Source organism: Oryctolagus cuniculus, chromosome 13 (genome assembly GCF_051225735.1).
Source record: "Oryctolagus cuniculus isolate XC-2025 breed Fujian yellow rabbit chromosome 13, ASM5122573v1, whole genome shotgun sequence".
Lineage (NCBI taxonomy): Eukaryota > Metazoa > Chordata > Mammalia > Lagomorpha > Leporidae > Oryctolagus > Oryctolagus cuniculus.
This window is the reverse complement of record NC_142879.1, coordinates 77754980-77898614: the sequence shown is the minus strand read 5'-3', so window position 1 is coordinate 77898614 and position 143635 is coordinate 77754980. Positions and strand designations below refer to the sequence as shown.

General features: G+C 45.1%; 2 protein-coding genes, 3 long non-coding RNA genes and 2 pseudogenes across 11 annotated transcripts; 5 read left to right on the top strand and 2 right to left on the bottom strand.

Annotated features, from left to right (window-relative positions):
• Nucleotides 1–6540: 6540 nt before the first annotated feature.
• LOC103346058 (protein Hook homolog 2 pseudogene) lies at nucleotides 6541–10888 on the bottom strand (annotated as a pseudogene).
• Nucleotides 10889–16235: 5347 nt separating this feature from the next.
• LOC138844875 (short coiled-coil protein) lies at nucleotides 16236–17996 on the top strand. The gene has a single exon (XM_070054966.2). It carries the CDS (start codon nucleotides 16313–16315, stop codon nucleotides 16559–16561), a length of 249 nt encoding a protein of 82 aa, XP_069911067.1. The 5' UTR covers nucleotides 16236–16312; the 3' UTR covers nucleotides 16562–17996.
• Nucleotides 17997–35294: 17298 nt separating this feature from the next.
• On the top strand, nucleotides 35295–43087 carry LOC103346057 (disheveled-associated activator of morphogenesis 2-like; annotated as a pseudogene).
• An 18061-nt stretch (nucleotides 43088–61148) lies between these two features.
• On the top strand, nucleotides 61149–62269 carry LOC149122685 (uncharacterized). Its single transcript, XR_016219787.1, has 2 exons — nucleotides 61149–61262; nucleotides 62040–62269. It is a non-coding gene; the product is annotated as an uncharacterized LOC149122685 (long non-coding RNA).
• A 2383-nt stretch (nucleotides 62270–64652) lies between these two features.
• On the top strand, nucleotides 64653–79507 carry LOC127487866 (uncharacterized). The gene is made up of 3 exons (XR_016219788.1): nucleotides 64653–64847; nucleotides 67050–67136; nucleotides 76901–79507. It is a non-coding gene; the product is annotated as an uncharacterized LOC127487866 (long non-coding RNA).
• Nucleotides 68521–112670, bottom strand: IL15RA (interleukin 15 receptor subunit alpha). Of its 7 annotated transcripts, none has more exons than XR_016219786.1 (8): nucleotides 111956–112134; nucleotides 111578–111814; nucleotides 82490–82684; nucleotides 77973–78170; nucleotides 77348–77380; nucleotides 75041–75203; nucleotides 71506–71581; nucleotides 68521–69347 (listed from the first exon to the last, which is right to left on the bottom strand). XR_016219786.1 is itself a non-coding variant. In XM_089312374.1 (8 exons), exons 3-8 carry the CDS (start codon nucleotides 111651–111653, stop codon nucleotides 69236–69238), a joined length of 690 nt encoding a protein of 229 aa, XP_089168500.1. In that variant the 5' UTR covers nucleotides 111654–111814; nucleotides 111956–112363; nucleotides 112445–112670; the 3' UTR covers nucleotides 68521–69235. The 7 variants fall into 7 exon arrangements, 5 of the variants coding, with proteins under 5 accessions (XP_089168500.1, XP_089168497.1, XP_089168499.1 ...); XM_089312374.1 differs by lacking the exon at nucleotides 75041–75203 and adding an exon at nucleotides 112445–112670 and having other exon boundaries at nucleotides 111956–112363; XR_016219785.1 differs by lacking the exon at nucleotides 111956–112134 and having other exon boundaries at nucleotides 111410–111785.
• LOC149122684 (uncharacterized) lies at nucleotides 99011–100218 on the top strand. Its single transcript, XR_016219789.1, has 2 exons — nucleotides 99011–99114; nucleotides 99982–100218. It is a non-coding gene; the product is annotated as an uncharacterized LOC149122684 (long non-coding RNA).
• Nucleotides 112671–143635: the final 30965 nt, after the last annotated feature.

Below are 143635 nucleotides of genomic sequence, written 5' to 3'. Positions count from 1 at the left end.
CTGAAATACTCTCATGGGCTTTTCAGCCAGATCGGAATGCCTTTAGGGCTGATTCTGAGGCCAGAGTGCTGTTTAGGACATCCGCCATTCTAAGTCTGCTGAGTATCTCGCTTCCCATGTTGGATCACTCTCCCCTTTATTTATTCTATCAGTTAGTATTAGCAGGTACTAGACTTGTTTATGTGCTTCCTTTGACTCTTAGTCCTTTCATTATGATCAATTGTGAACTGAAATTAATCACTTGGACTGGTGAGAGGGCATTGGTACATGCCACCTTGATGGGATTAAATTGGAGTCCCCTGGTATGTTTCTAACTCTACCATTTGGGGCAAGTCAGCTTGAGCATGTCCCAAATTGTACATCTCTTCCCTCTCTTATTCCTACTCTTATGTTTAACAGGGATCACATTTCAGTTAAATTTCAACACTTAAGAATAACTGTGTATTAATTACAGAATTAAACCAGTCATATTAAGTAGAACAGACAAAAAAACTACTAAGAGGGATAATGTATTAAGTTGTTCATTAACAGTCAGGGCTATGCTGATCAAGTCACCGTTTCCCATAGTGTCCATTTCACTTCAACAGGTTTCCTTTTTGGTGTTCAGTCAGTTGTCACCGATCAGGGAGAACATATGGTATTTGTCCCTTTGGGACTGGAACACATCATGCTGAGTGAAGTAAGCCAGTCCCAAAGGGACAAATACCATATGTTCTCCCTGATCGGTGACAACTGACTGAACACCAAAATTTTTTTTCTTTATTGCATTGTCCTTTTCCCTAGTTAGGAACATGGTCAGAAATAAAGTGAAACATTTTAGCCCCTCTATTTTGTTTTAAAACTCTTATCTAATGGCTATTCCTCTAAATGTCTCTAAAGGGAAAGCTTAATCCACTGCTACACAGAAGCTCATCAGCATCGGCTCCTGTGGAAAACTTGCTAGAATTACAATAGCTGAAGAGTTAAAACTGTATATGTGTGGGTGTAAAAAGTTAAGCTTAAGCTTACAGGTTTAAACCTTCCTGGTACAGCTGTAAAAATAAGACAGAGTGAAGTAGCACCTTGACAGTAGGGACTCCATTTTGGAGCACTTGAGACTCCATTCTGAGAAAGCACCCCCCTACCATGAGACTCTGGTCTGAAACTATGATCTCAAATAGTCAGACAATAGCAGTGCACTACATCACCCTTGGCAGAGCACGAAAACTCCCTAGCATGATTGCTCAAGCTTAAAAGTAAAAAGGTTGCACCTGAGTTACATGGGCTAATAATAAAGATGTGATTTGTCTGTGTCTTACATTAATGTCAAGTCCTAATTCTAATTGTAAGATTGTAACTGGCTGATTCTGAGGCCAGAGTGCTGTTTAGGACATCTCCTATTCTATGGGTCTGCTGTGTATCTCGCTTCCCATGTTCAATCGTTCTCTCCCTTTTTTATTCTATCAGCTAGTATTTGCAGACACTAGTCTTGTTTATGTGATCCCTTTGGCTCTTAGTCCTATCATTATGATCAATTGTGAACAGAAATTGATCACTGGGACTAGTGAAATGCCATTGCTACATGCCACCTTGATGGGATTGAATTGGAATCCCCTGCTATGTTTCTAACTCTACCGTTTGGGGCATGTTAGCTTGAGCATGTCCCAAATTGCACATCTCTTCCCTCTCTTATTCCCACTCTTATATTTAACAGCAAACACTTTTCAGTTAAGTTTCAACACATAAGAATAACTGTGTATTGATTACAGTATTCAACCAAAAGTGTTAAGTAGAACAAACAAACAAAATACTTAGAGGGATAACGTATTAAGTTGTTCATTAACAGTCAGGGCAAGGGCTGATCAAGTCACCATTTCGCATAGTGTTCATTTCACTTTAACAGGTAGAGTGGACAGTGAGAGAGAGAGAAAGACAGAGAGAAAGGTCTTCCTTTGCCGTTGGTTCACCCTCCAATGGCCGCCGCGGCCAGCGTGCTGCAGCTGGCGCACCGCGCTGATCCGATGGCAGGAGCCAGGTGCTTTTCCTGGTCTCCCATGCAGGTGCAGGGCCCAAGCACTTGGGCCATCCTCCACTGCACTCCCGGGCCATAGCAGAGAGCTGGCCTGGAAGAGGGGCAACCTGGACAGAATCCGGTGCCCCGACTGGGACTAGAACCCAGTGTGCCAGCGCCACAAGGCGGAGGATTAGCCTAGTGAGCCGCGGCGCCAGCTATATAGTATTTCACTGAGGGCTTAATTCAGATTTCAATAATTTATTTTATGTAGCAGGCAGGCAGAATTGCAGAAACAGAAGAACTGATTTAGGAAAGAGAGCTTTTGATTGCTGGTTCAGTTCTCACATGGCAGCATCAGCTAAGACTGGGCCAGGTTGAAGGGAAGCAGCCTGACTTTCCATCTGGGTCTCACCCGGTGGCTCCAGGAACCTAAGAGCATGCTACACATCCACAGCTTCCTATACACTTAAACAGCAGGTTGGATCAGAAGCAAGGAGTACCCAGGATGTGCTCCACATCCTCTTAAGAGAGATGTAGGCACGCCAAGTGACAGCTCAACTCATTGTAGCATGATGCCTAGGCCTACTTTAGATAGCTTAAAGATGCTAGATCCACAGTGTGGAAGAAAAAAATATATACAACATGCTTTTTGATATTTTTGTTTTCAGTGTCTTTTCTGGTTTGTTTAATTTTTTCATCCTATCTATAGTTTTCTTCCCTCATAAAGTGCTGAGCTCTTTACCAAGAATACTGTTAAGCTTCTGAGTATAAAGTTAAATAAAAAAGGATCTTGGTAAAAAATCAAGACTATGCATAGGGGAGGGAAGAAGAAGTGGTGTAGGAATGTGGGTGGGCTGACAGGTATGGAGGGAAGAATGAGTATGTTACTAAAGTTGTATTTATGAAATGGATGCAAATAAAAACAAATTTAAAAAGAAACCAAAGAACAACAAAGAAAAACATAGAAATCATAGGTCAAAAACATTTTGATTTCAATTTTTAATATCAAAAGAAAAATGAATTGAATGCTACGAAACTTTATTTTTATTTATTTATTTGACAGGCAGAGTGGACAGTGAGAGAGAGAGAGAGAGACAGAGAGAAAGGTCTTCCTTTGCCATTGGTTCACCCTCCAATGGCCGCTGTGGCCGGCGTGCTGTGGCCTGCGCACTGCACTGATCCGAAGTCAGGAGCCAGGTGCTTCTCCTGGTCTCCCATGCGGGTGCAGAGCCCAAGGACTTGGGCCACCCTCCACTGCACTCCTGGACCATAGCAGAGAGCTGGCCTGGAAGAGGGGCAACTGGGACAGGATCCGGCACCCCAACCAGGAATAGAACCTGGTGTGCCGGCGCCACAGGCAGAGGATTAGCCTATTGAGCTGCGGCGCTGGCCAACGAAACTTTCATGTATCATGTTCTATTTCAAAGGAATGCAGTAACACAGATTTGGTGCCAACAGAATGAATTTTCTAATATCTACTGTTTTGCAAAGTCAAGGATTGACATATCATATTAGTCTGCTCAAGGTATTTAGGAAACATTTACTGCACAAATCATTTTATATCTGTTGAACAAAGAATACTTGGATTTTAAATGGATCCCATTTAATAACTAATATCCACTTACACTGATAAACATTGGTTGGGAATTCTGAAGAGGGGACTAAAATGAATCAAGTGGCAACACATAAAAAGATGCAGAACTTGTCACTATTTTGGATCTCAATAAGTGACTCTCCGTGCTGAATGGGGTATACATCACTATTCAAGTTCTAGAGAAACATTGTGCATAATGACTCTCAAAAATACAGTTCTTACCTTCTCCTGGTTGGATTCTACAAGCCCTCTGTTGTTCTGCTTCTCCCGATGTATCATGAGTTTTCGGCTGAGGACTCTGCAACATCTGTGAACGTTCAGGGAAACCAAGAGTTGCACAAAGACTTCCGAAATGTAATCTAGGAAACGATTGGAATTTCACATTTGAATGGAATGAGGCATAAATAAGTGAAGCATTTGTTGAAGGCTGAATCAGAAACCTTAAAACATAGGAAAAGCTTGAGCCCTTACATACTGTTGATAAAGAATTTCATCCCAGGAAAACCAATTGAAGATAACGGCTAGACTCTAATTAACAGCTTCCTGCTCTGGATGCAGAAAGAAGAGTATGAATAGCTGAAATTTTTTATAACCCTATTGCAAGTGTTGCCGAAAACGGATTGAATGTTTTGATAATATGGGGAAAACCACTAACTGAAAATTTCAGTCTACTCAGGGAATCAATGGCATAGTTTATTTTGACCGATGAGAACATACAGAATATAGTTGATTGGCATGATGTTTTCCAGATTGCTCCATTTTTTTTTGGAAATGACCGGATTTAATTTTCACTGCTGTATTGTATTCTATAGAGTATATGTCCCATAATTTCTTTATCCAGTCTACTGTTGATGGGCATTTAGGTTGATTCCAGGTCTCAGCTATTGTGAATTGAGCTGAAATAAACATTAAGGTGCAGACTGCTTTTGTGTTTGCCAATTTAATTTCCTTTGGGTAAATTCCAAGGAGTGGGACAGCTGGGTTGTATGGTAGGGTTATATTCAGGTTTCTGAGGAATCCCCAGACTGACTTCCATAGTGGCTTTACCAGTTTGCATTCCCACCAACAGTGGGTTAGTGTCCCCTTTTCCCCACATCCTCGCCACATCTGTTGTTGGTAGATTTCTGAATGTGAGCCATTCTAACTGGGGTGAGGTGGAACCTCATTGTGGTTTTGATTTGCATTTCCCTGATTGCTAGTATTCTTGAACATTTTTTCATGTGTCTGTTGGCCATTTGGATTTCCTCTTTTGAAAAATGTCTATTGAGGTCCTTGGCCCATCTCTGAAGTGGGTTGTCTGTTTCGTTGTTGTGGAGTTTCTTGATCTCTTTGTAGATTCTGGTTATTAATCCTTTATCGGTTGCATAGTTTGCAAATATATTTTCCCATTCTGTCGGCTGCCTCTTCACTTTCCTGACTGTTTCTTTTGCAGTACAGAAACTTCTCAATTTGATGTAGTCCCAATTGTTAATTTTGGCTTTGACTGCCTGTGCTTCCAAGGTCTTTTCCAAGAAGTCTTTGCCGGTGCCTATATCTTGCAGGGTTTCTCCAATGTTCTCTAATAATTTAATGGTGTCGGGTCATAGATTTAGATCTTTAATCCATGTTTTAGGCCGGCGCCGTGGCTCAATAGGCTAATCCTGGTACACCGGGTTCTAGTCCCAGTCGGGGCACCGGATTCTGTCCAGGTTGCCCCTCTTCCAGGCCAGCTCTCTGCTATGGCCCGGGAGTGCAGTGGAGGATGGCCCAAGTACTTGGGCCCTGCACCCCATGGGAGACCAGGAAAAGCACCTGGCTCCTGCCATCGGATCAGCGCAGTGCGCCAGCTGCAGCAGACTGGCTGTGCTGGCCATTGGAGGGTGAACCAATGGCAAAAGGAAGACCTTTCTCTCTGTCTTTCTCTCTCTCTCACTGTCTACTCTGCCTGTCAAAAATAAAAAAAAAATCCATGTTTTGTGGATTTTTGTGTAAGGTGTAAGGTAGGGGTCTTGCTTCATGCTTCTGCACATGGAAATCCAGTTTTCCCAGCACCTTTTGTTGAATAGACTGTCCTTGCTCCAGAAATTGGTTTTAGATCCTTGATCAAATATAAGATGTTTGGATTGATTTCTGGTGTTTCTATTTTGTTCCATTGGTCTATCCATCTGTTTCTGTGCCAGTACCATGCTGTTTTGATCACAACTGCCCTGTAGCATGTCCTGAAATCTGGTCCTGTGATGCCTCCAGCTTTGATTTTGTTGTACAAGATTCCTTTATCTATTTGAGGTCTCCTGTGTCTCCATGTGAATTTCAGCATCATTTTTTCCAGATCTGAGAAGAATGTCTTTAGTATTTTGATTGGTATCGCATTGAATCTATAAATTGCTTTCGGGAGAATGGACATTTTGATGATATTGATTCTTCCAATCCATGAGCATGGAAGATTTTTTCCATTTTTTTGGTATCCTCTTCTATTTCTTTCTTTAAGGTTTTGTAATTTTCATCATAGAGATCTTTAACATCCTTAGTTAAGTTTATTCCAAGGTATTTGATTGTTTTTGTAGCTATTGTGAATGGGATTGATCTTAAAAGTTCTTTCTCAGCCATGGCATTGCCTGTGTATGCAAAGGCTGTTGATTTTTGTGCATTGAATTACTTCCCTTCTGAATTAAAAAGAGAGAGAGAGAGCAAGAGAGAGAGAGAAGATTTACCACTCTCAACCTGGGTAAGACACCTTTGGCACACCCTTAACCCTGAAGAACCAAACAGAGCTCTCTGGCCACACCCATCACAATCCTCTAAGGATCCATCAAAAGCAGACAGTCCACTTAATCTAGAGACATAGTATAATGAGAAAAACCACCACAGCGAAGAAACCAAAGAATATCTCCACAATGCCAAGCAACAAATGCAGAAACCAAGGAAACAAGAACAAGGAAGACACTATGATGCCCCCAAATGAGCAAGACACCCCGATTCAAGATTATGAAGATGATGAGATAGATGAGATAGAAGAAATGCAAGAAACGGATCTCAAAAATTGATAAGAACATTAAGAAGTTCTCAAAAACAAATTCTTGAACTACAGAAATCCTTACTGGACAGGATAGAAAATCTCTAGTGAAAATGAAATCTTAAGGAGGAATCAAAATGAAATGAATCAATTAGTAGAAAATGAAACTGTGATAGTGAAGAGAAATCATAATGAAATCAAAGATAAAAACCACACGGCTTCAGAGAACAGGGCCATCCCGGGCCACCTCTCTTTTCCCGCACCAAACGACGGACATGGGTGCAGCTGCTGGCCAGTGCCCGGGCGCTGGGCACCGTGGGAGTCGGAGGAATCCCGGGTCGGGCCGAGCCCTGGCTGGCCCGGGCAGCAGGCAGAGGCCCCGAGGCGTGTCAGTGTTTGTCGGTGGCTGGGCGGAGGCTCAGCGACCCCAGGCGTCCCAGCGGCGGGCGTTGGTGGCCAGACGCTGCTGGGCCAGGAAGGACTGGGCGTGGGCGGGTGCCCGCTCCTCCCCGGCGCGCTGCTGCAAGGCCATGCCATGTTATACCAGGCGCTGATGAGCAGCTTCTCCTCCTGCTCTCGCTGGCTTCGGCTCTTCTCGTAGTCCACCTCTGGGTGCCGGATTCGGACGTCCCAATCCCGGAGCTGTGACCTCAGGGCGTGCAGCTCTGGGGGCGGCCCTGCAGGGGGCCTCTGCTTAGGTTCCGTGCGCGCCTTGTCCACATAGCGGCGGTACCGCTCCTCCACGGCCCGCAAGTCGGCGTCTTTTTTCTGCAGGCTATACTGTAGCTCCTCAATGCGCCGCGCTGTGCTGCTGTCGCCCGGTGGCTCCAGTTCCTCGATGTACTCTCGCTTCCGCTGCAGCTCCAGGTCCGCCTCATGCAGCTTCTGCAAGTGTTCCTCTAACTTCCTCTTCAACAAGGTGGAATCCTCCGTCTTCCCGCCCTGATCCTGTAGGGCTCTCTGCACATCCTCCACCTGGCCCCGCAGCTCCGACACCTGCGCTGGCTCAGTCGCTGCTGGGTCTCCAGCGCATGGCGCGCGCGGTTGGCCTCCTCTAGGTGGCGCTGCAGCTCCTCCTGCTGCTCGCGGTTGGCCTCCTGCTGACACAACCGCTTATTCTCTAGCTGCAGGTGCACGAGGGTCTCCCTGAGCTCCGCAGGTGGAATCTCAGCTGCTAAGTTTTCCAGGGCTGGCGGCGTGGGATCCAGGGAAGGGTCAGCCTGGGTCTGCAACCCCCGCGGCTGCAGCTGGGCGCAACGCAGCTCCTCGTTGGCTTCCCTCAGGGAGTCTCGCTCCGCCAGCAGCTGCTCCTTCTCCTGTTTTTAATCTAAAATTATTTAAACAAAACAAATGAACTTGGAACTGTATCTATGGATGCATGAAATCTGTTCCTTTTATATTAATAAATTTTTCAAAAAATCAGAAAATCACTCTATGCCATTCTGTCATCTAAATCAATTACCTTATATAATTTTCCCTGCTTTTGTTCACTCTGTGCTACCCGAGACTGTTATTTAAAAATATTATGCAGTTTATCATTGTTATTTGTGGGAAAATTGGTCTGGCTGCAGCTTCTTTTGCTATGTCTGAAGTAGAAAACAAGAAATGATTTAGCATTTTGGCTAGAGTTACTACTATTTCATCTTTTTTTTTTTTTTTTTTTTTTTTGACAGGCAGAGTGGATAGTGAGAGAGAGAGACAGAGAGAAAGGTCTTCCTTTGCTGTTGGTTCACCCTCCAATGGCCACCGCGGCTGGCGCACTGCAGCCGGCGCACCGCGCTGATCCGATGGCAGGAGCCAGGTGCTTATCCTGGTCTCCCATGGGGTGCAGGGCCCAAGCACTTGGGCCATCCTCCACTGCCTTCCCAGGCCATAGCAGAGAGCTGGCCTGGAAGAGGGGCAACCGGGACAGAATCTGGCACCCCAACTGGGACTAGAACCCAGTGTGCCGGCGCCGCAAGGATATTAACTAATCTTTCCTCCCCTCTCTTCAAATGGGTATTAAAATACCAACCACCATACACACAACTTCATTCTATACAAAACAAATTACCTGAGGCCAGTGCTGTGGTGCAGCAAGTTAAAGCCCTGGCCTGAAGCTCAGGCATCCCATATGGGTGCTGGTTCCAGTCCCAGCTGCTCCTCTTCTCATCCAGCTCTCTGCTATGGCCTGGGAAAGCATGGGAGGATGGCCCAGGTCCTTGGGCCCCTGCACCCATGTGGGAGACCTGGAAGAAACTCCTGGCTCCTGGCTCCTGGCTCCTGGCTCCTGCTCCTGGCTTCAGATCAGTGCAGCTCCAGCTGTTGTGGCCATCTGGGGAGTGGACCAATGGATAGAAGACCTCTTTCTGTAACTCTGTCTTTCAAATAAATAAAATAAATCTTTCAAAAAAAAAAAAAAAAAAAAAAGATGGCCCAAGTCCTTGGGCCCTGCACCCACGTGGGAGACCAGGAAGAAACTCCTGGCTCCTGGCTTCAGATCAGCACAGCTCCGGCCAATAAATAAAATAAAATAAATCTTAAAAACTACCTTACACCTAATAAATATGCTGAGTACTTAAAATATTGCTATTATTTTTATCAAGGTAACCACCTTACACAACAGAGTTTTTGATGGGAAGTGTAAAAAAAAGAAAGAGCTCTTGCATAATGAGGGCAATTAGAAAGTGAAGCGATGCTTATCTGAGTGGATCAGAGCGAGACTTTCTGAATCAGTCAGATGGACAAGACTCATTCATGAAGTGTTCGTGGATCTTGCCAATAATAATAGATACATGCTGCCAAGACAAAAATCACTAACCTATACATAATTGAGTCTCTGAGATGAAAGAATACACCAGAACGGCAAGTATACCCAATATCTTTTAATGGAAGTGCCCCTCAGTCTCTTCTTCTTCAAACTTCAGTCAATACAAGCTCTCATTTTTGATTCACGCTTTCCTAATAATATTACGTTCTTTATCAAATTATGGTTCACAACATTAAGAACAAGGATTTGCCTCTGGCTATTATCTCAGAAAGGCAACTAGAAAAATGGTATCTATGTATTCTTAATTGGAGAAATCCTTTAAACTATTTTAAACTTCATGGAAATTCAGACATTATAAATTTATTTATTATCAAAGTTATTCCAAAATCCAAAGCCTAACTTATAAAAATGAGAATGCACAAATTGCCTTTTCAATTCTTGCTAGTTGTGTAACTTTGGAGCAGTTTTAAATGACTCTCTTTTCCAATTAGTAAACAGAAATTCTATTAACTTCTTCAAATAAGTATTGTAAGAAACAAATGACACATGTATGAAAATGCAAGGCACAATATTTAGAGCATGGTAGTAGATGTTCAGGAAAATATGTATTTTTTTCATTTTAACATTCTTCCCTATATTCCCAATTTGTATTGTAATTTTTCAATGCATTATATTTTCCATGGAATTTTAGAATACATTTATTCCACTCTAAATTGATCTAAAAACATGTTTGACCAGTGCAGTGTTCTGAGGAAAGGTACTATATCCAGATATTCAAAGATAAAGAGAAATCCATTGTGTGAAGTAACTAATTAAAGTCACTTTTGCTAAAGTGATTTCTGGAAATAGAATAGGTTACTCTGATTTCCTCCTATTCCTACAGGATGAATTATATCTTTACAATGAATGCAGAAGCAGCTTTGCTCTGCCCATCATCTGGAGAACAGCAGTGATGCCAGCCAAGATGCAGCCTTCCCCAGCTTCCCCAGGTCAAGCATTCAGCCTGCTTCAATGTGTATATCTAGAATAAAGGGTATGCTGCTTAGCCAAATGAGTGGCATTTTTTCTGTTTTCTCTAATTCTGGTAATTGCGAAAGAAGGAAATCATTTCCTACTCTGAAAAGATATAGCCATGGGATGTTAGGGGGAATTACAGAGTAAGAACTTCTGAAAAGCCTTTACTCAATAAAAGCAGTGAGAACACTGGCAAAAATTAGTATAATTGACTTCTTCAAAACTTGAACAACTAACCAAAATTTTCAATAATCCAGAGTGTTTTTTAAAGAAAATAATATTGATAAAAACAGCAAAATTTTATGGTATCTTGACATACTTTTTCAGTCCCCTCTTAAACTCTGTGGTAGCTTTGAAAATAGCACAATTTCTTAAAGAAAACCAGCAGCCTGGTTGCAAGTGTGGGTGCCAAATAAGATTGGTACTCCTCCAAAGTCTCATTCTCATAGAGTTGTCATTATGTTAACTGTCTAGTGTTTCTCAGAAGACCCCCCACACAAGGCCTGTTTGTCCTTGTCTCACAGGGATGTGGAAAATCACATACATGCATAGACTTGTAAATATGAGCATAAAAGACATGAGAGGTCATATATTTTCACCTCTAGATGACTTTTAAATCTACTAAAGCACACAGTGGTGCAGAAATATCAAGTGTCTGACTGAGTTTTAAAGGCATGCCTGAGCACACAGACTTCTTCAGTAAAGGCTGGGAGATTTTTTGGTTCCAGACATCTACAGAAATCTCTCTTGAATCATTAGCTAAGCACTAACCAGAACAAGCAGAAACTTCAGTGTCACACATGAAAAAGGATATAGATTTACAGAATTGGTTCAAAAAATTCATTAACAAACAATAGTAACAAAAACAAGCAAGAACAGCAAACACTGGGAAGCTGAGAGAGTCTGACTTTATTGCTAATATATTATTTAATAACTACCATTTTCAACAAAGCATTGCTAGACATGCAAAGAAATGGGGAGGTATGACCTATCCAAAGGAAGTAAAACAGTAGAAAATATTCCTGAGGAAGCCATAGCTATAGTCAACTTTATTAATTAACTCTTACAAATATGCTTATCCTGGATTGAGAAATGTTCCCCTAAAATCCACATCCACCAAGAAACTTAGATCATGAGCTTGCTGGTATATTTAGTTTACATGAGATCTTAATGGATTAAGATGGTAAAATAATACGCAAAGACAGACGTGGAGGTGGAATGATGCAGTTAGAAGCAACAATACCGGAGGACTGCAACAAGAAGCTGGAAGAGAGGCGTGGAGCAGATTCTTCAAGTCCTCAGAAGGAGCGTGACTCTGCTGACATTTGATTTTGGATATCTAGCCTCCATAACTGTGAGAGAGTAACTTTTTATTGTTGGAACCCACTGAGGTTGTGGTACTGTGTTACAGCAGCCCTAAGAAGCCATTTCAATATTTAAAGACCTAAAGATTAAGTTGGCCAAATAAAGTAAATTTTTATAAAGTATTAAAAAAAAGAGAGAGCATATTTCACCAAATATAGGCTGCTAATGAAAAAATAGAAATTACATTTTTGAGTAAAGATTCAGTAATTGAATATGCACTAACTAAATTGAAATATTCATTGAAGAGCATTAACAGAATTGAGAAAAGTTAGAAAAAAATGAATTAGCAGACGGAGTAGACAAGTTCCTTGAGATCATCGAACGTAGGAATGAGAAGGACCAATGGATAAACAAAAGCTGAACTATCCTCAGAAACTAATGGGATACAAACAAGTGTAACAAATGAAGATACTTCCAAAAGTTATCAGAGTATGGAACTAACACATTAGTTCATTTGGATACAAGAATTTTGAAATCCATTTAGAGTTTTTATCACAATACACATTTTTTTCCAAGGACATTACTAATACTTCCACACATACCAAAAAGTAGAGGACACATAAAAAGGGACAGAAAGAATATTTGTTTTTTCTGATGTGGTAGCTAATATATAGTGTACAAAAATGAATCACCCTGCATGTATAAAAGTAAAATTGACATCTTATGATTTGATTATTGCTTACAGCCCATTTTATACTCCTTTGGAACAGTGGTCTTTCTACTTTTTACTTGTTGAACACTATTGTTAGTGGTGCATTAAGCTTGCGGCTGTAAAGCAAATTGCAAGTCTGTTATTGCAAAAATAAAAACAGAAAGAGAGAAAAAGAAAGGAGAGAGGGAGGGAGGAAGGGAGTGTGGTTATGTTCTTTGAACTGGAACTATTAAACACATGAAATCTGTTCTCTATACTAATAAAAAGAAAAAGAAAGAATATTTAAAGACACAATGGTCAAAATCTTCACAAATGTAATAAAATATTAATCTGCACATCTAATAAGTCAGCAAATCATAGGTGGACTAAACTCAAGGAAATCAACACAAAGAATCATCATAATCAAATTGGTGGTAGCCAAAAGCTGAGAAGAATCTTGAAAGCAGCAACAGAAAAGTAACTGATAATGTGCATGAATTTTCAGCAATATTTAGAGGTGATTTAAGATGCGCAGAAGTTAGAGGCATTGGGGCAACACAGTCAAAGAGCTGAAAGAAAAGCTTGTCACCCAAGAATTCTGCATCAAGCTAAAATTACACTTAAAAGATGAAAGAGAAATTAAAATTTCTGAAACAAGTTATTGTCACTAGTTCTCTTTTATAAGAAATACTAACAGAGTTCTCCAAATAATTTAATAAAAGGCACTGATAAACATAATTAGATAGGTAGTTATTTAAAAAAGCATGATAAATGCCCTGTTGTTTGCAACTATTTTTTTCTTCTGATTTACAAAATAAAAACATAAAACAATAATTATAAATCTTTCTTGTGCATTCATGTATAATGATGTAGTTTGAAAATGATAGGACAGTAATTTCATAGTAGTAATATTTTTGTACATTATGTAAACTACAGTTAATCTGAAATAGATAATTATGAGTAATAGTAATTTTGATTTTCAGTAAAACCAGAATAAAAATATTCAAAATTGTAGCAAAATAAGTGATAATGGATTTAACATGGTACATTAAAAAACTATTTCATTTAAAAAGAAGGCAATAATTAAGAAATAGAGTAACATGTAAATCGTAAGATATATAGAAAAATAGTGAAATGATAGGTAAATCTTATATAACAATAATTGCATTAAACAAATTGATATTCCCTATCAAAAGTCAGATATTTAAAGAATCAAAAGTATTCAAAAAATGGTCAAGCATATGCTTTGCATAAAACACATACTTTAGATGGAAAGACACAACTCAGTTGAAAGTTTGGAAAATAACACATCACCCAAGTAGTGACCCAGGGAGAGCTGAATGGGCATAGTGTTATACAATAAAATATCTCAGTGCAGACTTTGTTACTACTGAATGTCATTTAATCTCCCAAGAAGATATGACAATTATATTTATAAATGAGCCTAACAACAAATCCCTAATACACATGCAGACAAAATAGGTAGACATGAAGCTGGAAAAGGGTAATTCAACAATAATAAATACATACTTCATTAATGACTAAAGTGACTAGACAGCAGATCAACCAGGAAATAAAAGATTTCATAGACACTGTAAATCAATTAGACCTAAAACGTATGACAGCAGAATTCAGCTTCTTTTAAAGTTGACACAAGGGTCAGGTTTTGGTGCAGTATTTAATTCTCTACTTCAAATGACCATAGCCCATACTGGAGTTCATGGTTTGAGTCCCAGGTTTTTGTCCAGCTTCTGCTAATTCACAACCTGGGAGACAGCAGATGGTAACCAAATACATGAGTCCCAGCCTCTGGGTGAGAGTCGCACTGAAATCCTGTCTTCAGCTTAGCTCAGTCCTGGCTGCTGTGCACGCTGGAGGAGTGAACCAATGAATGATACCCCCTCTCAGTCAGTTGCTCTACCTTTCAAATAAAATGAAGATAAATACTTAAAAATTTAAAGTGCACATGGAACTTTTTCCAGAATGAGTCATATAAGAAGTTGTGAAATAAATTGTAAGTTAAAAATATTGAAATCATTTGAGCCATGATCTCCAATCACAGGATGCTGTTAGGAATCAATAACAGAACAATGAGGAATTATCAAATATATATATATATATATATATATATAATTAAACAACATATACTAAAGAAGCAAAAGATATACCAGAGAAATTAGTACTTTGAGGTCAATTAAATCAAAATATTGTACAATATCAACCCTGTGGGATGCCAGATAGGTAGTATTTAGTAAGAAATTTATAGCTACAAATGTCTGCATTTTAAAAAGATATAAAATTAATACCCTAACTTGCCACCTTTAGAAACTCGAAAAATAACTTTTTCTTTTAAAAGATTTATTTATTTATTTGAAAGTCAGAGTTACAGAGAGAAGACACACGCACACACATACACACACAGGAGGGCAGGGAGAGACAGAGAGAGAGACAGAGAGAAGAGAAAGAGAGAGATCGCTTCCATTCACTGATTGACTCTCTAAATGGCCTCAACCCCAGGGCTTGGCCAGGCCGAAGTTTGGAGCCAGTGTGCTGAGCTAAGCTGAAGACAGGATTTGAGAATTCAGTGCGACTCTCACCCAGAGGCTGGGACCCATGTATTTGGTTATCATCTGCTGTCTCCCAGGTTGTGGATTAGCAGGAAGTGGTCTCCTACAGAAATTGCACTGAGTCTTTTTTAACACTACTACAAATGGCATCTAATGAGGAACATGAAGTTCTGGATGCATCCCCTGCGTTGTATGATGCTGTCATCAATTCCATTAGCCAGCAGTGGTTTTTTTTTTTTTTTAACTATAACTAGTGGATAATTTCTCTCTGTAATATTTAGTGTGAAATGACCATGAAAACCATGTAAACAGGAAGAGTACACACCTTACATGACCATCACAGACCTGAAACTACTGGACTCTATGGCTACACCAAATTTTCCAAATGAATTCAATCTAGGACTGCTTCCATTGTGAGAAGCATAAAAATATGCAGTTTGGTGAATCTGAAATGCTGTGGTGAACGTGTGAAGAACTATGAAATTTTAAATACTCATTCTTGCATACATAACAAAGGAAAGAGAATTCAGATGTTTTTCTTTGTAAGTAAAGCATGGGTCTTTGATAGAAGTAATTTTCCTCTTCTGGAGTCAAATGTGATAATTTTATAATTATTTATTTAAATGCATTTAGAATAAAAGCTCAGGATCACTAGCCATAATGGAAATGGAAATAAAATGCTCAATGAAGTATTACTTTACATCATTTAGAATGGGTATCACCCAAAAATTAAAAAAAAATGTTACTGATGGTGTGGAGGAAAAGAAACCCTGTACACTATTGGTGGGAATATAAACTAGTAAAAACATTATGGAAGATAGTGTGGAGATTCCTCAGAAATCTGAAAATACATCTACCACATGACTTAGCCATCTTACTCCTGGAAACTTACTCAAAGGAAATGAAATCATATAAAAGCTATCTATACTACCATCTTGATAGCAGTTCAATTCACAATAGCTAAGATATGGAATCAACCCAGACATTCACCCACTGACGAAAGAGTAAAGACATGGTGCTATTTATTTACAAGGGAACACTACTCAGCCATAAAAATGAAATCCTCTTTATCACATAATGGACACAATTGGAGACCATAATGCTTAATGAAATAAGCCACCCCAAAAAGACAAATAGCATTCATAACTAATATACAGCATAAAACGTAATGTATTATGAGTGGAATTGACATTTTGAGATTTGGTTATCATTTGTACTGCTTGTCAATACTCGAGGAACAGTGGTTGTTCTACTTATCACTTGTCAAATTCTTTATTTAGTGGAGGGTTAAGCTTGTGATTATAAAGTAAATTGAAACTGTATAATTGTGCCCCTTCCCCGGCGCCTCCAACGGAAGAACATTCATCAAGGATTTGGCATCCACGGCCCAAAAGTTTGTTATCCAAGATGATGAATGCTGACATGGATGCAGTTGATGCCGAAAATCAGGTGGAACTGGAGGAAAAAACACGACTTATTAATCAAGTGTTGGAACTCCAACACACACTTGAAGATCTCTCTGCAAGAGTAGATGCAGTTAAGGAAGAAAATCTGAAGCTTAAATCAGAAAACCAAGTTCTTGGACAGTATATAGAAAACCTCATGTCAGCTTCCAGTGTTTTTCAAACAACTGACACGAAAAGCAAAAGGAAGTAGGGGACTGATGTCCCTTCTCTTTCATGGAGTTGCTGCTGACCTTTTTTTTTCCTTTAAAACTTCGATAGATTCCAAAAGTTACAGTACTTTTATTTGTGGCTTCACTGAATATTTCGGAAGATAATGTCAGATGTAGGCAAAATTAACTACTTAACTAGAGATTTCCACAAGTTTGTGTATTATGTTAGTCTATGAAAATGTGCAAATGTATTGTAGAGACTTTATAATTAGAATCGCATATATTTATGACACTTGAAGATGAATGTTTTATCGAGTTTACTTTGATTTATAGGCTTAGCACTGTCTTTTATTATAGGCTTAGCAAGATATACAAGAAAAACCCACCATGTTGTGAAAAAGTGACCAAAATCATGTCCTGAATGCACAGTTTTATGTACCTGTCCACCATGTTGTGCCTCTGCTCCATTTGCCTCTTCCTTCCCACTCACTTCCCCAAGGAAAACAGTTTGACATTTGTAAAAGTAATTTTAATAGTTAATCATCTATGATGTAATCTGAACCCTAATTGTTGAAACTTAACCAAAATAAGATACTTTCTCAGCTAGGGCTTGTCATTTGTGATATTTAGTAATAAGATAGGATTGCTGGTTTCTCTTTAATCAATTGAAAACAGATGGAGGCTAAAAAAATGACTTTTCCTTGAAAGTAAATTGTCATGAATTTTAAAAGCTTCCTTTTGTACAAGATAATCTACTTGGTATCTGTAAAGATAGGCGTCCTAGTCATGTGTGTGCTTAAAAATAGAAAATCTTGAGGGAAAATAAACTAGGGTGTAAAAGTACTTGGTAAAACAGTAGTGAAACAAGTCCAGATGTTTTCACTCGAGAGTCGTGTGGTCTCTAGTGCAGAGTACCTATTTTGGGGAATATATTTGAAAATGGATTGTTTGACCTTACATAAGCCACCACCGGAAGAGAACAGTACAAAGAATTTGGTCTCAAGGTTTATTTGTAGAACCCAGCAGATCAACTGCAAAACTCCTTGAGTATATTAGTATCAGAATTGGGAGAATTTCACGGGTGCACTAATTGATAACCTTGCTCAGTATTTTATCTTACTTGTTCTCCCAGAATTTTCTGTAAAGTCGACTTGGTTTGCAGAGTTTTCATTATTCTTTAACAATTTTTAAAAACTTAGTTTGTAGACTGTTTGGTAAGGGAATAATCAATGTCAGAAGTATTATTAAAATGTTCTAGGAAAAGAGATCAAATAATATAGTTTATGATTACTAGATTTGACTACTTTTAATCATGGAATAATCTTATTGTAGAAGTGTAAGATTTGATGTATGAATATATAATAGTTACACTACAAACATTTTGCATCCCTTTTGTGACCTGATTGACAGATATTTAAATTGTGTTGCAATTCTGCTTTGCTGTTTAATAAAAAGCTGTTTCAGAAAAAAAAAAAACTGTATAATTGCAAAAATTGAATGAATAATAAAAAAGGAAGGAGAAGGTAAGGTGGGAAGTATCATTATGTTCTTAAAACTGTATATTGAAATACATTGTTTTCTCAGGTTTTATAAATATAAAATTCAGTAAAATATAGTTATCACTGAGACCACATATAATATCTTCAACATCCTTATAATCTCCTACTAGAGGAAACATCATCCTTTTCAGTAAGAAGAGAAATTGAAGGACTGACTTATTGAACATGCAGCAAACATGTTTTCCTCAAGTTGTTTGATTTTGCAAGCTTGCCTTTTGATTTCATCATTCAACATGGAATTTTGGTGTGCAAGCCTAAAATGTAGATATTAAGTTAATTATTCTCAGATATAACTTTTTTTTTTTTTTTGACAGGCAGAGTGGATAGTAAGAGAGAGACAGAGAAAAAGGTCTTCCTTTTGCCGTTGGTTCACCCTCCCGTGGCCGCCACGGCTGGCGCACCGTGTTGATCCGACGGCAGGAGCCAGGTGCTTCTCCTGGTCTCCCATGGGGTGCAGGGCCCAAGTACTTGGGCCATCCTCCACTGCACTCCCAGGCCACAGCAGAGAGCTGGCCTGGAAGAGGGGCAACCGGGACAGAATCCGGAGCCCGGACCAGGACTAGAACCCGGTGTGCCAGCGCCGCAGGCAGAGGATTAGCTTAGTGAGCCGCGGCGCTGGCCTATTCTCAGATTTAACTTTAAGAAAACACAAAATTTCAGCCGGCGCCGCGGCTCACTAGGCTAATCCTCCGCCTAGCGGCGCCGGCACACCGGGTTCTAGTCCCGGTGGGACACCGGATTCTGTCCCGGTTGCCCCTCTTCCAGGCCAGCTCTCTGCTGTGGCCAGAGAGTGCAGTGGAGGATGGCCCAAGTGCTTGGGCCCTGCACCCCATGGGAGACCAGGATAAGCACCTGGCTCCTGCCATCGGATCAGCACGGTGCGCCAGCTGCAGCGCGCCGGCCCCAGTGGCCATTGGAGGGTGAACCAACGGCAAAGGAGGACCTTTCTCTCTGTCTTTCTCTCTCACTGTCCACTTTGCCTGTCCAAAAAAAAAAAAAAAAACCACAAAATTTCTCAATAGACAGAAGATGGTACAATTATGTAAAGTCTTAGAAATTTGAATTTAATTGCATGACAAAATCTTCTAAGTGTGCTTTGTGAATAATAGGAATACATTCATTGCTTACTCAAGTTATTTTGCATGTTACTTTGAGTTGCTTTCCAGTTGATCATTTAACTTTTCAAATTTATGTACAACTCCTTGGTGTCTAGCTTCTGCTTCTTGTAACTAAAATAAGAATTAAGAAAACACAAATTTACAACTACCTGGTATAAAAATTCTCCTTACCCATATTTGCAAATAAAATTTTATTGCAACATAGCAGTATCTCCTCTCTTCCTATAGTTCATTGATCAAGTTGCACTGTAACTGCAGAGTTGATCTGATGCAACAGGGATAATGTGGCCCCGAATTAAAATGTTTCCATCTGGTGTAGAAAATTATTATTTCATGTCTCTATATAATTTGATATTAAAATCATGTGGCATGCCAATGAAAGTGGTGTCCTATACAAGATGCAATCAGTCCTTGTGCATACTACTGAAAATGACATCCAATGGGAGCATGAGTGTCAGAATACTTCCCCAGCATTGTATGAAACTGTCATCAATTTCATTAGACAACAGTGTTTTCCTTCTTCAAGTGTAATTTATGGATACTTTCTCTCTGTAAGACTTGGCTATATCAAATTTTCCAAATGCATTCATTCTGAGACGCTTCCTTTAAGGAAAGCGTAACATTATGCAATTTGTAGAATCAAAAATCCTGTAGCCACCCTATGGAGAGCTAGGAAATTGCACAGACCCAGTCTGGCTACATGACAAAAGAAAATGAATTCAGATTTTTTTCTTTGTGCAAAGCATGAATATTTCATAGACAAAACTTTTCTCTTCTGGAATCAACTGTTTCTAACTTATAATAATTTGCTTCAATACATTTACAATAAAAGCTGCATTTGAAAGCTTTTCTCATAATGCTTAGATCAATGTCTCAAGGAAGAAACTTTTGGTACAGTAAATAGTGCTTAATTTTATATTCAAGTTAAAATATCTTCAATCTATACAAGGAAATGTGATATGTATAATAGATATTCTTAACCTGAGGTTAATTTATATTCACACAAGGTTATCTCTCATGATAACAATGAAAACATTGTGAAATTGAATTTTAAATTATTTTACACTAGCTAGGTGACACGTTCTGAAAGGAGTCAGCTCTGATAATTGTCAAAATTGTCATAGAAGGAAAAACTAAGGTCAAAAGAAAACTGCTGTGTAAAGGACATGAACACGTATTTTTCAAAGATGAAATACAAATGACCAACAGACACATGAAAACATGTTCAGGATCTCCAGCTATTGGGGAAATCAAAATAGAAAGTGCAATAAGGTTTTACCACACCTCATTTAGAATTGACATCATCCAAATATTATAAAAAATGCTGGAGAGGAAATGGAGGAAAATGTACCATAATATACTGTTGGTGGAACGTAAGGTAGTGCAGTTAACATGGAAGCTAGTATGGAAATATCTCAGAAATCTGAAAATACATCTACCATAAGCCCCATCCATCCTACTTCTGGGAATTTACTCAAAGATGATGAAGTCAGCATATCAAAGAGTTATCTGTACCCCCGTGTTTATAACAGCTTGATTATGATATGAAGTAAACCCAGATGACCATCAACTGATGACTGGGTAAATAAAATACGTGCATGTATACATGATGGGATACTACTCAGCCATAGAAAAAAATGAAACCTAATTTTTCACAAAATTGATGCAATTGTAGACCACTATTCTTAGTCCCAGGAGTTAAATATCATGTTCTCTTTGATTTATAGCTAATAGAAAAATATAGTGTGTATGAATGTTCCTGACATCGTGAGATATTATTGTGTATAGCCATTCTCTATACTCTGGGGAAACCGTGGTATTTATCCTTTCTATTCAAATTCCTCATTTGCCTGTGACTATAAGCAAATTGCAAGTTATGTTATTGTAAAAATTTAAAAGGAAAAACAAAAATAGAAAGGAAGTGGAAGGATGGAGGATGGAGATTGGGAAGCACCATTATGGGCTTAACATTGCATATATGAAATACTTGACTCTTTATATAAATAAAAAAACAAATTTTAAAAATTCAAGCTTGTGCAAAAATGGGTTTAAGTGTTAAGACAATTTTGGTGCAAAGTTTGGAAATCAATGCATATGTCCCACAAATTTTATGAAGCTCACTTTATCTCAATAAATCATTTAAAAAAATCTAGTGGCAGGATCCAAATAAATTTTTTATTCTCTAGTTTTGATATATACACTATACATGAGAGGGAAATTTCCATGTTTACATGTTGTGTGTGTGTGTATACATAGATCCTAATAAAATATTTGCTTTTTTAGGTCAATGCTATAGAATTTCTATAAAATGTATTCCAAAACACACATTTACATACAAAGGTTGCAAATCCACTCTCATTCATAAAAATAAAAACTTTTTGGAGAATTCTAAATTTTGATCTGATTTATACTGTCTTATTTCACTATGGCAATTGGGATACCATTAAAAATATTGTTGAACAGAAAAAGTCAGAAATTCCATGAACTGTGATACATACTTTTAACTTTCCTAACAGTGAATATTATCTTAAAAAAAAAAAAAGGTCGTTATAAGAAAAATGGCAGGATAATATCTGCACTTAAGAAGTAAGTACATTATAAATCTGCTACAATTATAATGAAAGTAAGAAAGCTACATTTACTGAACTTTCTAACCTAAAACAATTGGATTGTTCAACCAACCACACATCATTCCTGTTGATATGTTAAATATCATATGTACTTATCTCCTCATTTCCTCTATTTTGTTCTTTAAATCTTTTGACTCATCAGCTAACTTAATGCGGTCATGTATCACTTCTTCCGTTGAAATCTCTGGTATTAATTCTCTTCTCCGAATGGGGGGCAGTTTTTTTTAAGGAATTTTATATCTATCTGATAAAATAGTATGGTTACTATCTTATATATCACCTTATTGTTATATAATGTCTATAATATTACCTCAATGGTATATACAAATGGTCATATACTTAATGAAAGTTTGACTTACTATTATTCTTATTTGTGAGGAAGCATATGCAATATTCATCCCATAAAACAGATACTTTAATTTTTTTACTTCAAAATTTATTTATTTATTTTTACAGAGTTCAACCAGTGGTATTAAGTAGAACAGAGCAACAACAACAACAACAACAACAAAATACTAAAAGGAATAAAATAGTAAGTTGTTCCTCAACAGTCTAGACAAGGGCTGCTCATGTCATTGTCTCTCATAGTGTCCATTTCACTTCAATGGGTTTCATTTTAGATGCTCGTTTAGTTGCCATCGATCAGGGAGAACATATGATATTTGTCCCTTTTGGACTGGCTTATTTCATTCAGCATATTTTCCAGATTCCTCCATTTTGTTATAAATGACTGGATTTCATTGTTTTTTTTTTGTTTGTTTGTTTGTTTGTTTTTTACTGCTGTATAGTGTTCCATAGAGTACATATCCCATAATTTCTTTATCCAGTCATCTGTTGATGGACATTAAGGTTGATTCCATATCTTAGCTATTGTGAATTGAGCTGCAACAAATATTGAGGTGCAAATGGCTCTTTTTCCCCCCTTTAATTCTATTTGGGTAAATTCCAAGGAGTGGGATGGCTGGGTCCTGTAGTAGTGCTATATTCAGGTTTCTGAGGAATCTCCAAACTATCTTCCATAATGGCTTTACCAGTTTGCATTCCCACCAACAGTGGATTAATGTCCCTTTTTCCCCATATCCTCGCCAGCATCATCTGTTGTTGGTTGATTTCTGCACATACTTTAGTTTTGATTTTTCACAGAACAATAATATATTATATCATTCTCTCTCAGGATGCTGGAAGCCACAATGAAATGCAGCTCTCAGTCAACCACACAGACCCAAGGGCAAGTGACCACACTATACAATGTACTGTGTGTCTCAGGAGAGTGCAGAGCCTGGGTGTATTATAAACATTTTTGATATGGTATTCTCCACTTACTAGTGACTTTTTCAGGGGGCATCAAATGCTACGGAGCATCTGTGCTTTGAATAATATTGTCACTTGTCTCAATTCACCTTATTTCCCTCATGCATACCCATTCCTAATTATTGAATTCAGGTAACACAATGAAAGTGTTACCTTCGTGTATAATCAGTATTTTTTCTTTTTATTTAAGACGGGATATTCAGTTCACTATTTCTCTGCTGATAAATTTGCAGCATTTACCAATCTACTGAAGTATCACAGAGCAATGAGTATGTGGGTAGAACCAGTGGTGGGAAAATTCTATACTGCTGAACTAGTGCTCTCACTTTGGTATCTTCAGCGTTACTCACAGTGTCAACCCTTTTATCAAATTCTTCTGATAGATCCCTATCTCAAAAACAAGGGTGAAACTCCAATGGCTTTCAAGGCTCTAGACAAACCTGGTTTTCAAATTCAAATTTTAAATTATTTTGTTTTTCCTGATCCTTGCTACTTTCTATCCTCCTCTACTTTCTAATTCTCATATTCATCTCACCCTCACCTGAACTTTAATATCATCTTTCTCTATTCCTTTTAAATTTTTTCTCAGATTTCCTTAAACACCAAGACTTCAACTCACAAATCTATACTTTGTGAGCTCTTTCTTCTTTATTGGGGTTACTTTTTAGAATTTAATCTCCTCCTTCCAGTTTACTTCTCATAGACTACATCCTCAATCACACATAAAACAGAGTGAACTACTTTTGTAGACAGTCTATTGTGCAAATTTTATGTTGAGTCTTATGTAAGTGTCTTTGATTCCAGTGTTCATTGCTAATCTTGAGGGAACCCTCATCCATAGCATGTTGAGCAGCATACTTTGTCTTGTTTTTCTTTCCTAATGGAAAACTTTTACCAAGGTCAGGTAATGGTTTGCCTCTGCTGTATTTTCAATATTTCCCTTTTCTTTAGACACATGATCCTAGGAAAGTGTCTGAGTTTCCATTAAGATACGCACTCGAGGCCAGCACTGTAGCACAGCTGGTTAAAGCCTTGGCCTGAAGTGCAGGCATTCTATATGGGTGCTGGTTCTAGTCCTAGCTGCTCCTCTTCCGATGCAGCTCTTCTGGAAAATTAGGAGTTATTGAAAGAGTTGACTGAAAGCTGTTTCTTACCGAACTTCTGATACATCTATTAGACTTCAAGGTGAATAACAATTATATGCTATATTCCTAGCTAAATCTCCATGAATTTACAGAAACTCCTTCATTATTTCCAACAAGCTGGATAGGTACTTGCAACAAGTTTCTAAACGTTTAGTACCTCAAATGTTTCTGTATGACAAATATATAAGAGGACATATCATGGCAATCTCACCCACAAAAGACCCTTGTCAACATACTTTCATATACATGTGTGTGTGTGTGTGTGTGTGTGTATTACATATGTGGAACTAATTAATTAGAGATCTAGAGAAAAATAATTGTTCAATTTCCTTAAGATATGAGAAAGACAAGTCAACGCAAGGTTCTACATCCACAACTTCAGCATCTGCGCAATGATGTGGCATCTAGCCATTGTGACTTAAAAACACCAATTCATAAAATCAATTATGCCATGGATCTGTACTTGTATTTAAATGCAATCTTGTTATTTTATTTCCTACTAAAGGAGAACGTTAATGATAGGAGTGTCCTGTTTTTCTGGGTAAACAGTTATATAGTATTCATTATCCATCCTTGGGATCCTGGACCACAAATTACTATTTCTCTGAGACTGAACTAAGTTTTTGTAAAAGGTGATGAAACAGACTAATGGGAAAAAGTTTGTTTCTGAACCTCAGTGCTGTGAGCACTGTTATTCTGTGAGGTCCTGTTGGAGTAGTCATTTCTATCTTTCCCAGGCATTTCTTTGCCTTCAGTATTCAAAGATGAAAAGATTCCCAGAAAGGAGAAAAGCTTATATAATGACCTTCTATCCAATCCATTCTGGATAAGTGATATAATTTATAACATCATGAGTAATTTATTCTCATAATCCCACTGAAGAGTTTAGGTTATATAAAAATGCAGAGTTATACACCAGCAAATTCAGAATAATCAAAATCATACCGTACATCTTTTCAGCCCACAATGGAATGAAACTAGAAATCAACAACTCTAGAATCTCTAGAGCATATGCAAACGTACGGAGACTGAACAACATGCTCCTGAATGAACAGTGGGTCACAGAAGAAATCAAAAGAGAAATCAAAGAACATCTGAGTAAGTTTTTTTCATACTATTTGTTGAACTCTTTACTTAGTATAGAGTTCATCTTCTGCATATAAAGATAATGGAAAATAGATTTTCGTTAAAAAAAAAAAAGAATGGGAATAGAAGAGGGAAAACAAGGGTGAGAGAGCAGGTGGGAGGATGAGTATCATGGAAGAATCGCTATGTTCACTCCCATCTTCCTGCTGGGACAGAATCTAATTTGGTGGTTTATTTATTTATTTTTTTGTCTTTTCCAGTGAAAACCTTTACTTTTGTTTTATTAAAAGAGATCATTACCAATGCTTTCTTGAATATTTTTAAATTGGTGGATATAAGCAAGTGTATTTGAAATATTTTTGTGTGGAAGATTTTTCCTATTGTCACAGAATTTGAGTTTCTTTAAATCTTTTTACATGACTCTTGTAGGGAGATCATTTTAAGATTATCAAGGGACTTTTTTTTTTTTTGGTTGCTGTTGTCATTTCCTATTCTCTATTTCCGTTGACATGAATTGTTACTAACCAACCAGATATTAACCAATGTAAAATGAATTTTTTTGGCCTGTACTATTGTATTATGAAATCAGGACCTGACATCAGGTAGGCTTTACAAATGAAGAGATTGGAGAGTAAAACTCATCATAATAGTCATAATATGCTAAATGAAGAGAAAGGAATATATTCAGAAAATTTCATGAAAGTTTTCCTTTAGCTTTGAAAGATCACCTAACAGTAGCTCTAGGCTTTCTAACAGTCTTTGGGATTCATTTGCCCATGCTAAAATCTTTCTTTGGGGCACACATTTGGTGCGGGAGTTAAGTCCGTTCTTGGGATGTCTGTTTCCGGTGCTACAGTGCCTGTTTGAATTCTGGAACCATTTCCAATTCAAGCTTTCCTGGTAATGTGTGTCCTGGGAGACATCAGGTGATGGCAAAAGTATCTGGGTACTTGTCACCTACAAGGAAAGACCGAGTTCCTGGCTCCTAGCTTCAGCCTGACCCAGTCCTAGCTGTTGGAGGCGTTTGGAGAATGAGGGAGTAGATGGGAGAGTTCTGTCTCTTTGCCTTTCAAATAAAGTTAGAATTCTTCAAAAATGGATTTTTATCTATTCTTAAAATTTATTTCAGAGGAAGATATTCCTACATGCATGCACACATACACACACACACACAACTGCAATAAACAGATATAAAGAGGATACTTGTCTGCTGGTTCACTTCCTAATTCCCACAACTACTGGGCATGAGCCAGGCTGAGTTGAAGAGTTGGTAACTCATTCCATGTTTCCTCCATTGGTGATGGGTACTCAAATTCTTAAACCCTAACCACTGCCCCCTTGGCCCACAGTACAGAAAGCTAGAGTCAGGAGCCAGAAACAGGTACCTGATTTCCTGAGCCATCATAACATGCCTTCTAAGTCTACACTAATAGGAAGCTAGCGTCAGGAGTCGAAAGTGGATACTGAACCCGGGTACTTCTGGTATGGAAAGCAGGTGACATTAATTGGCATGTCAACCAAGATTTAAAATCCTCGCCCCTTGAATTATAGAAATCACTAGAGTTCAGTAACAGTTTTAAAGGGAAATTGAGAAATTACAATGTGTTTTAATTTCATTTCCTTCATATAGTTACTTCTTTCTTTGCAAATTATCATAATCTTTTTCATATGTGTACACATTTTATGTAAATGCATTGGTACTGTGTGAAGTCTTTTCTTGTGACATTATATGTAGTTTTTTACATATCACATGATTATAGTTAATACATTTCAGTATTTATTATTGACTTAATGTACCTCATTCTCTTAGTTCTATACCGAGTTTTGCATTTTTTTCACAAAGAGGTAAGCAGTGATGTAGGGAACAAATTAGTGTGCATCATTTTCTCTTTGTATTTATTTTCTTTTCTCTTTTAATTTTAATTAGTGTTTGTAACAGACTCTGTGCTTTGTAGACACATTGTAAGAACACAATGATATTCCCTTCCTCCCTCCCCATTTCTCCCTTCCACCATGTTTCCTTCTCCTTTTCTTTCTGTCTTTGGTTTAGTTTTTGAGAGAGCCAATTTTCAAATCACATTACAGTAAAAGGGCTTAATACTTTTCCAAATAAGCTTAACAAGTAAAAACAAAATTATGCCAGTTTAGTGAGAATATAGACAATGACTATAAATAGTAATTGAATAGAAAATTATCATTTCATTCTTATGCAATAAATTTTAAAGTAGTAATTACAGATCATTAAAATATGGTAGCATAACATTTGAACTGTTGGTTTCACAAAGGTTTAAAACAAAGTTTTATAAAACTGTATTTGCAGCAACTGATACACAAAACATTTATTTGTTCTTTTTTAATCCCTAAGATTTCTTCTAGCAGTGTGTAAGTGTTCCCTTTTGACCATGTCCTTGGCAGCATATTTACTCTGTTGTGGTGGAATGAGAAGGTCATGCCAAGATGGCTGCTGGCAAGGGAGCATCATTTACTCAGGAATGGCTTTGAAAACCACCTGGCAACAGAGCCTTCCTGGCAACAGGCTGTGATTGGATGGCTTTGGACACCACATGGCAATGGAGCCTGCCTGGTAACAGGCTGTGATCTGATGGTTTCAAATACTGCCTGGCAACAGGCTGTGATTGGTTAGGGCATAAACCGCCCCTTGACCGGATTGGCTGCGTTGGCTATTTAAGCTGCTGTACCAACTGAAATAAACTAGTCTGCAGGCTGCTCGCCTCTGGCCTGCTTTCACCCGACTCTGGGGGTCTGTGTGGTGACTCCATGCCTCTCGCCCCCACCACGCTCCTCTCAGAACGAATCCACAGCAACACTCTGTGTTTTGGATTTTAGCCATTCTTATAGGGCTGAGGAGATACCTCACTGTGGTTTTGATTTGGGTTTCTCTGAAGCCTGGAGATTTTGAGCATTTCTTCATATACTTGTTTGCCATTTGTATTTAGTCTTTTTGAGAACTGTCTGTTGAAGTCCTTTTCCATTTCTGAACTAGATTGACTTTGTTTTTGACTTTTTTAAGTTGCTGATACATTCAGACTATTAATCCTTGGTCAGATGGTTTGCAAATACTTTTCCCATCCTGTTGGATGTCTCTCCACTCTAATTACCATGTCCTTTGCTTCTGCGTTTGATACAGTCCCATTTACTTAGTTTTGCTTTTGTTGCCTGTGCTTTGGGGTTCCTGTCCAAGAAGTTGTTCCCTACACTAGTGTCTTTGAGTGTTTCCCCTACATTTTCTTCCAGCAGCTTCATCATGTCAGGTCTTAAGTCTTTGGTCTATCTTTAGTTGATTTTGGTATGTGGTGAGAGATATGAATCTAATTTCATTCTTCTACATATACGTATCCAGTTTTGCCAGCACCAGTTTGGACATAATGTCGTTAACTCCACTGTGTGGTCTCAGCATGTTTGTCATAAATCAGTTGGCTGTATGTATGTGGATTAATTTTGGGACTCTCTCTTCTATTCCAATGAGTTACTCATTGGTTTTTATTCCAGTACCAAGCTGTTTTAATTACTATGGTTTTGTAGTATGCTTTGAAATCAGGTAGTGTGATGCCTCCAGCTTGGGCTCTCTTGTTCAGGATCACTTCAGCTATTTGTGGTCTTTTGTGATTCCATATGAATTTTAGGATTGTCCTTTCTAACTCTGTGAAAAATGTCATTGGTATTTTGGTAGGGATTCCACTGAATCTGTAAAGTACTCAGGCAATATATACATTTTAATGATATTAAACTTTCTGATCCACAAGCAAGGAATATCTTTCCCTTTTTGTTTGTATCCTTCATGGTTTCTTTCATCAATGTTTGACAGTTTCAATTGTAGAGATCTTTCATTTCATTGGTTAAATTTATTCCTAAATACTTGATTTTTTGGTTGCTATTGTTAATGGAATTTCTTTATTGAATTCTCTTTCTGTGAGTTCACCAGTAGCCTCTAAAACTACTGTTTTGGTTCCTTCCCTGTGGAACCACCACCTGCAGCACCTACATCCCATATGGCTGTTGGTTCATGTCCTGGCTGTTCCATTTCTGATCCAGACTTCCACTTGAGAAAGTAGCAGAACATGGCCCAACTGCATGCATCCCTGCACCCATGTGGCAGATCCAGATGGAGCTCCTGGTTCCTGGCTTTTGGCTTTGGTTGGAAGCCGGTGGTGTGGTACAATGGGTTAAAGCCCTGGCCTACAATGCTGGCATCCCATGTGAAAGCTGATCTGAGTCCCAGGTTTTCCACTTGCAATTCAGCTCTCTGCTAATACACTTGGGAAAGCAGCAAAGGATGGTCCAAGTCCTTGGGCCTCTGTACCCACATGGGAGACCCAGAAGAAGCTCCTACCTCCTGGTTTCCAATCAGCTCAGCTCTAGCTGTTTCAGCCATTTGGGGAGTGAACCAGCAGATGGAAGACCTCTCTCTCTGTCTCTACCTCTCTCTGTAACTGTCTTTCAAATAAATAAAATACATCTTTAAAAAAAAGACTTTGGACTGTTTTGTTCGTTGCTGTATCCCCTCTGCCTACGGTGACAGGCACACAGGAAATCTCAATCAATATTTGTTGAATGAATGAATGAAACTTTGGCAATGGAGGTAGTAGTCTGTCAGATCAAAGTCTTCAATAGCCTAAGTACGAATGTAAAATCTGGTAGTTTGGGGTCAGAGCTCTGGCGTAGCAGGTAAAGGCGCTGCCTGCAGTGCTGGCATCTCATGGGCACTGGTTTGAGTCTCAGATGCTCCTCTTCTGATCCTGCTCTCTGCCATAGCTGCAATGCCAGCACTGTTGTTTTTTTTAAAAATAACTTTAAGATGAGGCCATTTATCTTGGAGAGTTGTGAAGATACAATGTAGATACAGCTCAGTATCTGGTAGATAGCAAAGCCTGGTATTATTACTGACCAGCATTTACTGAAGTGTAAGGAATCAGCATGGCTGGCAGGCCACTGCTGAGGACCTAAGACTCAGGAGACAGTGTGGGTGGTGGCCGGCCTCGGGCTTTGGGGTAAGGGTTAGGGTTTTCTGGTTGACAGGCTTAGTGGGAAGACTGAGATCAAGCAACAGGAAGTCCTTTCTGGCTCAGGATGGGATGTGGGGAGACAGCTCTGGCGGCAGAGAGCCCCTGGGGAAAGCTTTGGGAATGGGAATGAACTAGACAGTGTGGATGGTTGGGCTGGTTGGGTCTTTGGAGGTCTTCGGTGGGGCTGGCCACTGTACAGGGGGAAGCCAAGGCCACAACTGGCTGGTGACAGAGAGGGGTTGGGGACGTGGGCTCTGGAGCTCAGGCCCCATGCTTTTTCCAGGACAACTGGGAGCAAAGTCAGGCAGGGGCTACGGGCCAGGGGAGACCTCTTGGTGGGGGCCTCATAGCTCCCTTACAGCCCTCATGGGAGGTGCCAACTAACAGCTGATGGTTGCTATCGAAGGCCAGGGGTTCTGTGTTTTAGCACGGGCAGACCTAAGAAGGAGAGGGGAAGAGACAGGCAGCTGTCTGTGCTGCAGAGGTTTCCGTGGAGGGAAAAGTGGGTGACTGTGGGAACAAGTGGGATCCCACTGGCTCAAGTTCAAGTGCATTGAATTTCCTTGTGTCTCCACTTCCTGTTTCCTCCCACGCTCCTCTAAGGTGACTCCTCCATGGCTCTTGTCTCTAAGCGGCTTTGCAGAAATGAACCGCCCTGGCCAACTCTCCACTGCCTGCTCAGGTCAGCACAGGGATTTCATTGCCTTTCCAACTAGCGATAGCTCAGAGCCCAGGAAGAGCCAGCTACTTTGGACCTGATGTCCCAGTTAGTGAAGGCAAAGCTTTGTGACTTCTTCTAAGATTTATTTTATTTGAAAGGCAGAGTGGGAGCCAGCATAGCAGATAAAGCTGCCGCTTGCAGTCCAGCATCCCATATGGGCACCAGTTCAAGAACTGGCTGCTCCACTCCCAATCCAGCTCTCTGCTGTGGCCTGGGAAAGCAGTGGAAGATGGCCCAAGTCCTTGGGCCCCTGCACCTGCATGGGAGACCTGGAAGAAGCTCCTGGCTTCAGATTGGCACAGCTCTGGCCATTGCAACCATCTGTAAAGTGAACCAGTGGATGGAAAACCTCTTTCTCTCTGTGCCTCTGCCACTCTGTAAATCTGCCTCTCAAATAAAAATAAATAAATCTTTATATATAAAAAAAGAAAGGCAGAGTTATAGAGAGGGAAAGAGAGAGAAGGGTCTTCCAACCACAGGCTCACTCCCCAAATGGCCACAATGGCTGTAGCTGTGCCAATCCGATGCCAAGAACTTCCGAGTCTCCAAGGGACCAGGCACTTGGGCCATCTTCTACCACTTTTCTAGGTGCATTAGCAGAGAGCTGGATTGGAAGTGGAGCAGCTGGAACTCGAACTTGCACCCATATGGGATGCTGGCACTACAGGCAGCGGCTTTACCCGCTACGCCACAGTGTCAGCTCCTTAGTGACTTCTTAAGTCTGGCTGGGCCAAGTCCTATAGGGCCAAGCCTCAGCAGTCCCATGTGTGCCTGGAGAAACACTGATGGTTGTAGGCTCTGTGCTGGTTAACTCTCACCTCGCCGTGCTGCTCTTCAGCTAGTGAGTGTTGGGCCACAGGTGGTTTGCTCACATGGCTTCATTTACTCTTCTAGAACCTGGAGTGCAAACGCTGTGGTTGGGGTGGTGTCACGGGCAAGGGAGCTGGGGCTCTGAGATGTTAGGAGACCTGCTGGGAAGGCAGAGGGAGCTTTCAAACCCTGGTGGGTCAGCATTCAAGGCCTGTGCCCTGCCACCAGGATGCTGGAGTGGAAGAGGTGCTAGAGCAGTGGAGATGGGTAGTCAGGCTGTGAGACAGAGGCAGGTTCCATTGAGGGTAGAGAAGCGGGCAGCCTCTCGGGTTTCTGGAAGCACCCCATGGTCTAGAGGGGGCATTTGAGACTAGGGGGTATTTCTGAAGCAAGTAGTAGAAATAAGACTTCTCCAACAGAGGGAGGTTACTGGGGGCCCAGGGACAGGGCGGAACAGGGCCTACTGGCCTGGGCAGGGCCCAAACCCCAGCCTGGGCGCTGGAGCCCTGGATTTTCATCCTAGCTCTGTCCGTAGCCCTGTGCCCTCACTTAAGACATTTCCTCTATTAACCCCATTTCTCTGCTCTTTGCCATGAGACCACCTGACTTCTGGGGCTCTTGCCAGCTAAGAGCCTGTGGTTTCAGCCTTGGGTGTTCTGATGAGGGAGACAGGAGAAGTTGTGAGAGGGAGCTGTCCTCAGAATATAACCAGGCCCAGCTGGCTCCGTGGCTCACTAGGCTAATCCTCTGCCTGCAGCGCCGACATCCTGGGTTCTAGTCCCGGTTGGGGCGCTGGATTCTATTCCGGTTGCTCCTCTTCCAGTGCAGCTCTCTGTTGTGGCCCGGGAAGGCAGTGGAGGATGGCCCAAGTCCTTGGGCCCTGCACCTGCATGGGGGGAAGCTCCTGGCTTCAGATCGGCACGGCGCACCGGCCGCAGCGTGCCAGCTGTAGCGCCCATTTGGGGGGTGAACCTTTCTCTCTCTCTCTCTCTCTCTCTCTCTCTCTCTCTCTCTCTCACTGTCTAACTCTGCCTGTAAAAAAAAAGAAATATATATAACTAGCCCTCCCCGGGCACACGAGGCCCTTCTCTTGGGGGCAGAGCTTCCCGTCAGGAAGGTCTCTGTCTACTTCTTGCCTCCCTCAAAGAATACAAGGCAACCTCTGATCATGGAGGCTGTCCTGGGCCAATTAAAAAGCCTGTCAAAGGGGTTGACATTGTGGTGCAGTGGGTTAAGCTGCCTTCTGTGGTGCTAGCATGCCATATCCAAGGACCAGTTCAAGTCCTGGCCGCTCCACTTCTGATCTAGCTCTTTACTAATGCACCTGGGAAAGCAGCAGAAGATGGCCCAAGGGCTTGAGCTCCTGCCGCACATGTGGGAGACCCAGATGGAATTTCTGGATACTGGCTTCAGCATGGCACAGCTCCCCTGATTACAGCCATTTGGGGAGTGAACCAGCAGATGAAAGACATGCCTGCCTCTCTCTCTCTTTCTCTCTCTCTTTCTCACTCTCACTCTCACTCTGCCTTTCAAATAAATAAATAAAATCTTTTTAAAAAAGGTTTTATTTATTTATTTGAGAGGTAGAGTTACAAAGGGAGAAACAGAGAGAAACGTCTTCTGTTCGTTGGTTCACTCCCCAAATGGCTGCAACGGCTGGAGCTGCACCGATCCAAAGCCAGGATCCAGGTGCTTCTTCCTGGTCTCCCATGTGGGTGCAGGGGCCCAAGGACTTGGGCCATCTCTACTGCTTTCCCAGACCACAGCAGAGAGCTGGATTGGAAGAGGAGCAGCTGAGACTAGAACTGGCACCGCAGGCAGAGGATTAACCTACTGTGCCACAGCACAGTAAATCTTTAAATAAATAAATAAATCTTTAAATAAATTAAAAGCCTGTCACAAAGTTCATAAAGAAAGATACAGCAGTCAGTTAAAAGCTCTATAGTGATGATTAAAACTGATTGTGATTCTAGAAGAGTCCAAATCAGAGTACAGGGAGTTGCTAGCTGTGTTATTGGAAGCTGGGAAACAAAGCAGTGTCCTCTAGAAATTACTTTTTCACTAAGAACAAGTTACACCACATTTGCCTTATTTTGTTATTTTGATAAGATTCTAGAGCAGATGCAAAGGAATGCCTTAGATGTAGCATATCTGGAGTTCCAGGGGGATCTAGGAAAAACCTCTCTTGTTATCTTTACAGAAAAGGAGGCTGGGGAGCTGACGTTTAGCCTGACAATGAAGACACACAGTCCCGTATTAGAATTGCCTGAGTTTCCTAGCTTCTTGGCTCCAGCTTTCTGCTAGTGGACGCTCGGCGAGCAGATGGTGGCTCAAGTAGTTGGGTCCCTGCCCCCACGAAAGAAATCTGGGTGGAGCTCCTGGCTCCTGGCTTTGGCCTGGTCCACCCATAACTGTTAAGAGTATTTGGGGCGGCCGGCGCCATGGCTCACTAGGCTAATCCTCCGGCTAGCGGCGCCGGCACACCGGGTTCTAGTCCCGGTCGGGGCACCAGATTCTGTCCCGGTTGCCCCTCTTCCAGGCCAGCTCTCTGCTGTGGCCAGGGAGTGCAGTGGAGGATGGCCCAAGTGCTAGGGCCCTGCACCTGCATGGGAGACCAGGAGAAGTACCTGGCTCCTGCCATCAGATCAGCGCGATGCGCCGGCCGCAGCATGCCAGCCTCGGCGGCCATTGGAGGGTGAACCAACAGCAAGAGAAGACCTTTCTCTCTGTCTCTCTCTCTCTCACTGTCCACTCTGCCTGTCAAAAAAAGAGAGTATTTGGGGCTGGACCAGCACTGTGGCACAGTGGGTTAACGCTGTGGCCTGAAGTGCCGGCATCCCATATGGGCACTGGTTCTAGTCCTAGCTGCTCCTCTTCCGATCCAGCTCTCTGCTATGGCCTGGGAAAGCAGTAGAGATGGCCCAAGTCCTTGGGCCCCTGCACCCAGGTGGGAGACCTGGAAGAAGCTCCTGGCTCCTGGCTTCAGATCGGTGCAGCTCCAGCTATTGTGACCATCTGGGGAGTGAACCAGTGGATGGAAGACCTCTCTCTCTGTCTCTACCTCTCTCTGTAACTCTTTCAAATAAATAAAATAATTTTTTTTTAAAAAAAGAGCATATGGGGACTGAACCACAGATGGGTGCTCTTACTTTGTCTCTCTTTGCTTCTCAACAGCAATAACAATTTTGAAATTTATATTTATTAAAAAAATAGAAAATGGGGCTGGATGACAGCATAGTTATATGAGCTTTGAGCTGGTTGATGGACTGTCCCAAGAGTGATGAAGAATAAGTCTCTGGCATGCAGGACAAGGTAGCAGTGTCCTTGTCAGAATCGACCTGTCCATTAATGATATGGGTGATGACCATGGATGCCTTCCACGCTGTTCATGGTCAGAATCTCAGATAAACAGCTAGCAATTGAGACTCAAAAACAGCTTGACCACCAAGTCAACGATATTCAACAAGGATATCGAAGGGTCTTGTATTTATATTCAAAGGATGAGGGTCTCTATGGGATGGGCCGACTGTTGCTGGTCAGAGTGGTGTGGGATTCAGGGTCTCTGCTGAGCGCAGCCAGCTATCTGAAAGTGTGTCCAGGACCCCACGTTCACAGGCAGCTCCCACCCTCGGGAGGCCTGCGTGCTGAATGTCGGGCTTGCTTGATTTGAAGACTGTGTGGCCTCCGTGACCGGTGGCCAGAGTTCCTCCTCAGGCCTGGTCATCACTGAGCAAGGCTTTACCAGTGACAAGCTGTAGACTTCACCCTTTCTGTCCTGAGCACCACCAACTGCTGGGTATCTGTCTGTTCATCTCTGGCCAGAGCAACGCCCTTTGTCCTTCGAAGAAAGTGCAGATCTAAGCAGATTTCCTTTGAGATGTTGAACACAATTCCAGTGTCAGCCCATTTCCTTTCCCAGGGTTCACTCTCTCTGTTCCCACAGTGCCTTCTGGGAAGGCAAATGGCCTCCTTCTAGCTGGGTGGGTGAGCCGTCACCTTGTGGATATTTGGCATCCACCCATACCTGCCTGAGTGCAGTACACTGGGGAGAAAACTGTGGGGGACCCCAAGGCTCTCTGTTCCCTACCTGCTGAGTGTCTGACCCAGGAGCTCTGCTATAGGATCAGCTCGCTGTCTCCCACCCAACCTACTTCCATCCTCACCCCACTACTGGCTGCTGCCCTTGGCTCAGCCGTCCCCAGACTCTTCAGTCCTGCAGAACCTAAGAGGAGTGCATGCTCTGACTGCCTGGGAGGCACACTCTGAGTCCTCAGTCCTCCTGGCTTTTCTGGGGACAGAGAGGAGGAATGTGACAGTATGCATTGCAGGAAGCACCCAGAGGGCGTGTCAGTGCATCTGGGTGGAAGGAACTGGGGAAACAGAGAGAAGCAGTGGGAATTGGGAGGGGTTGAGGCCCCTGCTACTCTGTGGAGCAAAGAGAATAGAAGGCAGAATGACCTCTGTCCCAGTCTGACCACTGTGCCTGACGCCCTGTGCTCCGTTCTGCCTAGATCACCATGAGGACCTAGGATGTCTGCCTGTGAGCCTCCCGCCCCGATGGCCTGCGGTGACCATAGCATCCTGTAGGAGGAGCTGCCATGGCCTGGGGGGAGGGCAGCGACCTCCCTGAGATCAACATCTGAGACAAGCACCCTCTGTAGTACCTGGAGTTCTCCAGTCCCATCCCGAACCTCGAGGAGCTCAACGTCTGCTTTGCAGAGCTTGTGTTCAGTGCACGGTGGGCAGGGAAGGGAGGGTGAATGGACAGCGGGTGGGAGCCCATGTGCTGGGGTCTCCTGCTCTCAAGACTCTTCTTGGGCCTGAGGTGGGGTCCCAGGATACCTTCGCTGTGTGGGTGAAACGGGTGTCTCACTAGGTGGATGCCAGGAGATGTGTCCCCAGAAGAATGGACTCCTTCCATTGGATTTGAGGCCATGTGGTGCAGTGCTTAGATTCCAATAGAAAGAGGCAGTCAGGCTTTTGTGAAATAAGGTGGTGAGGAGCCTTGAAGAGCATTGGAACACTTGGGAGCCATTCTCTGTCTTCTGGGGTTTTCCTAGGGTCTTCTCATCTCAGAGGGAGGAAGAAGGGCCGAGTGGAAGTCCATAGGCAGCCATGGCACCTTGCAATGGAGGACAGCTGGCTGGAAATATAGAAGTAGAAATGCCCACCGCATTCGTGGGATCTGAGTCAGGTCTGGGATGATTGTACCCCATGCTTAGCCAGGGGCAATCAGAGGGTCTCCCGTTTGTGCTAACACCAGACCTTCCTGCTTCCAGATGATATCCATCCGGGCCAGTGCATAAGTCTGCTTGTTAAGAAGTCCCTGGGGCCGGCGCCGCGGCTCACTAGGCTAATCCTCCGCCTAGTGGCACCAGCACAGCGGGTTCTAGTCCCGGTCGGGGCGCCGGATTCTGTCCCGGTTGACCCTCTTCCAGGCCAGCTCTCTACTGTGGCCAGGGAGTGCAGTGGAGGATGGCCCAAGTGCTTGGGCCTTGCACCCCATGGGAGACCAGGAGAAGTACCTGGCTCCTGCCATCAGATCAGCGCGGTGCGCCGGCTGCAGTGCGCCAGCCGTGATGGCTATTGGAGGGTGAACCAACAGCAAAGGAAGACCTTTCTCTCTGTCTCTCTGTCTCTCTCACTGTCCACTCTGCCTGTCAAAAAATAAAAAATAAATAAATAAAAAAAGAAGTCCCTGGGTATGAAACTTGATACTCTGATCACACTGAGATAAAGGAAGGAAGTGTGAGTCCTCTCGTTGGAGGTCTGGTGGTGAGACAAGGACTGCACACTGAGGGAAGTCCCAGCTCGGGGATGCTGCACCTGCACCCTGGCATGGAGCCTTGGCTCGCACTCCTCTGCTGTCCACTCTCGGTCACTCACTCCTGTGATGGGACCAGTCATCACGGGAGTGGAAAAATGGAGCCATGAGGTTTGGGATGTGGTTTTGCTATTAGCTTCTGGTTAAGGTGATCCAGCCCCTGCAGACGACAGGCCCACTGCAAGATGAGACCACGGGTGGTGTGAAGAAGCTGTCCAGCTTCGTTGTCACACAGGCTTGAGGAAAGCTTGCCAGCCACCCTGTGTGGAGTCTACAGAATGCCAAGAGCCTCTAGGGGTTCCTTGTGTCTGGGTCAGCCAGGGTTTCTCTGGACTTGGCTGATGAGAGCTGGCTGTTGAGTTTTTAGTAGTTTTGCAAATTGGTTGTCAAACATAGCTGTGGTTAAAATATAAATTTAGGATGAAAATTATATTGAGAACAATGTTAATAAATGCTTGAAACATACCATTCTCTAATCAGCTAATTCCTTTTCTACTTTGTACCATGACAAATGCACCTGACTATTAAGTGTACTCTTGAACTTGCAGCTTGTGTGTGTGTGTGCACGCATGTGTACATGTCCATGTGGAGATGCTGTGTGACGGTGTCTTTCTTCCCTAGCCCAGTTCAATGATGGCTTGTTGACAGCTTGGAATTGGCTATGCTAGGAGTATTTATACCATGGAAATGGAGAGCACTGTGGGCAGACCTTTAATTTTTCTTTCCCCAGAGATCCAGTTGCTGAACACTAGCCATCCACTGACTGGGGGGGGGGGGAGTGAGAGAGAGAGAGAGGGAGAGAGAGAGATTGAGTGTCTGGGTTGAGTGCTCCACCCCAGGAGCCTGGAAACAGAGCCTTCCAGGGAGTGAGGACATCTTGATCTGCCTGTCACTCTGCTAGGGGTTGTTGGGGCCTGCGGTGGTGGGGTGCAGAGCAGGAAGTCAGAAGGATTGAGAGAGAATCACCAGGTTCATCATCACCTCAATTTATTAGACTTTGCCATGACAAGATCCTGATCACAAAAGTGACATGTATTCATTGTGGAACTGTTGTGGATAATAGAAAAGCATATGATATCAGTACAAAAGTGTCTGTTGTCAACTTAATTTGATAGCATATTCAATGGTTGTAGACATATTCCTACAACAATATATAATGCACATAAATACATTTAGAATAAATATATAGTGATTCCCGCAGTTCAATTTATGACCCTTTCCTCAGATCATTAATTATTATTCTAAATCAAGAGTTCTAAGCCTCTGTGTGTGTGTACACGCACACACACATGTGTGTGCACACGGGCTCACCAGGGGTATCTGGCATCCAGGAAGATCTACGGGCTACTTCCCAGAAATGATGTTTTTAAATAATAAAATAGATAGGCTTAAACAAATAAACCAATTAGATTAAAATGCAGCTACCAGACATTAAAAATGTATGAGATAGAAATTAATGTGTTTCTTTATGCCTTAAACAGCAAAAGCCAGCACCGGGTGTGATGAGAACTGTGATTTGGAAGTACTGATGAGTGTAAATGACATTTTGAGATACCTACAACAACCATAATTTGATATGAAAATAGCTGTGATTTCTTTGGGTGACAGAGTCATGGACTCTGCTCACTCGGCTGTCACTTGTTGCCTGCATTCTTCACAGAGGAAATGCTAAATTTCAGTTACCAAAAGGGAAAATATAATTTTCTTTTCCCATTCTAGCCCTTGGATCCTTGAATGCTCTCTGTACACGCTTTAGGGGAGCACAGCCTCTAGGTTAAGAACCTCTGTCCTAAGTGAGTTTTCATGGTTTCTGCTGACAGTCAGGATAACTGCTGGCCTCCTACAGATCCCTTGAAATATAGCTACCCCAGCCTTGGCCCTTGGATTTAGTGATTCTAATGCTGTCCCTGTCTGAAGTACTGCTTGTCCTCTAACTCACTGTTTCTATCCTTGCTGGAGATGAGCATTCTGGTTTAATGTAATAAAGTAATAATGTAATAATGATGCATCGTGGTCTTCTCTTTCATGTACAAACCACTTAAGCTATGCAATGGGATATAATATGCAAATGCACAGTATTTGAAATGCAAGTAAGATGTGAGTGCTTTGTGAGGGTCATAGGATTTCAGTGTCTGAGACAAACTTTGTTAACAAGCCAAGCAGTCGGCCCTAGGTGAGATGCACCCCACAAGTAGTAAGCTATTTGCAAAATACATACAGAATGAAATGCAGACACAAGCTGCCTTTGGTTCTGCCATCTCTGGCTGGTAGGTTTGTGACCCGCTTCTTCGAGCTGGAGGGCTTGACCGTCTGCTGAGTTTCCTCCGGAGCATGGACCATGCCACCTGTGAGAGCTGCATCCACACCTCCCGCATCAAGGCACTGTTGAACAACTCACAGGGGCGGATGCATGTGCTGGCCCAGCGTGAGGCCATCAGCATCATCGCGTAGAGTCTGCGTACAAAGAACAGCAAGACCAAGGTGGCCGTGCTGGAGGTCCTGGGTGCCCTGTGCCTCGTACCTGGCAGCCACAAGAAGATGCTCCAGGCCATGCTGCATTACCAAGTATATGCCGCAGAGCGAACACGCTTCCAGGTGAGGAGGCTCAGGGTGGTGCAGAGACATCCTGCACAGGGGACCCAGAATTCTCTGTAAGCAAAAGCTCGCTGTGAAAGGCATAGAATGCAGGCTACAGAGAGAACAGGGACCCAGGGGGCTGACAAAATGACACGAGAGACTGAGTTGGGTGTTTGGCTGGGAAAATGGACTGGACCTGCTCACCAGACTGTGGGTCCCTTGAAACTGGAATATCGGTTTGCTTCATTCTGGGGACTCTGCCTCTCTGAGCCCAGTACCTGACTCACAATGGGGGCTTAGTCAAGAATTGCTGACTTGAGTGCAGTTGCTGGAAACAAGATGTCAGGCCCCATGCCTGCACCCGTGCCTCATGTAGGGATGCTGGAGCCAGTGCTGGGAGCTCAGGCCAAGCTGTTCTCTTCTGTGCTGGTTGGCCTGCCTAGAAAAGGACAGTGTGGCCTGTCCTACCACATGACTGGCACAGAGTGAGTGTCAGTGAATGTGAACCATTGTTAGGAGCTCTGGGGTTGATCCACCAGTATGGCTGTCATCAAGCAGTTTGGAGCCCTACTACTTGCAGAAAGTGGCCCCTGGTGCTTTGCAGATGATGCAGAAGGGATGCAAGGTTAGCTTCCAGGCCAGCCAGGACCGAGCCCTGAGGCTGCCCCTGTAGAACCCTCTTACCCAGGCGTGCATTCCACCCAGACCCTGCTGAACGAGCTGGACCGCAGCTTGGGGCGGTGCCGGGATGAAGTGAATCTGAAAACAGCCATCATGTCTTTTATCAATGCTGTCCTTAACGCTGGAGCTGGAGAGGTGAGGCACCTGGGCACCTGCTCCCAGTGCGGGGCAGAGCATGTGTGCTCAAGTGCTTCCCAGGGCTTACTGGTGGCTCTCCAAAGTAGTTGTGAGGACTAATGCTGATGCTCCATCCTCACAAAATTCTTCTGATTCCATCTAAACCTAGAAGGCCCCTGCCTAGGTAGCATCCTGCCTTGGGTGTGTTGTGCACAAGCCCTAAACCTGCCTGGCTGATGCTGGCTCAGATTGGCGGGGGCTTCATCATGGAAGGAGGCACATTTTGGGCTTTCTCTCTAGGCCTTTCTAGGGACCTGCTTCTGGAGTGGTTTCTGGAATGACTGGTGATGCTTTCCTGGCATATTCTATTGGAGCCATGGCTTCTGTTTGTCTTCCCTGTGGGGCCAGCATGGGATTCTCAGACCGCAAAAATAGCAACATTAGAAGAAATCATTAAAGAGCAGAAGAGATGACCTTCCTAAACTCTCAAGACAATCAGATGCCCCTGTCAAGGTCAACTTGAAGGGCAGAAGGGGAAAAGGAGGCAATTAAATGACCCCTGCCTCGCCCTCCTTTGTGCTGGCATACCTTTACGCATGCAGTCCTACTGACCTGAGTTGCGGGGGTGGGAAGGGGGAAGTCATCTACCCCTCACATGATGCCACCTGATCAGTACTCACTGACTGGGCCTGGTTTATGTTCTGATTAATTGGTAAGCATATCTCATCTGGTAAGTTTTATGGATCTCATCCCCTGTAGGTAAGTAGTGATACACTCATTTTACAAATGGAGAAACCAACGCTTTCCCAACATTATATTTTTTAACTTTTTTTTTTAAAATTTATTTATTTATTTATTTGAAAATCAGAGTTACACAGAGAAGGAGAGGCAGAGACAGAGAAATCTTCCATCCACTGGTTCACTCCCCAGTTGGCTGCAATGGCCAGAGCTGTACTGATCTGTAGCCGGGAGCCAGGAGCTTCTTCTGGGTCTCCCACACAGGTGCAGGGGCCCAAGGACTTGAGCCATCTTCTGCTTTCCCAGCCCATAGACATATGGGTCTCGAACTGGTGCCCATATGGGATGCCGGCACTCCAGGGGGAGGCCTTACCGGCTACACCACAGCGCCAGCCCCTCCCAAAGTTATAGAACTAGTAAGTGGGGCTGGTGTCATTGCGTAGCAAGTAAAGTCGCCTCTTGCGATGCTGGCATTCCATATGGACACTGGTTTGTATCCTGGCTACTCCAAGTCCAGTCCAACTCCCTGCTAGTGGCCTGGGAAAAGCATTGGCAGATGACCTAAGCACTTGGGCCCCTGCCATCTACATGGGAGACCAGGATGAAGCTCCTGGCTCCTGGCTTCAGCCTGGCCCAGTGCTGCCCATTGCAGCCACCTGAGGAGTGAACCAGTGGATGGAAGATCTTTATCTTTTCCCCCTACTGTAGATGTGAATATAGATAAATAGATACAAACTTTTTTTTTTTAATTAAGTAGTAAGTAGCAGAGCAGGGATTTGAGCTAAGACCTGTCTAACCCCAAAGCTTGAGTTCTGGGTCCGCTACACCACTGCTCTTCAGTGCCAGAGGCAAAGAGAGAACTGGTCAGGGGCTTGAGGGCAGTGAGGCAGGATACCTAAATGGTACTGGGCCATGGCCTGCGTTAGAGAAAGGGCAAGGTTGGAGGACACCTCTTCCTGTGCTTCCTTGGGCTTCTGGGACTTGGTGCAGTTACAGGTGCGTTTGCTGCAAGAGATTCAATGTAACTGTAGCGGAGGCAGGGGAGCTGAGTCCACCAGGGACTCTTGCGGGTGTTGAGACCAAAGCTGCTTCTCCATTGTGTGTCTCCCCCTCCCCTCCAGGATAACCAGTTCCACCTACATCTACGGTATGAGTTCCTGATGCTGGGGACACAGCCTGTGATCGATAACTTCTGATAACACGAGAACGCCATCCTGGACAACTAAGGCCCAGGCCACCCAGTCCTGCTGCAAACGTAATGAGGCTACTCAGGACCTTGGGGGAAGTCTGCGCTTGTTCCCAGAAATGACCACGTTCATATGACACGTTCATAGTCAGTTGTAGGCCATCATATGGATGCATTTGTGAGTCTCCATCATCAGCAATGGCAATCCCTCTCCTGCCAGACTAGAAGCTTACCATGGATGGGAAAGGGCACGTGTCACCAGCCTGAGCCCAGGTGTAACGCCTGTCCTCCCACAGACAAGCAGAACAGTGGCTACCTCCGGCAGAGGCAGCTCCTGGACCGCATCCTGCAGCAGATTGTTCTTCAGGATGAGCGAGGCATGGATTCGGACCTGGCTCCACTGCAGGGCTGCTGTAGGGGACAGGTGGGTTCAGGAGGCCCTGGGCACCCCCATAGTGAAGGAACTGGCTCAGCTGAGCCTGAATCTCACCCTGAATCTTAGGAGCGAGTCCCCGGCCCCGTGTGGAATGACATCGACGACACACGGGTATTTCGGGTTCCTGGATCTGAAGGTTTTTGAAAAAATGTTTTCAGCTTCTTAGAAGCACCAGGTAAGACCCCTGGCCCCTCTGGCCTCTTGTGTCTTGGTGTCCAGTCTGAGTTCACACACCACATGCCTTGCCCCTGTCTGGGTTCTCTCCCTCCGTCCTTCCCTCCCCCTCCTCCCTCACACATAGACACAATGGGGTGTTCTGTACAGGTTCCCATGTTCCTGCCGAGGATGTAGGTGCAGCCACACCTACTTCCCACCACGTCACAGTTTGTATTTATGCAGCAAAAGAGGAACTCCGATTTTGTGCATCTCTCTCGTCTTGGTGCTCTGGGGGTGGTCATTGTTGACCCATGTTCTCTTTGACCCAGGATTTAGGAGCTATAGCTGCAGGGCGTTATAACTTTTTTAAGGCTTTATTTATTTATTTGAAAGATAGAGTGGTAGGAGAGACAGAGAGTTCCAACCACTGGTTCACTCCTCAAATACCCAGTGTCTGGGACTTGGCCAGGCCAAAGCCAGGAGCCTGGAGCTCCATTTGGGTCTCTCACATGGGTGCAGGAGCCCAGGCACTTGGGCCATCTTTCACTGCTTTCCCAGGTGCATTAGCACGGAGCTGGATTAGAAACAGAGCAGCAGGAACTCACATCAGTGCTCGGATATGGGATGCCAGCATTGCAGGTGGTGGCATAACCAAACCTGCATTATCACTTCTTATTTCTATTCTTTTAACTTATGCTGAATTTATTCCCAAGCTATAAGTTTTCTTTTTCTTCAGTTTCATCAGGAATATCTGTTTATTCTATGACACCTCCTCTTCTGGTTTAGGAACAGTGTGTTCCTTTTCAGTGGGATCATCTCAGTGTGCCGGGGGAGCTCATGTATGGGGACATCCAGCCACAGGCTCTGTAGAGGCTGTGGCACATCTTGTGTGCCTTGTTCACCTGGATGTGTTCAAGGACCAGGGAGTCTATACTGAAACCCTTCAGTTCTGTGTTACAGTGCATGTGTAAGCACATACAACAGAAACCTGGTGCTCTTTTTGGGCCGTCAACCCTGTGTCCACCCCACTGCTTGGCCTGGGTGCACCCACCAATGCCACCATCGTAACAACGGAATGGCACACGTTGCTTCTTTTGTGTGACATCGTTCAGATCCCTGGTAGTTTTCAGCCATGCGTACCCTTGGTGGCCTAGGCAGTTTCTCAGGCTTTCTTAAAGTGAACACGGAGTTTGGAACCTCTTGATTGTCACAATTTTGTGGGATTTTCTAGGTCAAGTGAATAGCGAGCCATTCTCCCCGATCACTGAAAGTCACCTTCAGAAACAGGACGTTGTCACTTTTCAAACCTCTCTGTCTTCTTGTTTTCGTCTCCCGACACCCTCAGAGTCTGCTGAGTAGATGATGCTAACCCAGCAGAGAAGGCCTGGGTGCCACTCGGTGGCCCCTGTGCGGCTTGAGGCTGGGGCTGGTCCCTGGGCCCACTCTGAAGGCTCTGTGTGCAGACAGCTGGCCAGCAGGTCTGGGCCTCCAGCCACAGAGGAAGTAGGGGAGGGGGCCGGGGGCAGAACACAAGGCACTCCTGAGGCAGGGGTCTCCAGCTATGTCATGTTCTGCAGGGAAAAAGCTGGTTCTGGGACCTCATCCTTTATCAGGAGCTGAGCTGGGGCCTGGGAATCTGCATTGTCACTAGCACACCTGGGGGCCTTCCCCCAAGTCCGGTTTGGGAATCACTGCTGGCAGAGGCCTTAAGGTCCTCGCTCTCTCTCTCTCTCTCTCTCTCTCTGTTCTGCTTAGGGGATGGCTGCCTCTCTGGGTTGCACTCCACCTTCCTTGTTTCCTCTGCTCAGCCCAGGGTGCCAGCCTTGGGCCCCAGGTGGCAGAGCGTGCTGTGACCTGGCTCGCCACCATCAGAGTCAGTCAAAAGCAGACCTGTGGATGAGCCTTCCGGGAAGCAGGTCTAAGGACACTTTCGAATGCCCTAAGACCCTGGCCAACAGGGTGGAGTGGAGGCTGGGCTCTGGCGCTGTCTTGAGGTTCTAGAAAAAGAAGAGATGCCGTTCATTTCATGTACGTGCTGGTGTTCAAGGCGTTGGCTTCTCTGCCCTTGATTCTGGGAAGCATTTTAGCCTCATGCCTGTGTCAGCCCCGCCTGGACTGCTGGAGCTTGCAGGAGCTTGGAGCACTGGTTCTCCTGAGGTCCAGTCTCCCTGAGTGGGTGCTGGGGGCAGAGGGAGTGTGCAGGGGCTGCATCAGGCGTGGCAATTACACACCTCCTCTTTGTATGGGAGTCTTCCTCCAGGCTAGGATTCTGGCCCAGGCTACCCAGTGGCCAGGGCTCCAAAGTGGGCAGGGAGGGGCTTGGTCAGAAAACAGGGAGCGTCGGTTTAGGAGCAACGTGGAGTCCCCAGCTCGGTGAGGTGAGAAAGGTTAAGACTGAAAGACCCTGTGTTGCACTCCTTGCTCCTTGAGCCTGCTTAGTCCAAGGCCCTGCTCCAGGGCTGGGCTCACCCAGACTGCTATGTCCCAGTATGCCGCTCATGGCCTTCCCTGTCTGGGGCCCTGGGCGCTGGGATGTGGGCTAAGGGAAATCCGAGGGGCTGACGTCTCTCCCCCTCTTCATGCCCTAGGCAAATTCTGAGTTGGTGGCTTCGACTCCATCAGGGTCAGTCGGGGAGGACACAGGTGCAGGCTGCATCTCCTGGGCCCCTCTGAGACATTCAAAGGACAGACAAAGGGCAAGGAGCAAACTCCAGGACGCTGGCTTTGCATTGCCTCAATGAATGCAACTCCTTGAGCTTCTGGCTCAAGTTCGCTTGGGTCAAAGGTGAACTTGACCTCATCCTCAGGTGCACGAGTGCCCTGAGCCCTCTGGACAGGGTCTCAGCAGAGGAAAGGGAAGGCAGGCAGTCAAGGCCAGGGGTGGGAGAGCTGGTGCTGGGCTTCCCCGGGAGGAGCTGCTGGCTCTGCTGGATCTGGCTTCTCTCTGAGTGCATGCCTGCTTCAAGCAGCCCCTGCCCAGTCCTATCGCAGGTCCCGGTCTCCACCTGTGGGGTTCTCACTGGATGAAGGCAATAGAGTAGATGTTGAGGATCTCCACTTCTGTTCTGCTGTTCCTGGGTTCCTGAATCTCTTGACTAACAATGTGCATGTTTAATTCTTTATTGGCTGTGGCTGCTACCTGCCCAGGAGCTGACAACTAATCCTCCCCAGCAGGTGAGTCACTCTTGGGCCTCTGAACACTCTAACTGCCCACTGCTGTGCTGGGCCGCTGCCCTGCACTGGGCCCCAAAGAGAGGGCTTCTCCACTCCACCTCCAGACTCATTACCGTTCCATACAGGGAGGCATGGGGAGAGGGCCAGCCCCAGAGGGAGAGGGCAATCGTGGAAGAGGGCGCTAACACGAACGGCCTCCTGGAGTAAGGGAGGGGATCACCCACTGGAGTGACGAGAAGGCTTCTAGGTCTCTGAGGCCCAAGGCAATGAATGCACAGACGGGGCACTGCACAGTGCCAGGACCACAATTCCCAAAGACGTTGACGTGGGTGGTGGCCAACGTGGAGCCTGTGCAAGGAGGGAGCTCCTAGAGTGAGAACAGTACACTGGGGAGTCTCCAGCCTCCCTCCTCAGGGGCCAAAGACAGGGAGGCGTGGGAGAAGCCCTGACTTCTTGGGTACCTTCCTGCCAGAACCTCAGAAAGAACTCCACCAGTGACTCTGCCTCACTGTTCCCCACTTCTGAACCCTTGCATTCCCTTGACTCTGGGCATATTTGGCTGGGCCTTAAGTCCCCAGGGGCCTGGAGCTATGGCCTCATGGGAGCTTGGACCCAACTTCTCATCCTTCCCTGGGGAGGACCCCTGGGGCCGTAGGAGAATGGGGGTTGAATTCCCTAGGGGACATGGTAGTTACGTCACATTGCCCAGAGCCTCGGGGATCGGTTACACCCTATCCCCTGGGTCAGCCCCTCTGCCTGCCTTGCCCGGACAGGATAATCTCTAGAGAGGGGGCTGCTCACTGTGCCCCTTCACCCATCCTGGCCCATGGCAAAGTCCCAGATCCCACCACTTAGAGTCAGTAAGGAGCCGTCCGTCCTCCTTCTTGCTGGCTTCTTGTCCTTGCCCTGGGCAGGAGGGTGGACCCTGAGGGTTGGGCAGGAAGAATGCTGAGGAAGACACTCAGCTCCTCCCCTTGGCTCATGGGTTGCAGAAAGAGTTGGGCTCCACTGAGGACATCTACCTGGCCTCCCACAAGGTCAAAGAGCTGTCAGTCATTGATGGCCGGAGGGCACAGAACTGCATCATCCTTCTCTCCAAGTACGGGTTGGGCTCTGGATGGAAGGAAACGGGGCCCCCAGGGGTCAGAGGCCTGAGCCAGGGAGGACAAAAGGAGGCAGTGGAAGCAGCTGTGTGTGACAGTGGGGGATGGCACTGATCTAGGAGCCTGCATTGAGCAGCGGCATGCGGCTCTGCCCCACTCGCCAGGCCCTCTGAGCGGCCTGGTCCACACTGGCAGTGAACTGCTCAGATCAGGCCAGGTAGCAGCAGGCTGTCAGCCGCTAAGCATTTCCTGCGGCTGCAGGACAAATGGGGCAGTGTGTGCCCTGATGGCACTGCTTCCATGAGGGGCCTCCCCTCTGCACCAGGGTCAGAGGGCACCACCTCCTGTCCTATTCTTAGTGCTGCTCCCAGCTGCCACTGGGACGTCTGCAACTCCCTCCACCCCCGCCAAGGCACCAGGCCTCAGTTTCTCCCACTTTGGGGTGGTTCCTAATCTCAAGGATTCCCAGCAGATGTGCATGCTGGGGCTGGGGGGAGGCAGAGAAGGGGTGGGGTGGTGTGAGAGGGTGGCTGCTCCTCCTCCCAACCAGCAAGACTGAGTGGGACAGCTGGGTGGGAGCTGAGGTGCTGAGGAGACGGAGAGGGATTCCGCCTTCTGAGAATGAGAGAAGCAGGAAATCGGCCCCACAGTCCCATCCCACCTTGGAGATGCAATGATTTCTCGAGGCATGGGGAGGAGCAGGGCCAGAAACCCTTTGCTCCGTGTCTTCCATCCACACAGAAGGAGTTCCTTTCCCTCCCAGGTGCTCCCTTCAGCTCTGTGGAGTCTCAAGCGAGAGACAGGAGACTCGAGTGAGTTAGAGGCACAATTGCTTGTTACACAGTCTGTGGAGAGCATCACCGGGGTTAGCCTGGTGGACTGCAGGGCAGGCCAGCAGGGTTCACATCTGGGAGAAGGAGAAGGGGGAGGCTGCACCTCCTGGGGAGGAAGGGGCGGGGCTGGATGCTCCGCAGGTGAGTCTGGCCTTAGGTTGAAGCTTTCCAGTGAAGAGATCCGGCAGGCTGTCCTGAAGATGGACGAGCAGGAGGATCTGGCCAAGGACATGCTGGAGCAGGTGAGGACTCGTGGCAAAGGCAAGGGAGCTCAACCTAAGGGGCAGCTGTTCCCTCTCCAGCAGCCTACAGAGAGCTGAAACTCCTGGGTCCAGGAGAAATCAGGCTGAAGGAGTGGAGGAGAAAGGTTCTGGACACCTTCCTGGGACAGCCTTTCTGGGGGAAGGCTACGGGAGATAGGGGCTACGTGCTCTGGGGGTCTCAGGGTAGAGTCAAGGTGAATAATGATTTTTCCCCAAATCTCTTCTTTCTCAATTTATAATGCCCTTTAAGAGAAATGTAGGAAATACCAATTAAAGAAAAGCACCATCAATTGGGGGTCATTAAAATTAGGAACTTCTGAGACCACCAGTGAGTCCACCAAGGTGTGGTCCTGGAAGACTTCAGAAGAGCACCGGGGGCTCACATTGGTGACAGCTGAAGTAACATTTTCCTGGGTAGAAGGGAAAAGACTGGAAAAACTTATTTTTAATTACATCTTTTTTTCCTAGTTTAAGTCGTTTTAAGTTTCAAATTGTAAAATCAGCAGTAGGTGGTATTTTATATCTAGAAACATTTCTACTTTCTATTAAAATAATTAGCCTTAATGATTTATGATGAGTCTTAGGCAAAAAATACTTGTACAGATGTTTCAGAAACCATTAATGTACAATAACGTTTTGAGGACCAATCTTTTTTAAATCAAAAAGGGACTTTGCCGATGTCAAAATTGCTTTTGCTTCCTTTGGGCATAAAGCTTTCTTTATTCCATGGCCTGGAGACTTTTCTTTTTTCTTTTTTTTTTTTTTTTTTTTTTTTTTTTGACTACATGATCTTGGCAATGGTGTGTTTTTTCCTTATCATGAAAAAAACACACCAGAATTTTTGAAGACTGGTGACTCAATCTGGTTGTCTGTAGAGGAGCCGAATCAGATCTCCAGGGAGAAAGCCAGGCCCTCTGTGCGTTCCCGGGAAGTGCACTTGTCGCTGTGGCTTAGCACCCAGGTCTGTCTCAACGTCGTCAGCCTGTCCAGGTCACGTACCTCGCTTAAAAGGATAGCTGTGTCTAAGTTCATCACAGGTTTTCATTTTAATAATGTGGGCATTGTTAAATTTTTGTGGAAGCTAACAGTAAAAAGCACCTGAGTAAAAAGGCTGTTTTTCTTTTCCATAAAAGGGCATATGACCAACTCTTAGTTATTTAGGATAAAAGGAAAAAAAAAAGCTGCTGTTAAACACATGAAGTCAAAGGTAACAAATATGATGCAGTTTAAATCTGAGGAGCTTGCAAAAGCGTCATTGAAACTGCTGGTCAATAAATAATAACAGGCATGTATATAAATTACTTGATATTACATAGCATAAACAAAAGGTCTTATATGCAGTCCAAAGTTACATGAACAGTGTTTAATCTCCACTACAAATTTTCTAACAAATAAAGAAAATTGATGTTCTCCATAATCTGACTTTTGATACACATTTCCTTTTATATTTGTCCAGATCGTGTGTGTAAAAGTCATTTCTATAAGAAGAGTGCTCCAAGTATTAAAGTGAACAATGGAACAGTGTGCCACTGTGGGCTAGCCCTGAGTGAGACAGGGCCCTGTAGTCATGCCCTAGGGCCAGCCCATGGAGCAGAGCTGGCAAAGGCATTCATAGCTACCAAGAGAGGGAGGGAAGGAATCCGGTAACCCTTGCCTCGAAATTAAGAAGAATTTACAGGGAGGTTTAAGTCTTAAGAAATTAACTTGCAAAGTGTCTGCTGCTTCAGCTTGGGTAAGGTAGTTTATATAATGAAATGGGCAGCTGCTTGCATGCTATGGTAATAAGCCTTCTTAACAGGGTAACGCTTCCCTTATAAGGGCTGTGGTGTGTTGGTTTTGTTTTTAAATCAATTGCCGGTGATTTGAAGTGGCCAGAGACTCACATTATACTATTCCCCTTTAGGTCAAGGCCCCTGGTTTCTTTTCAGATTAGCAAGGCTCACTTGCTTGTTCGCTTGCCTGCCTGCCTTCTTTCTCTTTCTCCCTCCCTCTCTCACCTTCCTCTCCAACTCATCTTTCTTTTTATATACAACTTTTAAGTCATACTTGGTTTTGTAGAGACAGCACAGTTCCCACAGGTTGGGAGTCAGGTGTGGAGCTGGTAACTAAGTAAGGCTTCCAGAAAGAATTGGTCACTTTTACTTTCAGCCAGGCCTTCTTGTTTGAATATCCTGTAAGTCAGGAAATTGATAAATGGGGCCCCCTTCCTCCAATAATTTTTAAAGTAGTAGTAGTAGTATAAGTAAGAGGGGCCCTACGTAGAATTTTGCATCATACTTATAGGCAATATCTTTTTCACTTATTATTTATCAAAGTATGAAGAAGTTGCATATTTTGCTTGTACCATTCCAGTTCTGTGCTAGAATATAGTTTGTTATATAATTGAAGAAAATATTTCTTCATAAGTAACTTTAAATATGGACATTGGTCTAATTGAATATAGAAAATCAAGAATTGTAACAGGAAAATGGTGTTTACTTTGTTCTTTAAAAATGTGGCACCTTGGGGCCGGGGATGAGGCATAGTGTGTTAAGCCTCCGCCTGCGGCGCTGGCATCCCATACGGGCGCTGGTTCATATCCTGGCTGCTCCTCTTCCAATCCAGCCCTCTGCTTATGGCCTTGGGAAGCAGTAGAAGATGCCTCAAGTGCTTGGAACCCTGCACCCACATGGGAGACCCAGAAGAAGCTCCTTGCTTTGGATCAGCCCAGCTCCAGCTGTTGCAGCCATTTGGGGAGTGAACCAGCAGATGGAAGACTTTTCTCTCTGTCTCTCACTCTCCCTGTCTGTAACTCTACCTCTCAAATAAATGAATAAATCTTAAAAAAAAAAAAAAAGAAAAGAAAATCTGTCACCCCTTAGCTTTTTATAAAAACTTCAGTATTTCTAAATTGCTCTAAGATTTTATAATACAATAAGTTTTTTATGATTTTGAAATAATCTGGATTTTTAAGTCAAAGATTTAATGAGATTTAAGTTTTATAATCTAACCCATTTAAACTTACCTGGTTATCTAAAAATTATTTGCATTTTTAAATTGCTACTTTTAAAAAGGTTTTAATTACCCATTTCATAAAATTTTATATTTGTCTGGAGTTCTAATTTTTTCCAGCATGTGCACATGAAATTTTATGTTATAATTTCAATATTAGTGGCTAATACAATAATACCAAATGCATTTTGGTGCTATATACTTGCAGCTAATGCCTCATGGAAGCCTAAAAGAACAGGTGAAAAGAATTTTCTAAGAGTGCCTGTTGTTAAAAAGACCAAATAAACATTTTGTATTAAGTAAATTAGCAGATAGTAAGAGATTTCAGGAAGAATTATCTTGGTCATTAAATTATAAATTCTTGTCATCTAAATGAAATCATCTGCATGATTACTTTGTACAAGAGGCATACTCTGGAAAGAGGTTTTAAGTAAATAGAACTTTGTAAATTGTTTTCCACTTGACCAGTTATCTGATGTGTTTTCATTTAAAAGGGGAATTCATGATATAATAAAGATTATAAAAAAAATTAGGAACTTCTGTATAACAAAAGACACAATTACTGTATGAAAAGACAAACTTGAGAAGGAGATACCTGCGATGGATGTACAGTGTGCCTTTGAAAAGCTCATGGAAAATCTTTTAATTCCATTTTCCGTAGACGTTTTGAAGTTCCCTCGTATCTAACGAAAGATATTCATGTCCAGAATAAAGAACTCCACAAATCCAAGAGATGGCGATAAAAAAAAAAAAAAAAAAAAAAAAAAAAAAACGTAAAAATGAGCAAAAGATTTGAACAAATACTTCATAAAAGGCCACTTGCAAATGCAAGTGATCATGAGAAAAAGTGTTCAATACGGTTAAAATCATCAGAGAAACACAGCCAGGCACCAGGGGATGGTGGTCCCCACACCCACAAGAAGAGCGAAAATTTTAAAGACGGACAACACCAGGTGCTGTGAAGCAGTGGGAATTCTCGTTCTGCACAGTCATTTTGGAAAACTATTTGGCAGTGCATACCAAGGCTAAACATACGTGTACGCCTTTGCCCCAACATCCCACTCTTAGGCACGTTCAAGTGGAAGCATTGAATATAAGACACAGGAATATTTATAGCAACTTTTATTTTTGAAATTCCCAAAATCTGAGCAGCTTGATTGCCCCCAGTGGGAAAGAGAACCCAGAAACCCTGGCGTAGCCACATGGTAGACTGCTGCTCGGCAGTCAGAGGCACAGGTGCCCAATACTCACGCCACGGACAACTCTCGGATATCGTGTGCAGTGAAAGCAGCCAGACACCGCTAAGAGCACACAGCAAGAGCTCATCCCCGTGCGGGCCAGCGACAGGCCGACCCAAGGCAGGGGAGTTCACTTGAGAAGATACTTTGGGAGTGGGTGGGATGCAAGGCTGTGGGAGTGTACTACATGTCGACCCTGGGACATGGCTCGGTGAGTGGGAAGTTTTGACAAAACACATTGAACTTGCGCGTTGGAAATGAGTGCATTTTCTCTCACAAAAGTGACAGTTCACTACAATTTGCTTACAAAGCAGAGATCACTGAGCCATGTGTTTAATAAGGATGCACTGTATAGAAGTCACACCTCGTTTCTAAAGGGTGAAAACAATTCTGAAGCTGGGTAGCCTGGCATTGTCTTTGGGCAGACAGAAACAAATCAGCCAGTCCACAGAGGGGACCTCTCTTTTCAGCCTATTCCCCATCTTGAGCAGAGTCCATGTCTGGGCTTACCCTGCCCCCATCAGCTGCTCACCAGGGTCCTGTCTGTCATCTCCCCTTGGCAGATCCTCAAGTTCTTTCCTGGAGGAGCAGAAACATGAGATCGAGCTGATGGCTTGCGCCAACTGCTTCCTCTAGGAAATGAGTAGGCAGGGCCAGCAGGGTCCTGCTGAGTGGAATGGAGAGCAGGGAGCTGGGCAGGCTCCAGATGAGGACGGAGCTGGGGCTGTGGGGGTGGGGGGAGGCTGCCTTGCAATGCTGCTCGCCCTCTCCAGAATTGACCACTCCAGCAGCGCCTGCAGGCCCTCTTCTTCAAGAAGAAGTTCCAGGAGCAGCTGACTGAGGCGAAGCCCAAAGTGCAAAGTAGGACTGAGGGATAGGAAGCGGCCTGGAGTGGAGTAGCATCTGGAAGAGCTAGGATAGAGGGAGTCCACTGGCAGGCGCAGAGGGAGACGCCTTTCTTATTCTCCACTCCAAAGGAAAACCACATCAAGGATGCAATTTAGAAGCATAACTATCGTAGGCATCTGTCCTTGTGTATAATAGCACAAGTGCCTGCCACTTGTCAATGCTTCCTATGATTCAGCATTCAAACTCTTCCAAGGTAGAGCTCATATTGACACCTGCCCCAGCGCAGGACAGGAGCCCGGGAAGGCTAATAACAGCTAGCACCTAGAACAGTGGCTGGAACTTCCTGAGCTCCCCAGGTCTTACCTCCTGCAGAGTACTAAGTGCATAGGAGGCCTCTGGGCACATGACTTGAAGTGTGAGCTGTTCAGAAAGTAGGACATTGAACTTGGTGAGCCCAGAGGCATCTGATTTTTGGAGTTAAGGAAAGCCCTCCAACACAGGCCATTTCCAAATGAGAAATTCGTATTCCAATGAGAACCATGTGCCCAGGATGTGCATGGTCTCATCTGGTGCTCAGAGCAATCCCATGAGTGAGTGTTGCCATGAACCTCTGGGTGCATGTCATGTTAGCAGTGGGTAACCAAGTCACAAAGCTGTTGTTCAAACCCCATGCCTTCACTCAGGGGCTGCTGGTGGGGATGGCCAGGCAGTTGTCAGGCCATGGGTCAGATGTGCACCTGGGAGGGCAGAAGTTGGAAGAGGCAGTGAGGTTCCTCTGTGGAGAGGATAACCATGCCCCTCTCCCTCCTTTCTAGAGGGCGGGGTCAGCAGAGTGGAGCAAGAGTGCCTATATTGCAGGTACCACTGGTGACCAAAGGTGCCTAGCTGAGTGCAGCTCCCCATTGCAGGACCAGCCTGCATCCCCCGAGCCATCCAGTCCCAAGCAGAGCCCGTCCTCCATTCTCTGTGCAGCCTGGAGCGTGCAGAGCTCAGGGAAGGCATTTCTTGTAATGCAGACTCTCTCCCTTGCCTCACACCACATGTATGTGCACGCACATGCACACCCTAAAGTGAGGAACCTGCAGGCTGGGATCGCATATAGCCATTGCAAGGGAGAAGGAAGCAGACGGCAGGGAGTCACCATCTGTAAGGTCTGGCCCTGTCTCCTTGCCCTGGTGCTGAGTAAATCCTTATCTTCATCATGACTTTCTTGCATCCCGCTGTAGACTGCTTTGGGGCCTGAGGCACAGATAAGGCATGCGCTCAACTGTGTGTGTGTGTGTGTGTCTTGAGTCAGTGGAGCAACTGTGGGCAACTGCCATTTGCAGCTATGGAGCCACAGTAGCTTAGCTGCTGGGGAGGTCTCATCCTGGACAGCTTCCTGCATGCAGAGGCTCACTGCTAGGCTTGCCCTAAGAGTCAGTGCACACTCAGGAACAAGTCTCCCTTTAATACCAAGCTAAGACAGCAACACGTGTGTGGAGCAGCAAACCTGCTGGGGATGGCTGCCCCCTATAGCCCTGGTCCGTGACAACTGCCCTGCTGTCATTGAACGGTCTAGGGTGCTGTTTGTTTCAGGAGCTAGGTAGGGAAGACGCTCCTGAGGTTGTGTATTACAGAATGGAATCAGTGTGCTTATCTGGGGCGGAGACAGGAAGATTGTGCAGGAGCTGGAATTCATGTTACTTCTTCCAGTCCTCCCGGTAAGTGATCCTGAAAGACCTAAGGTGCAGCTCATCCCAGCTGGCAGGTGAGCTACTGACACCTACCCTCCCTTCCCCCAGCAAGCAGGGGCTCTGGGTCAAGTCACCAAAAGTCAGTTCACCAAATTTGACAGATTTAACCAATTCTTCTATGAATATATTCATGAGCATATTCTTCTTGAAAATACATATATATATGTGTATATATATATATATGTTCATTGCTGAATATACCAAATTGAAGATTCTTCTTATGAATACGTACACTGAATATAGTGAAAAAGACTTTGGTTGCAAATGTAATATTCATATGAATATAGTCATGATTATGTTATCCTTGTGAATAGGTCTAAAATGTCAGGATTACATATGGAAGTTTTCCCATTTATACCGATTTCCTTTGGATGCTTGTCATTTTCTGTTTTGCCAACATTTTAGCATTTTCAGGATTCCTTTGTAAATTTTTAAAATAGCAAAAGCCATTCGAACCAATATGAATTGTTTGGGATTTTATAAGTAATTTTTTGTTACAACACACAGACACATGTATATACACACAACTTAATTGAAATATGACATGCATAGAGAAAAGTACAGAAATTCTTACTAGATGTATCATTATAAAGTGATGCCACTTGTGTAACAACACTTCAAACCCAATCGACAGCTGATACTTGATCACCTGCAAGTAGTCTGTGTGCCTTACAAATGATCTGTGATGGGCCGGAGCCGTGGCTCAATAGGCTAATCCTCTGCCTGTGGCACACCAGGTTCTAGTCCCAATTGGGGCACCGGATTCTGTCCCGGTTGCTCCTCTTCCAGGCCAGCTCTCTGCTGTGGCCAGGGAGTGCAGTGGAGGATGGCCCAGGTGCTTGGGCCCTGCACCCCATGGGAGACCAGGAGAAGCACCTGGCTCCTGGCTTCGGATCAGCGCGATGCGCCGGCCGCAGCACGCCAGCCGCAGCGGCCATTGGAGGGTGAAACAACGGCAAAGGAAGACCTTTCTCTCTGTCACTCTCTTACTGTCCACTCTGCATGTCAAAAATTTAAAAAAAAATGATCTGTGAAGGTTGGAGCCCTCTCTCCCTCTTCTCCCCCATCTCAGTCTCTGACCTTTAGGTCTTCAGGCGCATGTACATCACCCTAGAAAATCCCCTCTTCCTCTCAACTCCTCCATGACAGCTGATGGCATCTTTGTCTCTCTAGCTTCTCATGCCAGAAAAGTCATCCTTGCCATTGCCTTTCCTTATTCTTTATAACAATCTATTACTCAAATCTCTCTGCTCCACAACCAAAATACTTAAAGCATCCATATCCATCCAGCCATCTCTGCTTTCACCCCTAAGACCAAGTCTGTTGGTCATAGCTGCCTAATGGTCTTCTCATCTCCACACCATGCTCCATAGCAACCATGGTTTTTTCTCTACAGTAAAATTGGGTAAGGTCATTCCTGCGTAAAACCTTTAAATGTTCTCCACTGCATAAAGAACAAAGATCTCAAATTTCAACATGACTTCTATGGTACCTATCCACCTCTCCAGGTTCCCTCACCCCAGGCCCACCATGCTCCTCCCTGCTTCCTGGTCGTCCCACTGCTGGGCCCTCCACTGCTCCACTCTTCTCTTGGATGATTCCAATTTATCCTTCAGGAGTTTCAAAGTCAGTGTGACCTCAACAAGGGCCTTGCCTTATCTGTCCTCTCGCCTCTCTCAATCTACACAAGGATCTCTGCTCTCTCACAGTATTCTCTACTTTTCCTCTCACACCTGGTGAATTACATGACATTTATTTGTGGACTTATTTGTTTATGCTTGTCTTCCAATGCAAGCCCATAGGCTCTTTAAAAAAAAAAAAAAGGAAAAAGAAAAATCTGTGTTTTATCACTGGAACATAACACACAGGAGGTACCTGAAAAAATGTTTCTTGAATCAGTAAAGAGAAGAACATTTTTTAAGTTTGCAGACAATCAAGTATTTTCCCATTTTGTATGAGGAAAGCTTCCACATGGCAGTGCTTTTAGGGCACAGCGTTAAGTGCTCTTCTATTACCTTGTGATAGGTGGTCTTCTCAGGTCACTTCTTCCATTCTTCTGGCTCCAGTCATCATCTCTATGTGGATGATGCAGGCTAGGTAGACTATCCCAGTTATCTGTGTCCGTAATGCTTCTATCAGACTATCTCACAAGCGCTTGGACCTTGATGTGTCCAAAAGCGAAAGTATTTCCACCAGATCTGCCTCCCTCTTCTAGTGTTCTGCAAATGGCTCTTGTACCACTCAGGTGCCGGACACCCAAGTCTTACTTGACTTCTTCTGCCTGGTTTATTTTCTCAGTTTATTCACCTGGCCCTGTTGCTTCTACACTTTTAATATCTACGAAGCTTTCTATTCATCCCTACAGTCATCTCTAATGCAGCTATCACCATGTCTTTCCACTGCAATAGCCTCTCAAGTGATTGCACAGCACCCTCCAAGGCAATTCTCTCCTTTATCCATTCCCTATTTTCCAACCAGCAAATCAAGGATATTTGAAAATTTATTACTTTTCTGCTTAAAACTCTTCAATGGCATCTTCTAAGCTCAGAAGTAAAGTATAAAGTCCTTAACATAGTCTACAGAGCTCATTCTTGCAACTATGTTTAGGCATTAGCACATTCTGAACTTCTTTCAATTTCTCTAATGTTCTGTGCTTCTTCCTGGCTCACAGCAGCCATGGATGCTGCTACCTCTGTCTGGAACGCTCACTTGCCTTCCACATTCAGCTCACTGCTATTCCTCCTTCAGCTCACAGCTTAAAAGTCACTGGCATTGGCCAGCGTGTGACTCACTTGGCTAATCCTCTGCCTGCAGCGCCAGCATCCTGGGTTCTAGTCCCGGTTGCTCCTCTTCCAGTCCAGCTCTCTGCTGTGGCCCAGGAGGGCAGTGGAAGATGGCCCAAGTGCTTGGGTCCCTGCACCCACTTGGGAGACCGGGAGGAAGCACCCAGCTCCTGGCTTTGGATCGGCACAGTGCCGGCCATAGCGGCCATTTTGGGAGCGAACCTGCGGAAGGAAGACCTTTCTCTCTGTCTATCTTTCACTGTCTATAACTCTGTGTGTGTGTGTGTGTCCCTCTATCTCTCACTATCTAACTCTGCATGTCAAAAAAAATAAATAAATAAATCATGGGCATTGAGATTTTTCCCTCCCAGGCCAAGTTGGGCCTTCCTGTTATGTGCTGTAGGGATCCTTTAGGTCCTTATGATGCTTATCAGACTGACAGCACTTAATTAGAGCCTCTCTTACTAGCAACCCTGTGAGGGTAGGAAGCACAGCTGTTTCGTTGGTTGGAGTCTACATCTGGCACAGGGTTTAGTTGATATTAGGCACTGAATGAATATGTAAGCATGCATGCTTGTTGAATAAATAAATGGGTGACTTTGCCAGCACGAACATTTTCCTCCATATGTTCAATTAGCTAGTTTTGTTTTATATGCTTTTAGTTATCTGCTTACATCCATTTGTTTGTCTTTTGGAAGCATAGTTTCTTTCTTAATTTGAGCTCTTTACATAGTACCAATATCAACTCTTTGAAATAATACATATTTCCCTCAATATGCTTTTTTTGTCCTCATCTCTCAAGATACATCTTTATTGCTTCTAAATGGCCATGCATTGCTGGGAGAAGAGAGTTGAGAAATGGGGCTTTTTAGTGCATATACAAAATGTTTCTTGCATCCTGGCTCCACTCTCTGCCCCATCTAGTAGTCAAGTCTTACAAGGAGAAGTAATTAAATTAGGTTCACCGTTATTGCCTTAGAATAATAAAAACTTAAATGTACAAGTGATAAGCAGCGATGGCTTCACTTTACATGTACAAAACTGATCTTTTATGATCACTTTCATGGCAATCTATCAATTCTAAACTTACCTCCCTACTTTTGTGTGGCAAATCCCCAGGACCGGTTTCCACCTAGGGAAATGCAGAACAATTTTTTAGAAAAGATTTGTTTATTTATTTGAAAGGTGGAGTGGCAGAGAAGGAAGGGAGAAAGACGGGAGGGGGAAAAGGGAAAGGAAGGGGGGAAGAGAGAGAGTGAGAGAGCAAGAGAGTGAGAGGTCCTTCATCTACTGGTTCATTCCCTAACTGGCTGCAGCATCCAGTCCAGGCTGAAGCCAGAAGCCAGGAACACCATTGGGATCTCCCACATGGGTGGCAGGGGCCTAAGTACTTAGGCCATCTTCTGCTAGCATCAGCTTGGAGCTGTATGGGAAGTGGAGCAGCTGGGACTCAAACTGCACTCTAGTATGGGATGCAGTTTAACCACTGGCACATTGTTGGCCAAAAAAACCTATCAACAGTAATCCATAACAAAACAGCCAGAGATTTAATTCCACTAAAAATAACTGTACTCCCAAAAGCTTTTGATTATCTGTCTCCACTATTTCTCCACTATTTCTGTCTCCACTATATTGGGAATTATTTCTCCAATGGCATGAAGGGTGCTGGGGGAAAAGTGGGTCATGTAATTCATGAGCTGAAGTTTTTCACTTACCTACCAAGTTTTAAAAAGGATTTCTTGATCTCTAATTCCAACTGTGGCTAGAAAATTGTATTTATATATCCTAGTCTATTTCATGTCAAAGGTATTAGTTTTTAGAGAAACTAAAAGCCTTGTATCTTAATTCAATGTACTATCCCAGAGGATAAAGATTATTTTCCAAATTTCTTGATTTGGGTGGTTAAACCTCTTAGTATCCACTTCTTGTTAGGTCACAGAAACTTATTTTTAGTAATTTAAAATAATCTACAGTGTGAGCATTTAGCTTACTGTGGGGAGCAACTGGGAGCAACTCGGACTAGACTAAGTTACTGGAATTAAGACTTATTCTATGCATCTGCTCTCCCACAATATGGCGCTGGGAGAGGAGGAAACAGCTTCTACACAGCTGCCTCCAGTTCAACCAATAAACTGTAGGACCTGCTCCTGATTGGAGGAGAGCAGCGTACTCGGCGTGTGGGTAACAGAGATGGGATTGGCGGAAGAGGACTATAAAGGAGGAGAGAGACAACATGCACCAGGAACATCTAAGGGGAACACCTGTGCAGCCCCCGAGAGAGCCGGCCGGCGGTGTGCCGCTCCCCCGCGGAAGTGGGGAAAGTGGCTAGGGGGAACCGCCCTTCCACGGAGGTGGAAGGGTCGGTAGCCAACCCGGGAAGAACCAGCAGCAAACCCGGGGAGGGCCGAGCAGACAAAAGAACAGCGCAGGGTCCTGTGTCGTTCCTCCGTGAAGAGGGGGAGCGACAATTTACAGTGAAGATGTCCCATATCAGAATACCTGAGTTTGATTCCTGGTTCCAGCTACTGACTTCAGTTTCCTACTAACGCAGACCTGTGGAGACTGCAGTAATGGCTCAAGTAACTGGGCTTCTACTACTACTAGGAAGGAGGCCTGTATCGAATCCTGAGTTCCCAGCTTCAGCCCTAGTCAGGTAAATTGTGGGCATTTGAGGAATGAACTAGCAGATGGATGCTCTCTCTCTCTCTATTTAACTGTCTCTTATAGGAAGAGAGGAAGGGAATAAGGGAGGGAAGGAAGCAAAAGGTAATTCGGGGAACAAGACAAAATAAGGAAGGAAATAAGATTATTCAGAGCAAAGGATTATGACTCCATATAATGAAAAATGCATCTCAATTTTATATTGGACTTATCTAATGCTAAGAGCCCAGGTATTTAATTATAAGCATTTAAATGTATAGCAATTTCTCTCTGTCTCTCTCACTGTCCACTCTGCCTGTCAAATAAATAAATAAATAAATGTGTAGCAGAGTGGCAGCTATCACTAAGGTTAGGAGGACATATACATTCTCCTGCAATTAACAATGATGCTGATGTGAATGCCAATGTGAAAACAACTCAAGAAAATCACAGCTGTGCTCACTCGCTGCCAATCATCATGCTAAGGGGTTTACACGTGTCCACTGTGCTCCTTAAACCCTACAACAAGATTGTAACTTGGGCTTCATTACTCTCAGGTTTTGCTGCTGGGGAAACTTGCTCACAAGAGACCTCAGTCCATTATCCAAACTCAAAGACTTTGTAAGGAACAGGACCAGCTTATCATCTAACTTGGAGGATGATACAGATGCACGTCAGAAGTAAACAGAAGGAGCCGGCACCATGGTGCAGTAGGGTAACCTTCTGCATGCGGCGCTGGCATCCCATGTGGGCACTGGTTCTAGTCCCGGCTGCTCTTCTTCCCATCCAGCTCTCTGCTGTGGCCTGGGAAAGCAGTAGAAGATGGCCCAAGTGCTTGGGCCCCTACACCTGCGTGGGAGACCTGGCGGAAGCTCCTGGCTTCAGATCAGCGCAGCTCCAGCCGTTGCAGCCAACTGGGGATTGAATCAACGGAAGGAAGACCTTTCTCTGTCTCTTCCTCTCAGTCTGTAACTCTTAACTCTCAAATAAATAAATAAAAAATCTTTAAAAAAAAAAAAACCGTAAACAGAAGAGCAGAAGGCACGCTTAGCTGAGTTACATTAGTTTAAAAACTAATCATTTGCCAAAAGGTCCCAAGATGCTCCTGCTCCCTGCCCTCTACTTTCCCAAATCCTCCATTCTGCAGATGACTTGAACAAAATGATGTTCAGCAGTGCTGGGTGAGGCAAGCTGCACATATGTGCCTGCATGCCTGCAGAGCTGCAAGCCATACCTGCAATGCACAGAGGCCTTCTAATTTTGCTCTTCCTATTCCAGGCAACTGGGCAAGCAGTGAGCAAGTACTGGAGGAGCAGAGGGTCACTGCTCCGCTGGCAATATGGAAACTGTTGCAGTTATCTTGGTTATGCAGGATTGATGCCATGCTCCAGAAGGCCCTGGATCACCTCGAGATTCTTCCTTGTGCAAGCCATCCTCAGAGGAGTCTTAGGGCCAACCAGGACAAGCTGAGGGAAGGCAGCTGAGACAGTAGAAGTAGTCAGATTTTCAGAAAATATACATTATTTGGCAGTATGTGATTGATGGGTCTGGGAGGCAAGAAAACAGCTTTGACTGGCAACTGGTCTGCCTGGTATGAGAACCCCAGGATAAATAACAGCAAAAACAACTGTGCTGAATGTGTACCTACAAAGGGCTACCTGGGAGGCAAAGCTGCTTACAAGACTCCATCTTCTGGCTGTGAAAGATGTATTTCATTTCACGTATAACTCTGTCCTCTGTCTCTTATTTATATCACACCAGGCATCACTTGAAGGCAGGGACTTCACGATGCTGTGAACCTAAAGAGGTACTTAAGCGAGTACTAAAAACCTTATCAATCTAACAAACAAAATGGAATTGGTGTAGTGGTGCAGTAGCCTATCTTGATTGTGGTAGTGGCTATGCAAGGCTACCCAGGTGATAAAATTGCTCAGCGTGCTACACACTTACACATGCCATGTATAACTGATGGAATCTGAATAAGTGTATTGACTGAAGAATGCCAATTAAAACAATTGCTGAAGTAGCTCTATGTCCCCAGAAGAACATTGCATTGGGGGCCACGTGTAGCTTGACAACATTTTAAAATTATATTCTATATTGTTCTCTACCTTACACGGAGAAATGATTGACCCAACCAGCCAGCTAACCCCACACGGGCAGGAATGAAGTAGGCTGTAAGTCAATTTCACTTTAGGGGAAGGTTGGGGCAGGGGAACCCTGCCATTGAGAAGGCCTGGGTAGAGAACCAGGAGCTGAGAAAAGCTAATGATGTCGGAAGAGATGAATGAAGTACACAGAAATCTACGTTTCCACAGGCAGTAGACAGGCGGGGCGTCTTTCTGGATCCTCGCCACCTACCAGTCGCCCTTCAATCCCGGTGGCCCCTAGAGACCGCCTCGTGCAGAGGCCGCTTGTAGTCTTGGTCATTGGCCTCGATGTCCTTGTCTCAGGCCTGGGGCAGATGGGTCAGGATGTCCAAATGCCCGTGGCAGGCGGCACAGTGCAGCCTGCAACTCCTCGTGCTGGGCTTGCAGCCGGCCCTCCTGCAAATGCTTGCAAAGGCGCCATGGGTTCCCGGAAGAGACCGTCATTGCAGACCAGGCTGGACAAAGCTAAGAGTGGATAGGGACTTTCTCTTCTCGCAGGAGAACCCCTACCCACCAGCTTCTGTCTCCAGCACTGCGACAGCCCCCAGTGCTTTCACACCCTGACTCCTGCCCAAGGCCAGGAAGAAACAGTTCAGAGCGCAGGGTGCTTGCTGATTCTTCAAGGGGGCCAGGCAGTCGACGGTGAGCACTCTCGGGGTTGCTCTGCGGCGTGCTACCTGCCAAGTGCCTGTCAAGTGTGCTTGCCCTAAAGCACGGAACTCACGCACGTCGGGGCTCCGGGCGCCTCCGCAGTCCTGGAGCTTGCTGCACAGCTGTGAGTTGGACCCAAAATGTCAAAGAGTGAGGATGGGGGCGTCGCCCTACCGCAAAACCCGCAAGCGCGACGAGGAGGCCCGCCAAGCCCACATGGCCTTTTCCACCATAGCCTGCCTGACAGGGAACTGCCCAGGGATGACTGCTGGGCGGCCGACCCCTGGACGTGCAGCCGCTCCTGCTTGCATGAACCAGCCCGCTGCCCGACCCGCTAGGCGCATGGGTGGTGTTCCATTGCTCCACCTTCTCCCAACCCCTTCAGCAGCACTCTCCGCCTCCTCGCCTGCCCGCAGACCTGGGGACCAGCGGAGCTCTAAGGAACTCTGGGAAAGTTGCCCCTCTCCTCGGGGGCCCGACCGGAAGCTCAGACCAGGCGTGGTGCGCTAGTGACGGCCGCGCCCCCTTTGGAGCGCATTTCTATTGGTAGCGGCGGCTGACCGTCAGCGCGCCCCTTCCGGTTGCCCGTCCCGATTGGCTCCAGAGGCGATCCGTCGGCTCGGGCGGCGGATGCTACACTCGGCTGCTGCGGGGTGGAGCTCGCGGAGGAAGTCGGCGGCTGTCAGAGATCACGGTCCAGCCTGGAGGAGGAGCTGGGTGGTTGGAGACGCTGGGCTGTGGGGCCGGCGGCGGCGGCGGCTGCGGCAGCGTCGGCAGCCCCAGTCCGGAGCGCCAAAGTGCGTGAGGCCGCGGACGTGGCACGGAGTGCGGGCGGGTGTCAGCCGTGCGCGGAACTTACCCTTGTGGGGGTCCTGCGCTGGGGTTCCGGTCTCGGGGTGGGGGGTCAGTGGGTCTGCTGGGAGAGCCCGGCCAAGCCCTGGCTGAACCTGGGTGAAGGGGCGCGGCCCCGGCCGGCAGCGGGCAGGTGGAGGGCGCTGCAGGCTGTGCATCGGGGCGGCTGGGGTTCCGCGTGAGCTCGGGCCAGGCCCTCGACCCCTCACTGCTCCGTGGGGCCCAGAAGGGGTAGCTCGGCGTTTCTCGGCGACTGGAAGAGGTGGCACGGTAGACGTGGCCGCAGCTGTTGGCAAGCCCGGCTTTCGTTTTGTATTCCGATGTTTTGACCTTGGGCGAGTCGTTTTTTGTTGCCTTGTTTGCCCTTGCTTTTTTTGGTAGCCTCCTCCCTCCTTGTCCGAAGATAAGGTTAAGGTGATGTGGGAAGGCCTTGAACTTTTGGGCTACACTGAGCTCTTAAAAAACAAACAAAAAAAAGACTATGGGTGAATGAAGAGATTTGGGTAGGTGTTGACGTTCCTTACCTGACCTTATGGATAGTGGTTGTTTGCCTCTTGATGTTGTCAGCTCCTTTAGAGGGTAAGAGGAGAGTTGCTGCTTTGTGCCTGGGTTGTAAACAAATACCCTTTACATTTGATATTGCACTCTGTGGTTTGCAGAGCACTTTACATTAATTATCTCATCCGCAAACGATCCTGCAGAGCATCGCTCTGGTTTTACAAGTGAGGGAAGTGGGCCTTCTTGAGGATAGTGGTTCTTTCTATTAGTGATTCTTTCTATATTATAAGTGCGGGCAAGAAGATCTTCTGGAAGGAAAGGTGGTAACATCTACAGAGTGTCCTACTGCCTGACACTGCAGAAATAGGCAGAGATAAAATAAAGAGAGATCTCTGGTAAGGGTCAGTGAAAGGAAGCTAGTTTCACTAAAGAGCAGATTCCGTTTGGTTAACTTCCTGAATAATATGCCCAGTCACTGGGGACAGAATAAGTCCTAGTTACCAGCTTTGCCAAAGTTACAGTTTCATTTATCCTGTCACTCTCCACCCACTCCCCAAACTCTCCTCCCCAAAAGTAGGGAATGAGTAAAGGTGCTTTGAAATGTGCAAACCTTAGGACATGCCAAGCAGTGTTCTTATTGCCTGCTCTTGGAGTCAGTGCAAATTGGAACTTAAGGCATCCAGGAACTTCATACTTTTTTTTGCTATTAATCCTCCTCTCCATCCCCATGGTTCTGATTATAAATGACCTTCCTTTGCTTGCTTCATGTCTCCAGTTTCCTTTGATTTTTCAGCAAAATTGAGATACATGGGCTGACAGTCGGATGGAATATTGAAAATGTAGGACAGTTTGCTACTTAATTGGTGTTCCAGATGCAATTCAGCTTCTCCTGTGTTCTTTATAAACGTCTTTTGGCCTGTGTCCCCTCTTTGGATAACAGGAAGATTCAGTATGTGACTTCACACAGTCCCTGTGGTTTTCCTGGAGCACAAGCTTGGTGTAGGGAGAGGATCTGCAAGTAAGCGAAGAGACAGGTGGAGCTTTTCCCGGTTGGACTACCCTTTTCTTTGGGACTTTGTGGTTTGACCTTATTGTCCATTTCACATGGCGTTGTGGTTGGTGTTGTGATTTGTTACCTGGATGTCTTTCCTTTTTTTCATGTTGCATTTCCTGAGCATTCAGCTGTGGCCACTGGAATACTGATTGGTTGACATGTTTTGTGATTTGTGAGTGTGCATAGACACCAAACACTCTCATGAGACTTAGAATTCTAATTTCAGATTTGTTGCCAACATTTGCTCTGCTTACTACATTTCTGTATCCCTTATAGGCTGATTTGTATTTGGAAGCTGAACTTGGATTCAGTTTTACTGTTCTGGTTGTGAAATTACTTCTAGAAATTTGTCTATTACCAAAGCATCACAAACCTTACGTCTTCATCTATCATTCACCTGCCTTTTGAAGACCAGTCTGCTATTTCATAATACTTCCTGGAGCTTAACCTAATATTCCATAGATATCTTTAAAACAGGAAAAATAATTAGCATCCCCCTCACTCCAGAAAAGAGCAATTAAAACAACACTGTTTCTCTTTTATTCTTATAATAGAAATATGTTATCTCTTCTGCTCTTTCTTTTTCTCCTAACAGTCCTGTCAGAAAGGCTTCTTGAGACTCTGCCCAACTGCCCTCTGCCCAATTTCTGTTGCTCTCCGGCCTTTACCGACTCTTGCCTAGGTTGGTACAGTGATTTTATGACTTGTCTTCCTGACAACTTGCATGTCTGTTCGTCCTCTGTGAATGACTAGGTAATGACTCTTGTTGAAAACTGGGTGAAACCTTGAATGGCCTACATGATAAAGTGCAGTCTCTTTAGCAGTGTGGTTAAGGACCTGTGTAGTGGTAGCTCCAGATTCTTCCAGATGTGTCTCCCATCATTCTTCATCTTGGAACCTCGTGTTCTGACAAAACCCACCTTTTTGGCCACACCAAAGCTTTGTTATTTCTCCATATTTTTGCATATATTGGTTTTTCTGCCTAACTGAATCCCATTCATTTTTCAAGGCTCAGCTCTTTATAAAGCCTTTTGGAAGTTCTTCAACTCAATGTACTGTTCCAGTTCTTTAACTCTTATTTGCTATTTATTTGTCTGCTTTGGTTTATTACCATGCCATTTCATGGATGCATTTATCTAATATTTACAGTGCCTATGTTTAATAATCTGTGTTTGTTTTGATAGCCACCTTGTGTTCAGGCTTATTCATTTGTGTGTCCTCAGTGTCTAAAATGATTTTTAACAGCAAGGATACTGCAAGAGAAAGCCATCATGGAGTTTATAATTAATCTGGGGCAGAGTAGACACTGAAAAGTGGTTATGGAATCAATTGTCAATAGAGAAAGCCTTTAAATATATACAAATATGTCCTGGACAGTAAATAGTAATTTCTTTTTTTGCCACTTCTTCCTATCCTTGCAAGAAACATACAGTGTGAAACCCTTGCTCACTATAAAGAATGAGTGCTGTCTTTCAGGGTGTGAAATGGACATTTCGGGTTTAGAGATAAACAGGATACGGTGGCTGGCAAGTGGCTGAGTCAGCAGTGAATACCCAGGGAAAGAGCTACAGAGGCAGTTTGTTTTCTTTCTACATGTTTTTAGAGCTAATGCGAACAAAATATTTGGAAGTTTTTCCCATTTTGAGTCTACAGTACTTAGTGGTATTCTCCTTATAGTTACATCTTCATGCTGCGTGCATGCCCTACCTCCCAGATGTTTATGGTGGTTCCACTTTCTCTGGGCTCAATTTTCACATCTATAAAATGGGTGAGAAAGTGAGATTAGGCCTAGGATTTCAGAAATAAATGGCATCCACAGCAAAGAAGAACATGAGAAGGAAAGTGAAATGTACATCCCACACATAGCTGAGCCAAAACTTACCATCATCCAGATTACATCAAGTTACTTCTCACATGGAAATTTTGTTAGAAATTCCCGAAACTGTGATATGATCCAGCTTTGGGCAAGCATTTTTTTTTCTCTTTTTAGAAAGAAAATCTGTGCTACAATCATTGCAGATTCTGCATCCTTGCTGTTTTCTTTGTGGAACATGTCTCATTGATTCTTTTTTGTATTGAAAATATATTTTTATTTTGCTTACCTAGACAATTTCAAAATACAAATCATATATAATATGCAGATATAACAGAAGAATAAATATAAACGAATGTGTATGTAAAATGTCACTGAATTCAGTTTTCTTTCTGAATCCTTAAATCAAGAGGTTTCAGTGGGCTCAATATGTCTTCTGCCTTGCTTGGCCTACTTCCAATCATGCAGAGCACCTATTGTCAGAATTTTCTGGAGCTCAAATGCAGATGCCTTCCCTGTGGACATCTCTCAAGTCAGAAGGAGCATTGTGCAATGGACAGCCTTGGTTGTATTACTATCCTCTCTAAACTACAAGTCAGGATGACGCATGGACTAAACAGCCCAATAAAGTAGCCTCAATAAATGTCATAATGAAATACAAATGCTGGCCTGAAGCCATCAGCCTTTCCTGAGAGAGCTTTACCTGCTTGGACTTCGGGAAGCTGGCCCTTGTACCTGAGTTGGCAGCAGGTGGGTGGATGGATGGCATCCTCCTGAATGCTCAGTGATCGCCTGGCTTCTACGGGGGTGTGCCCAGGCCAGGCACAGTTAGATCACATCAGGGACGTGTGGTTATCCTGGTCGGCTTTTTCTGGGCACCCAACTCCTTGAGTCTCTTCCTCCTTAGGTAAACAGAGGTGGTTCCTTTGCTCCAGACTTAGTTGGGCTGGAACACCCCACCACGAGTTTCAGAGGTCAGGTGGGTAGTTTTCTGTGTCTTCCTCTCTGCTATTGGTGCGCCCAGTCATTGGCATTGCTTCTGTGGTTTCCATTTCAACACCAGGTGGCTGGGAAGTTTGCCTGCAAAGCAGATGATTCACACGTTTTGAAAAGAGGAGAGGGTTACCCTCAAATCAGCAGATAACTTCCTATTGAACATGGGTGTCCAGCACAGTGTGGAAGGCATTAGCAAACACATGCCCTGCCTGCAGGAATCACAAAATACTCGGTCTTTGATGGTGGTATTGCTCAAAGATCTAGAAAACCTAAAAGGCTTCAACTTCCAGATGGAATTTAAATACCATATTTTCATCCTCCCCATCCACCAGATTTACCAATGCTATTGGGGCAGCTCACGTCCCTCCCACAAGCTCCTCATCCCCACCCCTTGTTGAAAAGCACTTCAGATGGCAGGGACAGGAAAAGGGAAGTGTAGCCAGGAGGCTGCTCACACCACACTTGGTCATCTACATCATCCAAGCTCATGAAGGTTTTAAAACAGTTCTTGGTGCTTAGTAAGTGTTAGAGAGAAAGACTAATCATCTCTTGAATAATGAGAGTGAGGAAGGCACAATATTTTGATTACACATTTGTGTGCCTGTCATGAAGCTGCCTCTCTGAGTAGCTGGGTCAGCAGCACCTTCTTCCCTGGCTTACGGAGTCTCTCTTCTACAGAGAAGCAACTTTTTAGGCCATTTTAAGGGAAGTGATTTGAGCCCCTTCGAGTGAAAGCTTGGCTATAAATCAGAATCTTAGGCCAATTTGCTAAAAGCCAGTTTGTTGACTAGGATATCTGATAACCAACTTGCAAAATGCAGTTTACGGGAAGATTTAATTGACCAAATGACCAAATATCATATTTACCAGATTTACCAAACCTTTTAAACATACATTTACAAAAATATTTAATATAGTCAGTAAACACTGGTATTTCCTCTTGTGAGTACATTATTAGCTGTATATACCAAACTTACAAATTCTTTTTAAGAATATATTTTAATGTATTTATTACAAAGATGACATATAGATTCATTTTAATATAGCTAGCTATAATCTAAGAATATAACTCTACATTCAGCTTTTTATATGGAAATTATTCAGCAATGATATTTTGAAAATCCTTTTGAAAGTAATTTCATCTGTATTTTCAACATTTGGCATTTAAGAGGTTTTTTAGATAAATTTTTGAGTAATTTATTAACCGTAGTTCATTAACTTCTGAGGTACTACATAAGATATTGATGGCATTTTTTATTGGTTGGTCTGGTATTAACAGCTTTTGAAGATTTATGTGAACTTTTAAAGACTAGTTTTCATTTTTGGCTTTACGATAGAATTTCATGGAATGTTCATTTTGTAAAAATTAGGCTCAAAGGGTCCTATACTTTTATAGTGACATCATATTTAATATTTTATAACTAGTCAGTAAAATTTTAGTTTCAACAGACCCAGAGCAACCACATCAATCTGGAAGGGTGAGATCTTGGTCACCACCTGAAAGAAGTACACAATAAGGCTAGCACTGCTGCTTCAGTCTTTAGTGAAAAAAGGATCAAAATGCCTAAAGATTGGAAAAATAATTGAAAAATTATTTATTATTTAATATAGTCAGCAAATTGATATTATTCTCTTGTAAGCATATTTATTGGCAGCATACAACCAATTTGCACACTTTTTAACAATCTATTTTAATGTATTTATCATTAAAAATGATCCTTATACATACCATCCAGTGGCAGAAACTTGTCATAAATGTTGAAATGCAGAATTTCAATTATTTGACAAAATTAAGGTTAACATGATTGAGGATAAGAAAATATACACAAAATTAAGAGTGCATTCAAGGAGAGTATACTATATTCATGAATATATCACCTGAAGAATAGGCACACAGTGCATGTTCATCAGACTGGCCACTAGGGGCACTCTTTCTTTCTAAATTGCATATTGGTAGATTGGCCTCCTGCAGCATTATCTGCCGCCCCCATCCCACCCCCCACCCCACCCCCCCCAGTTCCAACCAGTGGCCTGAGAACTGTGTGGCAGATTAAGGGCCCTCTAGGGCTGGCTCAGTGCTCAGCTCTAATGCTCTCTTTGGCTAAAACAGAGGTGGATGAGTGTGAGAATCTAGTCACAAAGGGATTCTTCCTTTGAGAAATCATCCCAGAATCATGATGATATGGCTATTTTCTCTTGGGAAGGAGAGATTTAGTCCTGTGGTTTCTGCTGTGCTACTCACCTTGGTCGGAGGCAATATGCCAGGAGGAACCCCACACACACTACACCCAGCAGCGAGACAGATGTGGAGATGGCCACTGTAAAAGAACAGAACAAAGCTGGAGCCATGCTGAGAATCCTAAGAACTCATTCATTACTACGCACTGGAAAATCCTGTATGTCCTACATTCCTGCAGAGAAATCCAAATGCTTTCCCAATTGGCTCACCATTATTAACATTTCTTGAGGGCCTCATAGCTTGCTCTACTCTACTTCTGGGCAAAAATATGCCCTCTTCCCTGTCGACACTGCCAATGCAACCCATCCCCAGCTGTGTTACCCCACACCCCTGCTCCTGATGCTTTTTCTTGCTGAGTAAAGTGACTGTGAGCAGGGATGGATAGGAGGAAAAGGAGGCGCCTCCAAGCCAAAGCTGGGTGATAGGAGGTAGAGAGGAGGAGGAGAAGGAGGAGGTGGTGGCTAGCCCTTCCAGAAGAGCAAGAGTTCCTTCCTGCCACTAAAACCAAAGTGAAAAGAAAATGTCTCTGTTCTTCAACTTCACAGATTTAAGAGCTGCATGCAGTGCCACTTTCCTTCCAATTCCATCATCTTTTTAGATTTTTTAAAAAAAATTTTAAACTTAATTTGAAAGGCAGAGAGACAGAAACAGAAAGATCTCTCCTCCACTAGTTCACTTCCCAAATGCACCCATGTAGGACACCTGGAAAAAGCTCCTGGCTCTTGACTTCATATCCACTCAGCACCAGCTGTTGTGGCCATTTGGGAAGTGAACCAGTGGATGGAAGATTCTCCCTCTCTCTCTCTCTCTCTCCCCCTCTGTATTTCAATAGTTAAAATAAATCTTAAAAAAATGATTGGGCTCCTACCACCCGTTTGGGAGACCTGGATTCAGTTCCTGGTCCCCTCCACTGGCAATTGCAAGCATTTGGAGACTTGGCCAGTGGAAGGGACTGGATCTCTTTCTCTTTCTCTCTCTAGTAGGTTAATAAAACTTTTAAAAAAAATCCGGTTGAGATAGACATGAATCCCAATCTCCAACAAGCCTTGTGAGTGTCAATATTGCACAGAACGGGCTAGAGAAATATACAGTACACCAGAGTACTAATGATGGCATTACATATCATCTTTATTTTTAAACTTCTTTCTCATTTTTAATGACTAATCAGAAGATCAAAACTATATCAACAAAGCAAGCAACATTTAAGTAACTAAAATCAGCATAGAAAAGTTGCTACTGTAACAGAAAACATGCAAAAGTAAGCAAAGATGTTTTGAGCTCTCAGACTTAATATTAATCATCATTATGACTTTAAAAAAAGAATTTTTTCAGAACTTTTGTACTTTATGGGAAGCTATGTCTTCATGTTCACTAACAGATGTGGCATGCATTTACTGCTAGGAGTGTTTACTGGAAAGGGCAAGTTGATGAAAGCTGTAGTTCTGCTTTCACAATGCTTCCTCCTGGTTCCTGTTAAATGAGAATAAAATTTGCAGGGCTCCCGGGCCAATGACAAAACAAAGCAATTTGAATTCGGTGACAACCTCAGACTCTTAGCCTCTTCCTCACTTATAGCCAAAGCAAATTAAATAATGAGATTCAAACCAAAATCACCAAGATAATGAATGAATACATCACTGGTCAGATTCTCTACCCTTTTGTGTTTCCAAGGCAATATGGACTGCAGAAAAAGGAAAAGAAAATTTGGTGAGATAAAGGGGGGAGGAGAGAAAGTAGAGAGAGAGAGAAGAAAATGTTGATTATGATGCAGCAATAGATACCCCCTCCCCCGACTTCAGTCTATAGTCCAGACTGAGACTAGGACAGAGAAGGCAGGCGAGACTGCCAGTGGTCAGTATTTGGCACGGATGGTGGAAATATCCTCTGAATACATGGAGAGTAGTCATTGCTTAGCAATACTGACAAACTAGGCCAGTCGTGGGGTAGCAATCACTGTGACACAGTGCTGGTGTCCCTGCGGCAAATGAAGGCAGTTTGGATGGAACAGCATTGCATCAATTCATTACTCAGTTGATCAAAGTAAGCCTTTAACGTTCTGTGAATGAAGTAAATTGAAAGGGACTTTTTTTTTTTTATGAGAAATCCGCATTCCATAGCAGCAAAGCACCAAACTAGGTCTAGAGTAGGAAATGAGCAGATGAGTAAGACAAGAGAAAGCTCTGTCAACAGCTGAGCAGGTTGGCTGTGGCAAGTTTATTTCAAATATAGAGAAGTAGAGGAATCCTAATTTTGAAAAACACATGCTTCATTCCTAGTGTACTCAGTGAAGGTGGCAGTGTTGCACGCTCACCTTTTATTTTATAATTAGGAGCCTTGAACAACAGCCTAGGTAGAGACTGGAGAAGAGATATTGGAATAATCCAACAAAGTTACTGTCAAAAAGTACTGTCAAGTGAACCAAGGGATATTTAAGACAATGAAACTATGAATGACATTTCTTAAATGTTTATTAAATTCACTTATCCATTTGCTTACTCATTCCATATTTATTGAATATTTTCTGTTGAATTAAAAAAGAGCAACTTTTAAAAGTAATGATCATTTAAATACCTTATTTGAAAAACAAATTATGATACTAGTGTATCATGGGTTCACTGAAAATCCATTAATTTATTGAGTAACCACTATGGTAAAGCATTATTAATATTTTCCTAGAAAGATAAGCTCAACTGACTGCTAATTCATGCAGAAACAATGACACTCAGGAGCCAGGGAGTATCTCAGCCCATATAAAGTGATGCCTGCACACTGTTGGGTGTTGGGGTAGCTGGGACAGACATATGTGACATATTGTAATGGCACCTTCACTAAGTGCTTTCAGAAAACTAGCATGATTTTAATTTCTACCTTATGAGTAGAAAAAACTTAAATCACATACAATGAAACAGATTTTATTTTCATCTCTTTTCTGACAAGTACTTGGTTCTCTTCACCTATCTTTTTAAATTTTCTGAAGATTTATTTATTCATTTGAAAAGCAGAGAGAGACAGAGAGAGAGAGAGAGAGAGAGAATCTCTTACATCTGCTAGTTCATTCCCCAACTGCCCACAACACCCACCAGTGGGCAAGACTGATGTCAGGAGCTAGGAACTCCAACTGGGACTCCCATGTGGGTGACAGGGACCCAAGTACTTGAGACATCACCCACTTCCTACCAGAGGCATTAGCAGGAAACTGGATCAGAAGTGGAGCAGCTGGGGCATGAACTGGCACTCCCATATGAAATGTTGGCATACCAACCCACGGTGGCATGACACCAGCCCCTATCTTTTTATTTCAGCAGTCTGAAGGAAAAAAAAATCACACATGAAATATTTTGGTTTGTTTTTTTCTTTAGTCCTCTGTATTTTCACAATTCCTTGCATGCAACTATCTTTGCCCATTGTAGTTGTTCAGTTAATGTTTATTACATTTCAGAATTTGGGAGATAGCATTTTTTTTTATTTATTTGAGAAGCAGAGAAAAGGAGACAGACAGAGAAATAAGCTCCCATTTGCTGGTTTACTCCACAAATACCTGCAACAGCCAGGGCTGAGCCATGCTGAAACTGGGAGCTGTGAACTCAGTCCAGGTGGCAGGAACCCCATTACTCGAGCCGTTACTGATGCAGACCCCGAGGGTCGGCACTAGCAGGAAGCCAGAATCAGGAGCTGAAGCTAAATATCAAACCCAGGTACTCCTGTATAGGACAGGGACATTTCAACTGTTAAACTAAACACCTAGCCAGCGCCACGGCTCAATAGGCTAATCCTCCGCCTTGCGGCGCCGGCATACTGGGTTCTAGTCCTGGTTGGGGTGCCAGATTCTGTCCTGGTAGCCCCTCTTCCAGGCCAGCTCTCTGCTGTGGCCAGGGAGTACAGTGGAGGATGGCCCAAGTGCTTGGGCCCTGCACCCGCATGGGAGACCTGGAGAAGCACCTGGCTCCTGCCATAGGATCAGTGTGGTGCGCCGGCTGCAGCGCTCCAGCCGCGGTGGCCATTGGAGGGTGAACCAACGGCAAAGGAAGACCTTTCTCTCTGTCTCTCTCTCACTGTCCACTCTGCCTGTCAAAAAAAAAAAAAAAAAAGTAAAAATAAAAAACAAAACTAAACACCTGCCCTGGAATAGATTTTGATATTTTAATCCAGTGAAAGTCATCAACTGGAAAAGCAGATTATAGATTGTAACTCATAATCAAATACTGTTTGAAAAATCTATGTAGCCAAAAATGGACATTTTTAAAAAGATTTATGCATTTATTTAAAAGGTAGAGCAACAGAGAGAAGGAGAAATAGAGATCTTCTGTCCACTGGTTCAGTCCCCATGTCCATAACAGCTGGGACCCATCCAGGTTAAAGTCAGGAGCCAGGAACTCACTCCATCCTGGTCTTGGATGTGTTTGCCAGGGGCCCAAGCACTTGAGCCATCCTCTGCTGCTTTGCCAGGTGCATTAGCAGGGATCAGAAGTGGAGCAGCTGAGACTCGAACCAGCATTCCAATATCGAATGCCAGCATCGCAAGTGGTAGCTTAACCCCCTACACCACAACATTGGCCCCTGGCCCCAGAATTTTACGTGTAGGATATCCTACAGATAAGACTGGCACATGGGGATTTTCCAGTCATCATATTTGTAATATAACCAACGAATGTAAACAATGACATATACGAAGAGGAGGCAAGCTAAACAAGCATGGCAAATCCATATTCTGTGGCAGTGAAAAAGAAAGAAGGGGATTTTATGCACTGATGTGGAAGGATCTCCAGGATACCTCATTAAGTGAAAGTGAAGTACAGAACAGTAAAAGTAAAACAAGTGTCCAGCGTCATTTAACCCCTGAGTGCTTGTTTCCAGACTGCCTCTCTGGAAGCATGCCCTAAAATCTGGGAACAGGCGTTGTTTCCTTTCTACAAGATAATTTTTAGTCACAACTGAGAATTTTTTTTTATTATCTTTGTAACTTTATAAATATATATATTTTATCTTTAATTGCTTTTGAAGTCTTCATTGTTAAAGATTTATTTATTTATTTGAAAGGCAGAGTTACATACAAAGAGAAAAATTTTCCATCCACTGGTTCACTCCCCAAATGACTGCAACAGCTGGTTCTGAGCCAGGCCAAAGACAGGAGCCTGCAATTCCATCTGGGTCTCTGTCTACCCATGTGGGTGGCAGGGGCCCAAGTACTTGAGCCATCTTCTGCCACATTCCCAGGCGCATTAACAGAGAAGTGAAGTAGCTGGGGGGGAGGGGGGGCCAGCACCGGACCCTCCATTCCCTTTCTTTCTCCTGTTGCCTTCTCTGCACTTTCTTCTCCTCCCTTCTTCTTTCCTATTCTTACAAACACTTCCCATTTCCTCCTCATAGTCACTTGTCTGTTCCTTTCTTTTTCTCCTAGCCTTAACGTTGCACGTGTCTTCTGTAGGACGAAGTGCTTTATTCTGAGAAAAGTGGAGCTCCCTCTGTAAAGCTTACGGTGCCCCTGTCCTGTGGGAGATGAATGCAGCTGCTGGCAGAAAAATGGCAACAGTGGGCACGGGCAGTTTCCTGGACAAGAGTCCTGCATTGCTGAGCAGAAGTGAACCACGAGGCCCTTTCTGTGGTACAGCAGCTGTCTGGTTTCAACGTCACTAGCATGACAGGTAGCAGCGAGCAGTATGGACATAAGATGTCATGACAGACGAAGCTGTCCATTACCGAGATATCACAGAACGTAGTTGTTCTGATGGAGGCACTTCTGAGGGTGGAGGTCATGCCGGGCGGCAGGCCCAGAGCAGGACTGTTCAGCCTGCTGGCTCTGTGGTCACCCCAATCGTAAGCACGCCAGACAAAGGAGAGTACTTACCAGTGACGTCTCTGGAACTGTACGGATGAGCATCTGCAGAGGAGAGAGAACAGCCGAGTCTGGGCTGCAGTCCTTAAGGTACTAGTTTCTCACGGAGCCCAAGAAATTTGGGATATCTTGGCTCCCATCTTAGAACCTTGGGAGACCCACCAGTAGCATCACCAAAATCATTTCAGCCAAGAACACGCAGGAAACTCACTGAGTTGCTGGGACATCCTTCCGAATTGGGCAAGACCTAAAGCAGGCCCAGAATCCCAAGAGCGTCTCTACCCCACAGACAATGTCTCCAGATGGCAGAATGTGTCCATCACCCTCCCATGGGGGTACAGTTCAGATGGGTGTTCAGAGCTGTGCCATGGGCTCTGCTGGGCAGCTTAATAAGGTTGGCCACATCGCACTGCGGAGGTGGATTTTTCTTTTCCAGTTTTCCCAGCTGGACTAAGCCAGGCAGAAAGTGCGCACCACGGGGAACAGAAACCAGGCAAAGGGGGCTGTGGCAGGTGCAGAAGGCAGCAAGGCCGCTAGGTCAGTGCTGACTCTGGACTGAACGGTGCAAGATCCCTACCCAAATCTCAGAAGCAGGATGTGGGGAACCGGCCTGTCGCCATGCAAAGCTAGTGCTAACCTGTTGTCTCGTGGGAGGTGGAGGGCGTGGGTTCCAAGGTCTTTGTTGTTGTCTGAGATGGGGCTTGGGAGGACTCATGACTGCCTACCCCCGTGGTTCCTGTGGAAGGTGACGTGGATGGCATCAGCTGGGAGCCTGGTACAATAGCTGTCCCTGTGGCCACTGTGGTGTCTGACTCTGGAGAGAATGTGGCTGGGCCTGCAGGAGATTTCAAGATGGTGAGAACACAAGTATTTAGACTGGAGTCCTCTGAGTTCCAGCAGATGGGGAGTCTCAGGACACACTCCAGGGAGCCCACCCCCCAGCCCTGCCCCAGCATGATGCCCCCCTTCAGTGGTGACACATCCATGGCGATGGGGCTTATCAGTTACTTTTCATGGTGCATATATAGGAAGAACCCTAAAGAGCTGCATATTCAAGCTTGCTGCCTAGAGGAGACATTCACATGCTCAAAGACGTAGCTCAACAACACAAGGGAGGCTGGCGTTGTGACGTAGCATGTAAGCGTGTAAAGCCGCCATCTGCATCCCACATGAGTTCCAGGTCCCAGATGCTCCACTTCCGATCCAGCTCCCTGCTAACATGCCTGGGGAAACAGAAGAAGGTGGCCCAAGTGCTTGGGCTGCTGCACCCATGTGGGAGACCCAGATGCAGCTCCTGGCTCCTGGCTTTGGCCTGGCCCAGCCCTGTCCCTTGTGGCCATTTGGGGAATGAGCCAGTGGATGGACTTGTGTTTGCCAAAAAACTAAGATTCTGGTTTTCTTTTTTACATGTTGGCAAACACTTTTTGAAATATGGGGAAGCCTGAGATTTGGCTTGTCTGAACTCAGTGGTGTGTATTTGAGGGATATATCCTGATTTAGCTTCGGTCTCAGGGAGGGAGACTGCCTTGCCCCTTCTTGGCGGATGGCTGCCCCTACACTGTTAAGTAAGGTGTGGCATAGCTGTTTCCTATCTTGTCTCCATGGCAACTGGGTCTTCTGACAGATACAGAACTTAGAAAATACAGCCTTAGAGCAAAGCACCTGGTGAGGCCAAGCATCACAATGCTCTTGACACGCGATTGAAGCCTGTGTCCCCATCCTCTCCCAGCCACCTACGTGGTGAGAGGTCCCCTACAATTAACCCTTCGTTACGGCCTCACATGCCCCTCACCTTACTCTAGCTGTCAGCACTCCAGGGTCCCCCACATCTAGAGTCCCCCCCAGACCAAGCATTCACATCCAAGCATACGCTCACATCAGTCTGTATCAAATGTTGCTCTCTCACAGCCGAGCTTCCAGCTGCACAGTTTGGTCTCAGCAAAGGACATCTGACCAAGTGATTGGGACACAGATGCAAGGCTAGGAGTGGTGACTTGGTGATTATCTGATTTATTGGGCAAATCAAAAGTGACTCTGTTTGCTCCCAATTATAAAACATTCGGGTTCCCTGAGCCCAGGTTTCTCCTCCCAGAGTGTAACCCACTGGACATCTGGGCATCTATTCAGGCCCATCCACATTGCTTCTGTGAGAAATAAAGAAGTTGATGCGAACATGCTAATGATCCTGCTGTTTGCTATGCCACATATAAATGAGCCACACTGTCTCTTCTCCAGGAGTATTATGTTTTCTGCCAACACCCATAAAACTGTGGCAGGCTAACGTGGTACAAATGAGATCACATCTCAGGCTGTTTCCAGTTCGTGATAAGGATAAGTGTCTACAACTAAGCATAATTTGATATATTAACAGTGAGTTTTAAACCACTATTCATTGTGCACATATGAAATCTAGACATCAAGCAACTCTGATTTTAAAAAGAAAATTAGAGCCACTATAAATTCTGACTCCTGTCCTCAACAGAGAGTCTGTTCTGTTACCTACGTTGGCAGCAGAAAAGCAGCTGGGTCCTTGAATGTTCAGAATTCGGGGGTGGGGAGCTGGGTGGTAGTAGGGAATGGGAATCTTTAAAAAGTTTCCTGTGTTCCTACCTTTTCCAGAAGGGGAGGGGCTCTCTGGCTGTGGGGTCACCCTTGCCGTCACTACAGTGGAGGGTGGCACTGGCCTTTGGTGAGTCAGGGAGGGGTCTCCTGGAGAGAGGATAACCACATGGCATTTACGATCCTGAGGGTGGAACTTGGGGGTGGCTTCAGAACTGGATATACATTTTAAAAACACGTAAATATACAATGGAGATATCTAACTTCCTAAGTCGGATTCAAAGTTCAGGAAATAAACAGCAGTGTTTTCCAATCCAAATGCAAAGACAGATAGCAAACTTTATTTATTTTTTTAAGATTTATTTTATTTGTTTGAAAGGCAGAGTTAGACACAGAGAGGGAGAGGAAAACAGAGAGAGGTCTTCCATGTACTGGTTCACTCCCCAAATGGCCACAATGGCCAGAGCTGGGCCAGATCAAAGCCTGAAGCCAGGAGCTGTCTCTGAGTCTCCCATGTGGGTGGAGGGACCCATTGGCCATCTTCCACTGCCTCCACAGGCACATTAGCAGGGAGCTGGCTCAGAAGTAGAACAGCCGGGACTTGAACTGACACCCATATGGCAGGTCAGCATTACAGGTAGCAGCTTTAACCCATTATGCCACAACACCCCAGCAAACTTTATTTGTAGCATTTCCAAAAAAAAAAAAAAAAAAAAAAAAAAAAAAAAACTACACAACTAAGGCATCAAATTTATTTTTGGCTGGAACAGTATTAATGATATTAACTCAGTTTTACAATATTGGATTTTCATGGGACAGTAAACAATTACTCAATAGATTCTGTTTGTTTAGAATGAAAAATCAGGGGCCAGGGCATAGCAGGTAAAGCCACTACCTGTGATGGCGATATCCCATATGGGCTCCAGTGCAAGTCCCTGCTGCTCCACTTCTGATGTAGCTCCCTGCTGAGGTACCTAAGAAAGCAGCGGAGGATGGCCCAAGTGCTTGGGCCCCTACACCTGCATGGGAGACCAGGAAGAAGCACCTGGCTCCTGGCTTTGGATTGGTGCAGCTCCAGCCGTAGCAGCCATTGGGGGAGTGAACCAACGGAAGGAAGACCTTTCTCTTTGTCTCTCTCTCACTGTCTATAACTCTACCTGTCAAATAAAAAAAAAAAATCATTCAAAGCACAAGAGGCTGGGAAAAACAATGATTGAAGGGAGTTGGTGGTAAAAAAAAAAAAAAAATGGAGGAAGCTCTGAACTAGGTGAAACCTAACTGGACTACAAGGTGTCTTCTTCCCTTCGCATCTGCCTGGTTCAGAGCCTACAGCTCCACTCCTTAATAGATTCATTCACCCAAATGACACAGAGCTTTACGGAAATGTAACTTTCCTTACAGTGGAAAGGCCCTTATTTTTGTCCTTGAATTACAGGTTCCAGTGGGTCCCAGGACAGGACAGAGTCAGAGATCCGCTCGGGGTTCCCACAGTTACCCAGCCTCACCTGGCTCCTCTATTCAGTTCTACCCAGTGCCACAGGGAGCTTGATTCCTCAGCTGGATGATTCCTCGATATGAGTGGAAGGGCTTCCTGCTTCCCTTCCCTGTGACTTCTGTTCTGAAGAGAAGGATGGGGGAGAAGGGCTATCTACCACTACACATCCCATGAGAAAGTGTGGCTCTTTGAGGGATCCTCCAGCAGAGTGAGTTCGCTATGGGACAGTCCCCTCCCAGCCCCTGCCCCATACAGGAGTTCAGAATGCTCGCCAATGTTATACAAATTTGAGAAAGCATCTAGCTCACTGCTAGACAGAGCCAAGACTCATTAAGTCAGGGCATGGGTCAATCTTTACTTTTCTAGAGGTGGGAAGGGAGGAGTAGAAGTGGAGCTTAGTATTCATGGAAATAGCACCTAGTGGCTTCCACCTCAACAGCATTTGGCTTCTTTTAGCATGTCTGTCCAGTTGTAGACTGTTTTTAGGGGAAAACTTGAGAACTGTAAGATACCATACACAGTGACTAAGCTAAGGGAAACATTGCTGCACAGGTCTGTTCCAGTCCTTGGGATTGAGCAGTAATGGGAAAAACAGCAATAGTTTCCCTGCAGTCTCCTTCCTTGGGAAAAAAACAAACAAACAAACAAACAAACACTAAACTCCCTGGAAAGCAAGTGTGCTTGTAAGCACGTATCCTTTCTGTAACCCAAATCCTTGCTACCATAAATCTCAAAGCAAGCATTCACAGTAGTGTCAGTTCATATGTACCACTGAATCCTCATACAACCTGCAGTGTGAACATGGGGTTCATTTCCTAGAAGACCATCCAGAGCTCCAAGAGATTAAGGGCCTTCCCTGAGACCTCACAGGTACGAAATGGCAGAGCCAATTGTGAACCCAGAATTGTGTGACCCAAACACCCATGTGTCTACAACTGAAGAAGGTGTTTTTCAGTGTCCCATTGGTGTTTAGCCTCCGACTTCAACACAGAGAAGTGTGTTGGCCCTGAGATGGACTCATCTGGCCCCATACTGCATCTCTGCTCTTTGTGTGGCCTTAGCGGGGTGAAGAAGGACAAGAGTAGGAACTGGATACTTACTGATGCACTTGAGATTGGGAGTTGTCCAGTAGGCAATGTTTGTGGTTTTGTTAAACACACACTCCGTCAGGCTGGATGTCCCGGCTTTACGCTTGAAACCTGAGTTACAAACATACCGCTCCCTGGAGCTCAAGTTGTAACTCTTGACCCGGATGGCTGCATGTTCAACAGATGTGGGCGTGGGGCATGTGACACCTATAGAAGTGCAGATGAGAAGGAACAGATAAAAAGATTTCAGCTTGCCAAGAGCAGATCTCCAGGTACAGCCAACAGTCAATAATAGTATAACCAAGGTCAAGGCTTATCCAAGGGGCCCCTCAGGGTAGACCCCAGGATCCAAGCATGTAGGAGATGTTCTGGAAGGGTATCTCACTGTCTAGAGACCTTCCAGGAGCCACCCTGCATAGCTACAGACAAGAGAGTCACCAGTGACGTCCCCTCCCTGTCACCCTCCAGTTCCCATCCATCCCCAAATCCTCAGGGTCGCCCCAAGCATCCAGCTCTCTCCACTCTGCACTAAGCCTCCGGGCCCTCCTGCTGAGCAAGAAGAGCTTCCAGACCAGTCTCCCGGGAGACTTCAATCCGTGTGCACCAGGCAGCCAGCATGACCTGTCATGCATATTTGATACCATCACTTTCCCTGGCTTTCCCCTGCTCGTATTTGTAGGATAAAGACTGACATCCTTAAGAAGTCTCGGAGAGTCTGCCTGATTTGGCCCCATCTACCTCTCCAGCTCTCTTCCTCCTGGCCACTCTGGTCTGGGTTTCCCCTGTGCTACTCACTATCCGTCCACCCTACACCCCTACACAACCCACAGCCACCCTCCTGGCTGGTTACTATCGCCAACCCTCCTTCCCAGCTTATGGCACGAGCATTTCCCTTAGTTCTTAAAAGGAGAGGTGGCAACCAACATTTCAAACCAAGGTTGTTGGCCCATGCTTGTTTAAGATGAGGTTCTATCTGATGCCAGAAAACTCCACTGTAGCTGATGTTAAAAAGCAGTTTTTCTTTAGCCACTACAAATAACTGTTATGATTTTTACTATTTTTCTCATTGATGTAACACATGTTAGGTCTTCTCACATGTAGATGAGATGAGCAGGAATTGGTATTTGAGGCCAAGCACCACCCCGGGTATGGAAGGGGCTACCAGTAGGTTGTGTTGGAGGGAGATTCCTGTGCAGTGAGTTTTTGGTGCTTGGAAAACATGTATAAATGCTGAGTCATTCACCAGCTGAGATGCTGGCCAGAGGCCACCACTTGGCTTAACCAAATCAGTTGAAAAACATAAAAATCCATGGGCTGCCTATAGCTGCCCGAGAACCTGGATATTTGGTTCCAGATTGGAAAACCGCCAAAAATAATCTCTGCTGAGCAAGCCGCTGGTGCCATAGCAGGTGGGAAGGGTGGGACTCAGACGAAAGAACTGAGCTAAAAGCATTTTTCTGTTCATGTGGGGAGACCACAGAAGAGGCCAAACACAGTGGCTGCACCGGCCAGGAAAGGACTCCTAGTGGCCTCTATGCAAATAGTGGCCCATGGGCCAACCCTGCCTGCTAACCTATTTTTGTAAATCAAGTTTTACTGGCGCATGGCCTCATTCATTCATTTAAGTCGTGTTGATGCCAGCTTTCACACTGCAGTGGCAGAGCAGATGTGGTGAACTGATTTTAAATCTAAAATAAAATATTTATTCATTGCCCAGTCCTTTCTAGAAAAAGTGCTCATTTATGTTCTAGATAGCCTTTAAACAAATCATTGCCTTTGTAGGTAAAAGCAATTGCATAGTCAATCAGCACAGTGTACAGGAGACCGAGAGTGATACAGCCCACATAAAAATGAAAACCTTTCTGCATATCAAAATCCAACCTAAGTTAAAGACAAATGACCAAATGACAAAAAAAATTACATCTCATAGTGTACTTCCATAAGGCTAATTCTTCTCATATGTTAAGAGCTCTTAAAAATCAGTATAAAGTCCACTAATCCCATAGGAAAGCATAAAAAGATATAAACAGGACATTCACAGCAGATAGCAGCCCTTATAAATATATAAAAATCTGTTCAACCTCATTCATAATCAAAGAAATGTGGGGGCCAGTGCTGAGTTGTAGTGGGTAAAGCTGTGGAGCTGACATCCCATATGGATGCTGAGTCAAGTCCCAGGTGCTCCATTTCTAATCCAGCTCCCTGCCAATCTGCCTGGGAAAGCACCAGAAGATGGTCCAAGTGCTTAGGCACCTGTACCCATGTGGAAGACCTGGAAGAAGCTCCTGTCTTCTGGCTTCAGCCTGTCCCAGCTCTGGGCATTGTGGCCATTTGGGGAGTGAATTAGCAGGTGGAAGATTTTTCTCCCTCAGTCTCTCTGGAACTCTGCCTTTCATAAAAAAAACTATTTTAAAAAAATGAAGGAAATGTAAAATAAAAACTATATGAGATATCACTTATCAGCTGTCAAAAGAGCTAAAAGTTCAGTCATATACTATGCTGGTCATCTATTATGTTCATAAGGCTTGCACAACCCTACTGAGGCCATATCTTCAATCTCTTTATAGAGATTACAGATGCACCTGCTTTCTGACCTGACAGTTCTACTTCTATGACTCTGTCATACAGATTTATCTGCATACTTGTGAAACATTGTTATGACACACCCTGTAAACTAGCAAGTCTATTTATAAGAATCTAATTTACAGATACGCTGGCACATTTGTGAAGTGAGTATGTACAAAGTTATTCATTATCGTATCCAGTATCTGTAAATAACCTTGTATGTAGTCAGGAGGTGACTCATCAAGCAGATTACAGTACAAACACACAATGATGTACCACCTAGCTTTGCCAAACACACTAAGAAAACCCTTTGAGCATTGAAGTGGAGAGACCACCAATACACAGTTAAGCTTAAAAGAAAAGCAGAATGCCGTGTACTGTATGCTACTAGCAGAGAATAAAGGAGAAATAAAACCTATACATAAGTTTTTTTTTTTTTGGTCTGTACATAAAGTCTCTGAAAGGATACACAAGAAACTCAGCAATAGGGCCAAGGCAGCTGAGAAAGAAAGATAAATGGAGGCCTTTTTACCTTTGAATTTTTCAATGGTACAAACACTTTGCCTATTGAAAATGCATTTGGGAGTTTTTGTAATGCCCTGTTTCTTTTCATTTTTGTCAATTTACATATTTTATTTACTCAAAAAGAAGAGAGACAGATAGAATTTCCATTGCTTGTTCACTCTCCAAATATCCACAACAGTGGGCGCTGGGCAAGGCCAACACCAGAATCTTGGAACTGAATCTGAGCACCCAAATGGGTGGCATGGACTCAACTACTTGAGTCATCACTGGTGCCTCCCAGGTGCACCTTAGCAGGCAGCTGGAGTCAGGACCCAAACCCAGGCACTCTAAGATGGGGTACGGGCACCCTAAGCAGTGTTTTAACCACCATACCAATGCCCTCCCTGTAAACTCTGCTTCTTCATCTGATTTGTACCTGTGTATTTATTATCCTTTTTTATCCATGACATTCATTATGGCGTAAAAATCAAAATGTTTACCAGTGTCCCTTTCAGACTGACCAGACAGAATAGATGTTGGTGCTAATTTGGACCAGGCTGGGTGACCACCAGCTACAAATGAGAGGAAGGACCATACTGAAGAGGAAGGGCTGTGGTTCAGCCATCTGTATGTTAAGACGGTTCTAAGTATTCTAACTACTTCATAATAATAATAATAATAATAATAATAAAAGCTAGAGTGGATTTTAGGGTATCTTCCCACAGGAGATCAGAAACCTTGGTTAGGCCTAGGGCAACACAGGAATAAATTATGCTAACAGTGGGTGTTTATTGTCAAATAAACGTGAGAAATGCAGAAGATCCTTGAATTAGGAGTTCTTGCCTTTTTCTGAGCCAGTTACAGCTGTTCAGATAAAAAAAAAAAAAAAAAAAAAAAAAAAAAAAAACAGGCCAAAAAAGTGTGCAGGGCCATTGGGTAGGATCTGGTCATGCTCCAGAACATAACCCACAAGTCACTTGCAGACAGCTGGAGACAGGATGGAATGCACACAGCGTGAAAAGTAAGATCAGTTTTATCAGGAAGAATGTTGCCCAAAGTAGCCAGAGCCGGAACAACTGAAGTTTTCTTTGACCCATAAAACTGGGTTAAAAATGACTCCTCCTTCTAATTAGAAATTGAAAGATTTCAACAAGCTTTTCACCCCAAGATTTTCTCCGATACGACACTGAATGGTTAAACCAGTGTCCTGGTGTCCCACCTGAGCATTTTCATTGGTTTCATTCCTGGGGCACCTCTGTCTAAGACACTCAGTGTAGCTGCAAGTAGACCATTGGTTTAGCAGCTGGATTATCTGCAGGTAAACTGCTGGTGTAGCGGCCAGTGAGCATGACGCCGGTGTCAGCTGGGCAGCAGACCCTGGCTCTCAGCTTTCCTGGCTGAGTCTGGAATGTGCTAGAAACCAGGCCATCCTCATCTGGAAATTTGAGCCTGTAATGACCTGAGAGACCCGTGAACACACGACTCCCAAATGGAGGAGGTGAGCTGGCTACGTTTCCAGATTAAAAGGTGTGCAGGGACCTGGAAGGGGATGCATCATGGGAAATCCAGTGATCATTCACTGCTCGGCCTGCCTTGGTGAAGATTCCAGAGCCCAGGAATGGGGATCTCCATCTGTCCTGGGAAGTGTCCTCTCTCTCTCTCCGCTGTGTGTGTTGGGGTTGCTGATTTCTTCTGCATACTTCCCATAAACCAGATTGTTGGATTTACCCAAACTACCCCGTGCCTGATTTCCAGCCATCTGAACCCTCTCTTGGTTGTGCAACATCTGGAGTCCGTGTTGGCTGGCCATGGAGCCTCCCCAGCAGCTTCCTTTCTCCCTTCTCATCTGCTTCCTCTGTTTGCCCCTTCTCAGTCAGAAAGCCTGAACCTCTGCCTCATTGTGGCCCAACTTCTCCTCCCTGGAGCAATCTCTGGATTCGAACATTCCCCAGCTGCTGGCTTAGGTCTGGATGCCCAAGGACAAACTCCACAATCACTGGGATATTTATTCACCTGACTGCTGGGTTTTCGCTCGTGCCTTATACCATGACCCCCATCGGGTCGCTGGTCAGAATCAGCATGAGCCACACGTGACTTCAGGACTTGGCTGGAACAACCTGAAAGGTGCCTGGCAGCCTTCCAACAGGCCAGCCACCCAAGGGTTAGCTGTCAAATTTCCCCCTCTGATTTCAAATGTCCTCACTTGCTCTCTTTCAGCTCTGTGGATGGGGAGAGGGTTGGAGGGGGGGATTTGGCATGCCTCACCCCTGAACCCACCTAAACCACAACAGCTCAGTGGGTCGCTCACTGTAGGTTTTACCTTGATTTACCTGGTCTCGGGAGAGAAAATGCATTGTTTCACTTTCGTTTTTGTTTGTAAAGATTTATTTATTTATCTGAAAGTCAGAGTAGAGTTACAGACAGAGGGAGAGACAGAGGTAGAGAGATCTTCCATCCATTGGTTCACTCTCCAGATGGCTGTAATGGCTAGGCCTAGGCCAAGTTGAAGCCAGGATCCAGGAGCTTCATCTGGGTTTCCCACGCAGGTGCAGGGACCCAAAGACTTGAGCCATCTTCTACTGCTTTCCCAGGCCATAGCAGAGGGCTGGATCAGAAAAGGAGCAGCCAGGACTCGAACCGGGCCCATATGGGATGCTGGATCTGCAGGCGGCAGATTTACCCGCTACACCACATCAACAGCCCCTTAGGTATTATCAAATATGTAAATACACTGTTATTAACTGTAGGCACCACGCTATACAATAGACTACTAATTTACTTTTAAATGAGATCATAAAATAATTTTTTTTTTTTTTTTGGACAGGCAGAGGGGACAGTGAGAGAGAGAGACAGAGAGAAAGGTCTTCCTTTTTCGTTTGTTCACCCACAATGGCCGCTGCGGCCACCGCACCGCGATGATCCGAAGGCAGGAGCCAGGTGCTTCCTCCTGGTCTCCCATGTGGGTGCAGGGCCCAAGGACCTGAGCCATCCTCCACTGCACTCCCGGGCCACAGCAGAGAGCTGGACTGGAAGAGGAGCAACCGGGACAGAATCCGGCGCCCCGACTGGGACTAGAACCCAGGGTGCTGGCGCCACAGGCAGAGGACTAGCCTATTGAGCCGTATCGCCGGCCCCATAAAATAACTTTTTTAACTTACTAGATTTCTTAAACTACTAATTCCTATGAGAAAGGTAATTTGAATTTTCCCTTAGAAAAGAAACCTAGCGTTTAGTCTTCTCTCTTTCTCCTTTCTTTCTCTTTTCCACCCAGTCTTCGAATTGTACTTTGCCTGAATCTCTTTCAAAACAGTTTTATTCATGATCTAGCCCTCAAGCTCAATTTTGCCAATAGATCTTAATTTCAATTTATTCTCTGCATCTGCTCATCTCTCCTGGGTCACCTTTTTTCAGTCTTCACAGTTGTGTGCTGCTTTCAGATTCAGCAACTTGGCCTGGGAAAGCAGTGGAGAATGGCCCCTGCACCCATGTGGGAGACCCAGAAGAAGCTCCTGGCTTCGGATTGGTACAGCTCTGGCTGTTGCTGTCATCTGGGGAGGGAACCAGCTGGTGGATGACCGACCAATCTCTCTCTCTCTGTCTTTCTCTCTCTGTCTCTCTCTCTCCCTCTCTGCTTCTCTGTAACTCTGCCTTTCAAATAAATCGATCAATGCTTACGCATTTCAATAAATGTCAATCTTAGATGCAGGGCAAGTACTGCCAAGCTCAGCTCCTCAGCTCCTCAGCCCTTCTGTCAGGTATTACTGTGATTGCATGCATATTTAGTTAAAGAAACAATACTCTTTCCATGTTGAATAGGAAAAAATATACAGCAACTATGTTTGCTGAGCACACGTTGAGATACACTGTTTTCAAGTGAAAGTGAGCCTTGGCCAGACACTAAGTAAGCAATGACTGCTCTTAGTCTGTAGACTTTCTTCCCAATTCCATCCAGGTTGTTTGAGGGTAAAGGTCTAAAGTCATTGTTATCTCTCCTTTTCTTCTTGATAATCTACAGAAACCATCAAGTTCAAGTTTCCTACAGTTGAAGGAAGAATTTTCAACCATAGAAAGGGAGGGGAAGATTAGAAATTATACCTAATGATGTTGGAGTTGATTTGGGGTTGGGGGTATCCATATGTAATCACTTTGAGTGTGTGTGTGTGTATGTGTGTGTATATGTGGTATGTGGGTACTTGAATGTGCAGATGGGTTCATGTGTGCCCATTCTGTCCTCTGTCAGCCCCTAGAAGCAAAGCAATGACATATTAGCTGCAATCACCTTGTGCTCACATCTAGATCACCACTTAGGTGCCAGGACTCCTTGGAAGAAAAAGGAGAATCCAGGAAAGCATAAGATGAGCCTAGAACATCTCGCCGTCCAAGAATGTAAGGAAGTACTCAACGAATGATGGACATATGAAAAAGGATATATAAGGAGTCTTCAAAAAGTTTGTGGAAATGTGTGTTATGAAAAACTATGCATAGATTTCAAAAATTTTGTTGGGCTGGAGTTGTGGTGTAGCTGATCAAGCCCCAATGCCGGCATCCCATATGGGTGCCAGTTTGTGTCCCTGCTGCTCCACTTCTGATCCAACTTCCTGCTGATGGCCTAGGAAAAGCCGCAGAAGATGACCCAAGTGTTTGAATCCCTGCTACCTACATAGGAGACCTGGATGAAGTGCCTGGCTCCTGACTGGCCGGCCCAGCTCTATCCATTGCAACTATCTGGGGAGCGAGCCAACACATGGAAAATTCTCTCTCTCTTTCTCTCTTTCTCTGCTCTCCTCTCTCTGAAAATAAATAAATAAATAAATCAAGAAAATAAAATAAATCTCTCTCTCTCAAAAAAAAAAAAAAAGAGAGATAAAGACAGTAACAGATAACATTTAAAGAAACAAAATAACACTCCCCAAGTCTGTACTAATGCAAATAAATAAATGGGGGTAAAAGGAAAGACCTCCTTACACTGGACTGCTATGTAATCAACACAATAAGGATTAAGGAGGAAACCATGGATGCTCAAGTTTGACAAAGAGCAGGGCGTTTTCGGAGTATGGTGGGTTTGTGTTGTGTGTTTAGCTTAGCTGGACACAAATACCCTTGGTTCCTTTCCCTGCAGAGAGCGCCATTGACCCAGGTCGCAAGGATGAGAAATGGAATAAAGGAACCGCCCTGATGATAGGAACAGGAGTCACGGAATCAAGAACCTCCCCAACAACGATGGGACCATCTCTGACCACAGGCTGCACCACCCAGATCCAAACAAATCAGGAGCAAAGAGCGTCAGGACCCTAACCACAAAAGACCTCTCGACCCATTAGGGACTTCCCTGATCCATGCACTGGTCCAGAATAGCCCAGCACAATGGTCTTTCCTGGGGAGGCTGGAGGCCATAGTGGGTAGCACCACCATTCTGGCAACATCGTGTGCAGAAAAAAAGCCACTGCGCCTGTGCAAAACACTGAAGGGGATCACTTGAATTGGGAGCGTCATGTGCCAAGGGAGATGAGCCAGAGACTAAAAGGACACAACCCACCCAAACCGCCTGCTCAGCTCCCATCAGGAAGCCAGCCGGAGAGACCTCTTTCCACCATGCTGTCTCCTTTATACTGGAGCATAAACTCCTAAGGAACCCTACCTGGGTTAACTGTTGACCACTTGTCATTCTCTGTGACAAGTGACACCAGAAGCTCCAGTCAGTACCAGGCCTTCTCCAGTATACTTGGGGTGAGTGTGGGGTGTGCGGCTCCTGAGGTCACAGATCTTGCTGCTTCTTGGTGGTGCTGTGCGTGTGCCATTTTCTGGACAGCTCAGTTTCTCACTCTTGTGCCCGGAGCCTATTATGAGAAGTGACAGTTTCTCCAGCAAGACACACCATTATGGATGGGGGAGTCTTGAAGGTTTAGGACAACCATGGACTCCAACTCAGCCCCATAGGTTCCAGGGTGTTCTCAGCTCTCCCATGCCATGCCTATCTTCTTATCCAGACTGCCCGCCCCATGGACTTCAGGCTCCAGTCCCAGGCACAGAAAAAACAGTTCACAGACTGTGCAACCAGCTGTGAAACCAGCTGAGGGGTTCTGCTGTTCTTGGCTGCCTAGGATCGGAATCCTGGCAGATACACACAGCCTCAAATCAGTGACCAGCTATGATGGGAAAATGGCTAACACCTGGAAAACACCACCTCAATCAGGCGATCATATTAGATAATATCACAGTTATATTTCCTCATTTTGATAATGACCTATAATTATGTGTAATGTTTTTTGGAAGTTATATAGAGAATGATTTTTTTTAAGATTTTATTTCTTTGAGAAACAGAGTTACTGGCAGGGAGAGGGAGAGACAGAGAGAGAGGTCCTCCATCTGCCAGTTCACTCCCCAGATGGCCACAATGGTTGGAGACTGGCTGATCCAAAGCCAGGAACCAGGAGCTTCCTCTGGGTCTCCCACGTGGGTGCATGGGCCCAAGCACTTGGGCCATTTTCCACTGCTTTTCCAGGCCATAGCAGAGAGCTGGATCAGAAGAGGAGCATCCAGGACACAGACCAGTGCCCGTACGGGATGCTGGTGCCACACTCAGAGACTTAGCCAATTTTGCCACAGTGTCAGACCCAAATGATGGCTTTAAAAAAAAGAGACTTATTTTATTTGGAGGGCAGAGAAAGAGAGATATCTTCCATCTGCTGCTCACTCCTCAAATGGCTGCAACAGCTGGAGCTAGGCCAAGCCAACCCAGGAGCCAGAAACTCCATGTGGGTGGCAGGAACTCAAGACTCAGGCCATTTTCCAGTTTTCCCAGGCCTATTCACAAGTAGCTGCATCGCAAGTGGAACAGCCAGGACTGGAACCATTGCTTCAATACGTGATACTGGGATTGCAGGTAACAGCTTAGCTCACAGCACTACACCAGCCCCGGAGAATGCTGTTCTTAGGAAATACACGCTGAAATATGAAGGCATAGAAAGGCATAATGTCTCCAACCTACTACTACTACTACTACTACTACTACTACTACTTCTTCTTCTTCTTCTTCTTCTTCCTCTTCTTCTTCTTTTTACAGGCAGAGTGGACAGTGAGAGAGAGAGAGACAGAGAGAAAGAGAGAGAAAGGTCTTCCTTTGCCGTTGGTTCACCTTCCAATGGCCGGCGCACTGCGCTGATCCGAAGGCAGGAGCCAGGTGCTTCTCCTGGTCTCCTATGGGGTGCAGGGCCCAAGCACTTGTGCCATCCTCCACTGCACTCCTGGGCCACAGCAGAGAGCTGGCCTGGAAGAGGGGCAACTGGGACAGAATCCGGCGCCCCGACCGGGACTAGAACCCGGTGTGCCGGCGCCACAAGGCGGAGGATTAGCCTATTTAGCCGTGGCGCCGGCCTCCAACCTACTTCTAAATGCTTTAGAAAAAATATGTAAGTATAATAAATATATGTAGGGGCTGGCACTGTGGTGCAGTGGGTTAAGCCTCCGCCTGCCGCCCTGGAATCCCATATGGGTGCTGGTATCCCATAGGGGCGCCGGTTCATGTCCCAGCTATTCTTCTTCTAATCCAGCTCTCTGCAGTGGAAGATGGTCCAAGTGCTTGGGCCCCTCCACTGGCATGAGACCCAGAAGAAGCTCCTAGCTCCTGGCTTCAGGTAGGCCAGCTCTGGCCACTGTGGCCAGTTAGGGATTAAACCAACGGATGGGCCGGTGCCGTGGCGCACTTGGTTAATCCTCCGCCTGTGGCGCCGGCATCACATAATGGGTGGGGGGTTCTAGTCCTGGTTGCTCCTCTTCCAGTCAAGCTCTCTGCTGTGGCCCAGGAGGGCAGTGGAGGATGGCCCAAGTGCTTGGGCCCCTACACCCCATGGGAGACCAGGAAGAAGCACCTGGCTGCTGGCTTCGGATCGGTGTAGCGCCAGCCATAGTGGCCAATTGGGGAGTGAACCAATGGAAGGAAGACCTTTCTCTTTGTCTCTCTCTCTGTCTGTAACTCTACCTGTCAAATAAGTAAATAAATCTTAAAAAAAAAAAAAAGGATGGAAGACGTCTCTCTATATGTGATTCTGTCTCTCAAATAAGCAAATCAATCTTTAAATAAATAAATATATGTGGACATGGAGAGGGAATGATAAAACAAATGAGACAAATTGTGAACAGTTGGTGAATCTGAGTAGAAGATATTCCAAAAGGTCTTTACGCTTGCAACTTTCAGTTGTAGGCTCTATGAGAAGAGAAAATGTAAACATAAGTGAAGTGAGTAACCAAATAAAAACCACTTGGTGAATGGTGCTCTGGAGGCCTCTGAGGATTCTGGAAGGAAACGCTAAGAGCTCTCAATCACGGACACCAAGATTACCTATTGGTCAGGAAATTGTCCTTTAATTGTATCCCCAGTTGTGATTTTCAGGGGGCTGGTTTGTCCTCTTGTCCTTCATTCACACCTTTTAGAGTTCCTTCTTCCATTTCTAGGGTCCAGAGGTGTTGTTTCTGCTTTTCTTTTTTTTTTTTTTAAGATGTATTTATTTATTTGAAAGGCAGAGTCAGAGAGAGTGAGAGAGAGAGAGAGAGAGGGAGCGCCAGGCTGAGGCCAAGAGCCAGGAGCCTTTTCCAGGTGTCCCATGTGGCACATTAGCATGGAGCTGGACTGGAAGTTGAGCAGACAGGACTTGAACCGGTGCCCATAGAGGATGCCATCACTGCGGGCAGATGTTTAACCTGCTATGCTACAATGCGGGCCCCACGTTTCTACTTTTTTACATTGAGTGTTTGAGTCATAGTTTTGGTTTCTGGTGCAGGTTCACCATTGCCACTAGGAATCCTTGTTCTGCCCCTTAACTGCCTTTCTCTTCATTTTGGGTCCTCTACCAGCAGTGCTCAGTGGCATCAGAACCAGCCAGGTGGCTGATTAGAACACAAAATACTAGGCAGGGCTCAAGAATCTGCATTTTCAACAAGTTCCAGGAAATGGCAATGTTGCTGGTCCTAACACCACATTTTGAGAACTTCTGCTATGTGGTATCTAGAGGTACAGCACCACAGCAAGACTTTTCAGCATTAATTTAAAATTTCTCTTAAAGTTATGGGTAATAGCTTGTACGTACCCTTTTCAGGGCATTGTATTGATGGCACCAATGTGGATTTCTTGTACAGGTTCCTCCTGATATGCTCTTCTGAATTCTTATTCTATTTAAGTATTTATTTAGTTAAGGAAGAGAGAGAGTGTGTGCTCTGTTGGTTCACTCCCCCAAATGCTTGGAATAGTCGAGGATGCTGAATTTGGGAGCCAGGAACTCAACCCAGGTCTCGCACATGAGTGACAGGAACCCAATCACATGGGGCATTACTGCTCCCTCCCAGGGACTCCATTAGCAAGAAGCTGGAATAAGAAGCCAGGCCAAGCATCAAATTCAGGTACTCCAATGTGGGAGACAGATATCCTAACCCTAGACAAAATGTTCACTCTCTTTCTAATAATTTTAACCAAATCTAATTCCCCCACCTCCACCTCAGAAATATAGTTTCCCTTCTCCTGCCTGTGTGTGTGTGTGTGTGTGTGTGTTTGTGTGTTTAGCTTGGCAATATCATAGGTTTAATTCCATCCTACTGAAGTCTTAAATCTGCATCCGTAGTGCTTTGATGTATGCTAACATAGCTGGGAAAATACTTAGGGATGGAGGGGTGCAGTAAGGTGGGGAGGAATAACCATAAAAAAAATCAACTCTAGAAACATCTGGAAGCAGACCAGATGAATAGTCTCATTAAAAATACTAGACTCTGCTCTGTGATAAAATGTTCTTTCCTTCTGGTGGAGCCTGAATAGACCTTGGACCTTGAGACCTCTCTGGGGCTATTATGTCACCTGAAGCCAGAAGACCTCCTCCAGTCACAGATCACTGACTGGAGAGAAAGAGAGAGAGAGAGAGAGAGACAGACCTGAGGGCCCCAGGGGAAAAGGCTAGAGAGACAAAGACTGAGTTTAGTTGGTAGAAGTGCACTTCACTGGTTCTTCCTCCCCTTCCCTTCTTCCTCACCCCGTCAGCTCTTTTCCAGCACTGTCTTGGGCCTGGGGATCTTGTGAAATCACAGGGTCAAGCCCTCTGCCTCCAGATGACTGCTGGTCCCGGCCGTGTGTTATGCTGGACAATCCTCCCTCACCCCACACACCACATAACACGGTTACACCCAAGGTTAACCCATTTCTCTGTGATTTAAAAGACATATTAGACATATTATTGAACACGAAGTGCCCTCTTACTGAAAGCTGATGCTGCTTTAAGTTCAGACGCGTCACTCCACATATTTTGGAGTGTTCCTGGAATACAGGCACATGATATGAACCAGGTAGACACAAGCTCTACTGGGCTGAGAATGATAGCTACTGCTATTTAATTGCAATTGTGGGCACATGTCCCTGAAAAAGTACAAATACGCACAAGAATTAGCGATATGCAGATGGTGGAGGCAGGGCTGGAGCTTTCCAGGAAGAGGGATCTGTACATAACCAAGGTCCCAACACAGGAGGAAGCTTGAGGAAGGCAGGGCCAAGCTGGGAGCCATGACGTCACCACTGGGACCCCATTCAATAATTTGCAAGTTTTTAGTCCTGGCCTTTTTGCATAGAATAGTGTCCACCCCAATCTCTTATTATTGCTGGGGAAAAGTGAGCTCAACCATGGTGACTGTCAGAATAAAATCATGAATGAGGCAAACCTCTGCCCTCCTCCTTCTTCCTCATCAAACAAAACAGTGAAGTGGGACCTCAGACAGATAGATAGAACAGCTTTATTGTTGCTGCACAAGTACTCAGAATCAATGCACATGGGACATGATAGTTTATCTGGTCCATCCACAAACCAATCAGTGGCTTCTGTTAAATAAAAGAGTAAGGGAATAAGTGAATGGAACGCATGGAGGTTTATGTACAGAGTCCTGAGCGTGGCATTCAAAGCTGAGTGGCTGGGCAAGCCACTCACTCACACTGAATTCCAGTTTCCTTAGGAAGGAAGCGAACTCAGTAATTCACAAGTCGGCCTTGAGGTCTCAAGGCTTCACTGACTGCAGATTGCACTTTGTGAACTGTGGCTCAAATGGAAGGAATTTTCCTCCTCATCATTACTATTATTGATTAGCCGCTTCAGAAACTGAAGGGCGATGCCCAGAGTCAAGATGACTCAGGCTTTATGTGAGCAATGGCCACAGGGAATAGGAAGCTGGGGAACAACTCAAAGGGTCACAATCCAGGGTTCGTCTACTGCCTGCCTGAGTATCAGCAATCAAGGATCTCAAATGGTGCGGAGCCCATCCTTCCCTTCCTGCACAGATCAGACTGCCAGACGGCAGGAAATAGAGGAATGACAGAGGCCACACACAGGCCAAGTCTCCTCCCTCTCTTCTCTTTTTCTTCTCCTCCTCTGCACACTGCCACCCTGCAGCAAACACCAACACTGTGGCTCTCCCTCAGTTTGTGATTCCCCCAGGCTCAGTCTGTTAATGCACTGGGTGCTGTGGCTCCAGGTTCTTTCCCCTCGGTCCTTGTCAGCCACTACTCACTCCAGTCCTGGGCCAGCTCCACTCTCAGGCTCCTTCCCTCCCTGACTCCTCACAGGTTCATTGGTCGCTCCCCTCCCTCCTGAATTTGGTTTTACCACACAATGTGGTGCTTAATTACACAATATTTTTTTCCTGAGAACCTGCTCTTGTACGAAGGCTTGGCTGTCCATCTGCGCATACCCCCTTGCTACCGTCTGAATAGAATTTGTCTTCCAAAGGTTCATGTGCTAGGGGTCCAGTCTCCAGTGGCATGGCATTGAGAGATTGCAGGACCTCACTGGAGGTCATTAGGTCATTGGGATGGCACCATCCTTGGAAGGCGTTAATGCCTGTCTCAGAGGAGTAGGTTAGGTCTTACAGAACTGGCCTGGATACCATGAGAGTAGGTACTTACAAGGGGGTTCAAGTTTCTTGACTCACTTTCTTGCTTTATCTCTCCAGGCTGTTGTCCTTCCCCTTCCCCTCCCCCTTCTTCCTGTCCTCCTCCTCCTTTTCTCTCCCTCTCTCAGCCTCTCTCTGTTACTCATATCCTCAGACCACATGATGCTCTCTGCCATGACTCCCTCACCAGAAGCTGGCGCTAATGCCATGCTCTTGGCCCTCCAAAACCGAGAAACAAAATAAATTTCTTTTCTTTATAAAATACCCACCCTCAAGATATTTTTTAAAGATTTATTTATTTTACTTGAAAGAGTTATACAGAGAGAGAAGGAGAGGCAGAGAGAGAGAGAGAGGTCTTCCATCTGCTGGTTCACTCCCCAATTGGCTGCAATGGACAGAGCTGTGCCAATCCAAAACCAGGAGCCAGGAGCTTCCAGGTATCCCACACGGGTGCAGAGGCCCAAGGACTTGGGCCATCTCTACTGCTTTCCCAGGCCATAGCAGAGAGCTGGATCGGAAGTGGAGCAGCTGGGACTCGAACCGGTGCCCACATGGGACACCAGCACTGTAGGTGGTGGCTTCACCTGCCACACCACAGCTCTGGCCCCTCTCAGATATTTTGTTATAGAAAAGCAGACGTGGACATTCTTTCTTAATTCTAAATTGATGATCTCTGTCTCTTCTTGAGAAGTTTCTCCTCTACCAGAAGACTGGGAATCTCCCTCCCCCATATAGGAATTCCCATGGCAAGCTTGGGAGAAGGAAGTAGATGAAGAGTTGTTTCCAGTCCCCAATGCACCCACTGTTGAATGAGATGAGCACATGGGAGAGTATATCTCAGTCAATAATAATTTGAGGTGGGTAAAGCATTCCTGGACACAATGAGTCAAAATGATAAAGGTGGGCAGGCATTGTGGCTCAAAAACAGTGGGTTGAGCTGCTGCTTGGGACATCCACACCCCATATCGGGTGCTGGTACAAGTCCAATATACTCCGCTTCTTCTGTTCTTACTAAGGTGCCAGGGAAGGCAGTGGAGGCTGGTCCAATTACTTGGGTCCTTGCCACCCATATGGAAGATGACCCCAGCTGGAGTTCTGGGCTCCTGGTTTCTGCCTAGCCCAGTTCCAGCTGTTGTGGGCATTTGGGCAGTGAACCACTGGATGGGACATCTCTCTCTGTCTCTCCCTTTCTCTGTCACTCTGCCTTTCAAATAAAAATATAAATAAATCTTTAAAAAAAACCTTACAAGGAAAAATTGACCATGCAAGCTCATGAAATGAAAGAAGTAAAAGAATCATGTCAAAAAAAATATTTGCAATAATGTCAGAGTTAAGATTTTTAATATGTAAAGGAATTCTTATAAAATCAACCAAGTACCCTAATGGAACAGCAGCCAAAGGGCATGATGGGAGATTCACAAAAGAAACAATAACTACACCCATACAAAAAAAAAAAAAATCCCAAACCCACTAGTATAACTCTGTTTGAATTCCTTGACCTCTGCTCTTGCTTCTGAAATGTAACGATCCTAAACCAGCTTCCTTTCTTTTAGGTGAGGGGTGTGCATTATCCTTTTAATGGGGTTGGGGATCTCCAACTTCAGACTGTTCTTCAATCCAGCACCAGTTGCGGAAGCTTCTTCTCTGGCAGAGAGGTAGTGTTCTGTCCATTTCCTGTGTCAAGCGCTTGTCCAGCAGCTGCCACCACTGGCTACCATTCTGGTGGGGACACTGCTGCTACAGCAATGGTGTGGGATACTGAGTCATTCCAGTCTCCCATTGAGTTGTGTTTGGGTTTGGATTTTGCTGTTGCTATGGTTACCTTCAGCCTACAACTGGCTCCACATTCCTCCAGTATTACCCAGCACTTACAGTGGGGGCTGCAGTGTCAGAGGGTTTTTCTCAAGATTCCTGCTCCACCCATCTTTTGTTCTTTCTATGTGCCCAAGCCACCGAGAGAGTATCTCCCCACGTTCTCAGTCACCTCATCCTTCTCTTGGTACAGACAAATGTGTTCACTTGCTGGGGCTGTGGGGCTAATGAGGGGGAGTGGCTTCCATTGCTCTAGTCCAGCCTCAGTCCCAGGCAGATCTTGTGTGTCAGGGTCTCAGGTTTGAAGCTTCCTTTCATGACAGCAACCTCTCCATTGTATATTCAGCAAGGGGCAGTGGCAAGGTTAGTGCGAGAACTTCTTTGGCCCTCTTCTAGCACTGGTAGATCTCCATGAGCTTTTTCTATAGGACCCTGAGACCCACCAAGCAGTGTGAATTTATGTCTGGATGCATCCTTATGCCATAAATCTATTTGTCTGTGTCTCTTGACACCAATACCCTGCTGTTTGCTTACTGTAGCTTCATGATAAGTATCTAAGTCAGTGTAAATCTTCTTACTTTGTTAACTGCTTTCACAGTTTAGTCTTCTTGGGGTCAGCGCTGTGGCATAGCAGGTAAAGCTGCCACCTGCAGTGCTGGCATCCCATATGGATGCTGGTTTGAGTCCTGGCTGCTCCACTTCTGATGCAGCTCTCTGCTATGGGCTGGGAAAGCAGTGGAAGATGGCCCAAGTGCTTGGCCCCCTGCACCTGCATGAGAGAACCAGAAGAAGCTCCTGGCTCCTGGCTTCAGATCAGTGCAGCTGTGGCCATTGTGGCCATTTGGAGAGTGAACCAGTGGATGAACACCTTTCTCTCTCTCTCTGCCTATGCCTCTCTGTAACTCTGCCTTTCAAATAAATAAATAAATCTTAAAAACAAAAATAAAGTTTAAAACCAAAAATAAATTTAGCCTTCTATGTCCTTTACTGAATATTAGAATCAATTTATTAATTCTGAAAAAAAGGAAAAAGCCTACTGAAATTTTTATTGGAATTGCATTAAATTTACATTAAGTTTAGGGGAAAACCAAGTGATCAATTTCAGTTCAGAATCGATCATAATGAAAGGACTAAGAGTCAAAGGGAGCACATAAACAAATCTAGTGCCTGCTAATACTAACCTATAGAATAAATAAAGGGGAGAGCGATCCAACATGGGAAGTGAGATACACAGCAGACTCATAGAATGTCAGATGTCCTAAACAGCACTCTGGCCTCAGAATCAGCCCTAAAGGCATTCGGATCTGGCTGAAAAGCCCATGAGAGTATTTCAGGCATGGAAAGCCAAGACACTCTGGCAAAAACAACAACAACAACAACTAAATGAAAGATCTCTGCGAGTGAGATCCCAGTGGAAATAACAGGTCTTCAAAGAAGGAGGTACCTTTCTCTGAAGGGAGGAGAGAACTTCCACTTTGACTATGACCTCGTCTAAATAAGATAAGAGTCGGAGAACTCAAAAGGCTTCCATAGCCTTGGCAACTCATGACTGGAGCATAGGGAGATTACTGATGCCATAAACAGGAGTGTCAATTTGTAAAGTCAACAACAGGAGTCACTGTGCACTTACTCCTCATGTAGGATCTCTGTCCTTAATGTGCTGTACATTGAGATTTAATGCTATAACGAGTACTCAAACAGTATATTTCACTTTGTGTTTCTATGTGGGTGCAAACTGTTGAAATCTTTACTTAATGTATACTAAACTGATCTTCTGTATATATAGAAAATTGAAAATGAATCTTGATATGAATGGAAGGGGAGAGAGAGCGGGAAAGGGGAAGGTTGCGGGTGGGAGGGAAGTCATCGTGGGGGGGGGAGCCAATGTAGTCCATAAGCTGTACTTTGGAAATCTATATTCATTAAATAAAAGTTTAAAAAAAAAAAGTTTAGGGGAAAACCAACATCTTACTAATATTGAATCTTCTCAATACCCAAAGGCACAGTCTCTCTCTTGATTTATGTAAATTTTCAATTTCTCTCAGAAATGTTTATAATTTTCAGCATATCAGCATTGGAGATCTTTTGTCAAAAGTGTCTCTAACTATTTCAGCTGTTTACGCTAATACAAATGATAGTTTTATTTCAAATTACTGTTGCTTACTCCTAGTATTTTTTTGGATATCCACAATATCTTTATTGTTTCTTTAATATGTATTTTTATTTATTTGAAAGGCACAGTTACAGAAAGAGGGAAAGACAGTGATCTTGCATCTGTTGGTTCATGCCTCAAATGGTTCCATGGCCAAGGCTAGGCCAGGCCCAAACAAGGAGCCTGGAACTCCATCTGGGTCTCTTATGTGGGTGGCAGGGACCCAAGTACTTGGACCATCTACCACTGCTTTCCCAGGTGAAATCAGCAGGGAACTGGATCAGACATGGAACAACTAGGACTCAAACTGGAGGTCACATGAGTTGCCAGTGTCACAGGCAGCAGTTTAATTTGTTGTGACACAACACCTCCAGCCCCTTTATTCTCTTTAAATAGTTTAAATTTTTATTTATTTATTCTAATTGTATTTGAAAGGCAGACAAACCAACAGAGAGATATCTTCCAACTACTAGTTCACTCTCCAAATGTCCACAACACATAAGGCTGGGCCAGGCTGAAGCCAGGAGCCCAGCACTCAATCCAGGTCTTCCCCATAGGTGACAGGCTTCCAAGTACTTGAACCGTCATCTGCTGTCTCCCATGGTATGCATTAACAGGAAACTGGATCAGAAGCAGGGGAGCTAGTACTGAACCAGGCACCTCGATAGGGGACGCGTGTGTCCCAAGTGGCAACTTGACGACTGTGCCAAACACCTGCCCTTAAGTAATTGTTTGACACATATTTATGCATGTGTATGAAGTACAGTACGACAGCTCAATGTACAATGATCAAATCAGAATAATCAGCATCTCTACCTCCCGCTTTGTCATTTTTAGTGCTGGAAGCTTCTGGACTCTTCTAGTTAATTTGAAATATGTCATACATTATTGTAGGCTTTGGTTACCCTACGGTGCTGATGAACACCAGAACCGGTTCCTCCTTTCTAACTGTTGCTGATTACCTACTATTCTTACCTGCCTACATGGGAACCAATACAAATGTTCTTCAATAGTTTGTGATACATTCATACAATGTCACATTGCTCAGACATAAGCAGAGTGAATAGCTTATGAAAAAAAACATGAACGTATATCAAAAGCACTATTTTGTGCAAAAGTCAAACACCAAAGAACACACTATAATCTGTTCCACTCTCTGAGGTTCAGGAACTGGTGAAAATTATATATGTTACTAGAAATCAAAACAGAGCAGCATACTGTGCGGGTGAGAGGCTACTGATTAACTTACAGGGGTAGCAGATAGAATTAATAGATATAATTCACATTGAGATGGTGTTGGGTGATCTAGAGAGGTATAAAACTTTGAAATGTGTTAAGATCATAAACATCATGGGCACATTTCAGTATATTTAAATTTTATCTTGATAAAATAGCATAAGAAAGGAGGCAAATAAGGAAGATCATTATGTAACAATGGAGACAAACGTCTTCAATTTCTCAAGTCTACTACCAACCACACAGCTGACCAATGCACAATGCCAGGTGCCAGCTGGGTTCTGTACAAATGTTGGAACGTCCCCAGGCTTTGTTGTGGCTACTGGATCCACAGTTACTGATCAGAGAGCCCCATGGTGGGGCTGTGATGGGCTGAACTTTGAGAAGCTGAAGGAGCTGATTGTGCAGCTACTGTCCAATAACCTGAGTCTACAGTTCATTTTCTACAGCTTCCAGGGGAAGACCCTGAAGTGCTTGTCTTTGGCTTTTCATAGGTGTCTTATTCTTGCTCAGCCTTGTTATGTCTGTTAGAAGTTGGCTTTATGTTGAGAAAAATAACAGGAAGAAACCTTGGCTTCACTAAGGAGGAATGGCAACTTATCAACAAGGTCAGTGCTGCTAAAATGAAACATGCAGCCATTCTGTCAACCTTAGGGAACACCAGGGTAGATACAGGGTCTTCATGTACTCCCAGCCTTGCAAATATTTACAGAGAAGTGAGGAGGGCAGCACGAGGCTGGTGGAGGAATTAGCTTCTCTGATGCAAGAACTGAAGGAAAAGAGATCCAAACACTCCTGACAGGAAGAGGAATCCAGGGAGATGCTAAAAATGTGCAGGAACCTGGAGGAGGTCGTGAGAATCACATCACAAGGAGCTTTTGCAAAACTGCCAGGAGGCCAAGAGCCAAGTCCTCACGAGTGGGCCTGGGTTACAAACCAGTACCGTCCCCTCTCCTCCACTCAGGCCTTCTGAGCTACAAGGTTCTCTCTGCACCCACTTACACTCCATCTCTGACTGAGGCCCGTGGGTCCAGGGTGTGCCTTCCTCATGGGCTGCTCACTCCAGAATTAATTTCCTTCAGCATGAAGGTCATGGTGGAGGAAAGGAGCAATGCGAGCATCCGAGCATCTGTGTGAGGAGTGGTTCCGCCCTTTGCAGGACAAGCAGTGGCAGAGGAGTGTGTTTGGCTGGGAAAGTTGCATGGGTGTTTCTGGAAGAGGAGCCCTTACATCACGTAGGAAGACCTAGAGCTCAGAAGGCCACTCACAGCTCAACCTATAAAAATAATGGGTCATCAGAGAGTGGAGTTACTGTTTCAGAGAAGGTGTCCATGGTCCTGGCAGATTCCACAAGATAAATTCAATGAGTCTGTTAGTGGCCGCGTCCTCCTTAGGTTCCCCAGTACCAACAATATCACAAAAAGCTTCACTGGTGACTACCTAAGCTTCTCCCCACAACTTGGGGCTTAAGTAGTGCAGAGGCCTCACACTGGTGTCTTTTCCCAGCATGGACATCTCAGACAGCCAGAGAGCCCTGCAGAGCTGGAGGGATTTGTTCTGAATCATTCCATGAAGTCATGGTAAGGCAGGGAGTGTGCTTACTGGGTTTTATTATGGAAAGATGATGCCAACTGATATCTGACCTGGGGACTACCAGTGTTTGGGTTTTCAATTCTTTTATTTTAAGGGTTTATTTATTTAGTTAGTTTTGTTTTTTATTTGACAGGTAGAGTTATTGACAGTGAGAGAGAGAGACAGAGAGAAAGGTCTTCCCTCCATTGGTTCATTCCCCAGATGGCCGCCACAGCCATCACTGCGCCAACCCAAAGCCAAGAGCCAGGTTTCCCCTCCTGGTCTCCCAGGCGGGTGCAGGGCCCCAAGCACCCAGGCCACTCTCCACTGCCCTCTTGGGCCAAGGCAGAGAGCTGGACTAGAAGAGGAGCAACCAGGACTAGAACCCGGCACCCACATGGGATGCCAGTGCCACAGTTGCAGGATAAACCAAGTGAGCAAGGTGCTGGCCCCCATTTATTTATTTTGAAAGTCAGAGTTAGAGAGAGGGAGAGAGATCGATCGTCCATCGGCTGGTACTCTCTCTAGATGGCACAATGGCCAGAGTTGAGCCAGGCTGAAGTCGGGAGCCAGGAGCTCCATGCAAGACTCCCACGTGGATGAGGGGCCCAAGCACTGGAGCCACCATCCACTGCTTTTCCCAGGCCATTAGCAGGGATCTGGATGGGAAGTGGAGTATCTGGGATACAAACTGGCACCCACGTGGGGTGCGGCATGGCCAGGGGCAGCTTTCTCAGCTACACCACAAAGCCGGCCCCTGTGGCCATGTCAGGTCACCTTCACAGAGTTAGATTGTCTCATAGCTACACTGCAGACAATACATTTAATCACTAGAAATCCCCTCTGTTTTTTGAAGCCTTAATCCCATCTTTTGATACTTCATTTACAGTTTGTATATAATACTCTCACAACATTGTTCCCCCGTTAGTCAAGGTAAGTAGTCTCACTTTGTTTATAATATTCCATGCCTCTTGAAGGTGCTGCATATATTTTCCAGTTCTATGATACTCTCACAGCTGTAAGATCCACATACAATAGGTATGACAGTAGTGACATTTCTGACATTAGTGGCTTATGCATACATAGGTTGGAATGGATGCAGCAACAAAAACTGGAGTCAAAGTTTTTGGCTTTTTGAAATTAGGCAGCAACAACAAAAATTAAACAAATAAAACCATATACAGCAAGCCCTAACAATCACTCTCCTTCCCAGAACCTGTGTATCTTTTTTGTCTGTCAGGTCAGTCTATGAGAATTTAATACAAGCAAAGGGCCCTGGCCTAGTCTCACATCCAAAATTTAAAAGTCTTCTGGTTAGCATGCCTCTCCAACTCTTTTAAGCAGTCAGAGTCCTTTCCAACACCTTCTTCCATGTAGTCTACCATTCAGACGCCTGCAACGTGCTAAGTGCAGTGGGATCCAAAGGAGTGCGAGATGTGGTTCCTACCCTGAGAAACTCAGTGTGGAGCGGACATCCAAAGGGCCAAGGCGTCTGCACTCCCATTAATCCTTTCTCCTTCCTTATTTTCCAGCTGCAATGCCAGCCAAGAAAGCACTCTTACTTTTGGCATTTGCTGTAAGTACAAACTGCACCAGACTCACTGCCCAAACTCATCAACTCGGTTCTTCCTCCCTCAGGCACATAACTCTGCTTTCCAACCTGCCTCCTGTGTGGAAGGCGAATTTCATCAAAGCTCATCCAATAACAATGACTGGAAAAGCACTGGAAGAGTTGACTGAGTATAGATTGCTCAGCAGGCCAGCGCCGCGGCTCAATAGGCTAATCCTCCGCCTTGTGGTGCCAGCACACCAAGTTCTAGTCCCGGTCGGGGCGCCGGATTCTGTCCCGGTTGCCCCTCTTCCAGGCCAGCTCTCTGCTGTGGCCCGGGAGTGCAGTGGAGGATGGCCCGAGTACTTGGGCCCTGCACCCCATGGGAGACCAGGAGAAGCACCTGGCTCCTGCCTTCAGATCAGCGCGGTGTGCTGGCTGCAGCGTGCCAGCCATGGCGGCCATTGGAGAGTGAACCAATGGCAAAGGAAGACCTTTCTCTCTGTCTCTCTCTCTCACTATCCACTCTGCCAGTCAAAAAAAAAAAAAAATTGCTAAGCAAATAAAAGAAAGAGTGATGCTCCCTCTCCCCCTGCAGCATGAAGTCAACCTTCCCAAGAACTTCCAAGCATTCAAATCACATCAACCATGTGTAGTGAGTAACTGAGAGCATTTTATGTTTACTCATTCAGTTTGATAAAATCGACTTAGCAAGAAGTTATTTGGTCCAAAGCAAGTTAGCTGAAATGATGATTTGATTGGAAATGAATATCCCCAGAAATATTTTTAGACATAAGGGGGTTTCTCCTCAACTTTTTTTGCTCTATGTAGCTCATTTTCTTTCTTTCTTTCTTTATTTTGACAGGCAGAGTGGACAGTGAGAGAGAGAGACAGAGAGAAAGGTCTTCCTTTTCTGTTGGTTCACCCCCTAATGACTGCTATGGCTGGTGCGCTGCACTGATCCGAAGCCAGGAGCCAGGTGCTTCTCCTGGTCTCCCATGTGGGTGCAGGGCCCAAGTATTTGGGCCATCCTCCGCTGTACTCCCAGACCACAGCAAAGAGCTGGACAGGATCTGGCGCCCCAACCAGGACTAGACCCGGTGTGCTGGCGCCGCAGGCAGAGGATTAGCCTAGTGAGCCGCAGCGCCGGCCCATGTGTAGCTCATTTTCATCCAATTATTCCCACTTTGTGCTGCTCAGAACTTCAAACCTATTGAGACACTCTAAATATCCAACACTTGTGAGATCACTGAAATCTAGCCACAGTTCCAACAATAAAGAATCATAATGATTACAGAATGTATATAGGATATGCACAAATATTATATGAAGTGGCGTACAAAACACTATCTTGTTCAATTTGCAAAATGTATAAACTTATGAAAATGTTACCAGAGAGGTAATTAGAAAAGTCTCTAAAATTCTAGAGCTTTATGGTTATTTCTTTGTAGTCTTCCTTACTTTTCCTTTCATAAAAAATTGAATTTTTGACTGAAAACTAAGAAAACCCAAAAAAAACTTCATATATACACACACAGAACCAATACAGAATATCTTCCTATTCTGTGACAAATACTTCTAGATCTTCTAATAAAAATCAGGTCGGGGTGAGTGTCTGGTGTCGTGGTTTTGACACCACTTGGGATGTCCCCACCAGATACTGCAGTGCCTGGCCTTGAGTCCTGGCTCTACTCCCAATTGTACCTTCCGACAAATGTGTACCCTAGAGGCAGCAGGTGACAGCTCAAGTACCTGGTTGCTGCAACTAAGTGGGACAACTGGATTGAGTTCTTGGCATCCAGCTTCAGCCTGGCCCAGTCCTGGATGTTGTGGGCATTTGGGGAATGAATCAGCAGATAGAAGATTTCTCTCTCTCTCTTTCAAATAAACCCAAAATTTAAAGACACTGAATCATACAATGCAAACTATGTGAAAGCAACTCTCTTTTTTTAATACGGTCTTCAATGTTGAACATTTAGGTTTATTGCAACAAACCTCCTATTTTGTACATTTAGAGTTCTACCACTTTGTTGCTATCAGAGCAACACAATAGTAGTAATAACTACATATGATGGATTTGAAACAAAAACCAAAGCCTCTCAGAGTTCTGAAAAACAGTTTAAAAAAAATGATTGTGCAAACATTCCCAAGTGCGCTAATACCCGATGCAACAAAACCAAACCCAAACAAAGGGTCATGATATTCATCTTCGGAAAAATTACGGTCTTCTCTGGGAGTTTTTGACCAAATCGCCTGCAGATTTATCCTTGAGAACTTAATGCTTTTCAATGCTACTACTGTTTCAATTTCCAAACTTTTATTGCAAATGTATAGAAACACAATTGGTTTTCGTGTATTGATGCCTTGCATCCTGCAACTAACCCATACACACAAAGACAAGTGATGTTAAAATGGTGTAAAAACAAGTCATATGGATAATCTCTTAAAAACAAATACGGGCCAGTGCCACGGCTCACTAGGCTAATCCTCCACCTTGCTGCGCCGGCACACCGGGTTCTAGTCCCAGTCAGGGCACCGGATTCTGTCCCAATTGCCCCTCTTTCAGGCCAGCTCTCTGCTGTGGCCAGGGAGGGCAGTGGAGGATGGCCCAAGTACTTGGGCCCTGCACCCCATGGGAAGCACCTGGCTCCTGCCATCAGATCAGCGCAGTGCGCCGGCCGCAGCGCACCGGCCGTGGCGGCCATTGGAGAGTGAACCAACGGCAAAAGGAAGACCTTTTTCTCTGTCTCTCTCTCTCTCACTGTCCACTCTGCCAGAAAGAAAGAAAGAAAGAAAGAAAGAAAGAAAGAAAGAAAGAAAGAAAGAAAGAAAGAGAGAGAGAGAGAGAGAGAAAGAGAGAGAAAGAGAGAGAGAGAGAGAAAGAGAGAGAGAGAAAAAACAAATGTGGGGCTAGCATTGTGGCATAGTGGGAAAGCCGCTGCCTGCTTTATAAGCGTCCCACAAGGGCGCTGGTTGAGTCCCTGCCGCTCTAATTCCGATCCAACTCCCTGTAAAGCACCTGGAAAAGCAGTGGAAAACAGCCCAAGTACTTGGGCCCTTGCACCCACATGTGAGACCTGGATGAAGCTCCTGGCTCCTCGGTAGGGCCTGAATGAGTTCTGGTTGTTGGCAGTCATTTGGGGAGTGAACCACCATGTCCCTATTGGAACGAGGAAAATTAAAAAGACTCACCACCAAGTGTTGCTGAGGCTATAGAGGACCTGGAACTCTCCACTGCCACTGGCGGAAACGTAAAATACTACAACCACTTTGGAAAATGGCTTAGCAGTTTCTTAAAAGGTGAAACACATACCTAACCATATGACCTAGCAACTTCTCTCCTAGCTGTTTTCTACCCAAGAGAAAGGAAAACAGATGCACGCATAAAAACCTATATGCATGTGACTGCCCACAATAGCCCCAAGTGTCTGTTGACAAGCATAGGGGTAAATGGTGGGATAGCCATGCAACAGAACACTACTCGGGGCCAGCACTGTGGCGCAACGGGTCGAAGCCCCAGCCTGCAGCGCCGGCATCCCATATCCCATATGGGCACCAGATCAGGGCCTGGCATCTCCACTTTCCATCCAGCTCCATGCTGATGTGCTTGGGAAGGCAGCAGAGGATGGCCAAAGTGCTTGGGCCCCTGCACCCATGTGAGAGACCCAGAAGAAGCTCCTGGCTCCAGACTTCGGATCGGCACAGCTCCAGCCATTGCGGCCATTTGGGGAGTGAACCAGCAGATGGAAGACACCTCTCTCTGTCTCTCCCTCTCTCTGTCTGTAACTCTGCATCTCAAACAAATAAATACAATCTTTATTATTTTTTTTTTTTAATTTTTGACAGGCAGAGTGGACAGTGAGAGAGAGAGAGAGAAAGGTCTTCCTTTTCCGTTGGTTCACCCTCCAACGGCCGCTGCGGCCAGCGCGCTGTGGCTGATCCGAAGCCAGGAGCCAGGTGCTTCTCCTGGTCTCCCATGGGGTGCAGGGCCCAAGCACTTGGGCCATCCTCCACTGCACTCCCGGGCCACAGCAAAGAGCTGGACTGGAAGAGGGGCAACAGGGACAGAATCTGGCGCCCCTACTGGGATTAGAACCGGTGTGCCAGCGCCGCAGGCGGAGGATTAGCCTAGTGAGCTGTGGCGCTGGCCTACAATCTTTATTTTTAAAAAATAGAGTACTACTCAGCCTTAGAAATGAACTATTGATGAATTCTCAGAATGATTACTACAAGGGAGAGAAGCCAAACAACAGAGAATCCACACTGTATTAAAATTCTAGAAAGCACAACAAATCAATATTGACAGAAAACAGGTAAGTCCTTGCCTGGGGACAGGGTGGGGTGGGAGGCAGGGATTATGCAAAGCTTTAGGAAACTTTTGGTCATAAAGAATGCATTTGCTCCCTTGATTGCAGTGACAACAGATCTTAACACAGCTGCAAGGTTTTTGCAAGGTCAAAGAGCAAAGGCTGTATGTGGTTGATTATCTACAGAGGTCTTTCTGCAGTGTCTCTTGATTACTTTAAGTTTTGCTGGGTTCTGACCACAGTTGCATTTCACTTTCACATTGTGTTAAGAGTTGCCCTGCCCCAGGCTGTTACTTGCAAGGGAGACACTGGCTGGCCAGCTGGGAGGAAATGACCAGATCACCAAGGAAACTCAGCTTCGGATGGGGGAGGGCACCAAGAGCTCACAGTCCTGCAAACATGAAACTTCACGCGCACTCCAGTGCTAAGGCATCAGACCAAGCCAGGCAGCAGCAAGTGGGGAGGTGGGACAGCTCTGGCCAGACCGGCTAACCGTATTTGCAACTTGCTTAAAACAAATACACACAAATCATGGAGTTACCAACTGTCATGGTTGGTCTTCAATGGGTCCGTGATGCCAAACTCATATGCACATTTTCTAAGTTAGCATGCATTCCTGTACTTTTCTGGGTAAAGAGTTCATAGCTTTCATGAGACCCTGAGGGAGCTCCGGCAAGGATCCAGGAATCCAGTTAGACTGATCTTTCGTCCTCTCCCAACTAGCTGCACTCACCCCCCCCCCCCCCGCCCAAAAATTTTTTTCCAAGTCACTCATTCATTGTTCCTGCTGAGATTAGATCTACCTGCCCGAGGTTTTGATTACTCGGAGCAATCACCAGCTTCCTTTCGTCCCCACTTCTCTGCGAGTGCAGCCTCCAGGCTGTCGCCACCGTCCCCGGGCTGCCTCCCGCTTTCCTGCTTTGCTCACTCAAGAACTGGGAGTTATTCCCGGGTCTCCGGGTGTGCAACTTGTTCGACACGTTTTTTCCTCCCAAAGGATGCAGTCCTACCTGTCCTTCCAGCTGCCCACCCATATCACGTATCTGTGCCTGACAGACTCCAGAAGTTATTTTCCCTGGACCCTTTCGGGGAACCGCGTGCCGTGCAACTCCCACCCAGCTGTCCAGGTGGGACGGGCGCCCGGCGCGCACTCAAGCGCCTCCCCATACGCCGCCCCCTTGGCCATACAAAACCGTTTTCTTCCTTTGACCTTGGAACCCAAGGCTGACCGCTCAGCTCCGTTTGGTGGATGACCTAGGAGCCCCGAGAGCCCGGAGCAGTCGGGGGCGCGCTTAGCGGCCCCTTGGCGCGGCTGGCCTCACCTGTGCCTCCTGCTGGACGCCGCGTCCCTTCCCCGTGTGTGCCGGCGCTCACCGAGTTCCTCCCGGGATTCCCTCCGGGTCTGAACCAGGACCGTGGGACCCCTGCTGCCGTCCGGCTCTGTGCTTGGGACCCCTCCCGCGGCTCCGCCCTGGCGCACTGTTCCTTACCCAGTGTCACCGCTGGCGGGAGCAGCAGCGCAAGGAAGGCGTGGGCCGAGAAGGAGCGGAGCCGTCTCCGGGCCATGGCAGCAGGCTAGACAGTGCCCCTCCGGGACGACAAGGGCCAGCGGCGCGTGCGATGCCCAGGCCCAAGCGAGGTGGAGAGCGCAACTCCGGGACCGGCCGCCCGGCCAGATGCATTCGCTTTCGCTTTTGCTTTGGCCCCTGGAGGGCCGAGGAGAGGTGCTAAACAGTGACAGATCCGTGACTCAGCATCCCCACCCCTGTTCTGGAAGAAGCCCCAGCAGCCCGTCGTGACCCTTGCCGCCGCCACCCCTGTGCCCGGGGTGCCGCCGGCCCTGCGCTGCGGGAACCCGCAGACCTCACCTGCACAAGCCTGGGCTCCTCCTCTCCGGGAGGCTCCTTGTCCCTGGAATCCCCGTAGGTCAGTTCGGTCTTTTGTGCCCACTGCAGCAGGCACGGGCAACGTCGTGGGCGAGCAAACTCTCCAGGACACGCCACTGCTGGGCGTCCACGCCTTTGTCCGGTCCCACTGGCTGGTCACCTCCACTTCGCCAGCTCTGCTCCAGTAGCTTCTGTGGCTCTGAGCTGGCTGTCAGTGGGTGACCGCGGAGGGGGGAGCCCCATCGCGCTCAGCGTTGCCACCTGCCCCTTGAGCGCTACCGCGGCGACTGGAGTGCAGCCTCAGCCACTTCCTCAACTCCTAAGGTGGCGGCAACTGGCGCCTGCTGCAGCCCTGGCCAGCCACTTCGCCTTATTCCAGCTGCTTCCTTCCTGGACCGGAGAAAAAAATGGCAATTATTTAAAGGGTTGGGGAGGGAGCAGAGAGAAGAAGAGGAACTGACAGTTATTCACCGCTGTGCCTCCTTTCTTTTCCCTGGACGAATTCTTCCAGCCTACCCTCCTCTTTGCAGGTGGGGCTTTTTCTTTCTTGGGATCGCAAGTCAGTCCTGTGGTTAGAGAGAGCCAGGTCCATAAGGAGAAAGCTCTGGGTGCAGTCGGAAATTTCCAGGGAGAGCGAGACAAGTGGAATTAGGCAAGACACACAGCCCTGGGCTTCAGTCCCACACTTCTTATCTACAATCTCCCAGCATCCCTGGGAGGCTTTCTGTGACATAATGCTGCTCAGTGGGAATTCTCCTTGAAGAGATTTTAGTGGTCTGTGAAAGTAAGTGACTGGGGCCATGTCCTGGCACAGCTGGTGCAGCAGCCCCCTGGGACATGAGCCTAAGTTCCAGTCCCAGCTACTCCACTTCCGTTCCAGCTCCTTGCTAATGCGCCTGGGAAAGCAGGTGAAGAATTCTGCCTTCCCATGAAATAAAATAAATCTAATTTTAAAAACATCCTGCCGGTGCCACAGCTCACTAGGCTAATCCTCCACCTGCAGCGCTGGCACCCCGGGTTCTAGTCCCGGTTGGGGCACCGGATTCTGTCCCGGTTGCTCGTCTTCCAGTCCTGTTCTCTGCTGTAGCCCGGGAAGGCAGTGGAGGATGGCCCAAGTGCTTGGGTCCTGCACCCGCATGGGAAACCAGGAGAAGCACCTGGCTCTTGGCTTCGGATCGGCTGCAGCGCACCGGCCGTGACGGCCATTTGGGGGATGAACCAACGGAAAAGGAGGACCTTTCTCTCTGTCTCTCACTCTCACTGTCAAACTCTGCCTGTCAAAAAAAAAAAAAAATCCTTAGAATTGCAAAAAACTAATTGGGCAAAAAACACTAACTTGTTACATGTCATCACTCACCACCACCACCACATACATACCAGGAAAAGAAAAGGTGAAGACTTTTCCTATGTCTACTCCTCTTTTCCTAAAAAGTCTAAAATAGACACGATAAATACAGAAGATTCTCAATAAAGGAGCTCAGAGGGTTGGAAATAACACACATTCCCCACCTCTAAATACAAATGTCTTTTATTATGAACATTTTCCACAGATAGTGAAGCCACTGCCTGCAGGGCTGGCATCCCATATGGGCACTTGTTCCTGTCCCAGCTGCTCCACTTCCAATGCAGCTCCCTGCTAATGGCCTGGGAAAGCAGCTAAAGATGCCCAAGTGGTTGGGCCCCTGCACTGTGGGAGACAGGAAGAAGCTCCTGACTCTTGGCCTTGGATGGGCCCAGCTCCAGCTGATGCGGCTGTTTGGAGACTGAGCTTTCAGGTGGAAGACCTCGCTCTCTGTGTGTGTGTCTTCCTCTGTCTCTGTAACTCTGCCTTTCAAGTAAAGAAATAAATACTTTTAACAGTTTTCCCATGTGTTGCCAGAAGCATTTTTTAGATTTTATTCCTCTTTCCTAATTTGTAGATTGTTGAATTTTATTTAAGATTTTATCTAGTTAGTTGAAAGAGTTTGAGAGAGAGAGAGAGAGAGAAAGAGAAAGAGAAATCTTCCATCTGCTGGTTCACTCCCCGAATGGCTATAACGGCAGGGGCTGGGCCAGGCTGAAGCCAGGAGCCAGGAGCTTCTTTTGGGTCTCCAACACGGATGCAGGGGCCCAAGCACTTGGGCCATCTTCCACTGCTTTTCTCAGGCCCCCAGCAGGGAGCTGGATCAGAAGTGGAGCAGCCAGCACTAAAACCAACACTCATAGGGGATGCAGGCAACATCTTTACCCGCTATGCCACAGTGCCAGTCCCAGGCAGTAGTTTTAGAGGCCACAAAATCTAAGATCAGAGGGTTAATATGTCATAAGGGCTTTCTTGCTAAGTCATCCCGTGGCAGAATGTAGAAGGGTAAGTGTCTACCGGGCAGGAGTGAAGGGACCGAATGCATCCTTTATCAAGAACTCTGTAGTGATGTTCTGAGTCCATTCGTGATGGCAGATAACCTGCTAATACTGTTGTATTGGGGATTAAGTTTCCAACACATGAGCTGTTGAACTATTTACCTGCTATGCCATAACAGAGGTCCCGACGTCTGTTTTCAAGGTTTGAAAGTCATTCATGTCCAGAATGCAGTAAAATGAATACTGTAACACTATGCTAGTCAGAAGGTATTGTAACAATACATGGCATCGCGGGTAAAGCTGCTGCCTGCAGTGCTGGCATAGCATATGGGCATTGGTTGGTGTCCTGGCTGCTCCACTTCTGACCCAGCTCCATGCTAATGGCCTAGGAAAAGCAGCAGAGAATGGTCCAGGTGTCTGAGCCCCTGCCACCCACATGGGAGACCTGAAGAAATTGTTGGCTCCTGGCTTCAGCCGGGCCCAGCCCTGGCTGTTGTGGCCAGCTGGGGAGTAAGCCAGCAGATGGAAGATCCTCCCTCTCTGTCTCTACCCCTCTCTCTGTAACTGTCACTTTCAAAATCAATAATAATAAATAAATAAATAATAAATAAATCAAACTTTTAAGAAGAAAGAAAATTTGATACATTTAAATGACCTCTTTTTTAAAATAATTGCTCCGTAATTGGCAACGATGGTATAATTCAAATTTACATTTTTATTTAACAGGCTCTAAGAGATTATGTCATAGCTTTTTTTTTTTTTTTTTTTTTTGGACAGGCAGAGTTAGAGAAAGAGAGACAGAGAGAAAGGTCCTCCCTCCATTGGTTCACCCCTCAAATGGCCACTATGGCCAGCGCTGCGGCCTGCGCTGCACAGATCCGAAGCCAGGAGGCCAGGCGCCTCCCCCTGGTCTCCCATGTGGGCGCAGGGCCCAAGCACCTGGGCCATCCTCCACTGCCCTCCTGGGCCACAGCAGAGAGCTGGCCTGGAAGAGGGGCAACCGGAATAGAATCCGGCTCCCCAACCGGAACTAGAACCTGGGGTGCTGGTGCCGCAGGTGGAGGATTAGCCAAGTGAGCCATGGCACCGGCCCATAGCTTTGACTGGGGCTATACAGGGATCAGTATGAAGTTTTACAAAATTACATTCAGCAACAGAAACATGTTCTGCTAATTATTACTTCATAAAATTAAAGACTGCGGTTTTAATAAATAAGGAGAAAGCCATCTAGAAAATAAACAAGCCACAGGGAAGGCATCTGTCCATGACAATAGAATTGTGCTTTCCGGTTTTGAAAGATCTTGCCACAGGGCCAGCGCCGTGGCTCACTTGATTAATCCTTCACCTGCGGTACCGGCATCCCATGTGGGCGCCGGGTTCTAGTCCTGGTTGCTCCTCTTCCAGGCCAGCTCTCTGCTGTGGCCCGGGAGGGCACTGGAGAATGGCCCAAGTGCTTGGGCCCCTGCATCCACATGGGAGACCAGGAGGAGGCACCTGGCTCCTGGCTTCGGATCTGCACAGCTCCGGCCGTGGCAGCCATTTGGGAAGTGAACCAACGGAGGGAAGACCTTTCTCTCTGTCTCTCTCTCTCTCACTGTCTATAACTCTACCTGTCAAATAAAAAAAAAAAATCTTGCCACAGGGCTGGCACTGTGGCATAGCAGATAAAGCCACCACCTATGATGCTGGCATTCCATGTGGGTGCCGGTTCATGTCCCGGTTGTTCAACTTCTAATGCAGCTCCCTGCTAATGGCCTGGGAAGAGCAGCAGAAGATGGTCCAAGTGCTTGCGCCCCTGCTACCCACATGGAAAACCTGGAAGAAGCTCCTGGCTCCTGGCTCCTGTCTTCAGCCTGGCACAGTACTAGAAGTTGTGGGCATTTAAGGAGTGAACCAGCAAATGGAAGATTCTCTCTCTCTATGTCTCTGTCTCTGTCTCTCTCTCTAACTCTGACTTTTAAATAAATAAATAATTTTAATTGAGTAGAATCATGCTATGATATCATTCCAAGGGAGAGGGAGAGGGGAGAGGGGAGAGGGGAGAGGGGAGATTGTGAGAGAGGAGAGGGGGAATAATATTCACTGATTCACTCCCCAAAATGTCTATAATGACCACTTGGACCAAAGCCAGGTCTCCCATGTGGGGCCAGGAACCCAACTGCATGGCCCATCACTTATGCTTCCCAGAATCTGCATTAAACAAGAATGCTGGAGTCAGGAGGTGAGTGTTGAATCCAGATGCTTCCATGTGGGACGTGTGCATCTTAACCACTTGGTCACGCACCGCTCTCCTCCCCCACCCCCCATGAGGTTTTTGAGGTTGATCTTTTGTGATACACGTGGGGTAGGTCTTCAATTCTCTCAGGTGACAGCACTCTGCTACACTGAGCTATTGTCTATGCTATTTTCTACCATAACCCCTAAAAGTTTCAGGCAATGTCCAATATCGTTCTACAGTTTCACCTCATTGAATTATTTTCAGGGTTTTAGCAGGAAACAGAAATGAAGTGTATCAAAATGTTGATTTAGAATGTTCCTTATTGACCTTTTTTTTTTTTTTAAAATGCCTTTCTCACAAAGCATTTTCTTGGAGACAATTCAGACTGTTAACTGGGTTACTTCTTCTGTTCCTTGCTACCTGGTCTCTTCTTTTGCCAGGACCATACTGTTTCAGTTAGTGCAGCTTTATAATATTTACCTGTCTTACAGGGATAGTCCCCATAAATTTTCTCTAATCAAAACTCCTTTGCCATTCTTGCTTGTTGTTTGCGTCCCAATGAATTTTCAAATTCTTATGTCAGACTTGTCTCTATCCCTTAAAAAAAAAAAGAGAGAGAGAGAGAGAGAGAGAGATGCAAAACCTTGCATTGTGTTCAGATGGAAATTACATTCAATCTCATTTACATTCAGTGGAGACAGTTTTCTTGGGGTTATACTGATATAGCTCAAACATATCTTTTAACTTTTTCAAAGATTTATTCTTTATGTATTTATTTTAAAGGCAGAGTAACAGAAAGACAGAGACAGAGACAGAACCATTTGCTGGTTCATACGCCCACATGCCTGAAATAGCCAGGGGTGGGTGATGTGAAAATCAGGAGCCTGGAACTCCATCTTGATCTCTCATGTGGATGACAGGAACCCATGTGCTTGAACCATCATCCACTGCCTCCCGGGTGCATTAGCAGGAAGCTGGATCAGACGTACAGAGTTGCTAGGACTCAAATCAGCACTCTGATATGATATGTGTGTATGTGTGTGTCCCAAGCAGTGGTTTATCATGGTGTGTCACAACACTTGTCCCCAGTGGTATCTTTTTTTTTTTTTTTTTTTTGACAGACAGAGTGGACAGGGAGAGAGACAGAGAGACAGAGAGAAAGGTCTTCCTTTGCCGTTGGTTCACCCTCCATTGGCCACTGCGGCCGGTGCGCTGCAGCCAGCGCACCGCGCTGATCCGAAGGCAGGAGCCAGGCGCTTCCTCCTGGTCTCCCATGCGGGTGCAGGGCCCAAGCACTTGGGCCATCCTCCACTGCCTTCCCAGGCCACAGCAGAGGGGCCACAGCAGAGAGCTGGCCTGGAAGAGGGGCAACCGGGACAGAATCCGGCGCCCCGACCAGGACTAGAACCTGGTGTGCCAGCGCCAAAAGGCGGAGGATTAGCCTATTAAGCCGCGGCGCCTGCCCCTAGTGGTATCTTTTTTAATGAAACTTTTTATTTTGGGATAATTCGCATGTTGTTCTAAGAAAGAATGCAGAGAGATCCTTTATGCCCAATTCTCTGCCACCACCCATGGTAACATCTTGAATAACTGTAATGTAAGATCACAACCAGGAAACTGACATCAATACAAGCCATAGACATCCATAGTCAAGACGCAGAATGGGCTCCCATGCAATGATCCTACTTATTACCCTCTCTGCTTTTCCCAAAGCCCTGGAACCCATTCATGTGTCTCTATCTCTATATCATTTTGCCATTTCAAGAATTTTAAACAAGTGGAATCATTCAGTATTTATTCTTTAGAGGTCAGCTTTTGACTTAATATAATTCCTTTAGGACTCAGTCAAGTTGTCACATTATTAATGGTTTGTTCTTGTTTAAGAGCAGTATCAATGGGACTTCTTTAAAATATACAAATTTATCCACAGCCCAATACCCCCTTTTATGTATACTTGTATTCATTTCTAGGGATGCCATAGCAAAGTACCCGATACTGTATGGCTTTAAACATGAGAAAGTTCTCATTTTACAGTCTGGAAATCTGAAATCAAGGAGTTGGCAGGACTGTGTTCTCTCTCAGAATTCGTCAGTGTCTCTTCTAGTTTCTGTGAGTTCCCAGCAATTCTTGCCCATCTTTATATGGAAGTCTTTTCTCTGTGTCTCTTCACATGGTCTTCCCACCACACCAACTCCCTCTCCTAAGAAGGACAACAGTCACATCCCAATGACCTCGTTTTAACTTCACTGTTTCTGCAAAAACACTATCTCCAAATAAGGTTACATTGTGAAAGCGTTAGGGCTTCAACACACATTTTGGGTGGCTATCCTTTGATCTAGATCTATAACAATATGATACCTTTATTTATTACTATTTTAAATTTTTATTTTCATTTTATTTGAAATGTAGAGAGACAGATATCTTCCATCTGCTGGTTCATTCCCAAATGCCTACAATGGTCAAGAATAGGCCAGGTTGAAGCCAGAAGCCTAGAACTCCATCTGGGTCTCCCATGTAGGTGGAAGGAACCCAAGTATATAAGCCATCACCTGCTGCCTCCCAAGTTCACATTAGCAGAAAACTTGGTCAGAAGCAGAGGAACTGAGACTCAAACCAGCTACTCTGATGTGGAATGTGAATGTCCCACACAGCAACTTAACTGCTGTGTCAAATGCTCTCCCCGTATCTTCATTTTGAGAAGGCTGAGATCCATGTTCTTAGGCCAGAGGAAATGAGCTGGTTTCGGAATAGCTGGCTTCCTTGGGTCAGGAGTGCACAGTTCAGTAGTGATTTGGATGAGAGTTCCTTCTGGGAACTGCACAAGGGCGGGGATCTGCTCAGTAATCATTGCTTGCAGAGAAGAGCTGGAGTAGAGGATGAGGCTCTGGGGTCAGGAAAGTTGAGGACTGGCATGGGTCTTCAGTCTTTAGCTGTCATTGGTGTATTACAGATAAGGACCCTCAGAACTGGGAAAGAAGGACAGTAAAACGTAAGATTCAAACTGGGCCATCAGAAAAGGGGAAGGAGGGAGATCCAGGCTAATGCACTGTTTTTATTTATTTATTTATTTGCTTTACAGTCTTAAAATCTTAAATGGAAATATAGTTCATTTGATAATTATCCATTTTGAAGTGAACAACTCAGTGGTTTTTTGTGTATTCATGATATTGTGAAACAGACACCACTACTTCTAAAATACTTTCATCACCCTGAAAAAAAAAAAAAAAACCCAGTGCCTATTAATAATCACTCCCAGGGCCAGTACTGTGGTGCAGGGGGTTAAAGCCCTGGTCTGATGCACCGGCATCCCATATGGGCACCAGTTCTATTCCCAGCTGCTCCTCTTCCAATCCAGCTCTCTTCTATGGCCTGGGAAAGCAGTTTAAGATGGCCTAAGCCCCTGGGCCCCTGCACCCACGTGGGAGACCCAGAAGAATCTCCTGGTTCCTGGCTTCGGATCCTGCAGCTCCGGCCGTTGCAGCCATCTGGGGAGTGAACCAGTGGATGGAAGACACCCCCCCCCCCCCCCGTCTACCTCACTCTGTAACTCTGTCTTTCAAATAAACAAAATAAATCTTTTTAAAAAAATCACTGCCAATCTCCCTTCCTGCTTGCCCCTGGGAACCTTTGACCTACTTTGTGTCTCCATGAATTTGCTTATTCTGAACATTTTATAGAAATAGAATCCTATAATACATCCTTTTATATTTGGCTCCTTTCATTCAACAGAATGTTTGCAAGGTTTTTCTATGCTGTACAATTCAGGACTTCATTCCATTTCATTAGTGACTAAAATTCCATTAAATGAGTATTTCACAATTTGTTTATTTATTCACCAGTAGAAGGATATTTGGGTAGTTTCCATTTTTTGGCAAATACGAGCAAGGCTTCTATGAACATGCATGTACAAGCTTTTGTTTGAACACACATTTCAGTTTTATTGGGTATTTATCTAGGAGCATAATTGATGGTTCATAAGGTCATTCTAAAATTCTGGAAACACCAGTACCCCATATCAGAGCACAGAGCACCAGTTCAAGCCCCAGCTACACTGCTTCTGATCCAGTTTCCTGCTAATGCACTTGGGAAGGCAACAAAAAATGGCCTAAGGACTTGGGTCCCTGCCTCCCATGTGGGACCAGGATGGATTTCCTGGCTCCTGGCTTCAACCTGGCCCAGACCATTTATGGAGTTAACCAGTGGATGGTAGACACTCTCTCTCTCTTCTCTCTCTCTCTCTCTCTCTCTCTCTCCCTTGCTCTGCCTTTCAAAGACAGAAAGAAATAAGACTTAAAAAAGATTTTCAAAAGCTGGCAGAAAGATTCTGGAAACTGCAAAGAAGCTGGGCACAGTTGTTTCTCAGTGTGGGTGTGGGTGGAGAAAGGGGCAGTGCATTACTGATGCTTATGTTGTCATAACATACCGATCTATGAGCTAAAGCAAAATTGAGCCTCTAGGGATCTGTGTAAAGGGATGTGGCTGCTTAGACCAGTCAACTCTTCATCACTGTAAGTAAAACACCTGAGTGATGCTACCTATGAAGGAAGGTTTACTGTGTCTTACAGTTTTGGAGGTTCACAGTCCAAGAGTGGGCAGTCCATTGGTCTGGCACCTAGTGTGGGTGGTAATGGCACCTGTAAGAGAGAGCATCACAAGGGGAGTTAGGAAGCAGAAACACGGGCAGTATATTCATCCTTCCCTGTCCATGTGGTTTCTCTTTACAAAGCCACCATGTTTCTAGCATACGGGTTCCACCCTGGCAGTCCAGCCCAATCCAATGACTTCCTAAAGGCCCTGCCTCTTCAGGCACCACAACTGGATGAAATCTCAACCTTTAGTCCATTAAGCATTAACATAACACTTTGGAGACCAAGGCTTTAATACATGGGCCATTGGGGGAACATCTAAGTTAACATCCAAACTATAGCACTGCTTGCTGTTAATCTAGGGCCCCCAAAGCAGTGAAAATGAGATGGAAGGAATGAAAGAAAAGGAATCTATGAATGGGGGGCGGTAAGGGGATGTTTAAGAGGAGAAAAACATGTTCAATGTGAAGGAAGGAATTGTTTCTCAATACTCAAGAATAAAAAACATCACATTTCCTTATTTTTGTAAACCACATCAGATATGGATCTGAGCTTCCATTGGCCAAGGTGAACAAAAAGCTGACTTCTTTACTCCTCCAACTAAGCCCCACTTCACTGCTCCCATGGCAAAAGATTCTCTTCCCACCACAGGGCCCATATCAGGACCCGGGACCTAGGCAAAACAGAGAGTGGCCTCTGGCCTGTGTTGTCTTGGTCACTACTGAGGTTGCCCAGATCCACCTACTCCCCTCTAGATTCCCCCAACTCAAAACGCTTTTGCATTTCTGGTTATTCCCACAGACAATGCAAGTAGATTCTCTCAATTCTCTCAAAGTGTCAGGCTTCCTCCACAAAGTCCTAAGTAGGTCAGCCTCCTTGGCACCTTCCTTGCCCTCAAATAAACAAACACCTAAAAATAAATAAGCAGTGAATTGCATCCCTGGAGTGATGAAACCATAGACTCTAGAATACAAAAATTACTCCTAGTTTCTCCTGCACTGAATTTTTGGTAGCAAAACTTCCCAAGAGCCTAATCCATTTCTTGATAGCTCATTCATATTATGTGAATGAAGAGCTTTATAACCACAATTTAATACCTTTTTGTAATTGGAAAATATAAAGCTATGAGCTAGGCATTGAACTTTAAATATCTGAACATGTCAGAGTAGTGTGAGGTTAGCAAGTGTCGAAAGCTCCCTTGTTTTTTTAACTCAAAACAGTTTTGGAATTTTCCTTTTTAATTGGCATTGAAAGCCCATTCTCTCCAGTTCTATGTTTTATTGGCTGGAAGTCTGTTCCTAGCACTTGTGTATACTGAGAAGACAACAAGGAAGAGAAGAAATGTGGATAAAACATCATAGTGACACAATCCTCTCAGTCTTCCATGTCTGCAAGAACAGCTGAATGATATTCACCTCTCACCTGTCAGAGCTGTTTCTTTGTTGCTTGCTATTTCTATAATAGTTTGTGCCTCTTATACAGGAGCCCTGTTAATATCTGCCTTTGAGGATGAGCTATTTCGGGAAAAAATTAGGAGGTAGAAAGGTTTTCAAATATATGAATTTGTTTATATACAGGCAGCCTCCCATTTCCATGGCTGTGTGTTGTGGATTCAATCAACTACAGATCAAAAAATATTTGGGGAAAAAAACACGTTACTGGAGCGAGCATTGTGGTGGAGTGAGTAAATAAAGTGTGGGGAGCAACTGAGACTAGACTAAGTTACTGGACTTAAGATTTATTCTATGCATCTGCTCTCCCACAATATGGCGCTAAGAGAGAGACCAAACAACTTCTACACAGCTGCCTCCAGTTTGACCAATAAACTGCAGGAGCTGATCCTGCTCCTGATTGGAGGAGAGCAGCGTGCTCGGCGTGTGGGCAGCAGAGTTGGGATTGGTGGAAGAGGACTATAAAGGAGGAAAGAGACAACATGCACCAGGAACATCTGGGGGAACATCCGGATAACATCTGAGCAGCCCCCGAGAGAGCCGGCCGGTGGTATGCCGCTCTCCGTGGAAGCAGGGAAAGTGACGGGGGGTGCTGCCCCTCCACGGAGGTGGAGGGGCCGGCAGCTAACCCGGGACGGCATCGTTCCTCCATGAGTGAGGGAACGGCAGCTAACCCGGGAAGGGCCGGGCAAAAAGAACAGCGCAGGGTTTAGTGTCGTTCCTCCACGAGAGGGGGAGCGACATAAAGGAGCTCAGAGAGTTGGAAGTAATAAGGTGATTGTTAGGATTAAATAAGTTAATAAAAGAATTTTGAATAGTGCTTAATGTGATAAACTCTCGATAAATGCTAGATACAAAATGCACAATAGATAATATATTGTCCTCTGAAAACTAACTAAAATGATTGCAGGGAAAGTTGTCAACTAAAAAAGTTAAGTTAGGAATTGAGAAAGTGTTGAGAGAAATATTTTCTTTGATACTAAGCCAGAGCCATCTGTTGTGGCAGGATGCCAGCGTATGGAGAAGATGGATAAGAGGCCCCATGAGCAGAACACAGAAACTCCACCCTGAACGAGAGTTAGAATAGCTGAAACAATGTTTTAGGCCTCTTGGTATGACTTCTGCAGCAAAGTTACACCCAACCCAGTAACATAAAGCAAACTGCCCCATAACGAAGTTGTCTCTCATACTTTCCTACTTTGCAATTCCACCGTGAGCCTGCCCTGCTTCTCTTATCTACAAAACAGTGTAACGTGGCCTGCCATCCATGGAGCTCTTCTTTCATCTCACAAAAGATTATCTTTTCTCTCCCAACATTAACTCCTTCCTCTATGTTCCTTATTTTTTTTTCCTGGTAAGGAGAACTTCAGAGAGGAGAAAAATCTTTAAAGAATCTCCTGCTTTCAATGTTGTTTTTGATTCATCTCAAAATAATTTCAAGATAAAACTAAAGGATGAAGTAACAGAGCCTTAGTGTTTTAAAACGTAAACTCAATACATATTCAGGAATCATGAACCTAAATGCCTTTTGGGCTGACCTACAGGTTAGTGGGCATGAGATAAGAGGACGTGGGCTTCAAGAACCTATGGAAAATGTGGGAGCAATGGGTTCATTACTACTAGATTTTTTTCTTTATTTTTTATTGTTTATGTGGCAAAGGGGCATCCCGTCTGCCTACAACATCTGAAGCTGCCAAAGTCAGGAGCCAGGAACTCAACCCCAGTCTTCTACATGGATGATAGGGACTCAAGTATTTGTACCATCATCTGCTGCCTTCTGTGATCTGCATCAACAGGAAACTGGAATCAGAAACCAGTGCTGGGTATTAAACCAGGCACTCTAATATGGGACATGGTGTTCTAGCTGATGCCTCAATCACTAGGTCAAATATGTGCCCAGAGTTTTCATTTTTAAAGAGCTCTGGGAAATAAAGATCCTTGCTTGAAATATCCCAGTTTATAAATAGTGATTACAGTTTGCCCTCTGTACCTGTGAGTTCTGAATCCATGGATTCAATCAACTGCATATTGAAAATATTCAGAAAAAAAATACTGTGCCTGTACTAAACATATACACACTTCCTTTCTTGTCATTCCCTAAACAACACAGTATGAGTATAATATCTGTTTATATAACATTCACATTGTATGAGCTGTCATTAAGTAATCCAAAGGTGACTTAAGGTATTTTGGAGGATGCGCATAGATTACTAGCATTGCTATATCACTTTACAAAAGGAACTTGATTTCCCCGGATTTTGGACCTCACAGAGTCCTGGAACCAATCTCTCATGTATACTGAGGGACAATTATATGGTTTTAGAAGAGAAAATTGGGCGGCGCTGCTGCTCTATAGGCTAATCCTCCACCTGCGGCTCTGGCACCCCGGGTTCTAGTCCCAGTCAGGGCGCCGGATTCTGTCTTGGTTGCTCCTCTTCCAGACCAGCTCTCTGCTGTGGCCTGGGAGTGCAGTGGAGGATGGCCCAAGTGCTTGGGCCCTGCACCTGCATGGGAGACCAGGAGAAGCACCTGGCTCCTGGATCGCAGCGTGCCAGCCGCAGTGGCCATTGGGGCTGGTGCCCAGGTATTGGAGGAGGAGAGGTGGGTGTGAGACTCTGCCCGCAGAGCTTATCAAACCCTCCCCTCTGAAGAAAAAAAAAAGATTTACCATGCCCAACTTGGGTGTCACCTTGGACCCTGCCCTCACCCTGGAGCACTAAACAGAGCTCCCTGGCCAAACCCAGCACATGCCTCAGGGGATTCACTGAAAGAACAGACACTCCACTAAGCCACAGAGGCTCAAAAGCCATCATGAGGGTTGTGAGACAACAACAACAAGTATCTCCACAAATGCCACAGAAATTCAAGAAACAAGAATAAGAAAGACAACATGACACCCCAAAAGGAACACAACAACACTTCACTACTAGAATGTGAATATGAAGAAATTGAAGAAATGTCAGAAATGGAATTCAAAAAATGGATTGTAGGATTACTTAGAAGTAATCAGAAGCAAATCCATGAATTAAAGAAACCCATACATGAAATGAATGAAAATTTCCCATGAAATTGAGATTTTAGGGGCCAGTGCTGTGGCGCAGTGGGTTAACACCCTGGCCTGAAGTGCCAGCATCTCATATGGGTGCCGGTTCAAGACCTGGCTGCTCCACTTCCTATCCAGCTCTCTTCTGTGGCCTGGGAAAGCAGTGAAAGATGGCCCAAGTTCTTGGCCCCTTCACCTGTGTAGGAGACCTGGAAGAAGCTCCTGGCTCCTGACTTCAGATCGGCACAGCTCAGGTCACTGCGGCCAATTGGGGAGTGAACCATCGGATGGAAGACCTCTCTCTCTCTCTCTCTCTCTCTCTCTCTCTGCCTCTCCTCTCTCTGCATAACTCTGACTTTCAAATAAATCAATCAATCTTTTTAAAAAAAATATACTAAAATATGCACAAGAGAAACACCAGAAAACTTTCAGAGCATCTCAGACTCACAGATGACTTTTCATCAGAAGCCCTGTGGGCTAGGAGAGAATGGCGAGATATATCTCTAAATCTTAAGAGAAAAGAACTGTCAACCCAGGTTTCTGTACCCTGCAAAGCTCTCATTTAAGAATGAAGGTGAAATAAAGACCTTCCATAACAAACAGAAATTGAAAGACTTTGTTACCACTCATACAGCCTTACAAAAGATGCTTAAAGAGGGGCCGGCGCCATGGGTCACTTGACTAATCCTCCACCTGTGGCGCCGGCATCACATATGGGCACAGGGTTCTAGTCCCAGTTGCTCCTCTTCCAGTCCAGCTCTCTGCTATGGCCTGGGAAGGCAGTGGAGAATGGCCCAAGTGCTTAGGCCCCTGTACCTGCATGGGAGACCAGGAAGAAGCACCTGGCTCCTGGCTTCGGATCAGTGCAGTGCTGGCTGTAGCAGCCGTTTGGGAAGTGAACCAATGGAAGGAATACTTTTCTCTTTGTCTCTCTGTCACTGTCTATAACTCTACCTGTCTAATAAAAAAAAGTGCTTAAAGATGTGCTACACACAGAAACATGGTCATCACTATGAAAGGTGAAGGCAGGAAATCTCTCAGTAAAAAGTATAAAGGAAATCCTAAGTAAAAAATAAGAATATTTTGAGCCAGCACTATGGCACAGTAGGTTAATCCTCTGCCTGTGGTGCTGGCATCCCATATGGGTACCGGTTCTAGTCCTGGCTGCTCCATTCCGCATCCAGCTCTCTGCTATGGCCTGGGAAAGCAGTAGAAGATGGGCCAACCTTGGACCCTGCACCTGCATGGGAGACCAGGAAAAAGCACCTGGCTCCTGGCTTCAGATTGGTGTAGCTCTGGCCGTTGCAGCTATTTAGGGAGTGATCCAATGGAAGCAAGACCTTTCTCTCTGTTTCTCTCTGACTGTAACTCTACTCAAATAAATAAAACCTTTAAAAAATAAACAGCTACTTCTGTTGTGGGACATACAAATTAAAAACACAGCGAGACTTTGAGATCAAATTAGGAGTCTTTACTAGCCAGCTGGCGACTGCCTTTCTCACAGAGCAAGTCTGAAGGAGACAGCCCCAGTTGCAGTGGTGGTGGGGTTTTTAAAGGCAAAACCTACTTTCTTATCAGTCGTTTAATCACTGACCTTGAGGCCACCTATGTTATCTTGTGACTGCAGCTGGGAGAGTGCAGGAGAAACCATAGTCTGGTGGCCTTGGCCATTATCAAGCAGAGATACAGAAGTCAGAAACAGACCAGTTACAAATCAACATTTATTCTTATGAAGAACAGACCCTGCTTTTAAAACAACCAAGCAAAATAACCTATAGCCTATAACCACTCAGGTGTGCTATACCTTGTAGACAATTTAAACATTTTTTAAATATTTTATTTATTTATTTGACAGGTAGAGTTATAGACAGTGAGAGGGAGAGACAGAAAGAAAGGTCTTCCATCCGCTGGTTCACTCCTCATATGGCTGCAACAGCCAGAACTGGGCCAATCTGAAGCCAGGAGCCAAGTGCTTCTTCCAGGTCTCCCACACAGGTGCAGGAGCCCTAGTGATTGGGCCATCTTCTACTTCTTTCCCAGGCCACAGAAGAGAGCTGGATCGGAAGTGGAGCAGCTGGGACTAGAATGGGTGGGATTCTGGCGCCTCAGATAGAGGATTAACCCACTGGGCCACAGCACTGGCCCCAGACAATTTAAACTTTTGAGTCACCTGTCACACTCCCTGTTATAAGGCCTTGCTGTCTTGTCTCTGTTCATGAATCCCCTATAGTGCTAGCTTCTGATATTCAAATTAGCATTAAAGTTTTTAATTGAGATCTACTTTACATAAGATGTTTTGACAAATGCATATTCCCTTACCTCTATCAAGTTGTAGGATATTTCCATAATTCCAGCAAGATCTCTAGTGTCCCTTCCCCCATCAACTCCCACATTATCCCTGTCCCTGGAAACCATTGTTCTGATTGCTTTCACCATAGATTAGTTTTGTCTGTTATAAAAGCATATAAATAGAATCACACAGTGTGTGTAGTCTTCATATGTGATTTGTTTTGCTCAGAATGATGTTTTTGAGGTTTCTCCTATGGTGTATGTCACTAGTTCCTTTCTGGTGCTAAGTAGTAGTCCACTGCATGTGTTAGACCCTCTGAGTGAGGATGCTAACACGTCAAGAGGCACACCCCAAAGACTCAGAGTCCAGACCGGCTGATGCAAAAGCAAGAGGATTTATTCGGCGTCTGCACAGACGGGCCTCCTGAACTCGGGAGTCCAGAGAGAGACCCCAGCACAGAGCCACACGGTTTATATACCCGCAGTGACCAATCAAAAGCACTATAGTGTCCATGCACACAGCAGTCCAATCCGTGAGCTGATCATGTGAAAGGCATGCGTCTTCTGTCCAATCAGCTATGGGATCACATGGGCGGCATGCACACAGCAGTCCAATCCGTGAGCTGATCATGTGAAAGGCATGCATCTTTTATCCAATCAGCTACGGGATCACATGGGAGGCATGCACCTCGTCACCATTTTGTTGTTTACTTCTTCAGCAGTTCCTTTCCCTGCCAGCATCATCTTGTTCACCCTGAGGGGGATGACGTCTCGCTCCCTTCGTTCCCCTGGAGGGAGAGCGGCGTCCCACTTCCCACACTGTTATTTGAGTATTAGGAGGTATACAAACTGGGTTAGGTCTTAGCACAGCCAGGCACAAGTGTCGCAGCTAGCTAAGCATAGGGTCCCTTATTTTTATAGCTGCACCAAATTTTAGCTTTGGGGGAAAAAGTTTAGGGCTGTAATTTTTTTTTTTTTTTGAATTCAAAGATAAGTTTATTTGGGTATAAAAGAAATTGAAATTCATGCATAGATTTTTCATCATGTCTGCAGAAGACCCCTCATGTGTGGCTATTAAAAATTTTTTGCACCAAAAATATGTACCTTTCACTTTCTTTTTTTTTAAAACTTTTATTTAATGCATATAAATTTCCAAAGTACGACTTATGGATTACAATGGCTTCCCCCCCATACCGTCCCTCCCAACCACAACCCTCCCCTTTCCCACTCCCTCTCCCCTTCCATTCACATCAAGATTCATTTTCAATTATCTTAATATACAGAAGATCAGCTTAGTATACATCAAGTATGGATTTCAACAGTTTGCTCCCACACAGAAACATAAAGTGAAAAATAATAGATGATTTTTTTAAATAATGATGAAATCAGAGCAGACCTATTGTCATGTTTAATCCCAGTGAGAGTCAAGTTGGGAATTGATAATTTCTTTTTTTTTTTTTTTTTTACAGAGGATCAGTTTAGTATGCATTAAGTAAGGATTTCAACAGTTTGCACCCCCATAGAAACACAAAGTGAAATATATTGTTTGAGTACTCGTTATAGCATTAAATCTCAATGTACAGCACATTAAGGATAGAGATCCTACATGAGGAGTAAGTGCACAGTGACTCCTGTTGTTGACTTTACCAATTGACACTCCTGTCTATGGCATCAGTAATCTCCCTATGCTCCAGTCATGAGTTTCCAAGGCTATGGAAGCCCTCTGAGTTCTCCGACTCTTATCTTGTTTAGACAAGGTCATAGTCAAAGTGGAGGTTCTCTCCTCCCTTCAGAGAAAGGTACCTCCTTCTTTGATGACCTGTTCTTTCCACTGGGATCTCACTCACAGAGATCTTTTGCCAGAGTGTCTTGGCTTTCCATGCCTGAAATACTCTCATGAGCTTTTCAGCCAGCTCCGAATGCCTTTAGGGCTGATTCTGAGGCCAGAGTGCTATTTAGGACATCTGCCATTCTATGAGTCTGCTGAGTATCTCACTTCCCATGTTGGATCACTCTCCCCTTTATTTATTCTATCGGTTAGCGTTAGCAGGTACTAGACTTGTCTATGTGCTCCCTTTGACTCCCAGTCCCTCCACCATGACCAACTGTGAACTGAAACTGATCACCTGGAACAGTGAGATGGCATTGGTACATGCCACCTCGATGGGATTGAATTGGAATCCCCTGGTATGCTTCCAGCTCCACCACTTGGGGCAAGTCAGCCTGAGCATGTCCCAAATTATACATCTCTTCCCTGTAATTTTAAACTTTAATTTTTATTTGGGGCAAAGGTGACTTCTTGTTTTTAAAGGTATTGGCTTAGGTCACTCCATCTTGCTTAGATTTTTAAGGTTCTTCAAAATGAGTATTTCACAATTTGTTTATTTATTCACCAGTAGAAGGATATTTGGGTAGTTTCCATTTTTTGGCAAATATGAGCAAGGCTTCTATGAACACTCATGTACAAGCTTTTGTTTGAACACACATTTCAATTTTATTGGGTATTTATCTAGGAGCATAATTGATGGTTCATAAGGTCATTCTAAAATTCTGGAAACCCCAGTACCCCATATCAGAGCACAGAGCACCAGGTCTTAGCACGGCCAGGCACAAGTGTCGCAGCTAGCTAAGCATAGGGTCCCTTATTTTTATAGCTGCACCCAATTTTAGCTTTTGGGGAAAAAGTTTAGGGCTGTAATTTTAAACTTTAATTTTTATTTGGGGCAAAAGTAACTTCTTGTTTTTAATGGTATTGGCTTAGGTCACTCCATCTTGGTTTGATTTTTAAGCTTCTTCAGCAATAGAAATTGAGAGGAGGCCAATGTTAACCCAAACAGGGTCTAGGGGTGTGTGTGTGTGTGTATGCTTAGCTGGCTGTGCCTTCTCAAGTATCTTGCTTGCTGCTCTCAGCACATGGCAGCTTGGTTTGGAATCAGCACAGTGTTGTGAGCAGGCACAGTTGCTCCTTTTGCATGGGGCATGTTCAGGATGGCAGTCCCTTCCCCAGGAAGGTCATGTGTCAGTCAGTTGGTTGGTGGTCCTGGATTCTTCTTCAAGGCACGCACAGCTTGGGAAACTCCCTCGCTGGGTGCTAGGGCGTCTTCTGCAGTTAGGGTCCGGCGCTCTGTGCTCCTGAAGGGTAGGGACCTGTGGGCAAAGACTGATGTGAAGTTGGGCTGGGAGAGAGAGGCTGGATGTTGATGACCTGCCTTTTCTCTCCTGTCTCATTTTGACCTTTTCCGGCACCAGTCAGAGTCACGGCCACGTGGGCCCAGAGCTGCTGTGCATCCAGGAAAGGACTGGAAGCCGAGCCACTCCTTTTGCTCCTCTTTCTGATTGGAGCCCGGAAACTGCTGTGCGTCCAGGAAGCTGCTTCTCATGGGAGCTGACTGTATGCAGGGGAGCTATCTATGGTGGGGTGAGGAGTGATCAGAGAGAAGCGGACCAGCTGGCTGAGGGCGGTCTTACACAACCCAGAATGGCCTAAGAAGGCTGAAGGGACTTAGTTCTGGTTGTTGTTGCCCCCAGAGAGCCCCAGGCACAGTTTGTGACCACAGCAGGCACGAGCTGAGAGTCCCAGGTGGAAAATCAAAATGTCTGTATCTGGAAAAAGCAGAGGACAGCACCTTTGAGGGCCTTCACTCTTTCCCATTGCCATGAGGTTGTATAAGACTTCTTTGAATCCTGCCTTCACTTTTACTGGAAATCATCCTACAGCAAGAAGAGGCTATTTGAAGAAGTGAACATTTTAATGAAGAGGAACTGAACAATGCCTACAAGGATTGTTTCAGTGGAATAGAGCGTTCATGCGCCAATTAGTGCCTGGGGTCCGATTTGTTATACGTCACAGAAGCTACAGTGTCTGTGCATGTCTGAACGGTCCTGTATCAGTCAGAATCAGCCAATTTGGGCTTCAGTAACAAAGGGCCTCCAAATATTTATAGATTATAAAAACTGAAGTTTGTTTTGTGTTTAAGCAGCACTGTATTAGAATTTGGGTAAGACTCTGCTCCATAGAGACTTCACAGGGTGATTATGTCTGAAAGAGAAACTTTTTTAAGAAAAGATTTATTTATTTGAAAGGCAGAGCCACAGAGAGGCAGAGGCAGAGAGAGAGAGAGAGACAGAGAAAGAGAGAGAGAGAGAGGTCTTCCATCAGCTGGTTCTCTCCACAGATGGTCTCAACAGCCGGAGCTGTACCAATCTGAAGCCAGGAGCTTCCCCCAGGTGGGTGCAGGGGCCCAAGGACTTGGGCCATCCTCCACTGCTTTCCCAGGCCTCAGAAGAGAGCTGGATTGGAAGTGGAGCAGCTGGGACTCAAACTGGCACTCATATGGGATGGGAAGTTCTGCCTGCTCCTGCCCTCAGTTAACCGTGCCTCACCAGCTTTGCACGTGGGATGATCTGGATCCGGTTCAAGCCACGTTTACCCAAGGGAAACTCAGAGCCCTGTCTAAAGCTCCCTGTTGCTCTTCCTACTTCAAGCAGTTCAGTTCTTAGTCCTAGCTGCTGCTCTCAAACCATAGCCATACATTTTGGGGGTTCATGGGTTCACTGTGTATCAACTTGCCTTGCCTCCACACCTCACAAAGCAGCAAGGTGGAGACTTTGAGTACAGACTTTATTTGTCCTCTTGTCTTTTCCTACCACAGTGAGGCAGTGAGAGGTGTGGGCAGAAAGGAAACCAGTTCTCTTGGTTGTCTTATATTCCCCCTTATACTTTTGGTCTTGCACCTGATGGGAACGCAAGAGAACATCATGTAGCCATTTTTTTTTTTTTTTTTGACAGGCAGAGTGGACAGTGAGAGAGAGAGAGACAGAGAGAAAGGTCTTCCTTTTTGCTGTTGGTTCACCCTCCAATGGCCACTGCGGCCGGCGCGCTGTGGCTGATCCGAAGGCAGGAGCCAGGTGCTTCTCCTGGTCTCCCATGGGGTGCAGGGCCCAAGCACTTGGGCCATCCTCCACTGCACTCCCTGGCCACAGCAGAGAGCTGGCCTGGAAGGGGGGCAACCGGGACAGAATCTGGCACCCCAACCAGGACTAGAACCTGGTGTGCCGGCGCCGCAAGGTGGAGGATTAGCCTAGTGAGCTGCGGCACCGGCCGCCACTTTGTTTTCATAAATGCATGTGTAGGTTGTTGCCAGAGAACAGGGCGTACACTTTGGTGCCTTAATTTTTAACTGCCAAATGTAATCCTTTAGGCAGTAGTCTATCTGACAAAACCCCTGAGCATTCTGTTTTGGTTTTCCTTAGGGAAAAGTGCCAAATATTTGTCAAATGAGTATATAAGAACTTAGAATTGATTGGTCCTAACAGTATGACCAAACATGGTAGTGTCTCAACACCACGATGATAATGTACGTGGATGGCAGTTCATGACAAGAGCCTCGGGTGATCACTGACATCATAAACAAGAGTGTCAGTTGTTAAATCAACAACAGGAGTCACTGTGCACTGCAGGACCTCTGTCCTTAATGAGTTATACTATGAGAATTAATGGCAAAACTAGTCTTCAAAGAGTACTTTATACTTTGTGTGTCTGTGTGGGAGCAAACTATTGAAATCCTTACTTCGTATAGAATTGATGTTCTGTATATAAAGATAATTAAAAATGAATCTTAATGAAGAATGGGATGGGAGAGGGAATAGGAGGTGGGATGGTTTGGAGTGGGAGGATAGGTATTGGGGGAAGAACCGCTACAGCCCAAAAGCAGTACCTATGAAATTTATATTTATTAAGTAAAAGCTTTCTCAAAAAAAATGTATGTGGACTCTGCAGTTCAGTCTTGCCTGAGTTTGTCCCCAGAATTGAGGCTTCTCTTGGCGTGTGGATGGGTCTGTGGTGAAGCATCTGGGCTCCAGCAGCGTTTTTGGAGAAGGGAGACTGGAAGAAGAGTATGAGGAGGATTTCAGTGGACGTCCTGGTATCTGTTCAGAAACCATTCCACTGGTCTGCTCCCTTGGCCACGCGTCGAAGCCTTCCAGGAAGAAAAGCTGCCGTCAGAGCTGAGGATTCAGGTTTCGTGAAAGATTCTGTGAAACACCGGGGCTCAAGGAACTTGTTTCAGTGCCCAGTGATAAAATACTGACACAATTTAGGGAGGAGGAGCTTGTGCCTCTCCCATGGGTGGAGCACAGAATGATTTAGTTGTTTTATTAATGAACTATGGAGCCCAGCAGAGGCAGCCAATCAGATGCAAGGAACTTCCCCAAATATCTGAATGACTGTGTGTGTGTGTGTGTGTGTGTGTGTGTGAATGAGCATGGGTGTGGGTGTGTGGAGCCAATGTTTCACATCAGCAAGTGGAACAAGAATCAGGGAATGTGGGCCTGGCCTCATCTGAACCTACAGGCTACTGAGGCAGGGAGTACTAAGGCAAGTACTCCTTTGAAAAACAGCTAGGAACTACAAACAGAGGTTTTTGTTTTTGTTTTTGTTTTTTATAAACAAAGAGATTTATTGGGAGTTTTATTGACACCAACAAACTGCACATATTTGAAGTGTCTAAGTCAAAATAATGCTCTTTGCATTTTTTTTTTTAATAGGCAGAGTGGAAAGTGAGAGAGAGAGACAGAGAGAAAGGTCTTCCATTTCCGTTGGTTCACGCCCCAGTGGCCGCTGCAGCCAGTGCACCGCGTTGATCTGAAGCCAGGAGCCAGGTGCTTCTCCTGGTCTCCCATGTGGGTGCAGGGCCCAAGGACTTGGGCCACAGCAGAGAGCTGGACAGGAAGAGAAGTGACCGGGACAGAATCCAGTGCCCTGACCGGGACTAGAACCTGGTGTGCTGGCACCGCAGGCGGAGGATTAGCCTGTTGAGCCACAGCGCCAGCCAAGATAATGCTCTTTGTAATCCTACCCTGACAGCCACTGATCTAGCTACTGTCATTGTAGAGTAGTTTATTTTCTAGAAATTTCCATAAATGGAATCAAACAGGACCTACTCTGTTTCTTAAAAAATTGTGGTAAGGAGCATGCTAGTTAGCCATTCTTAGATGTAGAGTTCAATAAGTCATCCTACTAAACACATTCAGGTTGCTGTGTAACTATCACATCCGTCTCCAGAACTGTTTCCAATCCATTAAACCAAAAATGCCCATTTCCCACCACCACCAGTTCTTGGCAACCACCATTCTACTTTCTGTCTCTGAGTTTTACTTTTGTCTTTTTTCATCATTTACCTTTTTAAAAAGAGATTTATGTGTTTATTTGAAGGACAGAATGACACAGTAGGAGAGAGATTTTCCATTTGCTAGCTCACTTCTCAAATGGCCACAACAGCTGGGGCCAGGCTGAAGCCAGGAGCCAGGAACTACATCCAGGTCTCCCACAAGTACCTGGGCCGTCATCCGTTGCCTTCCCAGGTACACCAGCAGGAAGCTGGATCTGAAGCAGAACAGCCAGGACCTGAACCAGCATCCTGACATGGAATTCAGGTGTCACAAGCAATGGCTTAACCTGCTGCACCACAAGGTTGTCTCCCATTTTTTTTACTGTCTTATTTCTTATTTCATTTAACATGATGGACTCAAGGTTCATCCATGCTATAGCATATATCTGAGTTCGTTTTTCAAGGCTGAATAAATATTCCATTGTATGTGTATATACCATATTTTATTATTTGATCTGTTGCTAGACATTTGGGTTGCTTCCATATTTTGGATATTGTGAATAATACCACAATAAACATGAATTTATTTATATAAACAAATATCATGGACACTAAACTTTCAATTCTTTGGAGTATTTATATATATGTGTATATATATATATATAGGCTGTATGGTAATTCTGTTTAATTTTCTTTTTTTTTTAAGATTCATTTATTGATTTGATAGGCACAGTTGCAGACAGAGGGAGGGAGAAACAGAAAGAGAGGTCTTCCATCCACTGGTTCAGTCCTCAAATGGTCACAACAGCCAGAGCTGGGCCAGTCTAAAGGCAGGAGCCAGGAGCTTCTTCCGTGTCTCCCATGTTGTTTCAAGGGCCCAATTATGTGGACCACCTTCCACTGCTCTCTCAGGCCATTAGTAGAGAGCAGGATTGAAAGAGGAGCAGCCAAGACACAAAATGGTGCCCATATGGGATGCTGGTGCCTCAGGCAGAGGCTTAGCCCACTATGCTGCAGCACCATACTCCTATGTTTAATTTTCTTTGAGAAACCACTATACTGTCTTCCACAGTGGCTGTACCATTTTACAAACCTGCCAATAGTTTACCAAGGTTCCAGTTTCTTTCCATCCTTACCAGTGTTTGTGATTTTTTAATAGTAGCCAGACTAATGGGCATGAGGTAGCCTTTAAAAAAAAAAAGTCCCAGGCGGCGTCGCGGCTCACAAGGCTAATCCTCTGCCTTGCGGCGCCGGCACACCAGGTTCGAGTCCCAGTCAGGGCTCCGGATTCTGCCCCAGTTGCCCCTCTTCCAGGCCAGCTCTCTGCTGTGGCCAGGGAGTGCAGTGGAGGATGGCCCAAGTGCTTGGACCCTGCACCCCATGGGAGACCAGGATAAGTACCTGGCTCCTGCCATCGGATCAGTGCGGTGCGCCGGATGCAGCACGCCGGCCACGGCGACCATTGGAGGGTGAACCAACGGCAAAGGAAGACCTTTCTCTCTGTCTCTCTCTCTCACTGTCCACTCTGCCTGTCCAAAAAAAAAAAAAAAAAGTCCCAGTATATAGTCTATCTTGATAAAATTATCATTATACATTTAAAGTTTTTTATTCTATTCTATCTATTTGAAAGGGAGAGAGAGCTTTTTCATCTGCTTCTTCACTCCCCAAATTCCTTCCATTGTTAAGACTTACCCAGGCCAAAGTCAGGAGCTAGGAACTCAGTTCAGTTCTCTTGTGTGGGTGGTAGGGACTCAAGTACTTTCGCCATCAACTGCTGCCTCCCACGGTACACACAATGAGGAAACTGGAATTGGGAGTTGAGCTGAGACTTAAATCCAGGCACTCTGGTACAGGATATGGACATCCCATGCAGCGTCTTAATCACTGTGCTAAGTATCCACCCCATTCCTTGTTCATTTTCAAAGAATGTCTATTCGGACATTGTTGACTCCATTGCTCTGTAAGTTTCAAATTAAGTCAAGTTGGTTGATACTTTTGTCTAAGTCCTCTATTATTGAAAACAAGTAGGTTTTCAATCTACTTGTTCTGTTGTTATTGAGAGAACTGACATCTCCCACTGTGATCATGAATTTGTCCATTTATGCTGCAATCCAGATTTTGCTTCATGTATTTGGAAGCTCTGATATTAAGTGCATAGAGGTTTAGGATTGTTATGGCCTCCTGATGAATTGATTCCTCTATCAGAATGAAATGACCTTTTTTGTCTTTTATAATAGTCTTTACTCTGATATCTGTTAACCTGGTATTACTATCAGCTTTCTTTTAATCAGTGTTTTCCATCCTTTTACTTTCAATCTTTTTGTTTTTTGTAGTATGGGTATAGTTTGGTCTTGCTTTTAAAATTGGCCGTGTTTGTCTTTTTTATTGGGATGTTTAGACAATTTATATTTAAAGTGATTAATAAGATTGAGTTAATTTTTTAATATTTATTTTATTTATTTGAATGACAGAGTTACAGAGAGAGGTAGAGACAGAGAGGTCTTCCATCTGCTGGTTCACTCCCTAGATGGCTGCAACGGCCAGAACAGCGCCGATCCAAAGCCAGGAGCCAGGAGCTTCTTCCAGGTCTCTCACGTGGGTGCCAGGGCCCAAGGACTTGGACCATCCTCCGCTGCTATCCCAGGCCATAGCAGAGAGCTGGACCAGAAGAGGAGCAGCCGGGACTAGAACCAGCTCCCATATGGGATGCCGGCACTTCAGGCCAGGGCTTTAGCCCACTGGGCCACAGCGCTGGCCCCAATAAGGTTAAAGTAAATCTATCATCTTGCTATTAAAAAAAGTACCCTATCTGTTCTTTTTTATTTTTTGATAGAGTGGTCAGTGAGAGAGAGAGAGAGAGAGAGAGAGAGGAAAGATCTTTCTTTGCCATTGGTTCACTCTCCAATGGCTGCCGTGGCCGGTGCGCTGCGGCTGGTGCATCGCGCTGATCTGAAGCCAGGAGCCAGGTGCTTCTCCTGGTCTCCCATGCGGGTGCAGGACCCAAGCACTTGGGCCATCCTCCACTGAACTCCGGGGCCATAGCAGAGAGCTGGCCTGGAAGAGGGGCAACCAGGACAGATTCCAGTGCCCCAACCAGGACTAGAACCCGGGGTGCCGGCGCCACAGGCGGGGGATTAGCCTATTGAGTCGCGGCACCAGCCCCTATCTGTTCTTTGTTCCCCTGTCTCTCCTTGTTCACCCTTTGTTGGATGGAATTTTTTTATGATTCTGTTTAATCTCCTTTTGCTGGCTTATTAGTATAATTTTTTTTTTTGACAGATTGAGTTAGTGAGAGAGACAGAGAGAAAGGTCTTCCTTCCATTGGTTTGCTCCCCAAATGGCCGCTATGGCTATCCAAAGCCAGGAGCCAGGTACTTCCTCCTGGTGTCCAAGTGCTTGGGCCATCCTACACTGCTCTCCCAGGCCATAGCAGAGAGCCGGACTGGAAGAGGAGCAACCGGGACCAGAACCCGGCACCCATATGGGATGCCGGCACAGCAGGCAGAGGATTAACCAAGTGAGCCGCGGCGCCAGCCCCTAGTATAATTTTTTGTTAAGTTGTTTCATTGGTTACTTTAGTATTTTCAGAATACAGATTGACCTCACTTATTACTAAGCTCCAGTGGTTTTATCCTAACACATGTGTAGTGTAAGAGTCCTCTTTCATCTCTCCTCTCCTGGCTTCTATCTTGTGTCATAAATTGTATTTTTGCATATCTTATATAACCCTCCTACGTTGAAATTTCAATAGTGAACTAGGTTTTTAAAGATATTTAAATAATGAAAAAGAATATTCTAGTTTTATCCAGATAGTTATTGTTTCTTGTGTTCTTCATTCCTTTGCACAGATGTAGGGTACAATTTGTACTACTTTCCTTCTACCTGGAAGATTTCTGTGTTGGCTTCCTAGTGCTGCCACAACAGAGGATCACACACTGGGTGGCTTAAAGCAGCAGAAATGTATGCTCTCAGAGTTCTGAAAGCTAGAACTCTTGCAATTGTGTAAGGATCTTCCTTTGTCCCCTCCAGCTTCTACTGGTTGCCGGCAATCCAGGATGATGCTTCTTTTTTTTTTTTTTTTTTTTTTTTTTGACAGGCAGAGTGGACAGTGAGAGAGAGAGACAGAGAGAAAGGTCTTCCTTTGCCGTTGGTTCACCCTCCAATGGCCGCTGCAGCCGGCGCACCCGGCTGATCTGATGGCAGGAGCCAGGTACTTATCCTGGTCTCCCATGGGGTGCAGGGCCCAAGCACTTGGGCCATCCTCCACTGCACTCCCGGGCTACAGCAGAGAGCTGGCCTGGAAGAGGGGCAACCAGGACAGAATCCGGCGCCCTGACTGGGACTAGAACCTGGTTTGCCGGCGCCACGAGGCGGAGGATTAGCCTAGTGAGCCACGGCACCGGCCCCAGGATGCTTCTTGACTTGTGGTACCCTAACTGCAGTCTCTGCCTGCTTTCACAAGGCCATGTGTGGATATGTGTCTGTATTTCCCTCTTCTTTTTTTTATTTTATTATTTTTTTATTTTTTGACAGGCAGAGTGGACAGTGAGAGAGAGAGAGAGAGAGAGAGAGAGAGAGAAAGGTCTTGCTTTTGCCATTGGTTCACCCTCTAATAGCCACCGCGGCCAGCGCACTGTGGCCGACGCACCGCGCTGATCTGAAGCCAGGAGTCAGGTGCTTCTCCTGGTCTCCCATGCGGGTGCAGGGCCCAAGGACTTGGGCCATCCTCCACTGCACACCCAGGACATAGCAGAGAGCTGGATCATAAAAGGAGCAGCCGGGACTAGAACCAGCGCCCATATGGGATGCTGGCCTGGAAGAGGGGCAACCAGGACAGAATCCAGTGTCCCTACCAGGACTAGAACCCCGTGTGCTGTGCCACAGGTGGAGGATTAGCCTATTGAGCCGCAGCACTGGCCTATTTCCCTCTTCTTATAAGGCCACCAATGGTTTTGAATTTAGGGCCCAGACTAAATCAGGATGACCTTAACCTGATTACATCTGCAAAGATCCTATTTCCAAATAAGGTCAAATTTGCAGATTTTGAGTGAACAGGAATTTTTGGAAGACACCATTTAGCCCAGTACAAATTAAGATTCTTTGCAATGTGGATTTTCTGTTTATGAAGTCCTTCAACATTTGATGTTTTAAATACTTACTTCACCTTCATGTTGAGATCTGCTTTCCCTGGGAATAGAATTCTAGGTTGACAGTGTCTTTTTTTTCTACCAGCAATTTAAAGTTACTGTTTTCAGGCTGGCGCTGTGGCTCACTAGGCTAATCCTCCAGCTGTAGCACTGGCACCCCGGGTTCTAGTCCCGGTTGGGGCACCGGATTCTCTCCCAGTTGCTCTTCTTCCAGTCCAGCTCTCTGTTGTGGCCCGGGAGTGCAGTGGAGGATGGCCCAAGTGCTTGGGCCCTGCACCCCATGGGAGACCAGGAGAAGCACCTGCTCCTGGCTTCAGATCTGTGCAGTGTGCCAGCCGCAACACACTGGCCATAATGGCATCTTGGGGGGTGAACCAACGGAAAAAGAAAGAACTTTCTCTCTGTCTCTGTCTCTCTCTCACTGTCTAACAATGCCTGTCAAAAAAAAAAATAAGATAAAATAAAGTCACTGTTTTGACTTAGATTGTTTCCAGTGAGAAGTCTGTCTTTCTTATTCTATTTCTCACATTGGTAGGATCCCTCCAAAAGATGTTGCTCCATATTGTAGAAGAGGACATGTGTTTTGCACCCTGATCTTTACCTAGAGGACTGAAAATTGCAGGGACAGGCTTGAAAAAATGTCAGCAGCTTTCTCCTTCTGACTTAACCAGAAAACCACATCTGATAGGATCAGCTCCACATGAGCCAATGTTTTTGGAAAGCCTTCAAGGGTGTCATAAATTGACAGTTGTTACACAGTCAGTCTCTAGTAAGGGACTAGTCAAATTAGCAGAGAGCTGATTCCATTTTCTCTCCTACACTTACTACCTCCTGGAGGAAAACTTTTTTAAAAAGATTTATTTCTTTTCGAAAGTCAGAGTTATCTATATCTATTTAAATCTATATATCAATATGTAGATATAAAGATGTAGATAGATAGACAGACAGAAAGACAGACCTTCCATCTGCTGGTTCATTCCCTAGATGGCTGCAATGGCCAGCGCTGGGTGATGCTGAAGCCAGGAGTTAGGAGCTTCTTCTGGGCCTCCCATGTGTTTGTCAGGGGTCCAAATACCTGGGCCATATTCTGCTGCATTTCCCAGGCCATTAGCACAGAGATGGACAGGAAGTGGAGCAGCCGAGATTGGGAGTGGCACCTCTATGGGATGTCGGCATTGTAGCCACTGGCTTTACCAACTATGCCACAACACTAGACCTGGAAATACCTTTTCAGATAATATTCCTAGAACAGAAAACATGTAGTCACTTGAAAGTTTACAATAATTTTAAATGTTGACTCTTGGTCCCATTTTCCACTGAAGAGATTTGATGCTCTTTTGATTGTATAAGCAGAAGTTGGGAGGGGTGAGGGTATGTATGAGAGCTCTTCAAAAGGTTCATGGAAAATGGAATTAAAAGATAAGCTTTTTTATTTTGGTAGAAAAAATTGAAATCTATCATAGTTTTTTCATAACATTCATTTTCCATGAACATTTAAGAAGTTTTAAAAATTTATTTGTGAGGCAGAGAGACAGAGACATTGAGAGAGAGAGAATTTCCATCCACTGCCTCACTCCTCAAATGCCTTCAATGTCAGAGGCGGGGTCAAGCTAAAGCCAGGAGCCAGGAATTCAATCCAGGTCTCCCACGTCGGTGGTTGGGACCTAACCACTTGAGCCAGCACCTGCTACCTACCAAGGTGCACATTAGCAGGCAAGCAGAATCAAGACTGGAACTGCTACTCAAACTCAAGCACTCTGACATGGAATGCAGGCATCCCAACCAATGTCTTTTTAAAAAAAAATTATGTATTTTGTTTATTAATACAAGGAGAATAAACTTCAAGTATTTCATAAATACAGTTCTAAGATAATCATACTCTCTCTCTTTCCCTCCCTCAATTGCCCCTCTTCTTTCCTTCCTTCCTTCCTTCCTTCCTTCCTTCCTTCCTTCCTTCCTTCCTTCCTTTTTCCTTTTATTTTTGCAATAAAATACTTTCAACTAACCTTATAATCACAGGCTGAATGCACCCCTAACCATAATGTTCAATAAGTAAAAACTAGAAATACCGCTGTTCCACAGGAATATAGACAAGGCCTATATACAATCAAATCAGAATGTGTCAGCTTCATGCTTAGACTTTTTTGTATTCTATTATTATTTATTTGTAAAACAGAGTGATGGAGAGGAAGGAAGAGACAGAGAGAGAAAGGGATTTCCTATCTGCTGGTTCACTCCCCGAATGGCAGCAATGGCCAGGACTGGCCAAGGCCAAAGTGAGGAGGTAGGAACTCTATCCCAGAGTTTGGTTTGAGAGCTGCAGCTAGGACACAAGAACTGAACTGCTCGAAGTAGGAAGAGCAAAAAGGAACTTTAGCAGAGCTCTGAGTTTCCCTTGGGTAAATGTGGCTTGAACAGGATCGAAATGATGCCACGTGCAAAACTGGTGAGGCGGCCGGCGCCGCGGCTCAATAGGCTAATCCTCTGCCTAGCGGCACCGGCACACCGGGTTTTAGTCCTGGTCAGGGCGCTGGATTCTGTCCCGCTTGCCCCTCTTCCAGGCCAGCTCTCTGCTGTGACCCGGGAGTGCAGTGGAGGATGGTCCAAGTGCTTGGGCCCTGCACCCCATGGGAGACCAGGAGAAGCACCTGGCTCCTGGCTTTGGATCAGCGTGGTGCACTGGCTGCACTGCACCTGCTGCAGCGGCCGTTGGAGGGTGAACCAACGGCAAAGGAAGACCTTTCTCTCTCTCTCTCTCTCTCTCTCTCTCTCTCTCACTGTCCACTCTGTCTGGTGAGGCACTGAACTGAGGGCAGGAGCAGGCGCAACTTCCCCAGGGGGGTTACTAGGAAGGAGCCCGGGCTTCCTGCCACAGACCCACAGCAAGTTGAGGTCAGAACTTCCAGTGGACATCCACGCCAGGGACCGGGTGGGCACCCACAGATGTGCAGGCTGCTGTGCACTCAGACCCATACCAGGGGATCTTCAGCACCTAGAGACACCTGGGGTGGGAACAGAAGTGAGACTCCGCACCTCCAGTGTGTGGCTGATGGGAACGACCAGAGTCCTTCTCCCTAGAGACCCTGGCTGCCACAGCCATAAGAGCAGGTGCTCAAATAAAAGGGAAATAGGACCCTGAGGCAGAATGTTAAACTAACTTCTAATCAAGTTAATAACTGGTGCGGTTGGGGAGTAAATAAGATTCCATTGAAGGCACCTGACAGACCAAGCCTTTAAAACCCGAAATTAATTGTCACGCTTCTAAAATATGCTGCTCATTGAACTGTCTGCCCAGGCTCCCTGGAAGACCCCAATGGCAGTTTTGCTCCACAAATGACGTCTTTGGGCTGTACAACCTTCCCCTGAGATGTCTCAGGGTTAGTCTTTTTTTTCTTTTCTTTTCTTTTTTTTTTTTTTTTTTTTGACAGCTATAGTTAGTGAGAGAGAGAGAGAGACAGAGAGAAAGGTCCTCCCTCCGT

Coding starts and splice junctions, on each gene's coding strand:
- LOC138844875 (XM_070054966.2), top strand. CDS start 16,313: ATGATGAATGCTGACATGGATGCAGTTGATGCCGAAAATCAGGTGGAA.
- IL15RA (XM_089312371.1), bottom strand. CDS start 111,653: ATGGCCCGGAGACGGCTCCGCTCCTTCTCGGCCCACGCCTTCCTTGCG. Junction 80,045..82,489: donor TCCCAATCTCAAGTGCATCA/GTAAGTATCCAG, acceptor TCCTCTCTCCAG/GAGACCCCTCCCTGACTCAC. Junction 77,381..77,972: donor CACCTCCCACGAGACAACAG/GTTAGCACTAGC, acceptor TCTCCTCTGCAG/ATGCTCATCCGTACAGTTCC.